Source organism: Panthera onca, chromosome C2 (genome assembly GCF_046562875.1).
Source record: "Panthera onca isolate mPanOnc1 chromosome C2, mPanOnc1 haplotype 2, whole genome shotgun sequence".
NCBI classification, from domain to species: Eukaryota; Metazoa; Chordata; class Mammalia; order Carnivora; family Felidae; genus Panthera; species Panthera onca.
In genome coordinates this window covers 49,908,308-50,052,486 of record NC_138347.1, presented here as the reverse complement: position 1 = coordinate 50,052,486, position 144,179 = coordinate 49,908,308, and the positions used below count along the sequence as shown (strand labels likewise).

The following is a 144,179-nucleotide window of genomic DNA, read 5'->3' as shown; positions in this document are numbered from 1 at the left end:
ATGAATGGATAAAAAAGAGGTGGTTTATATATACAATGAAATACTACTTGGCAATGAGAAAGAATGAAATCTTACCATTTGCAACGATGTGGATGGAACTGGAGGGTATTATGCTAAGTGAAATAAATCAGTCAGAGAAAGACAAATATATGTTTTCACTCATATGTGGAATTTGAGAAACTTAACAGAAGACCATGGGGGAAGGGAAGGGGAAGAGAGAGAGGAAAACCATAAGAGACTCTTATGGAGAACAAACTGAGGGTTGGTGGAGGAGCAGGGGAGACGGGAAAATGGGTGATGGGCATTGAGGGAGGCACTTATTGGGATGAGCACTGGGTGTTGTATGTAAGCGATGAATCATGGGAATCTACTCCCAAAGCCAAGAGCACACTGTATACACTATTTGTTAGTTAACTTAACAATAAATTATATTTAAAAAATAATCAAATAAAATAAAAAATCTAAATCATCAAAAATTTGAAATATTTGGGACCAGTTTAATGAAAGATATTTAAAACCTCTACAATGATAACTTCAAAACATTTCTTAGAGAAAGTAAAGAAGCCCTGAATACGGTAAGAGAAATACGTTCATGAATTGGTCAATATTGTTTGAATGTCCTTTCTCTATAATTGATCTATGGATTCGGCACAATCTCTAATATAGTCTGAACATCCTTTTTTTGCAGACTCTGACAAGTTGCTTCTAAAATTTATAGAGAAGTGTGGAGATCTAGAATAGGCAAAACAATTTTAGATAAGAACAGTGAGACGACTTATTGGATTCCCTTTAAAGCTACAGAAATTAAGACTGTGGAATTAGCATAAAGGTAAGCATATCGATCGATAGAGAGAGGACTAAGTCCCAAAATAGACCTACACATATAAACCGATTGATTTCAACAAAGGTGCCAACCTGATTTAATAAAATTAAGATATTCTTTTTGGGGAAAGGGCATTCATCGTTTTCCAAGCAGCAGCAGCAGCAGCAGCTAGAGATGGCAGGTAGAAAGACCTCTCACGGACCCACGGATTCCGCCTTGTGGACCATTATGACTGCCAAGAAGTCACAGATAATTGGGCAAAGCTCAGCTTAGTTCTGCATTTGCCCAGCTTCCTGTACTTGATTCAATGCACTGAGTCACTCTATCCCTGTGTTTGACTTAAAGTAGCATATTAAGGCTTTTTTCTAACTGACTTGTAGATAATTGGCAGCTACATTGCAGTTATATTTTTTATTTTTATTTTTTATTTTTTTATGTTTTTAATGTTTTATTTATTTTTGACAGAGAGAGAGAGAGAGAGAGCGCAGGAGAAGGACAGAGAGAAGGGGTCACAGAATCCGAAGTAAGCTCCAGGCTCTGAGCTGTCAGCACAGCACCCGACGTGGGGCTCGAACTCACGAACTGCGAGATCAGGACCTGAGCCGGTCAGATACTTAACTGACTGAGCCACCCAGGTGCCCCAACAGTATATATATATATATATATATATATATATATATATATATATACTTAAATACATATGTGGAATGAGCATCATATAAAGAGGAGGCATTTTTAAAAATCATATGGACTTAGGTTTCACTAGTCTGCTTCCTTATTTGATGATAGAACTTCTTGGCAGAAAAAAAAATGTTTCCATTAATTAGATCTAACCTGCTTCAATTATGAATGAAGGACCCTTAACAGAAAATTGATTTTTGTTTTATACAATAAATAAGTACAAATAGAACATATTCTTTTGTAAAATAGATTGTCTCTAATCTAAGTTATTTTTAATTGCAAAGCTCTTTTTGGTGGATTCATTTCTTAGTGAAATTTAGGTTGATTTGAGTAAGAAAAAAAAACTGTATAAATGCCTCATTTGTTCCTGCTCATTTGAATAACGGCCAAAGTAATATTGTCTCAGGGACTTTTTTTTCAAATGTGGCTTATGAAGTGATAAGTTATTGATGTTGATGCTAACATTTCTAGTAATTATTACTACAAAGCTAAATATCACCAAAATTCATTCATTCCCATTTGACACACAGGATGTGCTCAAGGTTCAGAGTCCCTACATCAAACATACATATTCCCTTTATTTCCTGACAAAGTCTATGCAATTTAATTTTTATTGCATCATTTTTTGATAGCCTGTCAATTTTTTTAAATGTCTTTCTTCCCAAAGAACTAAAATACAAAACTAGGACAGAGAAAGAAAAGTCATGTTATCACCGACTGCTTTTTCAGTACAAAGGCTCTTATTGGTGGCAGATGGATTTTTGTTCTGAAGAGCTTCATCTTCCTCTTCTTTCTCCTGCCAACAGAAAATTAAGCATTAGTAATTAAATATTTCAGTCGATTTGGATTGTGAAAAAGATCAATTTGGACTTTGGACCATTTAGCATTTATTGTCCATGAGAGATAAAGGTGGATACTTTAGTCTGAACTATGTTAACTGTCTCAAAGCAATTTCAAGGGATGATTGTAAAATCCTCCAATATAACTCATACCCTTTCAATTAGGCAGGAGTTCCCTCCCTATTTACACAATTTCACCAAATATGTAAGAAAAAGCCTCAGACATTTTCATTTTTATTTCCTACTTTGAGTGATTTAATTTTATAATGGTCAAATTTATTCAATATTTACTGTTCCCATTATTTTACTTTTCCATTATAAACAGAAAAACATGGAGTAGGGAGAAAAAAGGTATAATATAGAGAGAGTCCATTGTATATAAAATAATTTGCATACTGTTGAAATCAATACATCTTTGAATTGTGTCTCCTGGCCTGCTCCAACTTTACCATCATCACATAAAGGGGATGAGTCATCACTGATATAATTATTCAAGCACTAAGAGTGGCAGTAATGACCTTCAGAGAAAAGGACTCAATTCTTGGAGTCCCTGAATTCTTAGTTTCAAAGAAAACAAACATTCATTGGCATATTAATGGGTATATCACACAGTAGTTTTTACTTCTCTATAACTGGATTATACTGGCCATTACTTCAGAAGAATTTCCTAACTAGAGGGAACATATTGCAAGAGCATATCAGTGGGAATCATGCATGTATTTCAGAAGAAAATTCTACCCCAGGGCATGCTTTTTAAAATGACAAACTACCAGAATCTGAAATCCATCCTTTGCCATGATGATAAAAATCACCACACTGAGTGCTAAAGGGTTGTTCTGTACTGTTGAGCCAATCTTTCCAGTTGCCAATCTTTATAAACATCTTCTTCACCCCTCTAATCTGTCCCTGGTTCTGATGGCTAGTAAAACTGGAATTGTATATGGTTTGTGACTGCAGGGGGCTTGCTGAGCATATGAGAAAGCCCTCTCCATCCCTATTCTTCTTTTCCATTTGAGAGAGAGTTCCTTATTACTAGACTGAATATAACATTACCTAATTGTATGTTGCTTATAGTAAAGTGAAGGGTTTTTTTTTTCCCCCAGTATATAATCACCAAAGTAGCTTAATCTGCAACCAATGTAATATGGTGGATGTTGTATCTTTTATAGCACAATTGAATGCTTTGGTAATCCAATGATCTTTATGCATCAAATGTTTTGTAAATAGCACCACCTAGAGACTTAACCAAATGTATCATGTCATGCCAGGAGATGCCTTCAGGGCTGCTAATTGTGCCCAGTATTAGGGTACATTTCTTTTTTTTTTTTTATGTTTTTATTTTTTTTATTTTTATTTTTGAGACAGAGAGAGACAGAGCATGAGCAGGGGAGGGGCAGAGAGAGAGGGAGACACAGAATCTGAAGCAGGCTCCAGGCTCTGAGCTGTCAGCCCAGAGCCTGACATGGGGCTTGAACTCACAGACTGTGAGATCATGACCTGAGCTGAAGTCGGACGCTTAACCGACTGAGCCACCCAGGCGCCCCAAGGGTACATTTCTTAATCGAACCTGTGTTACAATGTGGAGTTGCTCCCCTATGAAGAGGCATCTCCCTTCTTATAGGTTAAGAATGAGAAAGTAGTCTTGCCAGAGCAGGAATACACAATTGCTTTGTACCAAGAGTTAGGATTTGTATGTCAGCTGTTTACAGAAGCTGTCTGAGAAAGCTAGCTATCCAACACCGGGTAACCTCATGGCCACAGGAGGCTGGCAGAGTAAAGAAACCACTTATCCTGTGGGAAGCTGAGTTTAGATGCAACCCCTTCTGCTAGAAGAAGGGAAAGAAGCCCCTGCTGCCCCTGCTGCCTTATAGTCCACATAACCCGCACTGAACCCTTGGAGACTCTTTCCAGATATTTCTACACACTGCACCATACATTCTGTTCAGAGGAATAGTCCTAAACATTGTATCATGTGGTTTTGAAAAAGGTCAGCAAAGCTCAGGTTAGTTTCTTTTCAAGACTTGACTCCAAGAATTACTCATGACCAAGCCTTCAATGATAAAATTACACTCTGGTTACCCCCAAAACAAAGACAGAAAAATCCTGAACTACCAATGTTTTACCATCAAAGTAATACTGACTTACTACATCAGTGGACAGTCATAAAACATGAAGAAAAATCCCTTAAAAGATAGCTTTATCCCCAAAATACATTTAGTGAACTCTATCCCATTATATTCTTTAATAAGGTTGATTACGCTAGAGAAACATGTGCTCAGGTGGTTTTTATTTAGTTGCCCTTTTGATCCAAGGACCAGAATACTGTTAGCAAATCCTTTGCCAGCCCCACAGTTGTGACTTAATCATCTTTTGTGTTATTATGGTCATCTATTTTCTATACTAGTACATGTGTGTCTTTTTATCCATGACAACTTGAGCAAAACAAAGATGAATTATTTTAGATATGCAAGAATTCTAAGTGGGTATATTGCATGCCATTTACTGACACCACACTGGTTGGAAGATTGCTAGTATAAATATTTTTATATTTGTGGACACTCATGAGTCTTATAGGAATCGTGTTTCCTATATGGCTCCAAAGGAAACTTGAGTCCTACAGGTATTTCCTTCTGCACGAAAGTAATCATTCTAGGAAGGGAATAATTACCACTCAGTACATTTTATAAATTTGAAACTGAATTGATAATGTTTCCTAAAATAAAGCATATCGAGCACTTGGGTCAGTCAGTTAAGTGCCCGACTCTTGATTTCAGCTCAGATCAAGGTTTCATGGTTGTAGGAACGATCACTGAGAGCACAGAGCCTGCTTAAGATTCTCTCTCTCCCTCTTTCTCTCTCTCTGCCCCTCCCCTGCTCGTGCTCTCGTGTGCTGTCTCCCTCAATAAATAAAAAATCAAACACTTAAATAAACATAAAATTAAAAAAATAAGGCACATCATGTCATAAAGATGACAAATCACCTCTTTCAAAATGGACATATCTGATTTTGAAGTAGCATTTGCAAGATCTTTGCAATAAGTAAGACTGAAAAAGAGTGCCATCAAATTAGCAGAGTTTATGACTGATAGTCAGCCACATTACAAATTATAAATACATTACAAATGCATACTATGTACTTCTGCTTGAACTGTTCTGCTCCTAAACCAGCGTGCTTCTGTGTCAATATACTGCAGCATGAGGCAGTGCTAAGTTGATGTGACTGTATGGTAATGTTCACAGATTTACTGAGGCATCATATTACTAGAGTGATTAGGTTTGGTATACATAACACCATGGTGTCGGCGATGTTGATGTTGGCTCAGAAGCCATTCAAATTAGCATTGCTCATGGCATTTTTTATATACTAAGATGTTGCTCATAATAGCAATATTGAAGAAAATACTTCTTCTGTAGGTGTCACACAACACCCCCAACTGTCAGGGAAACAGATTAAGCAGTTTAAAGGCAGGGTTGGGAAAACAAAGGATGAAGTATTAGGAATTATGCAATCATTTATAAATGACTGTTCCCAAATTCTTGTGTTTATATCTTTATTGCACTTTTCGGCTGTGTTTACATTATGAAGACATAACTCTCGTGTATGTTGTTGGGTTTTATAGAGGCTTCTTTCAGACATTTACATTAGGAGTTCAGTTTTGAAATAAAAGTCATTCCCAAATTAGGCTGATGCTGTTTATTAAAATGAAATTAATGCCTGTGCCCCCAAATGGCTCTGATGGTAATTAACCAAAATCAAGTACTAGAACATTGCAATTTTTAAAAACCAAACTGATAGTTAATTTTTAAAAGGAGACAATCACCTAGTATGGATCAAATTTTAATGCATTTACTTAGTTTGCCACCATTTCAAGAGCTTCGTCAAACATTTCCCATTTTCCCAGTAAAAGCAGAGCAGTAGCACATTAAAGGATACCTCTTTAGAATGATATTTCTTTGCTGAAACATGTCCTCAGTTGAGATTATTTACATAAGCCCTTCACTTCCAAATGCCCATTGCATTTTATAGTATATTCTACTTTTAGTAATCACAGTGGAAAATAGCATTCTCATTTTTCAACTGAGTAATTGAAAAAAAAAAGGATAAGTTATTTATCTAAGGTCACTCAAATGAGAAAGAGCAGAAATACCTACACAGAATTCATGGCCAAAACACCTGCACTTTCTTGGATTAACTGGATGACTCTGAGTTCTCCTTTTGTTAGCTGTGTCTGAACAAGATCCCACTACTACATAGCATTTAGAGTTTACAGGAAACCTTAACATATATTATCACACATAATACCCACAATCCTGGGATGGCAGGTATTTTCATCCCATTTTTCTCATGAGGAAAATGGAAGTTTAAAAAAGATACGTTGACTTTTCCAAGGTCACATACATAATAATTGGGATAGAAGATCATTTGGATTTTCAAAACCAGCCTTCTTTCCTCTTCACCATCATTCCAGTTGACTTTTCCTGAATCCTTGTAGTCATTGCCAGTGAAAGCATAGTCTATCCTTCAAGATCTGTCTCCGTACCACCTGCTACACAAAGTCCCTAATGCCCCAACATTCCCATAAGGAATGTATGAATATGTTGCAGATAATTTATAATATGTGGTTCATTTCTTTCTCTTGAACAAAGCAGTAAAGGGAAAGGACCACTGAGCCTGCATATAACACTTGTTCAAAGAGCACTGATTGAACAAATGGAGTAACTAATGAGTGGAATCATTAACTAAGGGAAATAATATATATATTTTTAAATGTTCACATAACAACCATCATGGGATAATAGTTGACAGTATGCTTAAAATATTATCTGGCCTCCCCTCCTAGGAAAGGAGTATCTGTGGATCTACCTTAGCCTGAATATAGGAAAAGCCAGGGCTAATGCTCAGAGGTAGCAAAGAGCAATGTGGAAACGTAGTCTCAGGTTGAGACCAATCTAGGTGAGATTTGTCCAGGAAGCTGGAAAGTTCTGAAAATGCAAGTCTATGGGAGCAGCCAGGGGTGAATACTGGATCTTACAAAACTGTACATACTGTAGTCATAACAGAAACTTGTCAAGGGAGGTTTTTTATTGAATCAAGAGATGTTCCTCCTGCTTTAATTTATCCACACAGTGCCTGAGAGCATGTAATACATCTAAATCGCCCTCAGTGTTTTCAAGCTCATGGAGAAGGACAGAAAAGGCATTATTTGCTTGTTACCTTATGGGACTCTAGATCTTTCAAAGGCAGGACTGTGTCTTGATTATCATTACACCACCAGTACAAAACAAAGTGCCTTACACTTAAGGGATACTTAACAACTTTAAAAATAAATAAATAAATAAATAACCAAAAGCCCAGATTACTGTAGAGGGGAAGGGGTCCTCTGTGATTGGCCAGCTTGTTCTCCTCCCAAAACGCTTTGCAGGATGAGATCAACTCGATAACTTTCCCATGGTACAGCATCTGGTCCTAGGTCTTGAAGAAGGTGATGTTTTATTTGTAAGCACACATAGAATGGTCCTCTCTCAGATGCATACTCACATTAACTTAACTCACAAAACTTATAAATAAAACTAGAGTGACCACAGATTTATCTCAGTGTAAAATCTACTTCATTTAATTTCTCAATTCTGACACATTATCTCCCTAAAGACAATATATGAAAAGTCCAATCATAATCCAGTTTCCTAAATGAGAATACAGTTGAAAACTTGAATAATCATATAAAGCCAACATTTTGACAAAAGCAGGGAGAGTCAAATTCATTGACCAGAGATCTTTGTTCACTCATCAAATTATGCTAGCATTTACCCATTTACCTCCCTAATTCTCCATTTTCTTTGTCCTGGAAGCTGATAGTGCTCTCTTTTAATGGATTTATTCATTTAAAAAAATCTGTGTTAATATATACATGTTAATATATGTGTGTTAATATATTCCCTGAGTTACCATCAAGTCTTGCAGGCCTGAGAGCTAGTCTGCCTCTATGGCAGTTTAGTGCATTTCTCAGCTGTGTTGACATTAAAATTTTAATCTTAGAGCAGGGAAGGCAATGAGATTTTTCTCATTTCAAAGTTCCTAGAGCTTAAGAAACACAGCAGATGAATATAAGGGAAGGGAGGAAAAAAATAAGATAAAAACAGAGAGAGAGGCAAACCATAACAGACTTTTAAATACTTAAATACTCTTAAACTGAGGGTTGATGGAGGGGTGTTGGGTGGAAGGATGGGCTAAGTGGGTGATGGGCATTCAGGAGAGCACTTGTTGAGATCAGCAGTGGATGTTATGTGTAAGTGACGAATCACTAGGTTCTACTCTTGAAACCAATACTACACTGTATGTTAACTAACTTGAATTTAAATAAACACATTTTTTAAGTTCTTAGAGGAAGCCCCACTATATCCTGAAGTTCCAACAGAAATTGGATAAAAGAACAATTAACAGCAACAACAAAATTGTTTCCCAGTGGAATTTACTGAGTAGAGAGTTAGACTCTCACAACATCAAGAGAAGCATAATTGCTGTCGAGCCTTACCTAAATCCTTGGTACTCTCCTGGCTTCTCAGATGAAGCCAACTGACTCCACCTATAGTGTAGATCTAGCCCAGGTCTGTGATCAGAGGAAAGGAGATCTAAGTACTTGTCCCACATTCTGGGTTTCTGCAACCCTTGTTGTTCGGCTCTCTCTGAACTCTTGCTAGAGTATGACAACTGGGGATCTCACATTGCCTAGAGAGCACACTCCATCATGTGCTCCAATATTAGATACTCTCTGAGACAAGTGACACAGGCAGCCTGACATGATCCTATAGGGAGGAACCTGGGAGAGTAAATACTATGACCTAGATTTCCTCCCTTCTTCTCTCTACTCTCCCTTTCATTTCCTTCTGTCAGCCTCTTAAAGAGCAAGGTGGAGAAGAATCCAAGGGAATAAGAGACAGCTAAAATAGTAGATAAAAATGCAACCAAGCAGTGGAACTTTAGTCAAGTTCTTTTTCTAACCTTAGTTTCTTATTTTTAGAATGGGAATAATGATAGCTACAGAATTACAATAATACATAAGCCAGGTCATGGAAGAGTTGGTTAGCCAAGAACCTGGTATGTAGTAAGAGCTTTAAATATGCCAGCTATCACTGTCATAGGTGTCATTACTACATTAACCACTACACTAATCTTCTCTTCAGTCTCCATCCACTTTGAACAATCCTGACAGCTAAGCCCCATCTTCCTGAGACTGAGTTCCTGTTCTGAACCGTGGCTTGTATGCAATCACTTCTTACCTAGGATTCAAGCAATCAGTGGCAACTCCTTGCCTTCCCAGCCTTCCAGATTCCCCATAATTGGGGTATACCTGATCATTATCACATCTTGGACTTTTCTGCTAAGAACTGCTTTACTGAATGAACTACCCACTGATGGGTATACTAATATATTGCTGTATATTAGTCTTTTTACCATCAGATTAAGAATAGCAATAGTCCCTAGGTTTGAGACTTTCTAACCCCATGTCTTTATTCTTAACTGGCTACAGCTGGTATCATCATACTCCAAGATATGACAAGGACAAGAGTTTATATTTAAAAGCTTGGTGTTATTTAGAACCATATACATTACTGTAGCATTTAAGAGTGACATTTAGAAAATGAAAGGATGCACCATTAGGAATTATGGGCCTGTATACAAATGAATACAAATGCAAACACAAAATGCTTTGGTCATTCCCTATTTCCTTCCTGAGTCTATGGTTTATGGGTGAAGGCTTCATTGGCCACAGAAACCATTTTGGAAGGATCATTACCAATTGCATAAAAGTTTGACAGTCAAAACATATTAGATGATTGTTGGCCATAACTTACTGAAAATATGAGCATAAGTGGAGCAAAACTGAGACAGGGGATTGTTCTGAGACTTTGAATACCAACAATATATTTGAATCCAGTAATTTACTGTTGCCAACTTAGTATGGCTCTATGAAGCATTTTAAACTCTATTGCTGGCTAGAGTGGTCATTTGATGGGTGAGAGGTTTTTGTTTTATTTTCCAACAGGTTTATATGTTTTTCTTTCCTTGGCAACAAGATTCCACTATTGCTTTTCTACCCTGAAAACCCTGTTCTTCTCTGCCCAGTTTGGGGTGTTAGGAAGTGATACGGAAAATGATTTTATCTTCTCTCTAGGAATGTGCCTCCAGAATGAAGCAGAGGCTTTGGCTTTGTTTTGTCAAGGACCAAGAATCTAATAAAAAGCTGAGCTGCCATAGGGATAAGGAAAGGTGAACCTGAGAGAGTAAGACATCTATCGCTTACATTGGGTACCTGTGAAGTGTCTAAATGAACATAGTTTATACCCCAGGATTTCTCACTTTGATTTAATTTCTTGTTCTCTAAATGTCTGACTTAGTATGACATATTCCCTATGGAAGGCAAAATTACAGGATTGTAATTGGGTGAATACAAATAATGTCATAATAAAAGATAATCAGAAGATATGAAATCCTCACCCAAAGCTTCTGATTCCTGGCCTAGGGCCTTGCATGTATCTTTGTAAAGCTTCAAATGTGGTCTGTGATATAAGCCAGAAACAAAGAATAATTATGCATTCTATTGATGCCATGATTAACAGTAAGATCACATCCTTTGACAAATGACAAATGACATTATAACTTAACGTTTCTTTAGTGTTATAGAAACAACATGAGGAATTAAATGAATTTGAACATTCAAAGCTGGGGGAAAGTAGCTATCTCAGCCATTTGTCAGTAATTCAAATAAATTCTGTGGCCTTTCTTTGGTCTGTTGATTGGGAGTTTTAAGTGATGGAGTAATCACTTGAAACTGGTAGGCTTCTTTTCAGAAGTGCCGCTCACAGTGGTCTGGCTGCAACACAGAATCTAAGGGGAAAATGTTTTCTTAGACCACTGAACCTGTCCTTTATAATGTGATGCAGCACCTAGGAAATAATTAGCTGTGAGATCTTGGACCATTCACTTAGACTTACTCTTCAACTGTAAAATAAGAGGTTTGGTGACGATGATCTTTTATTCCCTTACAGCTATTACCTTAGGGGATTCTAAGGTACTTCTTGACATTCTCTGGAGTGGCAGGACCACCAAATAGGCCCAAGTTCATTCTCAAACTCATGCAAACACAGCTCTAATTTAACAGATGATGTATTTTTGGTGGACAATTTGGGTGGCAATTTCTTTAATACCTAAGTTTCTTCAAGAACTAAAAAAGAGTTCTTCCTAGAAAGTTATATTTATTATCAGTTTGAAATGGAACATAAAAAGAGTATCAAGTATTAATTTTATATACTTTTCCCAAGCCATTTGTTCCTCTTTCTCTCCCCTAGACATTACATTTCTTTCATATCACTTTTCATCAATTTCTTGGAATTGTCTGCTCACAATTCAATGCTCACAAATGAAATGAGTGTCTTCTCCACAATCAAAGATGCTCTATTCCAATGCACATGTCACCATGTTTTGGACAATTTCACCCAACACCTTTGTTATAGTTGAAGAACCCCTACGGCAAAGTCACTCAACCCTACAATGGCTTACACAGCCTATGATGTGTGTCCTAGAGTTAAATATCTATTTATCATAGTTGCTCTGTGTGGGACCATGCTTATCTGTCTCGATTAGATCATTTTCCTGAGAAACTTGAATACAACGTATAGAGAGACTCAGAAGATATAGTAGCACAGAAGAAGAAAGATAGGTTGTAATAGAGAGGAGCCATTAGACAATCTTAACCATGAGTAAAGCAGGAGGTAGGCCTGACCTCAATCAAAAGCAGAAACAGAAGTACAGAAAGAATCACAGAGATAAACTGAGTTGAGGAATAATTCATTACCAGAATTGTTGTTGAACCACTAGAGCAGATAGTATTTTTACTGAGTTCTAGTTCTCCATGAGGCCTGAGTATGTAGCTGTTGAGACTTTGCTCAGTACTTCCTGACTCCTCTGTGTGAATTCTGACCAAAAGGTGCATACCTTTCTGTATGTATAACTTCTCATTGTAACCCGAGTCTAACATAGGTTAGCTTCAATAAAATCAACTTGTTCTATCTGGTCCAAATGGATTGGTTCCTGAATATGCAAAAGCCTATGCCTAGCAAGCATAGACAGAAGGGAGTGACAGTGCACATCAGTCTACATTTGCATTTATAGTAAGGAGTTTTAATAAAAGAATAAGAGGTAAAGGAATCTAAAACTAAAAGCTAAAAGTTTACATAAGTATCCATAAGTTGGATTTATCCCTGATATCCCTATTCATCATTTGCAGAGATGTTCACGATTGAGGTGTAATGAAATTATTTTGTAAATAGAGTTGGGTTAATGTTATTATTGCTTTCATGAATCCCTGGTATCAGCAGTATGGCTTATCATTCTTTACCAGAGAATGTCAAAAGAATTGTATAAATTAGACCACAGAATGCTTACTCTGTCTGCTAGTTGTTGAAGTATTTATCAGAGTGCTAATTAGAGTCCTGTTTATGAGGCTGAAAATGCTCAGGGCGAATTTCTCACATAGTTCCTGTTGGTGGGCATAGTTTCCAGAAAAGCATGGTTACATCTGGTGTGTACCTTGTAGCTCAGCATTGATATTTTATTCATTTTATGGCTAGCAGCAGTTTAGAAGGCAATATCTTTCTGAAACAGTGGATTCAATACAAATAGCAATGTAGCTATGATATGGTTGCTCTGTTCTATGAAGTGGAAAACTTTAAAAGGAAAACCTGTGTGATTTGAATATCCTTGTAAACCGTGTTTAATGCACCTTTAAATGAAAGGAGAGGAGTTGATCACAGAAACAAAAGCACTCAATACATCCCTCACCTTGATCTGATGCAAAGTAAAACCCATGGGATGTCAGGAGAATGAAAAGCATTATTGTAGGGCCATTTCAGGAACCAAGGAGCCCAGAACAACATTTTGACACATGGGAAAAAAGACAATGCTTTCTCCAGTCTGATTTAGTTTGTCAGTCAGGCAATGAGCCAACAACAAACTTATTTGTTTTGCCCAACATAAATGCTAATTTGAGGATGAGTATATTTTCTTTTTAACTTTAGTCTATCTAGTCTTATGTTTAAATCGGTATTCAAAAACAGTCGGGATTAAGATCATTCATTCCTCATAGTGGAAGATGATTAGTTTTCATTGACCATAAGGCTGGGTAATATGCAACTGTAGCTGCTGACCAATTTCATTCATTTATTTAGAAAAATGAACGTCTCTGGCTGGATTTGAAAATCCGTAAAGGGACAATGTTCTTTATCCAGTTAATTACTCCATCAAAGATATGGCAAACTTATAACAGTACCTTGCCCACAGCCATCAATACTGTGGTCCCCAAATAACCCTTCCCATTACATTTACACACAGTTCACAGTAGTGTCCTGTGATTTACATGAAGAATGAAATAAGATTTGAGAAGCCTGAAGTCATCCTTGCAATGTTACCTGATCAATAGATATGGTAAACATTGATAATCTTGCACCTTGGTGGTGGTGAAGGCCAGAAAAGTATTTTCTAACTCTGCCTTTCAATCTTCAACATCTCACCCAGAAAGGCAATTTAGGGCTAAAAGAGAACCATAAAATATTGGGGTAGGGTAGGATGAAGAAAATGAGGAGAATGGCCATTGATAAAATGCCATTTCTTTTCTGTGATGAATTTTCACCTTACTCTGAATACCCAGCTGACCAGGTCAGGTTAATACAAGTTGTCATCAAATGGCAAACAAAACTCAGGGAGTTATAGATGTGCTTTTTGTTGTTGCTATATGACAGTGGGGATTTTTCATAGGTGTTAGCAAAACACTTCAGAACAAAGACTTGGGTCCACAGATGACACTTTTGGTAGTTTCTCCCTCTATCTTTTATCTAGGGCTTTCACCTAACATTTTTATCCTAGTGAATTCTAGCTAAAATAAATATCAAAAGAACTTACAGCATAAGAGTAGTACGTGAAAAAAAGAAGACAACATCTAAGCCAACCTCCATCCCCTCTGAGTTGGGGGATTTGTTTTTAAGCCAGCCACTTCTATTCACTTAGTACAGTTTAGTATTAACAAAGACACCTGTAAATAAAGACTTAATAGCTCTTCTGATTTAGCACCCTCCTTGTGAAGGATGTTCCCCTGAGAATTATAGAATCGGGGGCTGGGGGAATGGTGACGTAGTCCTTAACTTCCAGACTTCTCAGACTGTTGTAAATGGCAAACTAACATAGAAAAAAGGGTGAATATGGATATAGTGTAGAAAATGGAGAGCAGGTAAGGAAGAGAGTGATTCCTACCTGGGAGATCCAAAAAGCTACATAGAAAAAAACAAAATTTTAAGTAGGGGCTTGGAGGATAGAAATTTGAACAGTGGAAAGAGAAATAGACAATTTGGTACAGAGAGAAAACATGTGGAAAAATGTGCAATCAGTATTTACCCAATTAAAGAGTTGACTACTAAAATGAGGCAAAGTTAGAACAAATTTAGAGGAGGGCATCTTTTTGAAGTGCTGAAGAGCACAGTGTTGGTGTGATATGAGGGGAAATATTGGATGATAAACATGTAAAGAGAGACAATGGCCCACTTCAGTAGAGTGTTGTCCATCATTCTGAAAGGCCATGGAAAGTATCTGAGGAGGGAAGTAATGTAAAAAGATATACTTTAGGGGCACCTGGGTGGCTCAGTCGGATGAGTGTCTGACTTCGGCTCGGGTCATGTTCTCACAGTTCCTGAGTTCCAGCCCCACATCGGGCTTGCTGCTGTCAGCGCGGAGCCGGATTCGAATCTTCTGTCCCCCTCTCTCTGCCCCTCCCCCACTTGCGCTGTCTCAAAAATAAACAAACATTAAAAAAAAGATACACTTTATTTTTTTTTAATGTTTATTTATTTTTGAGACAGAGACAGAGCATGAACAGGGGAGGGTCAGAGAAGAGAGGGTGACACAGAATCCGAAGCAGGCTCCAGGCTCTGAGCTGTCAGCACAGCCCAATGCGGGGCTTGAACTCATGAGTTGTGAGATCATGACCTGAGCCGAAGTCGGACACTTAACCGACTGAGCCACCCAGGCGCCCCGATACACTTTAAAAGGTACATCTGGCAGCACACTTAAGAATGGATTGGAACGTGGAGCGGCAAAGATACCATTGAATTAATTACTAAAGTGTTGGTGAATTCCAATAAAATGTTTAATGTAACTAATAATTCTTCAGTGTGTTAGGATGTACAAAGTTCTTTCACAGGAATTTTCTCATTTGAATACAACCTGTTATAAGGTAAAAGGACAGACTGAATATAAAGCACAGATATGAGACACTCTGGAGGCTGAACTGAAGACTCTGACTTGAATGGATGTTGAGAAAACTGGCCTAGGACTTCAGTCTGAGTTGAGAGTCACCCATCATCATCACCATCACCAGCAACAACACGTTGAGGACAAATGAGGTGTTAGGGCCTGTGCTAAAAATTTATACTAGGTGATCTCATTTAGGCTTTACAATAACTATATGTTGCTCACCCTAGATCACAGATGAGAAGACCAAGGCTTAGCAGATATTAAAAAACGTGTCCAAGATCAGACAGCTAGCAAGTGACAAAGCTCACACTTGTCTGAATCTGAAGAGGTCAACTACTTTAGCCTGTAACACCTTCCATTATACTGGTCTGTGTGACAACCATAAAAGCAAACGCTGTTTATATCTGCATGTTTTATGGAAGATATGCAGATCTTATAAAAAATTTAATTTGACCTTTTTTTTAGGCTATTCATTATTTGATCCAAGGATAAATAGTACTTTCCTTTAAAGTATGAGCCAGGAGCCTGTCAGATTTTATTATGATGGCAACAGATCCCATTTAAAGAAACTTGGCAGTCTCTCGCCAAACTAGATTTTGATTAAAATGGTGTACAAATAATGGGAAGCTTTTCTGCCAAGATGCTGTAGCATATAATAGAGTCACCTTTACTCTCAAACGTGGGTCACATCAAAACTCCTTAAGCCTTAAGTGAAGAAAATAATTTTCCTTTACCACCTAGTCACATGTGACAATATTTGCATTGCCAACATCACCATGTGCAGTCACAAAGTCATTTCCAACATGCCTGACTTTCAGCAGTCTCGTATAAACTATTATGGGTTTCTTCTGGATCCTGCCTTAAATCTTTGTGACCAGTGGGACCACTTAGAAGTTACTGCTTCAGTGCACTAAGTGGACCCCTGGTGACATGAAACAATTAATGACTTGTCCAGAAATGCTTGGTTATAGCTTAAATCAAGAATAAGAATGAGGCTTTCTATTGCTTCATCTTCTACAGTGTATTTTTATGTAAGTGTAAATGTGTGCACGTCAGATTGACTATGATTTTTATCTATGCTATGCTTAAAATCACAGGCTGCCTAGTGACGGTTTCTTTTTCTCTATGTACTTTAATTAGTCACTCACATTCTCTACCGAGAGGTTGTATTTGAAAATATCCTAAACAAAGAAAGGCTTAAAGGTGCAGAATCATACTTTTACCAGCATTTAGGTGCTCCAGTTAAAAAGATAAAGCCACTCAGCCACAAAATGTTAAAGAAGTGATGAGCATCTTTTTCCATAAAGTAAATATTATCATGTTTGTCATCTTGTCTTTCCTTTGTATAGGTGTGTCACTTATTTTATTCATAAATTTTTCCTGTAGTAAGAGAGGAAATAAACAAGTCTATGTTAAAACCCTTTCCAGAGAAAGCACTGATGGGGGAAGGGGTAGTCTATTTAAAGTGTATTGTCTCTTTGGTTAAGCAGGAAATGAATTTGCTACAAAGGGTTGGAACCCACTCTGATAGAATTGAAGGTAATTAAAATCTAATGGTAGAATCTAACCATTTAAATTGCAATTTAAATTGGTCAAATAGGATTGAAATCAGAATACTTGACAAGCTTAAAATGGGACTATAAGAGATTCACTGTGTGCATGTGAAATATTTGCTTACTCCAGATTGAAATGAACATTGCATGGATGCAATGAAATAGTTTCTAAATTTATATGACTTTTCATTAGTATAAAAACATGGTTGTGAGGATTTGCATCTTAAAATATATAATGACAAAGAACAACTGGCATAAAATTAAAGGCTTTCAATAACAAACAAAAGATGATTATGTATTTGCTGTTTAAGAGATCTTATCATTTTAGTATGTTTGGTTTATTATATAAAGTCTAAGATGGGAATTTCAAATTATCAAATTACACTTATTTCTGGTTTAACCCAAGGCTACATGGTTAGGCTCAACAGATATTCTCTCCTCAAGTGTGGAAAACTTAAAGTTACAATGCATATGTTTCCACACGTAATTATACTACTTTTGTTAAGATGTTAATATATTGAAGTAGTTTGACCTATGAAGTAGAAGAAATGTGGTTTTTGCATTTCTTATAGGAAATTAATAAAGCATATAACAATAAGGAATCCAATGGAAATTTAGAGACATTATGATTTACCAAAGTGAACATAGGTATCCAAGAGTTTCACTCAATATTTTTTCTAACATATCACTAATTCCTCCCACTTTGCATACAACCTAAAATCCATGGTATAGGTTACTTTTATTACTGACCACAAATGACTTGTAATTCCACCACATTTACATCTGTCAGACTCCATCTTGTTCCAGGTAACCAGGGGAAGGGCTTTCAGGCCTCACTGACCAATAAAATCTAGATCTCTGAACAAGGCTATGAAGTGAAATACGCTGATAGAAGAATAGTTAAAGCACCAACAATAAAAGCGCCTAATTGGAATTGTTTTTGAATTAAGGATTTTGTTGATTGTGACACATTTAGACATACAACCCCCATGTCTATACACACATGCACGCATTTTTAAAAATTTTAGTTTCCTGAGAATTTTGTATCTCAAGGAAATGAGTGTTTCATTCATAGTAGAAGACTTGACCACCATATAACATAACGACATAACCTCAAGGGGAATCATTATCCCAAGAGGGAAAGGGAAACACAAGGAGGAAAAATGTTTCAACAGAAATAAGAAAACCCAGGTCTCACTCCATTAGCTTTATTAAAATTATAGATAAGCAGATGTTCATGAAAGGCTATGTATTTATGTATTTTCCCATAGAAACCATATTGAAATTGAGAGCTGTGTTCTTGACAAGAGATTTGGCATAAAAGTAAGCCTAGCTTAGGCCAACGATGTCATAAAAACAAACATAAAATTCTTCCATATATTTAATAGTAAAATTATGCTCAGAGTCCAATAAAATGAGCATAAATATCCTATACACATCGATTATATAAGAGGGCACTCTATGCTATAAAGTATACATGCTTCCCATAAATAATATTCTGCTATACTATAAATTAAAGCTACTTAAAATTAATATGCTAGCTTTAATAAGGATTAAACATTTAATTAATAATATTTTTTCTTGCCTTCTTAGAAATGTTATATATGAATGGCCTGGGTCTCTGAAACTGCTGCTTAGGGAAGTCTGAAATGACTTTTTCTCTTCGAAAGATTCCCCCTCTTGACCCACAGGATCTAGGCTGTAAGAGATTCTGAGGCTGCTCCGCTGAATACAGCATGAGAGAAGTTAGCTGAGAATAAGCATGAATACAAATCCACATGAACAGGATCCCGGGGGGTTGGCCCGCCATCTAAAATTCAAAATCAAACCTCAGAGGACTTAGACATGATCTCGGCTTGTATAAATTCCAAGGGACAGAAGTGATAGAGGAGAAGACCTGAAAGAAGAATCTTCTAATACTGGGGCTTGGTCAAGGAGCTCAGCAGCTCATGATTCTAGCAGGACGAGACCCAGGCAGCAGTTGATAGGAAGAGAGGCAGAGAAAAGTGCTATGCAGGTTGTCAGAAAAGTACAGAATGAGTCAGAGATTAGAACTGAAGTCCAGTTACAAGAGGTGATAAGTATCAGGAAAGAGTGCAGCCTGATGGGCACACAGATGACTGGAGAATTCCAAGAGATCCAATGGCAATGGGTCTTGCAAGAAGCAAGACAAACTTAAGACCATCACCCAGGATGGAGAAGGGACCCCTATACCATCACATTTCTCTTCCTTGGCCCTAGTCTGGATCTACCATAACCTGCATTTCAGCAGCCTGGAGCAAGCAGAGACCTGCACCTCCCCCAACACACAGGCACCCAAATGTCATTCAATGACCTCTAGCCTGATGCTCATAAATCATGTTTTTGTTTCCAGAGTCTTGGTAGTAGCTAAACATTTTTTCCAAAATATTACCTTGGTAATATACAATATATTTAAAGTAATATCTGTAGCTTTAGTTTAAGCTTTTGAAAAAAGCCAAACCTTGTGAATTTGGTCCTTTTATTTATTTCTTACTTGTTAAATAATTTGCTCTTCTCCCTTGTCTCATTCTAATAAGAGCACTGAGGCTTCCCAAGAAAATACAAATAGGAAGCTGGGGGATATACGCGGAAAGGAGGAACAAAATCTGTACTCCTCTGCCTTGATGCTATGCTATCCAGAGAAGTGTTTATGGTTTGATTATATTTGTATGCATTTGAAAGTTTTCATTTCAATTTTTGGAATCGCATTTATTACTTTATTTGCAACACTTTAACATAAATACAGAGGGAATTATTATTATCCCCATTTTACAGATTAGAAAACTAACTTGGAGAAGCAGTAAGTGGTAAATGCAAATCCACACTTTAAAAACTCAAGGCAGGGATTTATCTGTGCTCAAATCCTTTCACATAGTAGATCCTCAGGAAGATTTACTAAATGAATTCATTAGTAGATGATTTTTTTCCACCAAAGTACTATGTTTTTGGGTGGAAGCAGGATAAGGAAGAAAAGTGAAGACACACAGGGAGGAGTGAGGCTAATGGTAACAACTAACATGAGTTACACGCTTGCTATATGTCAGTCGCTGAATAAGCAACTTAAACTCATGTATTCTTCAGAACTACTTGTGAAGGTAAGTAGAATTATGTTTCACACTGTACACGTGAGGAAACTACAAGGTATGTTTCAGGGAAAAGACTCAAACCCAGGTAGGTTGATTCGCAAGCCAGACTTTTAACCTCCCACCACTATACAGATATAGAAACAAACAAAGAAGTTAGAAGTCATAACAATGGCAAAGAGCAGAAGCAATAGTCAGGAGAAATCAGGCAAGGTGGAAGGTCTAATATCTACTGAGTGCCAGGCCTTTACACAGATTGTCCCCAGTCCTCAAATTAACCCTATTAATTAATTAAAGAATGAGGCCATTAGACTGAGGTGGCTCTATTGCGCTGGAGGCCAAACTGAGAGAACCAAAATCCAACTCGGTAAATGCGTCAAGGTAATGAAATCGAAATGCTGAGGACAACCAATCACAAACAGCCAGCTAGGCTTTAAGCTACAGCCAAGAAATCATTTCCTTTCTTTGCTTCTGCCTTTTCTTTACAGAAGTCTTTCCCCTGGCTCCTGTTGGCAAAATGTTCCAACCACTTCCAGTTTGGTATTGCCCGATTCAAATGACTCAAGCTGAAATAAACTCTTAAAATTTTTAACATGCCTCACTGTATCTTTTAACATCCCCAAAAGTTGATGTGAGTATCTTCTCTTCATAGATAAGGAAGGTGAAGTTCAAAGAAGCCAAATGACTTCCACAAAGTCATGCAGCTAACAAATGATAGACCTATAATTCAAATCAGGTCTGATCCCCAAGCACGTTTTTTTTCTATTACACAATATTGCCAGAGACCAAATTTATACAGTCTAGATAACAGATATTTTCCATGTACAGGAGCAGTCTCTGTCTCTAAGAGATGTGGAACAGACAGCAGAAGAATTCTAGTACTCATATGTCTTTGATCAAAGAACAGTCTTTCTCTAATTGGAAAGTTCATCCCCTATATCTAAGCATATAAATGACTGCCTCCAGAGAATATACAAGGAAGTATGAAAGAGAAAGTACACACCTGTCCAGGTCATCTGAATCAGCCCTGGTGATCAGTAAGTGAAAGTGTAATCAATTATATTTCCAGTTCTAGACACTAAAGTAGCATGACTCCTTTCTATAATATGCACATGATGCCACATATCTATGGTGATCTCTTTTCAGCTCTCTGGAATTGCCTTCAGTCTTATTCTAGAGGTATGGTTCCCAAACTTCAGCATGCAGCAGAATCAACTGGAGAGCTTCCTAAGCAGAAAATATGGGGCTCCACCCCCAGAGTTTCTGCTTGAGTCGGTCTAGATTGGGTCCTGAGAAGCTGCATTTGCAACAAGTTCCCAGGTAAGACTGATGATTCTAGTTGGAGACCATACTTTAAGGACTATTAGTTTCTAATTCATTTATCTTTAATCCAGACCAATGTTGGCCATAACATGACACCAGGAATGAGCAATCTACTTAAAAAGCAAAGGGCTCAATTCCTTGACTCTAAGGACCCCAGGAAGCTTTCAGTACTGATTTGTAGAGCTTCTGCATTTCATACTGAGCTTCACATTTTCCCTGAACACAGAAAGCACATATATAGATGACAATTCAGATCAAAGTTAAAAAAAAATAATGCTTGTACCTTTGCAGCTTATGTATAGGTCCTCAAAACTCTATTTTGTCAGGGTGCCTGGGTGGTTCAGACGGTTTAGCATCCTACTCTTGATCTCAGCTCAGGGTCATGAGTTCAAGCTCCATGCTGGGTGTGAAGCCTACTTAAAAACAAAAACAAAACAAAACAAACAAACAAAACTCTATTTTTTCCTACAAGGTTTAGATTCCTTGGGTTAACCCTGATAATCAATATAATCTGGAAAGTTTCACCTTAACAATATTTTTGGACTTGTTCATTTTTCTGTCAATAATCAAATAGAAATAAGGTTTTGCTCATGTTTTGCAGATGATTTTTTTAATAATTTTCATAGCTTCACTGTGAACATTAGACTTTTATAGTTATCAGAGCTCAGCTAGGGAAAGCTATGACTGTTTCATTTTGACAGTTCCTTTGGAACAATTATTTAATGTGAGTATTATTTAAATGTGAGAGTGGAATGAATATATCCTGGTGTGGTTTTTAAAATTTAGTCTCAACATCTCATCTTCTATCTACATTTAAGATAGCACGTTATTCTTTACTTCTTGCCTTCCATTTAGAGTTAGCAAGGAGTTTAGATATTGGGGGAAGTAATTTAGGCTGAAGAGCAAAAGATACACATTTATGTGCTATCCTTGGCTCTGTTATTCCCTTAATCCCATCTGAAGAAAGAAAAATGTTGATTTTAAGTTGAGGCAAAATATGATATCTTTTGGGGGCGCCTGGGTGGCGCAGTCGGTTAAGCGTCCGACTTCAGCCAGGTCACGATCTCGCGGTCCGTGAGTTCGAGCCCCGCGTCAGGCTCTGGGCTGATGGCTCGGAGCCTGGAGCCTGTTTCCGATTCTGTGTCTCCCTCTCTCTCTGACCCTCCCCCGTTCATGCTCTGTCTCTCTCTGTCCCAAAAGTAAATAAAAAACGTTGAAAAAAAAAAAAATTAAAAAAAAAAAATATGATATCTTTTGAACAGTACAGTTGACAATTTAGGAAAAACCACAGTCTTTAAGGCATTATTTCAAAACCTCTGGATATGTATAAAGTTAGTTTCACTGGGTGCCATTTGAGCAAAGATCCACTGTTGAGAAAAAAATTTAACTTAAAGAGTTAATAAGTTAATGGAGGAAAGCCACTGCAACCTTTTTCCTCAGATCTGTAGGAATTCAGGCTTTATATTTATAATGAACTTCTGTCCACCCATTCTCAGGAATACTTAATAGGCAATGGAAGAAATATGAATTGTCGACAAAGCAATTATCACTGTTCTGAAGGGGAGATGGGGTGAGGTGAAAATGCATAGAGAATAGTTATTTGTTTACTTCGAAATATGGGTAGTGTTCAGCTGAAGGGGGTTATCCTGAGAATTTCTGTATGTTTTTCATATGCTATTTCTCTCAAGAATCGACAGGCAGTGGCGTTATACTCATTCTGGAAATTGCCTCTATGTTCAAATAGCATTCACTACATGCAGCTTTTCTCAGATCTAAAGGGCAAGGGGAAAACAGATTATTTGTAAAATAAAAACATAACACTGGCATGGATATTTTTTTTCCTCAGGGTGAGAGGGAAAACGCCTGGATCTTGTTTTCAAACATTCCAGCCATCAACTCCAGACAGCATGGACAAACATAATTTTCATTGTTGACATAATGAAGATGATGATGCTTTTCAACCATTTCCCAGAGCATAAACTCATTTTCAGTGTGAGCCCGGCTAACCATAACGGATGCTAGTGATGTGGGAAAAACAAATGCACAAATGAAAAACAATGAGTTAGATAGTTCATTCATTGCTGTCAATAGAAGCCAGAGTTCCCCCAAATCTGCTTGATATCTGCCTTTGTATAATCTAAAGTGCATTGCAGACCATTTGCATATTGAGTAAAATGTTAAAATTAACAATTGAATAAAATGTTAGGCATAAGCAAGGCAGTTACATTCTCGCTATCTCTCAGAAAGTTTGGGGCTTTTTTTCTTCATGTGTCTGCTTATTAAATTAGGTACAAAGATTTTTTTTTCAGTAGCTGAAACTAAATAAAGTTGAGAATTGATGCAATTATCTCAATAATATACTCACTTTCCTTAACTTTTAAATTATTAGACAACCAAAATTACTTTTGGTTTAAATGACGTGGATAGTTGCTTTAAAAAAGAAAACATGATAGAGAGTCTCATAAGAAGACTCGTAACAAAACCAATTATTTTTTTCTTACTGGCCTTAGTTAACATTTCTATCAATTTCCTTCCTGTCTTTTTCTGTGTGAGCTCATATTATAGATATGGTCCTGTACGCTGTTTTTGGTTTTGTTTTTTTTTTTCATATTATAGCATTTTCTTATTTGGTAAAGGTTTTTTATAACTAATTTTCAGTGTCTACATATCCTTATATCACAGAAAAGTACCACAATACATCTAAGATTTCTGCATGTGGGATCACTTAACTAACATATAATACTTTTTTTATTAAAAATAACAGTGATAAATATCCCTGTACATAAATCAATGTAGTTAATATTTTAAGACTGTGAGTAAATAATGACATTATTTGAGTAACATAGGTTTAAGTCAGATCCTCTGATAACTCTGGGCACGTGAAGACCCATGATACATTTCCCAGGCACCCTTGCTAGTACTGTGACTATGTGACTGAGTTCTGGCCGGTGGAATAAGAAAGTGTCCTGTGGCAGCTTCCAGGAGACTTCTTTACACTACTGATGCTATATGCCCTTTGCTTCTATTTTTGGCCGTTTCTCCATTTTGGATCATGGGATAAGGGCTACAGTCAAGAATGGTGGAGAGTGAAATGAGAGAAATTCTCATTACGTATCCATTGACAAACTGGAAAAAAGCATTACAGTTTTGATAAATCTTTTGATGAGAGATAGTGAATCACCTTTGTTCTCTATTATTCTATTTTAGTGTGATGGTGATGCCATCTAAAATACTCTATTTTAGAGTGAGGGTGATGCCCCCCCAAAATAACATGATTTATCCCTATAGGATTTAAGGGAGATTCCTGGGTTCTCTTTCTCTCCCGGTGCCCAGAGAGAGCACTCTGCATTATTCTCTGCCATCTCATTCTGGCAACAGCAAAATATATGTTAGCAAAACAATATGTTTTTAAAGAGCAGATCATTTCCAATTGCCAAGTGGTAAATAATTTCTAAAAAGTACTATATTGTATCTCGAGTTATTTTTCATTTTAGTCAATAGTTCACTACTGTAAAAAAAAAAAAAGTTACAAACTACATACAAGAGGAGAAATAGCTTAAGGACCTGTTTAACTTTGAGGCAAAGTTGCATGAAATTGTCAAGCCACAACTCTCCCAGGATCTTCCAGTGTTAGTTGATTAGCCAAACCAGCAGGACTATTCAGTAATGGATTCTGCTTTGGGCAGTGCTAATAGAGCTATACCCCTGACGGAAACTAACCTCAAAATTTGGGCCACATTGACTTTCACTAAACATATAATGATGACGCTTCACTTTTCAACGTAAAAAGGGAAACGGAAAATTGAGGTACTTATGTTGGCAATTTAAATAAAACAGAAAATATCCAGATACTTGAGTAAGGGGAATTGGAGCTTTGAACTATGTAGATAATCTGAGCTCTCAATTTCATTTTTTCAAGAACACAAAGAAAATAAAGTTTCCTGACCAGAGATTTCCAAATCTCATGTCTAGAAGGCCCCAAACCAATTCACTCCCTGCTATCTCAGCAAAAACTGGCATTAACCAAGGCTATTTTTTTTTTGAGTTCTCCTGTGTTAATTCAAATTTGTAGAGACTGATGCTGTTTACCAACAAGCAATCAGGCAAGAGAGTCTCACAAACACAAAAATGTACCATGTTGATCCAGTTTCCACTTCCTCTGAGCCTCTGGAGGAAATGGACCACCATCATGAGAAATGTGGGTAACATCTACCAAACATTCTCCTTTGGTCTCCTATTAGTGACTTCCTTCCCACTAAGAAGGTGCCTCTCCTCCCAGCATCCAGCACTTCCTTTGTTGCATTTGCCCTCAATATCTCTGCTTTGCAGTTTTATGTTCTTCAGGGCTTCTGGCCTATTGTCACTGCTGATGTCGTCACCCACTCTGCACCAGGGCCAGCCCTGCGGGATGTGGTTCCATCAGTGCTTTGATGCCAAGCCTCCTCCTGCCCTGTTTCTCCTGATGTATATTATAATTTGGCATGAGGAGTTCATCACTGCCCACCTACTCGTGGCCCTATCTTTTCTCTGATCCATATTGTTAGCTAATATAAAAGAGGACCTCTCTGCTCATAAGTTTCTACCTCTAGACATTAAGTGTTTCAAAATCATTTCAGTCGTAGATTGCCAAATTGTTGTAACATTTTTGTTTATTCATTCCCTTACTGTTATTAGATTGGTTAGGACTTCTGGTTTTCAGCAGCGTGAGACATACTGATGGTGTGTTTACAAGTTTACCATCTGTGATGTTCATTTTGTGTCAACTTGACTGGGTCACAGGTTGCCAGACATTAGGTCAAACATTATTCTGGGTGTGTCTATGACATGTTTCTGGATGACACTAACGTTTGAATAAATGAGCAAAGCAGACTGCCCTCCCTGATGTGGGTGATTCGCATGTAGTCATTTGAAAGTCTGGCTAGAACAAAAAAGCTGAAAAGACCTCCTGTGACCAGGAGAGGATCCCTTCCAACCTAACTACTTTCAACCTGGGACATTGGTTCATTCCTGGCTTTGGAATTAAACTGAAATAATAGCTCTTCTTGGGTCTTAAGCTTGCTAGCTTTCAGACTGGAAATACACCCTCAGCTCTCCTCATTCTCAAGCCTCTGGACCCAGGCTGGAACTACACCTCCAGCTCCACTGGGCCTTGCTGCCTGCAAATCTTGAGACTTGTCAGCCTCCCGAATTGTGCACACTACTTCCTTAAAATACACCTCTTCATATACAGTACATATAGCCCATTAGTTCCTTTTCTCTGGAAAGCCCTAATACCATAGGTAACCCTGATATTTGTTTTCTTTACTACCCAACTACATTCTTTTCTAAATTACATATTTGGATTGTTTTATATTAAATGTCTCTCACTTGTAAATAATTGATGAACCTCATCTCAAAAGCAATTGATCTGTGATCAGCTTGCTTTTTTCCTTATAAATATGGAATGAAAGCCAATGTGTGCTAGCCTAACAGCCTCCACAGTCATAATAGAAGCCTCTCCACCATGTTATAATTCTCTCCTGCCAAGTTCTCTAGAAATCCCTGAAACTATGCCTCATATATGTTCACAAACAATTGTCCCCCATGGACTTCTCCTGCTCTTTTCTCACTTCTAGAAGTTTACTATCTTATATTTTCCACAGCTGACAATGTCCCTTCATGAACCACCATTTCTGCGATGCTCCCAAAGTTAAGTGCCAGCACTCAAGGCCCCAGAGTAGCACTCACTTCTGTAAGATTAGATTCTGAGTCAGGAAAAGCTCTTTTCAACTCTGTGTCACTTTCCCAAACAAGGGACGACAGCCAGGCCCTGATGGAGCTGTCATGACAGCCTGTGAAACTCTGGGCAGATGAATACTTGTCCTTCCAGTCCTTACTCTCCCCTCAAAGTTTTAAAAATTATAGGCTCAGTTTTAGTCAGTGTTCACATGCAAGGTAAAGAACGCTTTTTTACCGTCAGCTGATCTCTGGGATATGTCTCCTGAGATGGAGACAGAGCCGTAACCAGGGAGCTCAATATGGAGAGAGCAAGCTTCATCTAGCTTCGGAGATCAACGCCCTTCCCTGTTGCGTTAGGTGGCTTAAGTTCAATATTTCTTAATGTTTTTGAAAGCAGGAAGAGAATGTTGAGGGTAGGAAAGAGAAATATCTTTAAAAAAACCAGGTGACTATTTTAAAGATATTCATTTACAATCATTTTATTAAACAATCACCTTTTACATGTCATCAGACCTTACCCCTGAAGTGCAAAAAAACAGTTTGAGGTATTAAAACTGAAGGAACATTTGCACATATTTCGTAAGGTTTTCACACTATAGTAACCAAAATATTCAGTGTAACTAAATACTACACATAACAGCAGGTTGAGAAGAACAAAGCTGTATAAAACAAACCCAGTTCGTCTCATTATAGCTCTGAGCCTCTCATTTATGATGAAAGGATGGCAAAAAAAAGTAATGTGAGATGTAAGTTGCTTGCAAAATGATGTGTCCATTATTCAGTTTTTAAAAGTGGTATATGGAATGTAAAAGGGCAACACCTGAAACAGCAGCCATCCCTAAAGCACAAAAATCAAACTGACAAACTGGTTTCAATGACAGTATTCTATGCACAGGATTTAATACTCAGATTAATAGCAATTCACTTAAAGTATCTGAAATAGATTTACTAGACTATTTTAGCACTATTCATGTACACATACAAGGTCACATAAGTAGCATGCATGGTCCATACATTTTTTTCTGTAGGAGTTTTCCCTTTAAAGTAGAAAATAAACTTTTACACAGATCAAAGTTCAGAATGGTCACTTCAAAGTGATCTTGAAGAAACAAAGGGAAGAGGAGATTGCTTTTTTAAGTGTTAGACTTTTTCATATTGATTAAATTATCTGAAGACTTTCCAGATCCCATTTCACTTTGTGTCTATACCTTGAAAGAGAAAGTTGAGGCAATCTGATAACTAATAATTATAATATAAACACTTCTGGTCTGTTGAGGCAATTGGAGACAAGATGTATTTTGATTTGGTGATTGATTTAATTACTAATTTTAGAGCATAGGTACTTCATTTGAAACAAATTTAAAATTGTATAGTGATTTGCATATAATATAGTAAATTAAGTCGTGAATAATGGGTCACAAATGTGGAACAGAAATTAGTCTCTTTTTTTAAAATTTTTTTTCAACATTTATTTATTTTTGAGACAGAGAGAGACAGAGCATGAATGGGGGAGGGTCAGAGAGAGGGGGACACAGAATCTGAAACAGGCTCCGGGCTCCGAGCTGTCAGCACAGAGCCCCACGCAGGGCTCGAACTCACGGACCGTGAGATCATGACCTGAGCTGAAGTCGGATGCTTAACCGACTGAGCCACCCAGGTGCCCCCAGAAATTAGTCTCTACAGCAGTTGTTATGGTTAACATAGCACTTGTAGTAGCCACACATGCTAGGTTTTTAAATTATTACTTTTTTAAGGTTTATTTATTTTTGAGAGAGAGACAGAACACAAGCGGGGGAGGGGCAGAGAGAGAGGGAGACACAGAATCTGAAGCAGTCCCCAGGCTCTGAGTTGTCAGCACAGAGCCCAACGTGGGGCTCGAACTCACAGACTGCGAGATCATGACCTGAGCCGAAGTTGGACGCTCACCTGACTGAGCCACCCAGGCGCCCCCACACATGCGAGGCTTTGATGCCCGTCACTGAATTGTTCTATTCAGTTGTGTGAATAGACTGAACAAAGAGAAGGATGATTTTTTGGTAAGAACAGAGGCTGCTTAATACGTGGCTTTTAAACATTTTTTTGAAAAACTGACAAAGGATCACAACTTCTTGCAGTTTACTATTACAGGAAAATACTGTTTATTCCATGGCCATCATGACACTTTCAAGAAGACACCTTAAAAAGTAGGGCTCTTCCAGATTATTTGCTTTGCTAGCATCAGAAATTTGTGGGAAAGGGACATTTTTTTCATAGAGACTCAACAATGTTCTGCAAAACACACTTACCCTGTTTACTCTTTGTCATAGGGACAAAAGGAAACTAGGTTGCTAAAAACCCCGTGGGAACATTATGCTTATGTATGAGGACAATGTCCACTCCCACAACTATGGTTTGTTTTCCCATGCAATGGCTCTTGAATGAAGAATCTCTGCAGCTGCCTCACTGCTGGAAGCACAGCTGCAAATGCAGCTGACTTGTTTACCTGGGAGGAAAGTGAACTTGTGCTGACGTTCTCAGTGAACCAGGAGAAAACTGAGCACAGCCACTCCCATGTAAATGAATAATGACCTAGGGTCACTTGGTTTCCCTTAGAGGTTAACAACTATTTTTACATTCTGCTACACAAGTAGGTGCTCCAGGTAAGACACATTTCCTGAGTTTGTTTGTTTGTTTGTTTGTTTTTTAAATGAATGTCATCAGACATGGAAATCGGCCAAAAACTCAGGTCACAGAAAGAGTAATTAAATCTCAGGTGTCCAAATCGACCAGTCTAATTAAAACATATCCCCAAGCTGGAATTATCCGGAATAAAAAAAACAAATAAAAAAGTAACTTTCAATTTAGGACCACATAAACAATCTAAATGCCAGCACACTGGGTATAAATGCTTAGGGGGAAAAATGCAACAAATGTATATTTTTTCTATGCCCACCTTTTATCTCTATAACAACCAATTATCAAAAGAAAATTGAAATAAAATGAAATATGACTGATCCTGTAAGATCTGAGTCCTGAATATGGTTGGCTTGTTGTCATTCTACCCATTGGTGCCATACAAATAGGGCTGACCACATACTTACGCGACGAGAACAATACCACCCAAATTCTTTCACTATCATCATGCTGACGAACTACACTGTGAAATCTATCAAACCTACAAATATAAAATGCTGGCTGGCATTCAATTTGGATGAAAACACTGACTGCAGTAACAGGGTATAGTCAGTGAGTCCTCCTGAGAGAAGGGACCTGTTAAAGTCAGTCAAAGACTGGGTTTCTTATGCCATTCAACACCAAACTGGTGGGTGCCTTCCTGTATAGAAGGGCCAGTGAGCACAGGAGAAGGGAAAAGCTCATCACTCCCAGGATGACCATTCCTGATATCAGTGCACTGGTGATGGCATTCAGCTGGAAGGGAGGTTCCCTTGGAGAACCTGCAAGCACAACACAAACAGTGGGAAGGTCCACTGTCAGATTTACCTCACTTCATCCCAATTTATACCTGCAAAACATCTGTCATTACGATCTTGCAAAGTAACAGCATGACAATGATTCATGCTACAATCTATTTGACTATAATTCAATCCAATAACCAAAGGATTACGTGGGTTAGAAGTCAGGTATCCCCTGAGCAGTCAAAAACAAAATCATGTATAAAATGCTATAAAAATTGATCAACAGGTCACATATGAGTCCAGAAATCCTCAGTGAACTATTATTTAAAATATAAAAACTTGTAAAACCAGAACTCATTATATTTCATCGCTTAGAGTTGTGCAACTGATCATCAAAAAATACTTAAAAATTTTTTAAATCATACTTTTATTTTCAATATATGTTTGTTATCTTACCAAGCTGTGAATTGTTGGTTGGAGTCTCATCTGGAGGAGAAAAGAAAAAGGAAAGCAATATTGTATCTTTAAATATTTACCTAGGTTTATTATAATTATGTGATTACTTTTTACCTACATGTGCCCTTCCCTTCACCCACAAGCCTCATGGGTAAGGCAATAATGAGAATCTTCCGAAACAATTCTGTTTTCACATTTTCTGTTTCACGTGTCCAAGATTTTATTATCTATCCATTCCCCAGGCCCACACCCTGCCACTGCCCCAGGCATACAAGGAGAATCACAAAATATACTGTACTGTATTTTTTCTTGCCAACTTTTGCTTCATCATTATCTCTTTAGTCAGGTTAGTGGGGGCAGTAATTGTTAACAGCTATTACAATTTTTATAGCCCTATAACCTGCCATTTGTTATTCTGTTTTAGAGAAGTATTCATTATTTAGTGCCACTTTATTTTAAGCATTGCCAATTTGCCCATCATAATCTGCAAAAACATCATTTTAAGTTCCAAGAAGATAAATTCACACTTGATAACTAAATGAAAGGAAAACATGACTCCTAAGCTTGAGTTGTAGGACGTTTTTTTGTATCCGTTAAGTAAAAGATCAAAGCTGTTGATTTTTTACTCATCCCTGGCAAACATAATAATGGATGGAATGAATGCATTCACCTGGCTTCCCAACTTGTGTTACCCATTTTGTAATCATATAGCCATTAACCCCTGATCCTGTAGTGGATTTCATTTTTGTCCTTAAACATTTGGGTGCATATGTGTCTGTGAGTGTCCGTTATTTGAACCATAAAATGTGTGCAGTTGCCGGTTTGATTTTGGAGGATAAATATTATTACAATGAACATGTGTGTAATTCCAGAAAGTTTACAAAGTGCTGTTTCATATGTCATCACATTTTGTCCTCATAACAGCCATATGGTTTAGATATTATTGCTGCCCCCATTTTACAGAAGAAGAAACTTCCATCTGTCACAGCCTCTGTGATAAGGTAAGCATATGTTTAAATAAAATTTCAATTTCAGAATCCTTTTCCTAAAATCATATAAACTAGTCAAGTATGGAGAATATTTTTAGTTATAAAGATGAGTAACTCAGGCTATATGAAACTCCAAGATTAGTATTTGAAACAATTGATTGGAAGAACCTGGTGTGATATTTATAAGCTATCTGATGCCATTTCTTTTAAGACATATGAGTCTTGGCATAAATGATGATTCTGCTGTTGAGTCTGAAGTGCAATGCCCTGAATTAATAGAATTCTCATTTATAGCATTCTTTAGAATGGTGCAGTGTACCACTATAGGACAAAAGGGGGGAGGGGGGCAGCATAAATTTTCATAATAGGGACACCCTTAGGAAACCCTAATCTCCAACCCACACTACTTTATAAAGACATTGTTTCTCATGGAAATGGATAAAATGAATGAACTGTGAACAATTCTTCCAAAATATATGCATGCTCCCTTTCCAAGACAAGCTGCCTCACTGAAACATGGAAGAGAATATATAATGATCTAAAATTCCTTTTTCAAAGATATTCATTGTTTATAAATCACATTTACTTGCTTTTAATTTTTTTTAAAGAATAGAGAGCTCCATCCTCCTATGTGTCCCAAGTTAGGCGACCAAGTTAGGTGATCCTAGGACTGGATGCCCCTACTATTTTCTGCATCCTGAAGTTAATAAAAGAAGTCAGGATATCCTCCTTCTCTCCCACATTACCACCAACACTTCCGGAAGAACAATAAATATCCCAGGTGCCACTCGTGAGGACTGGGCTGTGGACAAAATCTTCACCTGAGACAAAATGTCAAATGAGTCCTACCAGCTACAGGTTCCAAGATGCTGAAAAACCAAAAGCATCCTGCCTCTGGCAGATGACTAAAATCAAAGCATGTAATATTTGAATATTATTCGGAATTGTATTCAATAGTGGATAAAGGTATCTGGTTGCTGTTTCCACTATCCATCAATTTCCCATCTACTGAAGTTTGATCTAGCTCCAAAAGGGAGGTAGACATTTTCCAGGAGATTTTTTTCAACACAAACTCTGTTTTTTTTCTCCCACACCCATTTGGTCTTACCATATACATATATGCTAAAAGAAACATCCTGGAATTAAAACAGATTGGAGTACTAAACTTGGTGGACTCTTCAAAAAACATACAGCTGGGGCGCCTGGGTGGCGCAGTCGGTTAAGCGTCCGACTTCAGCCAGGTCACGATCTCGCGGTCCGTGAGTTCGAGCCCCGCGTCGGGCTCTGGACTGATGGCTCGGAGCCTGGAGCCTGTTTCCGATTCTGTGTCTCCCTCTCTCTCTGCCCCTCCCCCGTTCATGCTCTGTCTCTCTCTGTCCCAAAAATAAATAAAAAACGTTGAAAACAAAAACAAAAACAAAAACATACAGCTAGCTGAGGACCCACAGGAAGAAAGTGAGGGCAGCAATACCACAGCTGTTTGAAAGCCAGAAGTGGAAGATAAATTGTTTTTCTCTGCTTTTCTCTCATATAAGTAGTAGAAATAAATGGAAAAAGTAAATATCAGTGTGAGATATATACAGAATAAATATTTTTCCTTTCTTAGCACAAGCAAACTATTTTTTTAATCTTCAACTACCTTTGTGGTAAAATGGACCACATATTTCAAATTTAGAACCTCCAAATTTTGTACCTTCCATTGTGTCATGTTTGTTAATAGTCTATCTCTACCTCTGAATGCTAAGATACCTGAGAGCAAAGACTGTGGCCTGTTCTCTGGGGGTATTCCCAGTTCCTAGCAGAGTGCCTGTCCCATGTGGAGGCTTGAATGAATTATTAACTCCCCATAAAACTCAATGACACAAGTTGAATAGCGTGGCTTGGACTTCCCCATCAGAATTTATGTAATAAAACAATTAGGTACTACTGTGTTCCAGTGCTTGCACTTGTGAATTTCCAGAATTGTTCCCCATGATAAGCATTTCCCTACCGAATAATTTTAGCACATGGGGATGTAAAATAAGGACACTTCAGGAATTTTGAAGATTTTAAACTTTGAAAAGATGTGAATATTTTCCTAAATCAACCAACAAAAGGATTAACAATGTTAAGTAAGTATAAGCAGAATGTCTGATTCATTAAAACAAAAGTATTGTGCTTTAACAACTTATTAAACCTGACATAAGTCAGTTGTCTAGGGGAAAGGAGTGGTTCAATGAGTAAACAAAGCAAAAATCCCCAAGTACCAGAGAGCTTTGAAGAGAGCAAATCAAGCCTGAAATTGGACTTGTCTATATAAAACCCGCCACAGGATCTAGAGAGATAAATTCTAGCTGACCTAAGTTAAAAATGAGGTGAAACGGAGAAAAGAAGGTAGCCCTGGTCATTAAGCTAGACATGAAGTTCACATAGGATTTTCCTGTGGATGAATATGGCTTGATTTCTGAGTTCTGTGTTTATATAGAATTTAAAATAATATTTTTTGCTTGGATACCGTAAGTATCATAATGTGAACACGGTCATATATGGCCCTCTAGACAGTGAGGCCACCATGATTGCCCTCAAATGAGCACCGTCCTACGACCATTTATCAAAATTATAAAAAATAAATCCACAGAGAGTGACAGAGGAATGAAGGGCATCTGGCAGGTTTGAACATGATCCTTTGGGGGCTTTGCCAATGAAGAGACCAGGGTGACTAAGACAAAACTATTCTGTGAGAAAATGAATATTATCCTTAAGGTGGAAATAGGTTGAAATTGGAAGAGAAGAAATCCAGACACGATATCAGAGACATTGTGATCAAGGCATTAACTCTTTGAGGTTTTATCATAGATAGTTTGGGCAACTGAATATGATTTAGGTGAAACCTACCAAACCTGTCTAGCTGTTAGCTATGGTAGAATTAGAAACTTCTACTCGGTAATCTTTACTGGGACTTGGGAGCCTTAGAAACATTCGTCTTTATAAGAACATATCTTACACTAACAAATTATTTAAACTTTGTAATATTTAAATTTGTTTTGGCCCAGGTAAGAAGGAAGCAAGAAGGCTAATAAAGAGGAAAAGCCATTTACTCAACATGGGCATAGAAATGTCGCTTTCAAGATTTTTTTTTCTTCTACAAAACTAACACTAGATATGTTCCATAGAAATAAAAACATTTCTTATTGTGCCTTCCCAAAAGCATTCCTAATTATTGGCAACAAGAGTTGAGTTTCCATGTAGTGTAATTCTATGAACTATTTCTGACAGCTAGATAAGAATTGGGACTTTCATAAACCACAAACCAGTCATTTTCAAACCATTGAAAACACATACCAAACTTCAGGGAGTGCAGACTAAGTTTGAAATTTCATATTTAATAAATTTCTGTATTATTTTAAAAAACCTATTAGCTTGTTTTTAAATAATGCTCTGCACAAACCAGAGGAGTAAATAATTCAAGAAATTGTCTAAACTTTTTAGGTCGAAACCTTATTTTCCTTAATTACCTATTTCACACAAAACTTTCTTTTCACTGTGGAACAGGATGCATGGGAGAAAAAGTAAAAATAATCTAACTGAAATACAGTAATAGTCTTATGGCTTATATAAAATTGAGAAACAATGATTAGAATATAATCCAAACCAGAATTCTGCTTTTTTTAAAGACAAATTTAGAGCTATAGAGTTAGAAATTTAAAGGCAACTTCTTCAAACCCCTCATTTTAAAGATGAAAAAACACTTGCCTCAAGAAATGGCATACAATCCCACATCACATAGCTTGTTTAGACAAAAGCTGGAGCTAGAACCAGTTCTTCTGACTTAAGTTTGTGTTGTTTACACTGCATGTCTGTTTTATCCAATTGATTCCAAATGTCCCTGGGTTCACGCTGACTTAAAGCAGTATTCCTCTGGAGAGTGTGTACACAAATACTTGTATACATGAGAATATATGTGTATAAACAGTTGTGGCTATTAGATTCATCACCATGGCAGAGTGCACTAGAAGGGATATGTAATATTCAGGATCTGGGAAGAAACAAATGGTACTAAAATTGGGCATTTTAAGAAAAGATTAATGGGACTATTTATACAGATGTAGGGAATTCACAAGAGAAAGTCAAGAAGTTCCCTGGCTTATGGGTTAAAGGGAGGGTTTCTAGTTCTGTAGAAAAGTTGGCTGGGAGGAGTTATGTGGACACTTCCATCCGCTGATAGCACTACCTACTGGCCAAGCCCAACCAAAGACCGGATGGCAAAACAGCAGATGAGTGCAATTCACGCAGGCCAGTCTTCAGGGGTAGGGAGAATGAAAAATGTCCAGCATCGTATACTTGTATACTTGTGTGTGTGTGTGTGTGTGTGTGTGTGTGTGTGTGTGTGTGCGCGCGCGCGCACTAACGCGTGCATGCGCATGTGTAAAAAGGCCAATATTGTAAAGCCAATATTGCCCTTTGTGTGAAAGTTGAGTAAACAGGAAACTACTGTGAAATTGAAGTTGCTTAGCAGTTTATCTTATTTCACAGTTAATTAGTGCTGTTTAGAAACCACTCTGAGTTCTCCTTAGAAGCCAAGTAATAAGCCATTTTGGAACAGTCTATTATTATACACAAAAGGAGGAGCGTTCTTACCACTCCGAGTAATGATGGGACCAGCAGAGAGGACTGCATTTCCAGACGTGCTCTGGGGGCTCCAAGTGGTCCTCTTCCCTGCGTCCCTCCTTTCTCTGTGGCCGCAAATCTGAGGTGTTAATGAAAACAAATGAAATTCCACACCGGCACAAAATTGGTTCTTTATGGCCATTTGGAAAGCAGATTCTTTTGGAAGAGATACCACATGTTTAATTTTATTCATTTACTTCTGTGCATTTATTTAATTACTTTGCATATAACTGCTACAGTGTTTCTTTTTCTGGCTTGGGCCACATTTCTTATTTCCTCCCGTTATAATTGTGCTTTGCCTCATTAATTTACATAGCTCAATGGTTCTCCTGAAAAAGAGCTGTGTTTATCAAAGTTTTGTACTTTTATATCTCTCAAGCCTTTAATAAATCTTTCCCTGAATTGTTGGTCAGCACAGAGACAAGATAATGTGGATCCTCCATTTAACCCCATCTGATATTGCTAGTTAGGATGAAAGCAATCAATTGTGAAGAAATGCCTGAATTTGAGCATAAATAAAAACATATTAAAGCTATTTCAAATAAAAAATGTGCTTGCATTTTTTCAGGTTAATATTGATGTGACCTCAGGGGGCCTGCCAGAAATAGATTTTTTTTTATTCACTAGTAAATGGATCTGTATTTTAATGATGACTGTATGCAATTAAGATCCTCACCTTTTAGAACTTCTAACTTGTAATCCAAGGGATTTCTGGCCATCAGGGCCAAATCTACCTTTCCAGTGCTAGCCCTGTGCACTTCCCAGGTTTTCCAATCATCCTCTATTCTGCTCCATGACTTTACTGAAGGCCTGGTAGTTCCATGATTACTCTGTCTTATATGTCTGTGACTTTGGTCAATCTTTGGCATGGAGGGTCTCTCACTCTTGATTTTGCCCCTTTGTGATTCATCCATCTTCAGATCACACTTTGGGTTTTATATCTTCCATCAGACTTCCCAATCTGTCCTGTTCTATCTCTCTCACAAAGGCAAATACTGTCTCCTACTACAACCTATATGTACAATCTGCCTTTGCACCATAACATTTTTGTCTTATTTTCTTCCATTACTGTCTCCTGGTCCTCAAAGATAAGCTAAATGAGTTCAGAAAATCATGCACACATGGCTGTATTCCCAGTATTATGTGTGGCACAAAGTAGGCATTCAATAGATCTTTACTGGATGAATAAATAAATAAATCCTACTTCAAACTGACCCAAAATAGGCATTCAATAGATCTTTACTGGATGAATAAGTAAATAAATCCTACTTCAAACTGTTTGACCCATTGCATATCCACTTTCCATATAGAAATTAGTTCCTAACACTTGATAACCCTTCAGCTTAGATCAATTTGACAATTTAGAATAAAGTTGCTAAAAACATACTGGCATAAGGAAGGGGCAGTCATCAGCTCTGCAGAGCTTGGTAACACAGTGCAGGAAGACGGTGGACATTTTCTGATTCTTGTGTTTCACAAATCGGAACACTTCAAAGGAAAACCGGCCTTGCTGGCTTCTGCCATTTTCGATGACAGTGGTCTGAGGATCTTTGTCGCAGCTATAATTTAGGGAATGTGAAAACAGGATATTACTGGAAATTACCAGCCCGCTGAAAATTATAAATTAATTTCTGCAGTATTAAGAGCCTACAAAATCATGCCATGTAACAGATATTTAATAAGAGCATAAGCTAACTCAACAAATATGCCAAGAGTGACCTAGATCAGAAAATTTAAACAGATCAATTTCTGATTATAATAGTACCATCAAATTTTAGAGGGATTATACTTTCATAAGTTTCAAAAATCCAAACAGAATAAAAGGTATATAGTGAAAAGTCTCCCTCCCATGATTGCCCTTGTCCACACCATTCCACACACATATTCGAATCTGCCAGAGGTGATCTCACTTGTTACTGCATCCTCCCAGGGTATATACATTTAAAGCTAAAGTAATGAATTCTTATTCTTTCCTCCTTCTTAAAAAAAACAGAAGCACACTATCCACATTGTTTTGTACCTTCCCTTTTTAAAAATTTAGCACAGTATTTTAGACATTATGAATGTATAAAATGTAAATGCACATTTATAAATATGAATATTTAGCAAGCTACCTCATTCTTTTTGCACACTGTGTAGTATTCCATCACACACATGTACCAGCATTTATTTAATCAGGTACCTATTTAAGTACCTTTGCATTGTTTTGAATCTTTTGCTTTTTTACAAAGTAATAATGCATAGCCTTATAATACAGTATTTTGTTTTTGTTTTTTGGGTTTTTTTAAATATGAAATTTGTTGTCAAATTGCTTTCCATACAACACCCAGAGCTCATCCCAACATGTGCCCTCCTCAATGCCCATCACCCACCCTCCCCTCCCTCCCACCCCCCATCAACCCTCAGTTTGTTCTCAGTTTTCAAGAGTCTCTTATGGTTTGGCTCCCTCCCTCTCTAACTTATTTTTTTCCCTTCCCTTCCCCCATGGTCTTCTGTTAAGTTTCTCAGGATCCAAATAAGAGTGAAATATAATACAGTATTTTGAACATAAGCAGGTTATCTGTACAATGTATCTATAGGGCCATTTAATAGATGCTGCCACATTGCCCTCTATAAATATTGTTGTATTTTGTACTTCCCAAGTAATATATGAAGAAACTCCTTATTTCCCCAGAACTATATCAACAAAGTATATGTAAAAATTTCTGGATTATTTGCTCTTGGGTAAGAAAAAGACACTATCACCATATAATTTTCATTTGCATTTTTGCCAGTGGAAATGACTATGCGCATCTTTTCATACATATTAGAGCCAACTACATTTCTTTATCTGAAAATTGTTTATGTCCTTTGCCCAAATTTCTATTTTGTTGTTGGTCTCTTCTTCCTGATTCTTCTAAGTTCTTTATGTGTGAGGAAGACTAACTCCCGGCTTGCTATCTAAGTTGCAATTGTTTTACTTTGTTGCTCAGCCCGTGTGTGTGTGTGTGTGTGTGTGTGTGTGTGTGTGTGTGTTCATATACACACAGAAGCTTTGTTTTTATGTTAAATTTTCAATATTTTATTGTATGGCTTTTAGTAAGGCATATCTTACCTTATTGTGCTCACTTTATTGTGCTTGCAGAGACTGTGGTTCTTACGAGTTAAAGGTTGGTGCCAACCCCGTACCAAGCAGGTCTGTCGGTCCATTTTTGCAACAGCATTTGCTCACTTTATGTCTCCATGTCACATTTTGGTAATTCTCACACTATTTCAAACTTTTTCATTGTTATTATATTTGTTATGCTGATCTGTGATGTTACTATTGTAATTGTTTTGGGGCCCCCCCAAACTGTGTCCCTATAAGACAGTGAACTTAACTGGTAAGTGTGTGCTCTGACTGTTCACCCACTGGTTGTTCCCCAACCTCCCCCTCCTCCCTGTCTCTCTCCTTCTCCTCAGGCCTCCATATTCCCTGAGACACAATAATGTTGAAATTAGGCCACTTAATAACCCTACAATGACCTCTAATTATTCAAGTGAAAAGAAGAGTCACACATCTCTCATTTTAAATCAAAAGCCAGAAATGATTTTGCTTAATGAGAAAGTCATGTTGAAAGCCTAGACAGACTGAAAGCTAGGCCTCTGTGACAAACAGCCAAGTTGTGAAAGCAAAGGAAAAGTTCTTGAAGGAAATTAAAAGTGCTAACCCAGTGAACACATGAATAATAGGAAAGTGAAGCAGTCTTATTGCTGATATGAAGAAAGTTTTAGTGGTCTGGAGAGAAGATCTAACCAGCCACAACATTCCTTTAAGCCAAAAGCTAATCCAGAACAAGGCCCCCTCTACAATTCTGTGAAGGCTGAAAGAGGTAAAGAAGATAAAGAAGAAAAGTTTGAAATTCGCGGAGGTTGGTTCATGAGGTTTAAAGAAAGAAGCTGACATAACATAAAAGATAAATCAGCAACTGCTGACACAGAAACTGCAGCAAGTTATCCAGAAGTTAACACAACATCCATGCTGCAGCCCATGAATCAAGGAATAATTTTGACTTTCAAGTTTTATTATTTAAGAAATACATTTTGCAAGGCTAGAGGTGCCATAGATAGTAATTCCTCTGATGGATCTGGTCAAAGTAAATTGAAATCCTGGAAAGGGTTCACCATTCTAGATGCCATTAAGAAGAGGTCAAAATATAAACATGACAGAATTTGGAAGAAATTGATTCCAACCCCCATGGATGACTTTGAGGGGTTCAAGACATCCACAGAGGAAGTGACTACAGATGTTGTGGAAATAGCAAAAGAACTAGAATTAGAAGTGGAGCCTCAAGATGTGACTGAATTGCCGCAAGCTCATGATAAAACCCGAATGGATGGGGAGTTGCTTATTATGGATGAGCAAAGAAAGTGGTTTCTTGAGATGGATACTACTCCTGCTGAAGATGCTGTGAAGATTATTGAAATGACAACAAAGGATTTTCCATAAAGTCAGTTGATAAAACAGCAGCAGGGAATTTCTACTGTGGGTAAAATGCGGACAAAATCAAACAGTATGGCATGCTACAGAGAAATCATTTATGAAAGGAACATTCAATCACCGTGGCAAATTTCATTGTTGTCTTATTTTAAGAAATTGCCGCAGCCATCCCAGCCTTTGGCAACCACCACTCTGGTTAGTCAGCAGACATCAACATCGAGGTAAGACCTCTCACCAGCGAAAAGATTACAACTCACTGAAAGCTCAGATGATGATTGGCCTTTTTTAGCAATAAAGTATATTTTAACTTTACATTGTAAAGTTGTACATTGTTTTTTGGGTATAATGATATTGCATACCTAAAAGACTATAGTATAGTATAAACATAACTTTATATTCACTGGGAAATCAAAAACTTCATTACCAATATTTATTTCACTGGGTGATCTGGAACCAAACCCTCAACATCTCCAAGGTATATCTGTATTTGGGCCACATATAGATTTTCCTTACACCAAAGTTGTTTTGTTTGTTTCTTTGTTTGTTTGTTTAAATTTTAGTTAGTAACATACAGTGCAATATTGGTTTCAGAATTCAGTGATTCATCACTTACATACAACACCCAGTGCTCATCACAAGTGCACTCCTTAATACCCATCACCCATCTAGCCCATCTCCCATCCATCTCCCTCCATCAAAGTTTTAAAAATATTTCTTATGTTAATATGGTTTTTTCTACTTTTAAAACTATATTTTTAACATTCAAATTAATAATCTATTTAAAGTCTTTGTGGTGTATTGAGTGAACTATAGATCCAATGCAATATTTTCTTCATGGTTACCCACTTTCCAGCACTGTTTTTAAAATCTGTCTATCTCACTGATTTGTGATATCACAGTCTATCATATTGTAAACTCCCATATGTTTTGGATCTATTTCTGAACTCAATAAAATATTCTAATTTTTGTGTACGTGACTAATCTTGCATAATATCACATTCCTTTAATAATTTTAGAGCTATTATTAAGTATAATATCTGTTAGGGCTACACCCTTTATTTAGCCATTGGAATATCCTGCCTAATAAAAATTTTGTCTTTTCAAAGTGTTTTATAAGTGGAATCATGCCTTATGTAACCTTTTGTGATTTTTTACTTACTGTAATTATCTAGCGATACACCTATGTTATGTATACCCATAATCCATTCTTTTTCATTTAGAAGTAGCATTTCATGACATTGATGCACCACAGTTAATTATTTACTCATTGAAGAATATTATTTTCTTCCAGTTTTTGGCTAATGAAAGTAAAGCTGCTATTAATATTTGTGCACACATTTTTGTGTGTGTGATCCTCTTACATAAACTTCATTATCACTGAGAAAAATGTCCAGAAATGTAATTGCTAGATTGTAGGGTGGTTGCATATTTAGTTTTCTTGTTGGTGTATTTTTAAGTTCTAAATTTTCCATTTGTCTCTTCCTTATGTCTTCCATTTCTGTTCAGAGACTTCCCATTTCATTGTTATTTTTCCATTTGTTATAAGCAGGTTTGCTATTGTCTGTTAAAACTTTTTATAATGACTGCTTTAGTCTTTTGTAGATAATTCTAAACTCTCCATCACATTTATTTTTGTTCTTTTTCCATTTATTTTGAGGTCTTCCTGATTGTCGCTGTGTCAAGTGATTTTTACTGAATGTTGGGGTTTGGACTATTAGTTATGAGACTCAGGATCTTATATAAACCTTGTATTTTAGCTGACTTCCTTTTCCAACACTTCATCAAGGAAGGAGGGATGCTGTGTCATTACTGCCAGATAGGAGTAGAATTCCAGACTTCCCCTTGGCCTTTCTTGACACCCAAGGAGCAGGGATCCTGTTAATTCTGGATAGAGTGAGAGTTTCTACTCTCCACTGGGCCTCCACTGATATCTCCCTGACTACATAGGGTAGGAGTGGCCTCCACCAACACCACAAAGACTATGGCCTTGTTACTGTGGCATTGTAGTAAATGGCCTGACTTTCCACTAGGATTCCTCTGATGTCAACCCAATAGGGCATGTAAGGGTATCTCATTATTGCCAGGGGAGAGAAGTACAGAAACCCCACTCCACCTTCTCTGAAATCATCCCATATGGGATATTGGGACACCTTGTTACTGACAAGGGTAGAAATTTGGCTTGCCACTCAGTCTTTGCTAGCGTGGGTGGGATGTGGTATTAGACTAGAATAGTACAATTATTGTGTAAAAGCTTTCTGTCTTACTAAGCTACTCCTTTCCTAGTCTTTTGTCTTGAGAGGACAGGCTTTGTCATTCATTCATTCATTCATTCAAATGGGTTTATCACCCATTCATTTATTTATATCTGTAGCCATTGATATATCTGAGTTCCTGACTTCTTCAGCTCTAAGTGTGGGATATAAAAGGCAAAAAGAAAACCATAATTCATTAGGTCTTAGAGTCCCTAGCTGGTCTAACCTCATCTCTATATTTTTTTTATTATTCTTATACTTGTTTTGTATATAATATTCAGAGCTTACACACACACACACACACACACACACACACACACACACACACACACACACTTAGGAGGAATAGGCAAAACTATATCTACTCAATCTTCCCAGGAATTTTTTCAGGACATTTATTTTTATTAAAAAACAAAATGTAAGTTTTTCTTTTTTCTCATTTGTTTACTTCCCTTCTCTTTCCTTCCCTTTTCTTCCATTCCTTTCCTTGCCCTTGTCTCTTCTCTTCACCCTCTACTCTTCTACTCTTTTGTCTTGCCTTGTTCTTTCTCTCCTCTTTTTGTCCTTCTCTATTTTCCCATTTCAGTTATTCTTTTTTTTTTCTAACTTTTGACTTCCTTCACCCATTTCTCCCACCCCCAAGTCCCCACATCTGGCAACCACTAATCTGTTCCCTGTGTCTATGATATCGATGAGGGTTCTTTTCCCATCTGATATCCATTCACAATTTCTTTATCCATTCATCTATCATTGGACACAGGTTTCCATGTTTTGGCTATTGTAAATAATGCTCCAATGAACACGGAGGTGTATAAATCTTTTTGAGTTAGTGTTTTCATTTTCTTGGATACGTACCCAGTGGCAGAATTGCTAGATCAAATGTTGATTTGATTTTTAATTTTTTGAGGAAGCCCCATAGTGTTTTACATAGTGGCAGTACCAATTTACATTCCTACCAACAGTGCACTAATGTTCCCTTTTCTCCACATCCTCACCAACACTTGTTATTTCTTATCTTTTTGATATACCCATTCTAACAGGTATGAGGTGATATCTCTATTATAGTATTGATTTGCATTTCCTTGATGATTGGTGATATTGAAGATATTTTCAGGTACCTGTTGACAATCTCTATGTCTTCTTTGGAAAATACCTATTCATATCTTCTGCCCATTTTTAAATAAGATTGTCTGGTTTTTTTTGCTATTAAGTTATATGAGTTCTTTATATATTTTAGATATTAGCCCCTCATCAGATATATGTTTTGCAAATATTTTCTCCTATTCAGTAGATTGCCTTTTCATTTTGTTGATGATTTTCTTTGCTGTGCAGAAGCTTCTTAGTTTGATGTAATCCCACTTGTTCAATTCTGCTTTTGTTGCTTTATGGTTACTTTTAATTAAAAAAAATAATGTTGCAGTGTTTAATTGCAAATCTTATCTTTTTCATGGCAATGGCTTTCCAGTGAGTTTAATTAATCTTTAAAATTTTTTCTCAGCTATTTTTTACATTTTTCTGGTAGTATACTGGAACACTGTAAGCAGTATCTTCACTTGCTTACCACTCACATTTGAAAGTGTTGGATTTCCCTAGATTTGTCATTTTCCAGGACTCTTTGGGCAATGTGGAATGGTAGTGACCTCTCTCATGGATTTCCTCAACTCAAGGTTCTCCTACTTTTGTTTTACAATGGCCAACAAGTTTCCACTGAATGTGGCATAATTGTGTAGTTGAGTTTTCTCTGCCTTTCTGAACTTAAAGATATTCAAGAATTCTACAATCAGTCCCATGTTCTTCAGGTTCATTCACAAGCCTATTCCAAGACCCTTATCTTCCCAGGTGAATCCTCCACTCTTTAGAAGATGTACTTTTCCTGATACTTTCTGAGATCCGCCACTTCTGAGGTTCTAGTCATTCTCTATCCCTTCATTCTCCATATTCCCCAGGGCTGTTGGCTTGTTGGGCCTCAACCCTGTTCCTAGCAACTCCCATTCCCAGCAGTACCCTCTCCTTCTGTTGCACATTTCTCCTGGCTGTTTCTGAAATCTGCCACTACCAGGACCCCTTAACACTGACTTTTCCTCCCCGCTTTTCCCACCACCTCTCCCCACAGAACTTCCTGCAGGGCTCCCTCTGCACCATTTGCTCTTGATCTTAATTGTTTTTATTATCACTCACACCTATCTGGGGATTTCTCAGTTTTCTTTTCCACCTAGTTTCACTGCAACTGACATCTGAGAGACTCATTTAGTAACTATTTCACTCTCTATAGTTTCTAATAAGAACACTGAAAAGATTTAGCATGAAGCCATAGTCATACTAGAAGTCTGACGATCATATTCCAGATTATCACTATGTGATCATTATAGAAATTTTGGAAAATAAGAAAAACATCAAAACAAAATGACTCACAATCCTCCTATGCATAAATAACCACTGGGAGCCTGTTGATGGATTCCCTTACAGTCTTTTCTATCATATATTATACAAATGAGGTCCATTGTACATAAAACTGTATATGCTGATTATTTCACTTCATATTTCAATTCATGTAAAATTTAAAGAGCCACATTATTTCCAAGCATAAAAATACCATGAAGACAGAAAGGGAGGAGATAGAATAGAACCAATCTTTTTTTTCTGTTTTATAAATAACTTTATATAATTTAATGTCTGTGTGAGTTCCCAAATTACTAGTTCTCCACAATCCACTTAGTCATTTCCTTTCCTCATTGCTGAATAGCCTTCATTGCTCCCGAGTTTTACTATTTTGAATATCACTGATAAACCATAAAATCATAAATATTTTAGAGTATGTTTTCAAACCTGTAGATACAGAATCAAAGAATATAAAATCTTTTAAGGTTTTGATATATACTGACATGTTTTTCCCAAAAATGCTGCCTAAATTAACAGTTCCAGCAATAGGATATAAGAGTATCAGTTTGACCTAGTCTCTGGACATCATCTTAACCTTGATTAGCTGATAAAGCATAATCTTTTGGTTCCCATCATATTACTCCCATAATGTGTTAATAAGCAGCAGTGATCTGAGCCAACTGCATTTTGTTGCATGATTAGAAGCCATTTCTTGACTCTCAAGTCTGTTCTGCTGTCAGATAAAAATGCTGAAAGGAAACTGGGATGATTGAATGCTTTTATGATCAATGTCCCCTTTCCCCAAATGTAGATTACATTCACTCTATCATTGTCTATTGGAGAATGAAGTTGAAGTTATTGGCTCTGTTAAAAAAAAAGGAGTAGTAGGCTATATCATACTTTCATTTAAATACTGATAAATGAAGAAAAGCATATTGGGGTCTAAATTATCTAGACCATTACTTTAATTTTACTCTCTTTTGACATATGATGAGACAGTCTAGCTGTGGGTAAATAGTACCTCCCACTGCCTTTCTCTTATTGCCAATAATATCCTAACCATGCTTTTTCTAAGACAGTGAAATATTCCCACATGTCCTAAACATGAATAAAACATCTTTGATGGACCTAACTTACTTGCAATTCTCATTCAACAATAGCTTTATCAGCATTTTGTGTTGAAAACTCTTCTCAACTTTTATCTTTCCAGCTTTATAAGGACTAAAAGCTCAAAATATAAAACTTTACATTTAAAAGCTATAGAAGTGCCCTACAATTTGTTTATATAACTTGGAGTTTTCATTTCAATTATCTACAATTGGATCTTTGCTCTCAATACAAGACTTACCTAAGGAAGAGATCATATCGAACATCATCATTTGGGTTCCCTGATGGGGTTGTGTAGCAATAATCCATTAAGACATTCCATCTGCAGAAAGAAGTAAGCATAATATAGAGTCAGAATCTCCTTTTGGGTGTTAGTTACTAATCCTAGGGAAGTAAATATTGACAAATGCCTCACCCCCACAAAATAGAACTATGTTTTTGTTAGTTATTTCAGAGGCTTCTTGTTTATTGAAACATTCTCTTAAGCTCAAGATGTTTAAAAATCTGCAGCAAATTGCCATCCTGCATCAAGTGGAGTTAAGGCTAATATCACACACACACACACACACCACACCACACACACACACACCACACCACACACACACACACACACACACACACACACACAAATTGTGTAAAAAACAACTGGTCTAAGTGTGAAGAAGCAAAACCTAAAAGCAAGCTATATAGATACGTCCATGTTCACTGTACACAGCAATATTCTGTTTCTGGAAGTTACTGACTCTAACAAATGACAGAGGATATTATAATATCACATACAGCAAGGAGTTTGGTGCATAAATTATACACTGAAAATTATGCCAGAATCAGTGGGGATGAGAGTAGGAGTCCATGAATGACACTGTGGTAGGTAAAAGAAAACCATGAGGCAAATACATAATCTTCCCCCATATGGCTACACTGTGCCTAGATTTAAACATTACTTCATTCCAACTCTGATGTTATAGAAATTACTAGCCTATGGGAAGTAAATGCCAATAATTTTTTAAATCCTGAATTTGATAAGATGATTTCAGGATGTAAAGATTATATTATATGTGATAATGTTATTATAGGGTAGGATTGAATCTTCAGTGTTTGAATTCCCTTTCAATTTTGATCATTCTGGTTTATCTAAAACTTGGTCACATGAAGCTTGATCGCTTTGGGGTTTTTTACAGAGATGTTTCTGAGGATCATTGTATATAATTCTGGCCCAGATCATAATGGGGAGAGTTCCTCTGTTTTTTAATACATTTTTATTGAATAGTAACATACACACTGAAAAGCGCACAAATCACCAGTGTTCATGTAATGACTACATCTGACTCATCATCTTTCAGATGAAAGAATAGAACATTGTGGTATCCCACAGGTTACCCTATTCCAATAGGTCTGCCTATTCCCTCTTCCAGTAACTCCCCCTCCTTCTTTATGGGAAGACTTGTTATTTTCCAATTAATGACACAAAATAAGTGTCCCTATTCATCTTTGTAATTTGCTATTTCTATTTATTAGCATTCCTAAATGGTGTGACAATGGCAGCATTATTTAAATTAAAAATGAATGAGCTAACTTTATGATTCACAAGGCTCTGTGCAGTCAAAACGTTTTAACCAACAACAACTAAAGAGTTCAAAAATACCTGCCATCCAGATTAGTGGCTTGTACAGCTGCAAACACTTTGGTTTTCAAAGGTAATCCTATACTTGGGATAATTAACTGCTGACTGTAGGTTGAATCCTAATGATGAACAAAATAAGAAATTAATTCATCATTGTCTTCCCAACAACAGCACATTTACCACTTAAAACCATAATACCATATAAAAAAGGGGGCAAATCACCATAAAACTACAGAATTAACCCCAAAAATGATCTAGTTAATCCTCTAGTTTCTTGGCAGAACTGTTCTTAAACCACATCCAAGTAACAAATTCATTTCCATACATAAATCCTTTTGTTTCCATAGCTTATCGTATATGGTGGTTAATGTTCTGTGTATTTAAACCGCATTCAGTGATTAATAGTGTTTAATATTTAATTTGTTTAATAATCAATTGTTAATATTCAGTTTATTTAAATTAATACTTCATTTATTTAAATTAAATTAGTGGCTGTTATGCAGTTTCTCATCTACTTTAAGCCCTTTCCCATTGGGGTTGTAGGTCCTTATGCTCTTGATAATCTCTCATTTGCCCCAAATCACTTATCTGGCAATTGGAAAGTACCAAAATTTAATTGAAAACCAAAAAAGAGACCAATGAGTCCTCCAAGTTGCCAAAATGCATGCCACAATATTTCCTTCATAAATTCCTTGATAGTTACTTATAGAAAGGTGTCTCAGGACTTCACTTCTATCTTTTTCCTCTTAGTGTATAGAAATTCTACAGAGCTTATTTATATCATGCCCCAATTTACAGTATTAAAGCAATAGGTCAGAAACTGAGATGTGACAGCTTTAATTTGATAATACAGAAAAACAGAAAAAAATTGTAAGATGCAAAAAAGAAAACGAAAAGAAAATAATTTCTAAAAATGTAAACTGTAAAATCAATTGGCATGGAAGCAAATTGCTTCTCCCAAATTTAGTAACCTTGAATCTATTTTGCAGCAAAGGAAAAATGTTAATGTTCATTATGAAATTTCAAAGTCATCAAGCAAAGGCAAAATACAGAGCATATTCTGTTTAAGAAGGCTGGGAAGAAAGCAACAGGTTTTGAATTTTTAAAATTACAAATTTTTAAAATTATAGTATGAATGCTTTACTCTTGAAAAGGTTGCACTCATGTGAAACATCTCATTCCCAAATACAGCCAGATAAATGAGGGAATATATGTCGTACTTCTCTCTATCATAAATGATAATAGCTCCTCTAACCATTTCCAATAGATACTTTTATTTATCTTTCCTGTTCTCTTTAAAAACTTCTCCAAGTATTCCACACCTCATTAAATATATAGATCCTTATTTTATTTTTTAAAAGTTTTATTTTTAAGTAATCTCTATACCCATCTTGGGGCTGGAACTCACAACTCCAAGAGCAAGAGTTGTATGCTCTACCGACTGAGTCCGCCAGGGGCCGCCAGAGATTATATACTTGCCTCAGTAGTGTCTTGAAGAATGTTGACTTTGTTAGAATTATTATACTGCTAAGTCATTTGCAAATGAATCAACAAATATTTCCTTCTAAAATTGCTTCTAAAAGGTAATGTTTTTACCTTACTTTTTTTCCTTTATTTTGTATAGTTGTTTTTTTTTTACTCTTATTATACTGTCCCTAAAATCAATTATATTTATTTTAGATTTTTTTCTTCAACTTTGAAAAGACATTCGTATTACTGTAACACTATTTCAGGTTTACTCTTTCTTTATCCTCTCAGAAGACACTAACATTTAGATACAATTCAAATTCACAAAGTCATCTTTGCTTTCCACAGAGAAGAAAACCGATACATTTATATTACACAAAAATAAGGCCACAGTTCAACTTGAAATAATCCACATAGATGGAAACTGAATAGTCAATAAAATTATTTTATAAATTATTAATATAAAAATTATTTTTTATAAATAAAATTTTCCTAAGTACATTTACTGAGTGCCAGAATACATAGATATGAACAATTGCACTGAACTAGATATAAGTTTCCCTTTCCAAATAACTAATCAGAGAATGAGAGTAGTAGGTATTGAATGTAACTTTTCATCATTCAAAAACTGCATGTGAAATAGGAAGACTTGGCCACAAATGCTTGTGTAATGATACGTAATTTGAAACGCTGCAATAAAATTACACTTGGACAGCTAAATGTTAGTGTTTCAAACAAATAATAAATATGATTTTGGATCAATTAGTGAAAGTAAACCAAATTTTTTTTTCTCATGTAAATTACTAGGGCTTTTTTTTTTCTCATGATTACAATATAATTGACTATATTACCTATAATGTATTTTTCATCTTTGTGACTTATTTATAACTGGAAGCATGTATAAATTACTAGTTTGGTAGTGCCCTGTAACATGACAAAATATTATGACCATGTCATGTTAAAAACAAAGTAGTCTTTGGCAGTGAAACTCTTTTATATGTTACAGTAATGATGGGTATAAGTCATCATGAATTTGTCAAAACTCACAAAATACACAGGAAGAGTGAAACTCAATGTAAACGATACATTTCAGTTAATGCATCAATATGGGTTCATCAATTATAACAAATATACCCCCAAATTCAAGGTGTAAATCATAGAGGAAATTGTGTACAGGCACAAGAAGTCTGTGGGGACTCTCTACTTTCAGATAAGTTTTTCTGTAAACCAAAAACTGCTGTAAAAAATGGTCTGTTAATTAAAAAACATAATTTGTGGAGAAATTGTTCAATTTTATTATTTATTTCATTGTCTAGTAAATAACTTTTAAAATTCAATTTAACTTTTTAATTCCACCATTAATGATACCTTTATTGCAAACTGGTTAAAAATGAGATGTGTCTGTTTTGTTTTCTGAAATATTTTTCCACATCCTATTCTCATCAGAGATCTTAAGATGTTAAGTCTTGTCAAATAAAAAGCATAGACATCAAAAAAAATGAGATGTTTTGACACTACCTAGTTCATTTATAGTCTGATATCAAATAATTGGTTGCCTTTTTTACCATAGAATTATAATCTTAAGGTTATCACCAAATTATAGGCTTTTATTTAGCATTAAGATGCTAGCTAGAAAGTTTTGGGGGCACCTGGGTGGCTCAGACAGTTAAGCATCTGACTTCGACTCAGGTCATGATCTCAGGATTTGTGAGTTCGAGCCCCGTGTCAGGCTCTGTGCTGACAGCTCAGAGCCCGGAGCCTGCTTCGGATTCCGTGTCTCCCTCTCTTTCTGCCCCTCCCCCACTCTCAAAAATAAATAAACATTAAAAATTTTTTAAAAAGATGCTAGAAAGTTTTTGAAGGATTATGTCTAGTTAACAATAGAGGAATACTATTTCTAATGATAAAAGAAGGACCTTCACAGCAAAGCTCTCAACAAGTCCAAACTTCTAAAGTTTTATTTTCTGCTTTTCCAGTAAGGGAATAGTTTAATTTTGCACACAAAAAATAATGGTGTCATTAAATACCATTTGGGCATGTTCTTTACTTTTTTAAAATCAGGAATTTTCATCTTTGTTTCACTCAAAAATAACCAATAATATTGAACCCAAACCAGTCACCTCAATTCTACCTCAGGGAGCTTACATGTATAAATCAGCAGATAGGAACTTTCCAATTTAAAAATACTGCTCAAAACAATAATAAATATCTGTTCATATTGGGAATGAATACTGGCACATATTTGCTGAGTATTATAGAACCAAGTAAGTTGGCAGTTTCTCCTTGCAGAGGAAAGTTTAGAAATGACAGAAAGGCTATCTTTATTCCAATACATTTTAATTTGTTGTTTAGAACTCAGTGGTGTCAGACTACAAACTTATAAACATGATTTTTTAAATGCCTTTGGAAAATGTCCTACTACAATATTTATAGCTCATTATATTCAAAGTATAAAGCACTGACTTTTAAATCAGTTGCATGAATTATAACTCAGTGCCATGATGACATGAATAATAATGTAAAAATCAGATTCATAATTTACCAAAATGTTGGTTGATAGATTGAAAAATTGATATTTAAATCAGGCATTTAAAATGTATGAATAAAAATTTTTAATCAACATGAAAATATCATTTGGGGGATTAATGTTAGAGTTATAAATACAAATCCATGTATTTTTTACGTTTTCCTGCCACTGTCGATATTTACATGACAAGAGTTTAGACAATACTATGTAGTCAACCCAAACTATTTCAAATGTGACAGAATTGTCATCAGCCAAAATCCATTTTGAAAATATTAACACATTCATCACCAAGCGTGCCCTCAAGAGAAGTAGCATTTGGACTTTTCCTATCTTATCATCACAAAAATATTACTCCTAACATCTTGACCCTGACTATGGCTAAACACACACACATACACATACACACACATGCGCAAATAAATATATACATATAAATGTAGATAGACACTTGGAATAACTATGTAGAATCACATTTACAAAATAAAATCTAAGTCATTTATCAACTTTCAGAAAGCAATGGAGTTTTTAGTATACCTTTATCACTAGGATATATAAAAATGGTAGTAAAGGTGGATAAATGTTACCAAAGTATAACAGGGTTAATGTGGCCTTTGGTAGATTTTGATATAAAATCCATCCACATAAATGGCTCCTCAGTATGATGAGAGAGAACATAACATCCGTCACCCATCAACTTACATTATAAAGGAGCAGGTTCAAAGTGCTGACAAATGTACCATTGTTCTCTCTCACAGAAATAGCAGCTGAGGACCTAAAACAGATTTAGAAAAAGGAAAGCATTGATAGATTTTAAATTAAAAGTTTCAGTTATACCTTAATATTAGATTTAAGGCACTAAAACTCGTGAGTAAGCTTGACATACTTTTACCTAGGTCTGGAGTAGGCACACGATTTAAATCATTGAACATATCAAAAAGCAAAAGAGACCAAATAAAGACAAACTGTTCTTTATGATCTTTTTATTTATAAAGGCATTATTTCCATTTTGCATTATATATATGAGACTTTAAAGAAAAATGTCATTCCAATATAATTTGAATCTGAAACAAATACATTTTCATCAATCCCATTAGAAGTTTCATAAGATCAAGGATTTTATTTTACTTTGTTCACTGCTGGAACATTGCATGGCACATAGAAGTATAATAATTATTTATTGAATAAATGAATGAATTTCCATATACACCACAACTCAGGAATGTGTCTACTGGGAAAGTAAGGTGGAACAGAGTGAGATTGTGACACCCTCATGGCCCACTTCCCTTTACACCTGTATCCTTTTGACTCAAAGCGTTTCTTTTCTTCTTTTCCAAGTCTTACTTTTCACCAAGATATTTATCATCATTGTGCCATTGAAACCAGCTGTGACTATTTTTTAACCGAAACAGAATGTGGCCTCCACATTCCCTCATGACTAAGATTAAACAATAACTACACCCTTGTGATAACAAACCCTAGAACTGAGAAGAGAAAGTTTTCACTCAATCACCCCACTTTATCAAAAATATTTGACAAATCCAGTGACTCTGTTGTAATGTGGATATAACCCTGTCTTGGAGTATGTTCTCTGGGAAAAATGAATGACTACATGACTATAAACAGTCCATATCTGAAGTTCCTCGGATCTGAGTGAGGCCACCTTTCTTGGGGGACCATCAGCACCGATGCAGCTGACACCTCAGCAAGAGGCACAGAGCCCCCAGATTCTGAGGCAGCAGAGTCCCACAGTGAGAGCATCTGGCAGAGTCCGAAGCCAAGCAGGACCCAACAATGCAGTGACTGTTCTATCCACTGGAAATAGTACACCTTCTGGACTGCATAAGCACTCCAGTGCTTGGGCAATTAGTGTCTTTGGCAATTCTGAAGGGAGTGAGGAGAACCCCCAGGCAGACATTTGACTAGTTGGAGCCAGTTTTAATTTGGGGGAAAATATATACATCTGATCTGTTGATATGGGTCATAACAATGTTAGATAGATAGATAGATAGATAGATAAAGGACTTAATATAGTTTCCATTACCTTGAGTTTGGCTATTCTCAACAAATCCTGCTATCTTGATAAGTCCCTTCAGGAAAAAAAAAAAATGACTCAAATATAAAGACAGAATGTGAGAGTAAGAATAGAACTTGAACTTACGAGGCAAGCTGGGTATTATTAACCAGGTATTCCAATGGATAACTACAACTAAATTTGTAAAGAAGCCCAGGTAGATAGCTGATGATTGTTGGTGGGTCTGGAGTATCAATGTATCCCGAAATATTTCCTATTTGTACTGAAGTTGAATTCCCATAAGCACTGACTCCAGGAATTGTGGATACCTGTTGGAATGGTAGATCAAGTTCAATGATTAAATAGCTACATATAAATCCAGGCATTTCATATGCAAAATAAAACATTAGACTAGATCATTTATTTCTTTAAAAAAAATTAATATTTATTTACTTTTGAGAGAGACAGAGTGTGAGTGGGGGAGGGGCAGAGAGAGAGGGAGACACAGAATTCAAAGCAGGCTCCAGGCTCTGAGCTGTCAGCATAGAGCCCAACACAGGGCTCAAACTCATGAACCATGAGATCATGACCTAAGCTTAAGTAGGAGGCTTAACTGACTAAGCGCCCCTAGACCAGATCTTTTCTAGCATCTGTTTCAACTACAACATGCCATGGCTTTGAGATTATATGCACATAATGCCATTTATAAGTGATCAATATGTCTTTTAACTAAATGAAACTTCATATTCACCAAAGACACTTTATTCATATTTCATAAGTAAGAAAGGAGAGAGAGTACATGTTCAGAGTGCTACAATAAGTCATTTCAAAATGTTCACCAGTAAAGTCCAAATTCTGTGGCATGGCTTAAAATATTCCTGTTAACCTTATCTTGATTCCCACTTTCGCTTCATATCCCTGTAATCACACACTTGGTTAACAATGTCCCAGATGCAGGGGCGCTTGGGTGGCTCAGTCCCTTAAGCATCACACTCTTAATTTTGGCTCAGGTCATGATCTCACTGTGAGTTTGAGTCCTGAATCGGGGTAGCCTGCTTGGGATTCTCTCTCTCCCCCTCTCTCTCTGCCCTTCCCCTGCATATCTCTCTCTCTTTCTCTCTCTCTCTCTCTCTCTCTCTTTCTCTCTCTGTTTCAAAATAAATAAAAACATTTTTAAAAATTTCAAAAAAAAAAAAATAAGGCCCCAGCCAGTCACAAGGATCTCGTTAAGGCTTTGCACATGCTTTCTCTGCCTCCTTTCTCCCCTGCTTCACCATGATGTATCCTACTCTTTCCCTGAGTCTCATCAGCTTCCCTAGGAAACCTCCTGACTGTCCTACCGCAATGCTCATCTCCATCGTAGGAGGAGTCACAGTGCATGAGCGGTCTCTTAAACTGGCAGTCCCCTTCACCATAATCAGAACTCTTTGTGGGTAGGGGATCCCCTTAGCCTTTGCCTTTGCATGGTCAGCAACACACAGTGACACCAGCAGCTTGGGGCCCCTGAGATAAATTTTGAGCAAATGCATTAAGGTCACAATTTTTTTTTCTGATGTGACCATCTGAGGGTCTTCCTTTGTGGTACGTACATGGAGATTCTCATCCCCTCCCAGGGTAACAGTTCATAGACAGGTTTCAAGGGGATGAACTCCCAGACTTTATATTAAAATATTGTCCATATGTGTATTTTCCTGAGACTGGATTATTCAATCCCACTAAGATTTAAGAACCACCATTTTAGGAATAATCAATAATGTTCTTGACTTTCATAATAATGTTCTTGGCCACCATTATATAAATAATAATGTTCTCGACTTTCATAATAACACTCTATACTTTTCATAGAATACAGCTCCTCCCATTACATCAACTACAGTATGATGCTCAATAAATACTTTTAGCAGGTATTATGGAAACCTATAATACTTACTTTTCAACAAGAGAATAAACTTTATGTGTGAACCTGGAGTACATAGGCAAAGCTGAGGCAATTATCTAGCTAATTCATGAACAGGGCCAGAATTACTATAATTGAAACAATTTTTTTATCCTAATCCAGTGACGTAATAGTCTACTTAATTTTTCCCATGTAGTATTGTCCTTGGAGCAAACTCCAAAGCTGGGACGTCTATGAAAAAATGAAAATATATGCAAATCTTCCCCTCCTCTCACATTTGCCTGACTGGCTAGCTAAATATACCAATTCTTTGAAAACAGAATAAAACACACATACACATATGTAGCAACTTTTATACCTAAATCATTCAACTTTTTAAAAAAGTAAACAGCAGGTGTGCACACACACGCACACACATGTGCACACACACCCAGATGCTTTGCCTGGCATTTCTCCTGAATTGTTTTCTTGGTAGCAGGGCAAGACTTAAATCCAGAGAAGAAAGTGCCATGAAGGAAAGACCCCAGGGTACGGTGGGAGGAGGGAAACTCTGTCTCTCCACGTGGGTTCCTCCTTTCACAAGGAAACACAGACATATAATAACCAGCCTGCGTCACACTCCCTCAGGCCCACCTCATAACCTCTCTGTGCACAACTCAGAGAGATGAATAAATGTTTTTAATAAAAAGAGCCAATAATACTCAAGCTGCAGGCTTGAAATGGTCATGGGCACAATATTCTAACTACCCTCTGGGAAAAGATAAAGAAGGAAATCAGAGAAATCTTTTTCCTGTCTCCCATCCCCCATCAAGTCTTAGAAACCCTGTCCTTAGAGAAATTAAGCCTTCCTCTTTAATCCCAAATAATAATTTATGAAGAAGAAAAGCCAGTTTCTCCTTATTCACTGTGCTAAGTGTCACGCTCATTGGATCTCCTTTTTGTCTGTGCTAAGATTTACCAATAAGAATATATTTAAACAAGCAAAATGAAAAATAGTGCTCAATGAATTTCAGTGTAACACCCCTCAAATCACAATATTTATACTTCAATTAATTTTAATTCTTGGGAGAATCAATTCCTTATTCAATTCCTGTGTGTGTGTGTGTGTGTGTGTGTGTGTGTGTGTGTGTTCAATGCAAGCATACATAATGAATCGCAAAGACTAGTGACTCTGTTTGGGGATGGAAATATTTGATTTTCACAATGACTAGAGAGATTTCCTTTTCTGAACAATCTACTGGGATTTCATGAGTAAGACTGAGTATGAAAAACATTTTGAAATTCAAAGGACAGTCCCACACAATGGAGAAAATCACACCGGAAATGCTGACAGCCCTCTTTCACACGACACTGGTGTGGATCATTCCACGGTAAACATGAAACCTAGGAGAGTCTAGGCTTCCCATTCTATATTTCATCTTTTTTTCTGAATGAGGTCACTAAGAGGCAATAGGCCAAGGGACCCATTGTCCAACTCACTGAAGCAAACAATTTCTGCATGATAAGACAGTTCCATAAAAAGCAGGAGAAACATAGCTAATGATAAAGTGTAGAGAAATATTTATCAATGTCACTCATACAAATAATGTTGTTTAGAGTAGTGTAGCTGATCTCGAGCCCCTCTACTGCTCAGCTACAATAAGGGGAACTATCATTGGAAAATAAAATTGTATGTTTAAAGCCTCACACAAGCAACGGAAGTGATTTGTTCAGTTTTATTGGAATTTCTTCCTGAAAGACAGATTGGGCTTCTGATGATTTCATGAAACGGGGAGAGATTTTTGTTGTGACCCCAAACCTAGCACAGGATTTTACACTCATCTTACCACTAAGTTGTTTCCACAGCCCTCCAAGGTGCTGAGATTGATGATGAAAATGACCACCGCGGGAAAGGTGTTGTTATTGATGAACCCCCTGCAGTGGGAATCCCCGTGCCTTCCATTCAGTGCCAGATCTGTTTCAGAATAACCCGAGAAAAGCACTGTGCAAAAATTAATCTTCATTGTAATGGCCTGCACCCCACAATAGACACTGATGTCTCTTTCAGCTGAAATAAAAATATATAGAAAGCAAATATTAGTCACAAAAGCACAGTGCAGGATACAAGAATAACTATAACATCTCCTAATGTAGTTACTCATCCCTCAGCTTGTTTAACTCATTCCTATGTTTGAATACACCATGACCCAATGTGAAGGTTGTTAAGAGAAGTAGCCAGGGAAAATAGTCTTAGATTTAGCTATTTAGGAGTTATAAAACATCTCTGTTTCTTTGTGTTTGATACACAGTAGATTTGCATTAAATGTCAGTTGAGTGTTACAGAATGATTAGAGAACTGAAGGGGCAAAATCAGGTTTGCAGAGAAAATTCAGAACCAGAGTAATTATCTGAATTATTCAGATAACCTGTCTAGAGTAGTGAGACTCACTGCAAGTGGTAAGTTTTCCCAAGTATAAGGAAGAAGCAGTTAAAATCCCTCATAAGCCATATTGCTGAGCATTTTGGTGTTTTGTAAGCCATCTTACCCAGGATGGAGAAACATAAGCCATCCGTCAGAATTCCATTTTATTTTGCCTATATTAAATTACTCTAGAGAGAAAGGAATGAAAACAAATGTGCTGATACTACAAAAAACATGCATAGCCTGCTTTAAGAAAATTTTGCCAGTGACTATGCCAAAATAAAAGGAATGAGCTACGCATGGAAATTTAAAACATCATTTTCCCAGTTTCCATGATTACTCTATGAGTTATCAGGTCTGTACAGGTGAGCATACACACACACACACACACACACACACACACACACACACACACACGTTTTCATACCTCTATGTAGTTATTTTTCTACATGTAATGAAGAAAATATATGCAGCAAATGGAGAGGTTGGCTGCTAGGCAATTCCCCAGAGGCAGAAACTTACTTTGATTGTTTTTGGTATCTGTTACAAGTTGAATCATGTGCCAAAAGATGCAGTGAAGCCCTAAACCCCAGTATCTCAGAATGTGACCTTATTTTGAAACAGGGTCATTGTAGATGTAATTAGTTTAGATAAGGTTACACTGGAATAGGGTGGGTCTGTAATCCAAAATGACTTGTGTCCTTATAAAAGGAATGCCATATGAAAAGACAAAGACGTAGGAAGGATGTCATGTGAAGACACAGAATTGAAGTGATGCATCAGTAGCCAAAGAATGCAAAGATTGCCAGCAAATGACCAGAAGCTAGGAACAGGGAAGGAAGGATTCTACCCAGAGCATCAGAGAGAATATGGCCCTGCTGACAGCTTTATTTTGAACTTCTAGTCTCCAGAACTATGAGGCAATAAGTTTCTGTTTGAAGTCACCCTGTTTGTATCACTTTGTTATGGCAGCCTTAGGACATTAATGCAGTAAGCTTGCCACTTTTTAACACTCCATTTTACCACTTAGATAAAGAATCAAGGGGTGCCTGGATGGCTCAGTTGGTTGAGTGTCCGACTTCAGCTCAGGTCATGATCTTACAGTTCATGGGTTCGAGCCCCACATCGGGCTCTGTGCTGACAGCTTGCTCAGAGCCTGAAGCCTCCTTGAGATTCTGTGTCTCCTTCTCTCTCTGCCCCTCCCCAACTCGTGCACTGTTTCACTCTGTCTCTCAAAAATAAATAAATGTAAAAAAAAATTTTTAAAGAATCAAAAATAAGCATCAGATTTTCTAAATGTGGATACAAACAAAACAAAAACCGACTAAGCTATTTGGAGAAATAAATCTGTTTAAAAAAGAAAACAAGCAAACTAAAAGATAATTTTACTAAATGAGATGATGTTCACCTAAGTAATATGCAAATATCATTCAAGACTTTTTGGCATAGAATTAATTCACTTAAATGCCACAATTCTAATCTAAGGGTAAAAGTGTTCAACAGCATATTTCTTTGGAGTATTCATTCTCCGTGGTGGTTTTTGATGGCTAAGTGAGTCATATTTTGAAAATGTGAATAAGTAAAAATGAAAATTTCTATGTTTATGATTTTAAGCTCATTACAAAAAGAAAGAAAATCTTTTTCATGGTTAAAGGTAGAGAGAAAGATGGAAAATCTTTTTCATGGCCAAAAGATATATATTAGCCTAATTATTATAGAAAACTTCAAGCAATATTCCCTTCATAGGTGAATTCATTATGAAGTACAGTAGAGGAAATAATAAGTACTACTTAAAATTGGGAGAATATGTCTATCGGTTTTCAGCCACATTAGCTGTTTAAATACAATCATAACTTTGAATGATGATCTTTACTAATAGAGTTCATTTTAATAAATGTTTGTGTTTAGAATCTTCAAATTACATAATATATATACACATATATATATACGTACGTATATATATATATATGTACGTATATGTACGTATATATACGTATGTATATATATATATATTATGTAATTTGAAGATTACATATACACGTACGTGTATATATATATATGTGTGTATATATATATACGCATATATATATATATATATATATGTTTATTTATTTATTTTGAGAGAGAGACAGTGTGTGCACACATATGTGAGCTGGGAAGGGGCAGAGAGAGAGAGGGAGAGAGAATCCCAAGCAGGCTCTGTGCTGTCAGCACAAAGCTCAATGTGGGGCTCAGTCTCATGAACCATGACCTGAACCAAAATCAAGAGTTGGACATTTAATCGACTGAGCCACCCAGGCTCCCACATCTTATATCAATTGACTGCTCTCCATCTATATGCTATTCCTTGGCTCATGCCACCATTATCTCTTGGCCTAGAATATTATATTAGCTTCCTAACTGACTCCTTTATTTCTACTCTTAACCCTCTCTAATTAGCATAGCTGTTAATACATGAATCTAATCATGTTGCCTCTCCTCAAGTCTTCAAAGCTATTCATTTCACTCAGACCAAAATTCCAAATCCTGAACCAAGTCCTCAAGACTCTCCATGATCTGCCATCTTCTTATCTCCGCATTCACATCTCTCTCCCTACTAGTCCCTTGCTCCCTATATTTGTTTCACTGAATTTCTTTTTCAGTTTTTTAAATGCATCACAATGAGTGATGAAAGCCAGAGTAGCTGTTACCTCCTGGGGTGGAATTGTCTAGAATAAGAGAAACAAGAAAAATTTGTGGAGTGATAAAAATGTTCTCTATCTTGATCTGGTTAGTAGTTACATAAGTACATTCTATATGTTAAACAACTGCAAGGTGCACCCTTAAAATTGGTGCATCTTATTTTATATAAATTATTCCTCCACAAAATGCTGTGAGCATTTAAAAAAGCCTAGTACAGATTTACACAAGGCCATTAATTCTCTTTTCTCTGCTTAGGATGTCTTCATACCTCCAGTCTTTGTGTAATTAACTCCTATTTATTCTTCATGTCTTGAATTTCATTGTCTTTTCCCCAAAGATTTTCCTGATCCAAAATCTAAATTATGTCACTCCATTATGCTGTCATATAGCCTTAAAATCATGTATGTATTTGTGTACTTGTATATTTATCTTCTCTATACACTGAAAGTCCCAGAAAGAAGGAAGCTATAATATTCATTGATGTGAGTAATGAATTACTTAATCACATGAAATATTGGAACAACAGACTACACTGAGGATTTACAAAGTAGTGGTACTTATTCTCAGATCATAGTCCATAAGAGGAAATAGTCATGACCCAGTTTGACAGAAAGATTGGGCAGAGAACTATGGGGTAGTACAGAAAGTGAACCTCACCTAGACCAGCTGGTTAGGAACAGCCTCTTGGAGAAGATGCCATTGACCTGAGTTTTGAAGTACCAATAGGAGTTAGTGATATAAAGGAGTGGAAATTTTATAACACAGACGGGACAGTGTGAATAATGATACAAGTGCGAAATATGCTGAAGCCTGGTTGAGAGCTGGACAATTATGTTGTCATTAGAATTTAAAATACAAAGGAGGAAATGGTAGAAAATGAGGTCAAGTGGCAAACACAAGGGCAAAACCACAGGAAACCTTTTCATACAAAATGGTCTCTGTAAGATAACAAAATATCTACCTCAATGTCGATCAAATCTTAGCTTCCAGGGAGTTCACTAAGAACTCTCTTGATGTCCAGTAGATAGGGAATTAGTATCACTGCATTACATGTAATATCACAAATGTATTAAAGTGAATATATATCATTAAATACGTTACAAAGGGGAAGTATCATTCCCTGTAATTTAAACCACCTAAAGACTTCAGCTTCTTCACCTTTGAGAGGAATTAACTGATACTTAGAATAGCTTCATAAATGGCAAAGATTACTTTGTCCAGATGTACAGCTCTCTTCAGTTTTCTGTGTTTAACTGAAGGCTTGTAACTCCTGAAATGGAACTGAATTTGCTACAAGCTGATCTCACTAGGAGATATGATAACAAGAGAAACGCTTTTCCCAGTGTAAGAAAAGAGATCTGTTCAAATCCATCCTAACCCAGTTTTCTAAAGACTTTTCACTGTCCCTTCTGAGAAATACATTTTTTTCCTGGTTGTAGACATCCATTCAGCACAACTTTTTCCATTTGTGATGCTTTGAGGAGGAAGAAGAGATACTTTAAGTTGCTGAAGGGCAATTTCTGCAAAAAGAAGACAAATTTTTTCCTCAGAGTTAGTGAATAACAGTTGTTCTCAACAACTAAATTTTTTGGAGCCTTTTTATTGTCCAACCTCTGGACTGAGTTGGTATATCCTTTTGAACAACACTTGAGTATGAAGCAACTCAATGATTACAAGTTAAAAACAAAAATATCAAGAAATAAATACCTTTAGATTTTTGATTTTTAGTGTTTTGTGTTTAAACATACAAAGCATTATTAAAATGGCAGGCCGGCTTAGAGCTTATATGCAGTTATACTGCCAGAATGGCTATTTTTCCCCTGATGGTTTAAACAAGTTAAGCATTTCACAAGACTAAAAAAATGCAGTATTGAGTCGAACTCAGGTAAAAAAAAAAAAAGAAGTGCTCTGCACTTCTCTCACCTATCAATCAGGCAATGAGATTATCTCACATTTTTGAAAATTATGCAAATTTTAAATATCCTGTCGCTGTCAACTATCTCTCACGACATAAAAAAAAGTGTCCAGATTTGGAGTTGAGAGAGCATTGTTACCATATAAATGGGAATAAAGAAAGGATGAATCCAATTATCCATATGAATAAAAATCTCGTTCTACTTCATTCCCAATAAAGTTCCATTCCTAGAAAACCTAACTACACTTTTCCCTTTAGGCACAATCACTGACAATATATTTGTAGCATATAATTCATATACCTAACAAGTATATCTAACTTTGTTCTTTTCCTCAACAGTTCCATACGCAACTAGTTTAATTTCAATGGCATATAGATGAGACTAAAGATCCCCAGCTTTTGATAGACTGAATGATTTTCATCTCATCTCAATACTGTTGAGACCTACATTTCTTTAACTAGCATCAGAATATGTATTTTAACATTTTCTAATTGTTACCTGGAATAATCAGAGCACAGATCAATACAGTTGTTCAAATAATTTGTACACACATATTCTACAATACAAATATGGCAACACCCCCAAAAATTGGGCTGTAGACTGGTACTCAGCCCCACAAAGCAGTGGCTCAAAATGTTCTTTCACCCCTAACCTGAAAATGTAAAAATCTGCATGAAAATCAGCAACTCTGGGGTCAGTGCATAATATTAAAAAAAAAAAAAAAAAGGTGAAGTACACAGGAGTTTAAAACACAAAATAAGTGCCATCAGTTTTATACAAGCTGGAGGCTATTGTTCCTATTTATTTTCAAGACCTAAACTACATGCCAGTTCATGTCAACAAAGTATTTTTAAAAACCATTTATTGTATACATATTACACGTCAGTCTCTGTACTAGACTCTGAAGATAAAGGCATTAGTAACACTCCTTTACTTCAAGATGCTCATGTTTAATTCAAGGAGACAGAAAAACTAGACGATTATAATGCAGCTTACTAAAGATGAGGCTTATATACCATATTATATACAACCATGTGTCTATAAGGGAGGAGTGCTTGGAAGGGATTGTTGAGAAGAAATAAATTCCAATGGTCTAAATTCTATAAGAAAATGATTAGATGATGGCATGAACAGATCTCAAACTGATACTCAGACTTCTAGCTTTAGTGGGTGACTAGATTATTTCCTGAGATAAAGAATGCAGGAAAGAAAAATGAAAATCTCAGTTTTTGAGAGGCTGAGGTATATGTGGGACACTCAACAGAAATGTACAACAGGTAGTCAGAAATAGGAGTCTACTATTTGGAGAATAGAAAAGAGTGAAAAATATAAATTTAAGAATACCAAATACTCAATGTATCACTCATAAACAATAATAATAGATGAAACACCCAATGATAGAATTCAAATAAGAGGAGAAATAAGCTGAAAACAGAAAAATAATATATACATTGTCCATTAATGAGACTTTCCCTCTTTTCCCAATGGAGAGTAATAGTTCTCTGGGGCTCTACCTTGCATCCATTTAACTGTGACTCTACTGTTCTGCTTATCTTATATCTGGGAATGGATATTTGCTTTCCCAGTAGATTATGAACTCATTGAAAGCTCTGGATTTTCCCAGAGTGCCTAACAAATACTCAACAAATGTCTATTAAAATTTGCTTAATTCAATTCCTTCACAAACAGCACACATGGTTTCTAACTTTTAATAAGTTCTAAGATTCACAAATATGTGTGCAATTAATACGATTTCATGTTTACTGTTCATCCAGAACTCATATTTCCTATCTGTACTCTGCCACGTACCTGAGATGATTCCTGTTTTTAGAGTTTTAGACAAGCATCAATATCTTTAATGTCAGGTATTTTCTGACTTCCAATTGAGAAAACTCAACCCATTAAGTATTATGAAATTGATAGATTTTTTTATATTTTGGGGGGTATTTAACCTTTTAAAATAAATTAGTCTTGGTAGCCTACTATCTTGCCTTATTATTAATGATTTTTTAAAATTATTCTCCTTTAACAGTGATAGATTTGCTGATTCCTATTGTCATTAATAGCAAGCAAGGGCATGACAGCCACCTGGGGCTGATATACACAGTGTGGTTATGTAACAACACAAAGCAAGCAAGACATCATGAGTACCGTGCTCTAAGCAGCACTTATTACATTGTGCATATATATCACCAGTGAATTTTATTAAAATGCAGATTCTGATTCAGTAGCTCTGAGATGGGACCTGATTTATGTGTTTCTCACAAGCCCCCAGGTGATGCCAATGCTTCAAGTCTCTTAATCAATTGAACTGCTTAGTCACATCTATATACTTTGGGCAGAAGCTAACCCTTGGGGTGGATGCTATCTGGTGGGATTAAGCACTGCCACCACATACCTATTTGTATGATTTATATGCTGGCAAGAGGGAGGAAGGTCGGTTGAAAAAGGATGAGAGAAAGGGAGAGAGAGGGGAGGAGGAATCATGAAGGAGAAAATTCCTTTCCTTGTGTGAGGAACTTTTTTTGTTAAGTTTGTTTATTTTTAAGAGAGAGTGGGGGAGGGGCAGAGAGAGAGGAGAGAGAGAATCCCATGGCAGCACAGAGCCTGACATGAGGATCAATCTCATGAACAGCAAGATCATGACCTGAGCTGAAATCAAGAGTTGGACACCTAACCGACTGAGCCACCAGGTTTGCCGAACTGGTTTTGAATCTCAGTGAAAAGAGGGTTCGTAAAAAGCTTTGTGAGCCTGAGTCCAAACAAATTTATTTTAGTGCTCAAGTGGCTGTGTGTGAAACAAAGTTGGGAATAGGATCAGTATTCTGCCCCCACTTCTACCCCATTCCGTAAACCATAGCAGTTTAATAACTGGAGGAGCACCTCAAATGTCAACCATGCTGTGGGCACTCGCCAGAACAAATGAAGGACACACGGACTGGGGGTGGGGGTCTGTTGTGAGCAGGTGGAGGCTCTGTGCAGGTCAGACGCAGGTACTCCTGTGACTAGAATTGTATCTCTATTCATGGACTGGTTTGTATGCACTTAAAAGTAGCATTGCATTGAAACTGATAGTATGAACCAAAACCTATTCAATGTAATAGGAGGAGTCTGTTCTGTATACTGAAGAGTACACTGCTTTGTAGTGCCATAGAAAATCTAACCTGCAGTTAGAGTGGGAGAGAGCCAAAGCATAAGAGACTGTTAAAAACTGAGAACAAACTGAGGGTTGATGGGGGGTGGGAGGGAGGGAAGGGTGGGTGATGGGTATTGAGGAGGGCACCTTTTGGGATGAGCACTGGGTGTTGTATGGAAACGAATTTGACAATAAATTTCATATATTAAAATAAATAAATAAATAAATAAATAAATAAATAAATAAATAAATTGGTGCTCTCTTAAAAAAAAAAAAGAAAATCTAACCTGCAAATAATTTACTTCCTGAACTCCAATAGACATTCCAAAACTAATTTATACCATCCTTGCAGATTATAAGAGTAACTTACATATCACTTCCACTTCTATCTCTCTAAAATGGGAGGAGTAATATTTGGCAATATATAAACTTAAAACTGCTCAGAGAACAGATGCTATGTTCATTGTTTTAACTCATTTTTTAAAGATACTTTTACCCTTGACAAGAGTTTATACGATATTGAGGTTTTGGAGCTAAAAGAGCAAGAACTCCTAAAGGGGTATTGATTTTCATCTACACAAAATACCAGCAGCTGATGAAGAATTTAAGGTGGATTAGGAACTCAAGTTTCCTCTCTATACCGAATGGGTTTCTTGCCACCTTGGTTTTTCACATCTGTTTCTCGTTAGCAAATACAAGCTGTCGTGTCTAGTGCCTCAGGAAATTCATACGCAGTTTGAGGCAAATTTTGCAGGCTTATATTTGCACTAGCTCCTCTACATTCTCTGGAACCAGAAGAGATTGGTCATCTTTTTCAGGCAGGAGAAAGCATATGGGTTTTACTTATACAAGCAGAGGAAGCGAAAAACTCATGCAATAAAAAACTTCTTTATTGAAATAAAAAAGGGGATGGACTCTGAATTATTCAGTTACTGGACTTGCTTGCCACTGCATTTTATCATTTAGATTAATCAGGAAGTGATTAGCGGTCCCTGCCTGGATCACTTCTTCTGCCTCATCTGGTCTAGTAATTGCAATCACAGGTGCAAAGCAGAAGGCAGGCATTGTCTGGACAACTTGGAGACCAAAACACTACTACTATGTAGAAAGGCAGGAGAATTCGTCTTTCTTATCATAGAAAAGCCAAAACATGTTCCCTTGAATAATTAGTCCATTATCCACTCTGACTTCATCTTTGGGCACAGAGAAATGCAATGGTTAATTAAGCAAAGCCTAACACAAGAATAGAGAGTTCATTTTGTTTGACCCACCCCTAAATTCTGTGAAATTTGTGATGCTTAATTTTATTTCCTTTGGAACATTGGTGTTTATTGAAATATTAATAGGTATTAGGGAAAAAAGATTTCCTTAGTCAAGTAGGCACTAAAAAGGCTAAACAAATTCTCCTACTATATGATTTTTCAGATTCATTACTGTGGTAATTCCCATTGTGATTCTGTTAAACTTAGTATTCAGAATTCACTTTAAGGCATCATGGTTTGATGGCAAGAGTCTTAGTTTTACATCTCTGTCAATTTCTAGCTTTGCATCATTAAACAAACGCTAATCCTCCATTTCCCCATTGTAAAATGATTTTAAAAGATTTTATAGGTTTATCTAAGGAATACAAGAAAGAATCAGTAATGTGTATATCACTCAATACATTGAACCCATTGGTTTCTTCCTTATTAGTGTTTAAATAGAATATGAATAGTTTAAATAGAATACAAAATGACAAGTTATGTAACACTGACTTATATTCAGTTTCCCATGAGTGGTTAGTTCACCATTCTTATGGTGTCAGGCCACCAAATTTCTGGTGCCACAAACCTAATCTTTCCTTGATGGTCATTAAAGACTTCTTAGAAGCTAAGGCTAACCCTTATATGCTACCATCTTCCAAAAAAAGGAGATAGTTCCAGAAGGTGTGTGTCAGTCATAGAGGCCAAATGCATTTATCCATATATTTAATTTAGGCCAAATAATTCTGTGGTACTCTAAAAGTAAACTGTGGTTTGAATTTTATTCTGGGAAGAGCACTACCATAATGCCAGTGGAGTATAGGTCTGTTCCCTGCTATTGGCTTAGATAGCCAAGAGTTAACTACCTTTAAAATAAAATGGTATCCCTTTAAATTTAAAATGAATTAGACCATGGCAGTTCCCTTGGCCCAAGGATAAATGCCATGGAAATGAAAGAAAATAGTTCTAATGTCATAAAACAGCAAAGGTCAGATAGGGTGAGATGATTACTTTCATCATTATTAGCATTACTTTGCATTTAGATAGCCCCTCTCCTTTGCCAGACTCATTCTCATTCTATCCCATTGCTTAGTATCTGAGCAGCTTGTGGAGCTCCTGATGATATCAAGGGTGATCCTGATGTGGAAGAGAAGCCACAAGTCAAGAGGGGAGTAAGCAATTAACCTTTATGCTTTATTTGCTCATTCTGGTCTTCTTCTGCAAACAACCTGCAAAAGTGGGCTCACTTGAAAATAATATCCATATAAACTTAAAGCCTCTCCTGGGACTTTGGAGTTATCTGGATCTTAGATTTTTTAAATACAGATTTTATATTGCAATAAATAAATTGCACACACGCGTGCACGCGCGCGCGCGCGTGTGTGTGTGTGTATGTGTGTATGCATGCATGTGCGTGTGCATTTGGTAAGTCTGGGTATTTGCTGTCTAAGTGGAACAGTACTAAAAGTGCTAACATGTATAAGGTCATATACAAATTAAAAATAAGAGGTTTAATTCTCCCTGTTTAAAATAAGGGAAGGAACTTCTCCCTCCCTTTTCTTAAACTATTTATATCAGACAACTTATAATTCTAAATACTTTCGCCTTTCCTTGAATCCTAGGAAGACTAGAAAGGCCTCTGTCAGCTTTATGACCTGAGAATCTTTTTCAAGGATCTGGGAACCATCTTTTGAAAATACAAACATCCAGGAAAATAACACTCCTACCTCACAGTTTCTATGGGAGTGCGAGATCCTAAACCAAGAGAAAACATGGCTCAAAATTACAAAAGTACTTCCTTTTGGGAAGATACAAGTTTACTTTTCCTCTAGATAAAGCCAATATGCTAACACAGATGGTCATCCCAATCACCAGGTATATTTAGAATGAACTATACGTGACAAATGGTTCTGTCAAGTCCTCTTATTTGAGGACTAGTTATGGTTTATCTTGAAAATATATGTAATGGGTTGCATCTGCTTGGCTATATAAAAGACCAAGATTTCTCTCTGTGCAATCTCTTGATGGATTGCTTACAATGAGCATCACATTCTGGTTAATGCTTGCTCAATGATAAGTGTTTTCATCTCTACTGCCTTGCAGAGAGCATTTCTGGATTGGGGGAAGATTTTATTTTTAATTTTATTTCCTAACACAGACCTGTGCTTTTAATTAGAAAAATGGACTAAAGAAACTAATAGTATATACTATGTCAGTTGTTTTTAACCATGAATGCATATTAGACTCATCTGCAGGGTTTAAAATACAGATAGATTCCCAGCACCACAATCAGAGATTTGGACACTATATTTGGTGTAAAACAGTGGAGTAAACACTTTGGGGCTAAAACACTTTTAATAACCATCCCAGGTAATTTTGATGCAGGTGGTCAGTGGGCACCACTGTAATTGAATGTTTTAACATCATTTTTAAATGTACTGTGTTTCCCTATGCTGTCCTACTCACTTCTGGATCATTTACATCTTTTGTTTACAAGTATCTAAGTACAACAAGAGCTGGATCCTCTCTGTCTGGAAATCTTTTTACCTTTTGGCCTTCTTTTCATGCATAACAGGGTAAGGCTTGACCACTTTCCCCAGGTCCTGACCTCACTCTCTGGGCCCTCACTCTCCTGAGGGCCTCTGCCTTCCACATCACGATTAGTATTCTTCAACTTCCCTGCCCATGTCTTTTATTTTTCCTTCTCTCCTAAATCCAAGAAACAATTACCAGTTTCCCAATGTCAACTCCTCCACCTGTATCTTTGCTCTTTTCCATATTTTCTTTCCTCATTACATCAATTATTTTCTTATTGGTAATCCTGATCTCTGAATACTTTCCCTTTACTCGTATATACTAAATTGCTTCTAGTCCTCTAATCCCTAAATCCTAAACTGCTGGCTCAGGTCACTCCTCTCTTTCCTTCACCACCAATGTTATCTAAAGAGTAGTCTATTTTCCTACCTTTCAGTTTCCTGTTTCCCTCTCATTACTCACTCACTGCACAGGGACTCAGATACCACACAGTTATCTTTGGGAGCAACCTCTGTCTTCAGACCCAGGTCCATATTTTCTACTATTGGATAGAAGCTGTCATTATAAATTCTAGAAGCTCCTCAAACTCATTATTTCCCAGACTAAACTTCCTTTCTAAAACATGCAAATGCCCTAAACTTTTGGTGTCAGCAGTATCAACATGCAGTTATCCAAGTTCATAACATCATCTAAGACATCATCATCATCTTCTCTTTCACCTCCCCAATTGAACCAGTTCTCAAACTCTGTTGAGTCCAACACAAAAATGTCTCTTAAGAGCTGTCTCCTGCTGCTGTTCCCACTGACACAGCCTTCGTGACATTTCTCTCTGCCTCTAGTTTCTTCCAACTTGATCCTATCTTTTGCTTCTCCCAAGGTTGGGTTTCTAAAACAAAACATGACCATGTAAGATCCTTAAAAAAATGTGTTTAAAAGGACTTAATGTGTCTTCATTACCAAGAAAATAAAGACAAAATACTGTCCACAAATAACGCACAAAGTCTTCTTGTCCAAACAACTGAACCTGAATTTACTCATCTCTAGCTGTAATTAGTTTATAGGCTATACGGAAAAAGGGGAGAATGTTAAATAACAAACACATTGAAGCTGCATCAACCAGATCCAAAGTCAGAATTCCACATTACTTGAAGAGATAAGCAGCATTTTAGAAAAGCAAGTGACAGAGAGGAACTGTTATCAATTAAAATAGACTAAAGACACATGTCAACAAATACACTGTGTGGATGTTTTAAAGGCAACTTAGCTGAGTATTAGATGATATGTTAAGGGATTATCGTTAAGTTTATTAGACATATACAAAAGGGTGAAGATTTTGTTTGAGTTCCTTTCCATCACATATACATTCTGAAACATGAATAATGAATTCACTTTAAAATATTCCAGGGATGGGAATGGTAAGAAGGAGAGAGAGATGAAGCAAAATTTATGTGTTGATAATTGATGAAATTGGATGGTCAGTACAATTACTTGTTTTACTAATCTTGACTTTTGTATATGTTTGAATTTTCCATTACAAAAAAACATTTTTTAAAAAACCCTCCTGCATGGTACTCAAAATCACTAACAACCCTGCCTTAGAATACCTTGCTAGACTTACCTTCAGATATTCCCCACCCTGAACTCCAGGTCGTTCTTAACCTGCCAAGCACTTGCATACTAAGTCTGGGCTCCTGAAGACATTCCTGCACACTCTGGCTCTTGTTCGAGAGCAATCCAGATTACCTCTCTTCATAAAAATTAGAAATCCCATGTCAACTAGATAACTACCTACTGATTGCTATATCCAAGTATGCTGTTGCTCAGGCATGCTCTGAACACAGGAGTACTGGCAGGTTTGAGAAATATAAAACATGACAGAAAGCATTTCAATTTGCATGGCAAACTTGGAAAAGTGATTTCAGACTCTCTGGTCTTTATTTTGTAAGTGTTTAACTGTGATTCTCTAACTTTAGCTGATATAAAAATGATGAATACTTAAATGAAACACTGATAATTCAGTAATTAATCTTCTCACTGAGTGTAGATTTTAGAAACCTGTGGGACATGTCCATCAATATAGTCAAAAATCTCATATCTGTCACAATATTGATGGTTGCTGTGTTATGCATACTGAAGTTGGCCTGCGTATTTTGGTAATGACCGTCATTGCACTGAAATAATATTTTTGAGTAATGTACTATATTTCACATTTTCTTAAGTATTATTCCTAAGTAAATCTATTAGCATATAAGGGCAGTTTTGAAAGTCTGAATTAACTTACAAGGAAGAAAAAGGCATCAATTAGGCAAAGTTTGATGAAATTAGCCTCTCCCAATTCTATCACCCAATAACCAATATTTTTCACATTTGTGAGCAGCCATTATAATAATATTAACTATGATGAACACTTTGTATGTTAATGTGGATATAAATTACAACTCCAGAAAAATGTCTTTTGTCATTTGCCATTTGTTAATATCCACTTAATGTAGATGGATATCCACCCCCCTCCATTTTCCATATGTATTTAAGGGCCTTACTATTCAAATATAATCACTCTTTCAAGATATAATTAGAGAAAAGATTAGGTTCAGACTTACCAGGAAATCTACTGTGGAGGTTGGCGTCACAGTTGTAGCCATTAAACTGAGCAGACCCCAGAAGCACTCTACTTGTTAGAAGCGACAGCAACCATATTCGTTCCATTGCAAAACCTGGAAAAGAGTTATTTATCATGTGGACACCACCAGCCTTCACTCTTACTTACTGAAAAGATTGAGGCTGATATGAGCTCACTGTTGGATAGGCTGGCAGTCTATATACGTACAGGCAAAGCTCATTTAGGGACTAAGGATTCCGAGAAATAGTTATCAGCAACAATGCAGAAATTTTGGTTATAATATTTGAAAATTATTTCTACTCTTTGGCGTCAGTTTGCTAAGGGTGACAAATCCAGGCTTTTGTAGTGAAAGAACGAAGATATATAATAGTCATAAAGTTTGAAAAAGAAAATGTATTATAAATAGGAAGAAGTCAAACCAAATATTTCACAGATTAGAACAATGTACTTAGACAACTAATCAATGTAGAGACAACTCTATACTTTAAAACACCAATATTCATGAAGTAAAAGGGATTCAACACTCAGTACTTGATTCTCAGAGGATTCTCAATATTCTTAATGACTAAATAATGTCAGGAAAAATTTCCCCTCAACAAAGGAATTCCAGACTATTGCTACTTCTCAAAATCAGTGGTTTGTGTATCATTTTTTTTTTTCAGGAAACACAGGACTAAAGCAAAAGGAAGAACAGAAAAATACTATGTGTAGACTGACATCATGAATCCAATGACTCTTCATTGGTGAATAAATAGGACTAATACATATAAATGAACACCTTGAATTCCTAGGAGAAAGTAATGGAAAGTGATTTTTTAAGTTGTCATTGTGTGTTGAACAAATAAATATAAATTGACTTTGAAAATTAAATACCAGTCAGTCTGGTGTTTAATATTTTATCCCCTGGATACCCTTTTTTGGCCAGATAGAGTGAAACCATCTTCCAGAAGCACCCAACTTATTCTCAGAGCATAGTTTGTGCACTGAAAAAAAAATCTTTTGGGTTGGTGGTTTTGGTCTGTGTGTGAAAAGCAAAAAGAAAATAAAATTGTAAATGGTTTACTCAAATAATTTAGTGCATTTTAAAAGCTTGGGGTTTGGGGAAGGGGTTATGGTATTTTAGCTGCCCTTAAAGATCTTTCCTTACATGATTAATCAAGTGTTTAGCAAAAGGAAGGAAATACATCTTGCTTTTGAGCCATCATTTTAGTATAACAAGTTTATGGTGAACAAAGTCACTTTGGTAAGGATGTGGGAAAGGAAGGCATGAGTTTACTCTTAAAAATAGACTGAAAAATATTAATTTAACAGGAACTTCCTTCCTTCAGCATTATAACATGCTACTCTGGCACGAACCTCATGACTTTTGGGAGAACAGCCACATGTCTAGTTGTTTCTGATTCTCTAGGACATTCAGTAAACAAAAAGTTCACACAAATATCTGATCCAGGCTCTCTTGGCCACATTTGCACCGTGTCATCATCTAGCTCCTCAAGACACCTCAAATAAACAAGCCTTGATCTCTTGGAGATTTTGGAATACTGGTAGGAAAGAGAGCAGCTTGTTTCTGAGCAGTACATCCCACCACACACACACGTAGTAGATGCTCTGCCATACCCTTCTCATGCTGGGTCCCGTTGATTCCCATGAGGCATTGGAGACTCTAGACTCACATCATTGTCTTCCAAGCTAGAAATACCTTCCATGCATAGTGATTCACAGAGTGGGGAATTTTCACTGATGAGTTATTTTTATTCTGAAATGCTGTCTAGCTTTTATATTCTTCCACGGGAGAAAAAAAAAAACACTTAGTGAGAGGACACTATGCACAAAGAAGGCACTGTGTGCCAGGTCACTTGCCTATTGTCCCCCATTCATATTGGATGAGATTGGAATTATTACTCCATGTACAGAGAAAGATGAATAAGTCTCAGGGAGGTTAAGTGCCATGGAAAACAATTGGGGAACCCAGAATTCAACGGGTATTTCTGCTAACATTTGCTATACACACTACCTAAATATCATCTGTTATTTAAAAAAAAAAAAAAGTGTTATTTTGGCTGATATTTATCATCAGTTTCTTTTCTTTAAATTTATGAAGTGATAGATCTTTAATAGATATTTTCATCTGAAAATGGATAAGCAAATTCTTATGTAGTGAATGCAACCTGCTTAAAAGATGTATTTTATAGTGTGGGCATTAAGAGGGAGAAAATCACTTCTTTTCAAAAAACGGAGAAAAGGCCTTGATTGTGAAAACTGTGAGAATTATCATTATACTAAACTGGACACATCTAGGTTTACCAAAAATGGATGAGAAACTCGTGCTATTTGAAGCAACCTACTAACAGTGGTGGCAAAGTCTTAGCTTTATAAAGTTAGATCAGATTTGAGGCTGTTCAAAAGTGGCATGCTTCCCTCCCTTACACTTTGAACAGGACTCACAGAACTGTCGTGAAGATTAAAACCCTTGATAAATACTTTTTGATGAAAAGAAGACAGAGGTAGACAGCATCTTATTTCAACAAAATATACACTGATTTTGATATCAGCAGATATGGATTCAATCCTCCCCCAGTCATTCTCTAGATTTTTCATTTGAAAATCAAGATGATGATCACAAGACTATAAACTGTAAGTGCATAAAAAACATAGCACAGTCTGGACATACAGAAGACACTGAAATATCAGCTTCAGGGTCACCATGTATTGATGTGCAAGTTGTCCCCTGCACAAGTACACCCAATAAGAGGGATAGTGACAGGGCTTGTGCTCCCTTGGCTAAGACACATGCTCTGGAACTAGATGGCTCAACACAAAGGTGTCCCATGGGCTAGTAACAGCTCTGATTAGTTGAATCACATTATAATATCATTTGTACTGATCAGTGTGTCAACATTAAGGTACATTAAGCAGGAGATTTTTAAAGGACACCCACATCTCTTGTGTAGGCAGTATCCATATTTTGATCCCTGTAACAGTGGCAGAGATTATGGCATTTTCAAGACTGCATTTATATTCCACCTGCAAGTTAAAACAAAATGATGAACTATGAACTTGTACACTTCCCACCTTCAAACCTATCTCATCATTTTCCCTGCACACAGAAACCCTAAACATCAATGCACAGAGGCAAGCTTGAAAATGCTATCTTGCTGTAGCTCCTAAAGTTCTTTTCTGAAATGGGATTGCCTGGGATTTGGACTATTTTGAGACTCTTTACATTCATTAAAGCATAAGGTCCTGTTTGCTCAGTCTCCCTAGCTCCTAGGCGAGTATAATTCTAGACATGTGTATCCAGTCCTGGTCTGGCTAAAAAAGTTCAGTTGAGTTTCATGTCACAAGGTAGAACCTAATTTCTATCGTCCACTCTTGTGTGACGTGCAGTGGCTGCTGTCCCATTGTGGCTCCAGCAAACTGGAGCTTGAGCAAAGGCATTTCCCATCTTTTCCATCATAACTAGGTGCAGCAACCAACACCCCAGTGACTGGTGCTAACTGTGGTGTGAAAGACTGCCTAACACAGCCAATATTACAAAACATTAATAGCAACTTCATAGATAATAAAAACCTTGATGATTAGTGAGCACAAGCTTCATGCACGTGCTTCTTAGCTTTGTATCTTTATGAATTTAAATTGATGGGGATAGAGGAGAGAGAGGACAACCATATGCACAACATTGAATTTTAAGGAATTCAGATGTATTAATTTTAAAAAGAGACAGTTGCATCTCTTAAATTAGTATAACAGGCTCTGTATTTCATACTTAGCAATACAAAGGAAATCATGGGCTAAGTGATTTTCTGTTAAATATGTCAATATTTCTCATGTTAAATTTTCTTTTTAAAATGACCACTTCTAAAATACAAATTCTGATTTATTTGCATAAGATTGAGCATGAGTCAGAAAAATGTAGTTTCATTGTCAATTTTCACTCAATTTTGTATAAATTGATATAGTTCTGTCATAAACACTGTTCTCTAATTTTATACACCTGATTCTTTTTTTTTTACCTTCCTTTTATTGAGATCTGTTACATCCCAGGCACTGTTTTTTGCTTAATATTCAACTATTAACATAGATTTATTTTTTACCCATGTTACAAATGTGGGAACTAAAGCCTAAAGTTTTTTATTAACTTGCTCAGGGTCACAGATCTAGTAAATGACAGAGTAGAATTCAAAACAAACTTGACCTTTGGAATTATTACACTATTCTGTTTGCCTTAATTGGAGTTTGTCAAATAAATACAACTAATATCCTGATAATTTTCAGAAAGTAAATTACATTAATAATGTATGCTTAACATATGCTTCAAACTGAATCTTATGATTGAGGCAAAATATTTTTAACATCTACATAATTGTCGTGACTATTTCACATAGGCAATGAGTGCATAAAGAATATTCTTTTCACAAATTGTCTTAATGATAGTACTAGTGAGTTTTAAGGATATACAGTGTTCCAGATTGGGTTTTTTAAAGTACTTTATACAATTATCTAACTATGAGATAGGTGATTTATTCATCTTATTATGGGGATGAGAAATGTGAAGTAATTTGCCCAAGGTTAAACAGATAACCAGTGTTAAAATCAAGATTCAATGCGCAATAACTCCAGAAACCACCCTCAACTATCACGTGGCATTTCCTTCTAGAAAGTAATCCTACACTACCCAAATGCGAAAATGGCAATTACTTACTAAATGTGATCAGAATAGATTTATTCCTACATTCATGTATTAAACATTATTGAATGCTTACACATACCTGGTACTATCCAGGGGAAAGAGGAAGGGCTGAAAATTTTTGTCTGCCTAGAACTTACATTCTAGTAAGGGAAATCAGAAGAAAACAAAATCTATAGGTAAAATACAGAGTATATTTGTGATAAGCACTTTGGAGAAAAATAAAGCAAAAAGAATGATAGGAAGTTCTGGGGTGGCAGGATGGGAGTATTGAAATTTTAAATGGGGTGGTCAGGGATATATAATCAACACATATAAATTTTTTTAAAAAACTACTTTAGTTATGAACTGCGAGATCTACTTGTTTTTAATTTGTACTTCACTTTTTTTTTACACTATTTAGGCATTTCCCAAATAAAACAGACTTTCAGTGCATAAATTATTCTCTGGGAAAAACTTGGACATTTTGAACAGCTGCATTAACCTTTTCAAATGAATAAAGGTGGCCCTTAGTGCCTGAGAAAAGTAATTTATTAAATAGCACCCCTGTGACCTGAGAAAAAGTGAACATGTTCAAAGTGCTTTTATCTACTCTCAAGAAGTAACTTTTGCAGAAACAAATGGGTTCAATGATTTATCAGTTTCATACTTCCTTAATTTTACTGCCTTCATATAGACCATCTGTAAGATACTGTTCTAGTTGGTAAGAAAAATAAAAAATTCAAACCAAACATCTCTTCAAATGTTTAATCATCATGCTAAGATTTATGCATTTTTTTCACTAAACTAAAGCTGATCATTTTATCAAACAGATTTACAAAAATATAAAATGGGCCTTTGGCATCAATGATTTCCCTAATTCTCTTGTTGTCACCCCTCCTCCAAATTTATTGGCCACCGACTCTGCAGAGGCTTGCTGACTTCTACTGGGGGCATAACCTCATTCCTGGTGCTTCTGTGTCACACCCGCCAAGCCTGCCCCTCAGAAAAGATCAGAAAGTGTTCATTATACTTTAAATAACTGGAAATAGCTTAGAGTTCCCAGGAAAGGGAAGGAAAAGAAATATGTGTATTTTAACAGAGATCAAAGTTTAAGTTAAAGGAATAAAGTCCTTCCAAGAAACCCACAAGACCCAGGTGAGAGATGGGGCAATAAGGCACTGAATTTTTACAGGTAGGCAACTGTCCTGCTGAGTGAAGTCTCAAAGTGTTACACAGTCTTGCTTCTAGAAAAAGGACATATTGGTCCACTCTCCACAATCATCAGTTTTATTATTTTTTAAGTTTATTTATTTGTTTTGAAAGACAGAGAGCATGTGCACGAGTGGGGAGGGGCAGAGAGAGAATCCCAAGCAGGCTCTGTCCTGTCAGTGCAGACCCTGACCTGGGGCTCAAACCCATGAACCATGAGATCATGACCTGAGCAAAACTCAAGAGCTGATGCTTAACCAACTGAGCTACCCATGTGTCCCCACAATCCTCAGTTTTAAAGTGCTGGAAGCCATGACTATTTAATGAAGAAACGTGTTTTCTGTTGGGGTGTCTTGACTGAAACTTGGTACTCTTTATTTCCATGTTCCACTTGGACATTAAAGGCAACATATGTATTAAAAGGAAAATTAAAATATAAAACTTTCATCAGAAATATCCATTATCATCCACATACACATTCTTTAACATAGAGTGTCCTTGTCTTGCTAAACAAAGAATACAACTCACTTGTACTTTCAGAATAATTCCTCAAACAAAGACGGAAACATGTTTAGCCATCAAGAAGACACTCAGAAATTTTATGACTAAAGATGCTGATGTATACCATGAGAAAATATAAATGCTAAAGGCTGTTCCTAAAAGAAAAACCAGCTCTGATTTTCTCTGACACAAAGTGAATGTTCATTTATTTCCCTTTGCCTGCCTTTCTCATCTGTCTTCCTGTGGAGGGTTTTCTTGAGTAATCTATAGAATTTAAATGACCTACAATGTCTAGCTTAAACATTTATTCTAACACCTTAGTTTTGGGGGTACTAGCAGATTGAACTAAGTCATTCTAAAAGCCTTTTTTAAATAATTCACCAGTTTAATTTTCAAGATGTGTGTACATTTTATACTCCTGAGGCAGCTTTGAAGATATGTTAGTATATCAACTTCCACTCACGTTTCATGAAGTATGATAACAAATTAATAACAAAATGATTATTTATTTTAAATGCTCATTTCCCTGTAATTAAATAATTGACAATTATTGTGATTATTTCCAAATGTTTCTTTCTTAATAGAGATAATATACAAAATATTGATGAAAAGGCATGACACAAGAATCAGCCAATCAGAAGAGACACCATGCTGACATATTCTGGCTGAATATCAACACATTTTCCAAAAAATCAAAAGTATTTGCATGGGTACCAATAATGACAGTGGAAAGGTAACTTGCTTCCATTCACTTTTATTCTTGAGCATTCTTGGTGCTCAAGAATAAAAGGGCACCTTTATTAGTACCCCACTATTTGAAACTGCTCCATTAATTAATTCATTTATTTTTTTTTATTCATTTGACAAATTTTTATTGAGCAGTTTCTAAGTTTCAGACTCAGGGCCTTTGGGATCCAGTGGTGAGCAAAACAAACATGGTCCTTACTCTCACAGAGTTTATGGACTAGAGAGGGAGATAGTCATTAAAGTAATAATTGCAAACATAAAAATATACTTACAAAATATATTTCATAAGTATTATGAAAGAAAAGGAAAGGGTGCCTGCTAGAACCTAAGTGAGATGGGAGGTGCCAAGACTTCCTGCAATGTGCCACAGTTGATAAGAATTGAAAGACTGAGGGGTGCCTGGGTGGCTCAGTCAGTTGGGTGTCTGACTTCAGTTCAAGTCATGATCTCACGGTTCGTGGGTTTGAGCCCCATGTCAGGCTCTGTGCTGACAGTTTGGAGCCTGGAGCCTGCCTCGGATTCTTTGTCTCCCTCTCTCTCTGCCCCTCCCCTGCTCTTTCTCTTTCTCTCTCTCCCTCAAAAATAAATAAACATAAATAAAAAAGAGTTGAAGGATTGATTTGACTTAGGCAGATGAAGTCTGAAAAGAGCTCCTCACAGAGCTCATTGCACAACCACAAGTCTCAAAATGTAAAAACAGTTAACATTTGTGAAATTTGAAGGAAAGTCCATGGTACCAAGCAAGGAGGAAAGGGCCAGGAAGTAAGTCTGAAGGTAAGCCAAGGAGACCATGCTACATGATTTTTCCTCAATGGAATGGAAAGCCATTGAAGGCCTTTGAGTTGAGGGCAAGGATTATAATACCTGGAGTAAAGTAAACAAACTTAAAATATTATTTTGAACAGGAAGTAATAGGACTTGATGTTAAATGCTAGGTGCAGAATAAGTGAGAGAAATAGGGATGACTCTCAAGTGTGTGTGTTGGTCAATCAGGTAAATGGTAGCTCCATATATTGAGATGAAAACAATTTGGAAGAGGTACTTATTGGCATGAGAGCAGGATGGAGAAGGAACAAAGATATCAGCGGATTAGGCCAGATTCATTGCAACCAAATCTTAGATGTCATGAGAGATGAAACACATAGCAGTATGTGCAGTATAGCAATCTTGTTTTAAGTTGCAAGAGCAAACCTCTGTTGGTTATCACAGAGGGTCTTATATAAACATAATATATACCGACAGGAAAACGTTGTTAACACATTCAGAGGACAGCATCTTATTCAGCAGTTGGGAACCACGGCCACCTCATATAGTCAAAAATATCCCTGAAATTCCTTAAACTGCCCATCTTTATGTGGGATTCATGAATAATAGAATATTTTCCGTGAGTTTCCTTCTGATCATTTCTGTTGTCCTACCCTTTGAGGAAGATGAAAATAGAATCTCTGTGAAAAGGAAAATATTGCCCAATTCTGACTGACAAATGCCCTATTTTAAACTCAGAAGAGATTTTGACTCTCCAACATCTGGGCTTTGACTTTAAGAGCCAGGCATGGAGAACTGAACAGAGTTTGTACTACATACTGAGAAGATGTGAGATAAGATATGTCATCAATGAAATGTTCTTCCCCACATGAAGGAGAGGAGTGGGGAAAGCAAAAGAGTATTTAGAGTCTCATGTGGGGTTTTCTTTCTGCTCCCCTCTTTAGATAAAGATACCCAGGCAGATTCATGGGATCCAGAAGAAAAAGGGAGGCATGTCTGGCTTTTCATCTAAAACCTGGTGTGAAATGTCTGTCAGAGTGCCCATGACAGCATGAGGAAGTCAGAACTGAGTGGCAATGGTGATGGGACAGATCTAGACAAAGGAAGGCTCAAGATAGCTTCCCATACAGTCTTCTCACCAGTGTGAAGATATCTTTAAAAAAACTTCTATAACCTCTGACGAGAGACAGATAAGAAAATTGAAAACTGAGATGTGTTATATCTTGCTGGGAAGCCAGTAGGTGGTGGATAGCAACAAGATGGATGACCTAAAGCCAGGAGACACCTGGGGAATGTGCTAGAAGCTCTGAATTCCAGTAGACTGAGTAAGAGATTATGTGTGTAAGGGAAGGGATCCAAGTCCCTGGTAAGAGAGAAGATAAACCACTGTGCTTTCACCATTTTGAGAAAAAGAGATCATAAGTTATAGTGGATACAGGAAGAGCACTGGTGATACCTAAAAATGAAACAGATGAGAATTCTCCATGGACTTAACAGTTAGGACCACAAAATGTACTAAATAGCTTCACCATTGTGAGAACGTTAAGAATTTTTTTAAGTAGTTAACGCATATAATAAGTACTACTATTTATTTTATTTGCACAAATTATTATTATTTATATAGTTATTATTGAAAGTAATTAGTAGTTTTAAATTTAATAGTTATTAAATATTATTTATCAATATTACCTTTTAGTTTTCCCTGCAACCCTATGAGATTGTGCCTTTTTTAAAGATGAGGACATTGAAACACATAGAGGTTAAGTTAAGTAGCTTGATTTTGGTCCCTCACGTAGGAAGTGATAGAGATAACATCTGAACCCAGGTAATCTAGCTGTAGAGGCCATACTCTTAAACCTGAACTACACTGTCTCTAGAGCCCCCTTTCCACACATGAAACATGAGGAGGTCAGAAGTGGATAAGGAGAATTTTGACTATGACTAGTTAACCCCAAAGTAACTAAATTTTAAACAAGCAGTGACTAAATTTTAAACCAGAGTTGTCTTGACATGGCAAGATTTGATGTTTCCTGCCATTGGTAATAGTGGTCTCCTATGTGATTTAAGTTTACTTAGAGAGAAATAACAAAAAATTCACTTCAATGTACCTAAGATACAAACTAATTGTATGTACAAAACCTTGTACAGAGATACACATTATCCATAAGCTCTTCATGGCTAGTTTTTCTTTTCACAATTGAATAGATTACTATCCTTCAGGATGATATGTGTGTAGTCAGGGCTACAATCTCAGAAGCCAACGACACCACAGAATCTAACACAGCCTTGAGATTCCAATCAAATCTTGATTCCAATCACATATTATTTTCCTCATATGTTTGGTTTATTTTATCTATCCATCCATCTACTGTTGTGGTGATTGTGATTTTTATAACATTTGGTATTAAGTTTTAGACATTTTGGCTCTTAATATTACAACACACATTTCATAAGGATAAAAAGGACTTTTTCCACATAACCACAACACCATTACTAAATAATACAATTATAATTAATTATAATAGCATTTAATATCAATTCCATATTCAGATTTTCCCAATTCACTGAAAATGTATTTTATACCTGTTTTTCCCCCAATGCAGGATCAAAAAAAGAAAAGAAAAGAAAAGAAAAGAAAAGAAAAAAAGAAAAGAAAAGAAAAGAAACAGATAATATAACTAAATGCAAAAGTTTATGCATTGTATTTGGGTTGTTACATCCTTTTAGACTCTTGTAATACAGAAATCCCACTGCTTTGACATCATTTTATATTCAGAAGAATTCTATGGTCCTACTAGACCAAAATAATGACAGAAAATGCAAGATTCTGTAAAAATCAGAAATATTTAAAGCTGAATAAATCATTCAAATATTTTACGAAGGAAGGAAAACAAAATTTAATCTAAAATTAAAACTGTATGGTAGAGGTTGCAGAGACAAAAATTGGGTAATGGGTAACATGAATATAAAGAATACTAGAAATGTGAGATATGGGCTGGATGAGTTATGTGGCTTATAACAACAATAAGACCAATCTCTAATTTATCAATTCCTTGTATAGGCAATAAATAAGGCTATGGTGTATGATGGTTACAAATAAGAATCTATCCATTGTCCAAGTGAAAACTTGTGATGTGACCAATAAGAAATTGATGTTAGCTCAAAAGATAATTGCTTTCAAAGCAGATTAGTATGTCTTAAATCCAGGGATACTTAGGCATAGAAGTATTTAAAATAATCAAAAATTAGAGAACTATTTCTTGTGTTAAAAGAACTGATATACATTGGTATTCTTTGTCATTAATGTGTTAGAGAATTTGACCTATTTAATTAACTAAGGTTAGTCCTTTTATTCTGATTTAAGATATGTAACTGAGTAAATTCAGACTTTTTATGTAAAACTGACATGCTACCAAGATTATACATATTATTGAGATATTTAAGAAAATATAAATTTGAGCACATGTTAAAATCTATTTTTTATATTTGAGCATTAGTTGAATACTTAAGATTTTTTTAAAAAGGAGATAATTTAACTCCTACAAACATACTAAACTTCCTCTGATCAAAATTTAATATATTTTATTTCCTTTTCAAAATGTCAATTAACTACTTTGTCATACACAATCAAATATTCCTCAAAGACTTGTTAAAAATGATAAAGTCTACTAGAGTTTACTGATAAAAAGTCAGAATTTGAACTTAAAATCTTCAAGAAAAGCTAGGTTTGGTCATTTGTAATTCTAATTGAATGTTAATCTTTAAACAGTTCAGAATATATTTTTCAATTATTCAACACAGGAAAAAAAAACAGCCTCACACTAAACACAGAATAAGTAGTTGTTTTGCTTCAGAAGCCATGTTAGACATAGAATTCACATCTTTAAACAGTATATTCATATACCACATATTGTAATGCTCACCCTCAGACAATTACAGGGGAACTAAGATTGACTGAAAGATATCACTTTCATGTAGTCTATCTCATAGTTACACAGTAATCAATCAATTCATTGATTGGAATAATAGGAAGACTGAAACTACTATTTAAATTAATTGCATTTCTCTCTCCTTTTTTCCCCCAAGATTATATAGTGGAATTTGTTGACGATAAATTCCAGTTTGATGTGATGCCACTAAATGCACAGAATATATACCTCTGAATATATGTTTCTGCCCTCAAAAAGTTTTTAGTCAATGGGGAAACACTTAAGCTTCACAATAATGACATCAACAACATTAAAACTTCTAGAAGTTAATTTAGAAGAATATCTTTATGGCCTTGGGATAATGAAAGATCTCTTAAGAAAAGAAAATTGTTTTACTATCATAAATTATAGGCTGTGCCTACCCACAACTTCCTTCTAAAGGCTCACTGAGATATTTTTGTTACCATGTTGCCTATTAATTCATATAAGGCAACACTTATGTAGCATACACTAGCATACTTCTGATTAAATATAACCATAGTCTGGGCTCTGGTTCTCATTCCATTACTAACTGTCTGTGGTCGTGGGGAAGTCACATCATGTGTCTTACTCTCAGTTACTTCATGTGGGCAATGAAATGTTTGACTAGAAGGTGACTAAGATGACTTCCCGCTATCAAGAGCCAATGAAATCATGATGCTTTAAAAACTGGAGGAGAAAATTGTGATAAATTCCTCAAGACCTTCTTTCTAAAATCTCCTCCCTTATCATAATTTAGGCTTTACAATTATCAGAAGGTTTTAGAGACCTACTGCCTTCTTGCTCTCTCCACAACAATTGATGAGGGGCCAAACACTGCATCTAGAACATCCTCATATCTACCTCTTGTTGTTTTTTAAGAAATAAAAATCAGCAAGGGGCCTCATAGATTAATCTCAATGGTATAAAGGGAAAGCATTAACCCTTCCACTTTTGGGCATGTCTGTCCTACAAACAAATGGTAAAATTAAAATGACACTTAAAAATAAATAAGTTGCTATTGGTTTTATACTTTTATTTATTTCTCATTGCATCTACATTTTTGTTTGTTTCTCAAAGGTCCCAAAGGCCTTCAGGAAGCAATAATCACAGAATAAACTAGGCTGCTGAGAATTTATACTAGCACTTTGTTCTGCCTCAAATACATATTCAACCCTGTTCTCACTAACGTTCATGATATTTTTTTTATTATTTGTTGAGCTGTTTGGGGGAATGTAATATTAACCTTCATGACATCACTCTGAGGAGTACCTTGAAGGAAAGAGCTGCCTTTGTTTTAGACGTGGGAACTGGTGCCAAGTGACCAAATGGTTTTCCTAGGTAATGCATGCTTGTTATAGATAATACACAAGAAGATAACTAGAAGAAGCTCTTGAAATAATAAATTCTAATATCTCTAAGTTAGATGTTTGATAACAACAAAATTATATACACAAAACATGATACCTTTGGCCATGATAAAATCAGATCCACAAAAGTTTTAGCCAGTCAGATCAAGTAGTATGTATATACAAAAGCTTTACTTAAATATCAGTATTGAAATCAGGAAGAACATAAAGTTTAAATCCTCCTATGTCAACATTTCAGTTAGCTCCATGTTAATTAATTGTTTCTACATCACAAATTAGAAAGACCATTCATAGATCCCTGGAGGTGATCATTACATCAAATCCTTACTCTGAAAATCAGTAATTAAAAGGAAAGAATTAAACATTAATCCTGATGTTCAAGTATCAGCAGTATTTCTGTTTTAAAATGACTTATCAAAGAGGCACGTGGGTGGCTCAGTCGGTTAAGCATCCGACTTTGGCTTAGGTCACGACCTCATGGTTTGTAAGTTTGAGCCCTGCATCAGGCCCCATGCTGACAGCTCATAGGCCAGAGCCTTTTTCGGATTCTGTCTCCCTTTCTCTCTGACCCTCCCCTGCTCACACACACTCTCTCTCTCTCTCTTTCAAAAATAAATAAACTTTTAAAAAAATTTAATGACATCAAGAAAAAGGGTGTGTGTGTGTGTATGTGGAAACTACGGCAAAACATTTGTTTATGCTATTATTTTGATCTCTTGTATATTTGAAATTTATAATAAAAACAAAATCAAGAGAGCTACAGCTCACTTATTCTAACTGTGGTACCTTAGGTAACCCACTTTACCTCTCTTGGACTTTCTTGTTATCTATAAAATAAGGACAATCTAAGTGACTAAATAATTATACCTAGGTTACAGAACCTTTGAAAAAATATTTTATCCTTTTTCTAGTAGCATTACAGGAAAGAAGCAGAAATAAGCCTAATTTATTTATAGAATCAAAGTCAGTGATGTCAAGACATTGAAGAATGAAAGTTCTGAAAGGGAGGATAGTTATCACTTCTAAGAAGTGAACTTATGAGCTTTTGTATCTTCAATGAGATGAAAATAATTCAAACAAAATCATAGCCCTTGCAATAGCCAGTGCTAGGAATGTAAGCTATAACTCTAGTTACAACATTTCAGCTTCTGTCTCATAAACCAAAATTTGTGTCTGGGATCTGAAGCCCCAAGAGAGCTGTAGAGATAGCTGCAGGCCACAGTAGGTAAGGCCCTTACAGTGGATCTTCATCAGTAAGTGAGAGGGAAGCAGGTGAACAGAAAGAAGGAGGTAAGCAGTTGGATATATTATGGTGGATAAGATTATGGATAATGTTGTATCATAACTGTAAATCAGGGCCTTTGGAAAATTTAACCCAAATCCTTCAGACATGGAGATCCCACTTCTTTAGGAGAGTTTATTTTGTACTATTGTGGTAAATATTCCAACAAGAACAGTTTGAAAACTGAGGCTCATCATGACAAAAATGTCTCTGACCCAAAGATTTACACAAAAGATGTCACCCAGCAATACATAATTAATTGCCAAATGAATGGCAATAAGTATTTAGTTATTCTTGGATGACCCACAAAAAAGATAAACTATAAATGAGAAGAATAGAAATGACGTCTTTGAAACAATCTCATTATCTCCTACATGTGATATTTGAAAATCTAAATAAGATAATCCTCTTCACTAAACACAAGTCTTCATTGAACAACAAAAACAGCTTTGTTTTCAAACTACCTGTACACCTCGTGAAAGGTTTCAAACTATCTCTACACTTCTCAGGCCTTGTTGAAAATCATGGGTTTAGATGAGAAGAATCTTTTTAAATAATTATTGTACTAGGATATTAGTTTAGTGGGTCAAGAACAACATTTCTCATGAAATAGAATAGTTTGGGATAGTATAGGATGGAAGATAATGGAATAGAGTCAAATAGAATATTTTTTATAAAATTTGTATGTACAAACTATGTATGTATGTATGTTTGGATGAGTGTATACTAGATTACAATGTAAATATCTGACTGTGAGTTATATTGGAAAGTTTGAAACTCACTGGTTTAGAACAAGGTAGCAACATGGTCCCCATGGGCTGAATGTCCCTACCTACAAACATTGATTGGCTTCACAGAAGCAAGCTAAGGTAAAATGTCATTCCCAGACTGAGGTCCCCACAAAAGGATGTTGAGAAAAAATGTATTTCCCATGCTCTGAGTAAGGACTTGAAGTAGGATTGTAGAGTGGGATTGATTATTTATTTGTTTATGTCTTAGGAGGATGTTTGTTATAAATACATATTAAGGAAGTAGAGGCAATAGATACTTGGTTAAGAAAGTTTGTGAATTGAAGGAGAAAATTAGGAAGGAAACTAGAAGACAATGAGTATATAGAAGAAATTTTTCCACAGAGGGAATGCTTTGATGCAAAGAAGAGAAATGCAAAAAAAAAAAAATATTCCAGAAGCTGTAGAGAAGACAACTCATAAACGACAGTGTTTTCTCCTTTGCCCATTGGCACAATGTTATAAATAATCCATAGGGAATGAGAACTGAACCTTCTTTTCCTTTCTGTTTCCTGATGGATGAAAAAAAAATGTCATCTCCTTGCACAGATCAGGGAATTAGTAGCTTTCATTGAGTTAATGAAGGATTAGGACTGGCATTTTTAGTTACTTTTTTGCAGGGATGAATTCTGTTGGTACAATCACAGGAACACAGTACAATCTCCTGTAGCATTTTAGCAATAAAACCCCACATTTTTAAGGCAGCTGTCTAGGATGAGAGGTCTGATCTATAGCTAGGAAAATCAAACTCTTAGCCTTTCTTTCACCGCACCATGCTTATTAGTCACCTTGATCAAGCAATCAGAGAGCTAGGCAGTACAAAATAAGACCACTAGAAAGCATAAATATCACTGTTCAAAATTCCATGTTCAAATCTCTAGTTCTCTCTAGTTAACTAGCTACCTGAGTGAGACTCATCCAACCTGTGAATTTCATGTAAGAAATCATACACTAGTTTCCTCTTGTTCTGTATCACTGTCCGAAAGCCACTTTTTAAAAGCTGTTGTATGCCCAAAACAATTAAAATTCATTTTAATCTTTAATAGAAATAAGAAGATACACTTATTGGAGAAAATTTAAAGAGAAATTAAAAACCCAAATAAAAATGTAAAGTTAATATTTCCTAGTTAACCTGAGGAGTTTTAAGAAATACAGATACCCAAATCTCTCCCCCCACTTATTCTACAGGGCATCCAGAGTTGAGAACCACTGAGATAAAAGAACAAGGTTTTGCTATAGTTGAGATTTCATTTATAGTTGTCTTTTTTTTTTTTTAGTAGTAAGCAGATTCTTTTTTTTTTTTTTTTTTGTAATTCATCACAGCTCCATAACAGAAATCTGAAAACAGAACCTCTAAGAAAGGACAATGCTACCTAATACCACAACATGGTGGCTTAGGCCTGTGGAACTCAGCCAGTCAGCAACAGAATACATTTACAAAACTACATAAATTAAAGTAGGTTGAGTTTTTATTGCTTTCATGTGGTTCTGACCAATAAAGTGAAAAGTATACAATCAGAAGCAAAACATTTATAGGAAAAAAAGTAGGGATCCTTTTTTCCCACTGGGAGACATTTTCTTCGTATGGCTCTTCTCTGATCAAATGATGTAGTATTATGTGTTTCCTTAAATAATCATGACACTTGACACCACGGCTGATAAAACCTACAAATAGACTGCCTGACCATGTGATGTCCTTTCTTGAAACCCTTCATCATCTTCAACACCCTTCAGGGGAAAACCCAACTCTATGATGTAGCAAAACAAAAGAAAGAAAAAACTTCTGAGATAAGACTGCTACTTACCTGCCCAACCTCAGATCTCTCTTCTCCAGTACCCATTCTACCCACTCTACACTTATCATTCCCAAAGATGAGAAGTTATTTCACACACACATTCATTCTTTTGCTCATTTTGCTGTCTCAGTCTGCAAAGCTCTTCTTCCCAACTCCACCCTCTCTTATCAGGAACATCTCTCCAATCAACTTTTTGAGTTTGTTCACATATAGCTCTTCTTTCAGATATTCCTCTAACAAGACAACACTTTCTGCTTGTAGCCTTGACCATTTCCTATTCAGTTTCTGCCAGAGTCTCTGTGCCATTGTATAACAGCAGATCTAAAAATGTACTACGTTGAAGTCAAGGCTTATCAGCGTCAACACTGTTGACATTTTAGACTAGATCATTGTTTTTTATAGGATGTTTTAACAACATTGTACAATGTGTAACAGTATCCCCGGCTTCTTCTCACTCCATGCCAGGAGTACTCCCACTCAAGTCATGACACCCAAAAATATCTCCAGATACTGCCAAATGTCTCTGTGGGAGAGGAGGTTCAAACTTACCCCAGATGACTTAGATGTACATCTTTGTTTTCCCCTAGTAAACCTGTCAGCTTCATAAAAGCAGAGTATTATGGGGTGCCTCGGTGGCTCAGTCGGTTAAGTAGCCGACTTCGGCTCAGATCATGATCTCGCGGTCTGTGAGTTCGAGCCCCGCGTGAGGCTCTGCGCTGACAGTTCAGAGCCTGGAGCCTGTTTCAGATTCTGTGTCTCCCTCTCTCTGACCCTCCCCCGTTCATGCTCTGTCTCTCTCTGTCTCAAAAAATAAATAAACGTTAAAAAAAAAATAAAAAAAAAGCAAGAGTATTATGCTCACCTTTGTACTTAGGATCTAACAAAGTGCCATGTCCACTGTAGATTCTCAAGAAATGTTGGTTAAATAAATTACTATCATATTTGTGATATAAAAGAGACAACACCATACTGCCAAAATGTAGAAAATCAAGTATACCAACATCTAGTCCTGATCAGGATAATGCTTTAATTTTTAAAGATTATATCACTAATGAAAATTTTCAATTTCAACTAACATTAATTAAATTAAAATCTTTAAACCCACCCGCTACTAGAGGTAATTTATATTTATTTTTATATGATTTTAAAACAAAAGAAAATGAGATTGAGGTCTAAGAATATATCTACATATATAAAACTCTTGGATTAAAAATTACTTGAATTAGTTAATCGATTCAGTTTTTTAAAAAATATTCATACTTTTAGTGTTTTCTAAATAGCTTTAAGTAATTGTTTCACTTTTTAAAAAAAAAAAAATGTTCAGCTAGCACTTTTTAATGCCCTGTAAATATTTTTTTCAGCTTTTATAAACTAAAAAGCATCAAACTTAATACAATCCCTTGCTAAGTCTCCTTTTCATTCCATTAACATTGATGGCACACATTCCTATGATAGAATTGACAAAGCAAGGAATTTTTAGAAACCAGAAATATATTACTTTAATTTCAAATACTTATTCAAAATAAGTTTCTAAATAGAATTGCTGTGCCAGAATTCGCATGTATGAGCACAAAAGTGCATTATACACAAATACACATAAGTTTTTAAGACGTATATATCCTATGGTAATGATTTTAAGTCTCTAAAAGATTAGTAGTTTTTTATTATTCAATTATTTTAACTTCTTATATCCAAATTATGACAAATTACATTTGAAATAGAAAGTTATCCATAGTTCTTTCTAATTCCAAATTATAAGTTATCTAAAAAATGGTTTAATTTGAAAGCACTATTCATGTAATTTACAGGTTTATATTCAGTGGGTTAATGATGGTATGTTCAACTGAGAGACAGTGTAGTTATATGAGCTCTGAATACTTATTAGTTAAGCATTTTTGAGCAAATATACTTTAAATTCTAACATATGATACTAAGCAGTCTTCATTTGTTCTTACTCTTTCTAGTGATGCAGTTTCATATTAAATGACTATAGTCTTAGTGAAAATTTGAAATTAACATCATTTTACAGACAATCTGAACTTTATAAACAAATAAAGCTATTAATGTTTTCATTTAACTTCCACCACCTTTTAACAAGCTAAAAAAATACCTTTTGTCTTTAGCATTTGGAACTTTCACATACATAGCAATAGAAATAACAAAATTGCCATATTAATATAACTTAATTTTGCTGTTCTTAAGGCTTAGCAGCTTTTTATTTTTCTTCAAGATTTGGCACTATAATAGTTTCTAAACGTTCTTGTTTATTTTTAAAAATCCGTAAAAATCCAGGCATGTAATTTTGTTTTTTTAGATTTCTTAGTGTACTATTATACCTTATTGTGAGTTCTAGAAAATTAACACTTTAAGCAAGGGGTCAGTGACCTATGGCCTGCAGGCTTAATTCTACCCAACACCTACTTTTGTATGGACCATGAACAAAGGCAGTTTTCACATATTTTAATGCTTGAAAAAGAGTAAAAAACATAATATTTCATGAAAAGGGAACATGATGTGACATTCTTATTTCAGTGTCTACTAATGAAATGTTATTGGAACATAGCTACACTCATTTGTATACATATTTTCTGGGGCTGCTTTTGAGCTACAATGGCAGCTTTAAGTGGTCCTGACAAAGACCCACAAAGACTAAACATATTTACTTTGTGGGCCTTGCCAACCCTGCTCTAAACATTACTGTATGACTCTACATAACACAATACATATGTCTGGGGGACAAGACACAATACATTTCTCAGGAGATTCCTTTCAACCAATATCATTTTATTATTTTTTTCATTAATACATTTTTCTGTAAGCCCTGGTAAAAACCACTGGTCATTATTAATAAAACACTTCCCATGACATTCATTCCATATTCGGCAAAGTATTATCAAACTGGTCAAGTCAATCATTTACTTTTTTGAGGTGTACCTTTCTTTCCCACATCACTGAAGCCTTGAGAGTTTGGAATTCCTGTAATTCCCCACTCAAAATCAACTTAGATACTTTAACAATCAGCCATGACTCTGAATCTATAAAGGTCAGTCTAACGTTTACTTTATCATGTCTTGATAAAGCTGTTACGCCTGGTTTTTAGTTACAACATTTTGTAATGGAAGCAAAACACGGCAAACCAGATCAAGCTTAATTTATAGTCTTGACCCAGTTTAAATTCCAGCTTAAATACAGAAGAAAAAAAGAGCACAGATTTGGTAAATTAACCAAAAAATTGAATTCCTTGCAAGCAAACATTGCTAATAGGTGTTTAAATGATACAAAAGATTATCATCCTCTACTAATGATCTTAATGCTATCCAAGCTATTGAAAAAGCTACAAAAACATAATCTTCAGTAATTCACTGTTTGATGCCATAACTAAATAGATTACAGTCTGAGCATCTGTTCGTGGTTCAAAAGTTACCTTTGAAATAAGATTTCCTAGCAGAAAATTCTGATTTTTTAATATCCTCTGGATCATTTTCATAGGCTTTCTTAAAAGCGGGGGAGGGGGAGCTTTAAATGTCTTGAAAGGAATGTAGAATTTGTTACGATATCTAGCATGATCTGGCTATTGCATTATGTGGCTATTAACAATAACCATTACTATATTTTATTTTGAGGACATTGCTGAAAATGCCTAAAATGAAAGTACATACAGCATATTTATAGATTTTTATATTTAGCCAAGTATTATAATACTCTGTAAAGAAAAACTTAAAAAAATCACTGAGGAACATTAAAAAATGTATAACTAGGAACAGTGTTCAAATAATAGCTCTGATATGTGTCTCATAAGATAAAGCTACTGACTGAAAAATGAAATAAAGAAATATTCTATTATGTATTAAAGAAATATTAAACTTTTAACTAAATTCAACCTCTTTGCTGTTGCTACCAAAGTTATTTAAACTGACAGTTTAGATTGTTTTTCTTTGGCCCGTAAAATGAATTGTAAGAAGCCAATTCACAGTAGCAAAACAAATAATGTCATACTCCTGAGAACCAAAAAGATTATTATCTCAAATACATGAACCTAAGAAGTAAGGTCTTCTCTCTAACATCAAAAACAACTGGTTTTACCAAAGGCAATCTTAGAATGGAAGGAGACTTAGAGGTCACCCAAGAAATGGGAATCGCCATGATAGCTCCCAGGTTACATGAGATCCCATGTCAATTCTAATAATACTAGGCTCATTATTAAAATTATTCTTATTTAAAAGAAAATCAAACTATAATTATTTTCAATAATATCGTCTTCATAATTAGAGATGATGCCACCCATATTCAACCAGATTTTCTGGTAGGATGGGATCCTGATATCTCATTAATGGAACATCTGTGGACTGTGGCCGACTGGCAGGGGACAACGGATGGAATTGCAGCCTGATATACAATGGTGTAGCAAATCATGTACAACTTTTGACCTCAGGCTCTAACTTCAAAATTGAATAAGCTGCCAAAAGATTAAGTCCTTTCTCCAAATCCAACCCAAATGTTCGGGATGACACTGCAGTTCACAACATAAAATTTTCTTTATAGCTTTCTGCCCTCAAATATGGGAAGATGTTTTTCGTTTCCTTTTGAGATATTTAAGATACTCCCCAGCCCAACCCCTACCCATCAATGGAACCACACTACCAGAAGAGTTTTACCAGAGATGGCCTTATATCATAAAAGATTATTAAATTAAAATGAATTTCCTGTGCTTACAAAAAACACAGCATTTGCAGTCACTTTAGGTGGCTTCAGCACCGGGCACTTACCCAAGCCCTTGGTTTTGTGGAATCAGCTGTTCTCCATGTGCCTGGTTCTGCTGCATGTGACTGAGTGTTCAAATGCCTGGTGTTACCAAACTCTTTCAAAAAAGATTCAACCCTTCAAATGAGAAAAGAGTTGCTCATTATGAAAAGCCTTTAAAAAGAGAGAGAGAGAGAGAAAACCTGGATTTTTGACAAGCAAATGCTTCCATGGTCTCAGAAGGTTTTGCAAGACTAATCATCACCAACATGAAACTTGAGCTCATCTTTTATAAACCTTTGTTTCCTTCCAACTACATCCCTTTCAATTTTCAATTCATTCCTTTATTCCTCTTCTCCTACCTGCTTTTGATCTTCTATTTTATGCTGCACAGAAGTCTTGAGTGGTTATGTGTGAAGTGAGCCATCGTCAGCCTGATGAGGGAAAGCCTGCTGGTCCAGAAAAAAAAAAAAAAAAAAAAAAAAAAGATCATAAAGTAAGAAACAAGGCCCGAGATTGCATTGGGAGTCAATCTGCACAGTTATCAATGTTCTGTTATGCTCTGTGAAAGATGCCCGGCCCTTTCAATACTACATTTCATGTAGCGATGAAAATGGGATATGGAATATCATCGTGAAAACTGGTTTGATTGGGATAATAATGACTAAGAGGCTGTCAATGCAAAAAACCCAACAGGACCCAATTGTAAAGGAGTTAGACACTGAACCCGCTTCATAATCCTTGCTTTTGTTTAGGGGCCTCCAAACAACACAGCCCACCAGCCTTTGGAGCCTTTGGACCCAGTTGGACGTCATCTAAGCCTTCCACCCCAGTAACTATTCTGACTTCTCATTGGAAAGGAAAGTGGGAAGCTGGGATTCCGGCACCATGGAAAGCTTTTCAAGATATTCTGACCAAAGCAAAGCTTTACTTTATGTACTACTGTGCTTAGGGATGACCATGTGGCAGATTGAAGCCCATTGTGTGGATTTATATTACTCCGCCAGCTGTTTAATAATAATGGCTATCCTGAAAAAGCACATTGCTTTATCAGTAATACCCTGGCATATATCTTTATAAAATTTTATCTTATTCAATTGGCTCAAGATACTTTAACAACATTTATGTTCTCAATTGCTTCTGTGACAGAGGCTAGTTGCCTATGGCTACTGTGAACTGAGATTAAAATCTAAGAGTTCAGCCTTTCAAGATTTCTAGTCCATTCCCTGAACCAAGTTCTTTCCCTAAATGGTAAGTGAACTTAAAGCTAACATAACTACTAAAAAATAATAGCTGGAGGCTATCCACATCGCCTTCTATGTCCTGTTTTGTGTTGAGAGAGAGTTGGTGCTTTTTATACCAAACAAATCAGGTTCATGTTTTTCAGAGAAGTGTCAGCTCCATAAACTTATAATTCTATTCTACTCATGAGTAAATATGAGATACATGAATCAACCAATTTTTTGAATACCATTAATATAAATTTCCCTATATATTCTTTTGGTTAAGAACTCTTATTAAAAACATAAAAATGATCCTAAGAAATCTCTTTCAGGGCTTCCTAATTATGCTGACAGGAACTGAAGCTTTTCTTCGCTGTGTAGAGGGTGTTTTCCTCTATAATGAAGTTTTTGACCTAGATGTTTTCAAGCGATGTTTCAGGTTTTGCTTTGAATATGTGTCTCCTATGTTCTTTACCTTCTTGAAAGTTAAAGTGAACATGCAACAGGCTCAAGCATCAATTAATAAATTCTGCCATTTACAGAAAAAAATCAGTAGCCTCCACCCTATGAGAAAATGAGCATTTCATAAATATTGAAACCACTACCCACATTCTCTATAAGTTGGTTAGCTAAAAAGACAGTAATTCCATTAGAGGCTTTCAGCAAGGAAAAGATAAAACAGTTGAGATAAAGTAACTGACATTATTTGTTATTATTTTGCCATTAAAATGTAGTGAACAGTAATGTCACACGTTCCACTAGCTTCTAAGAGAGAATTTTACCAGTTTGCTGAAAACTCTGAGCCCTTTATTAGGGGATTTCTTGTCGTACAAGCTATGTGACTTGGCTGAATATTTGATTAGTTGTACATACAGCATATGCTTGTATCAGGGAATAATTTTAGCTATATAAAATATTCATCAGTATTTGATAGCACCAGAAGTAGAAATCTGAGCAGTTATCCTGTCCAAAAAAAGGATTTACTTAATGTTTCATAATCAGAGGAAAGGCAACCAATGAATGCCCTTTAGTTCCTAGAGAAGGTTGAATTCAGACTGCAAAGGCACCCTGACCAGTAACCAACTATTCCCTCAAACTACATGGCTCACTCCCAACTTCCTTTAAAAGTCTTTTAACTAAACCCTCAATGACTAAACAGCTCAGGCTAGAAAATGAAAGTAAAAAGGCCTCCCTGTCTCATGGAGCTATAATAAAACATAGTTAATTAGTCAGTATGCAAGGATTTGCTTACAGGAGAGTTCCGGCCTTTCTATCATTCAGTATAAGTATCTTCTCACTATATAATGGTGAGATTTTGGTTTTTTGTTACTAGAGTCAAACCTGGAATGATGAAGTTGACACTGACCATAAGTTTGTGTCACGGGCAAGGGATAAAGGTGGATTTCCACTGTCTCTCACAAAGTTATCTCTCCGTGATGGAATTTCTCCCCGGGTTCAGTCTTTGCCCTCTTCACCTCGATATGCACACTTGCTTCCCAGATGATTGCATCTCATCCAGCTGTAAAGCACTTATCCTTTTCGAGCATACTACATAATTAACTTACTTACAGGTCTTCTCCCTCCTGATGTATACCTGAATGTAATCCCTGTTGTGGATTCTCTTTGTTCCCTAATGTTTGCCTCATACCCAGGAGAATGAACGCCTAGTATACCAGTGGTACTCAATAATATATTTTGAATAAATGAATGAGCAAAGAAGGTGAAGGATTACAGAAAATGTCTGTAACTCTTTCTTATAACTTATAAGTGGGGAAATATGCTTCTTTCAAAGTAACAGGAAAAGGTAAAGAAGACCCAGTTATATCATAGTATTCTATTAAAGCAAAGTTCTAGCTTCACACTAAAGAATTGTATTATAAAATAAATATAAGAACTTTATACCTCTATGCTTGAAGAAATTTTTACCATCCGAATGTTTAGCCTCAGATTTTTTTTTTTCAGGATTCCTTTTTGTTTCAAAATGGACCCAAACTCTGGGGCGCCTGGGTGGCTCAGTCGGTTAAGCGTCTGACTTTGGCTCAGGTCACGATCTCACAGTTCGTGAGTTCAAACCCCGTGTCGGGCTCTGTGCTGACAGCTCAGAGCCTGGAGCCTGCTTCACATTCTGTGTCTCCCTCTCTCTCTGCCCCTTCCCTGCTTATGCTATGTCTCTCTCTGTCTCAAAAATAAATAACCATTAAAAAAATAGGTTCTCAGTAAGGATTTCTTGAAAGAAAGCTAAGAAAGTCAAAATTAAAAGCTAATAAAAAATTTGTTTAAAAAAATAATAAAAAAATAATAAAATGGACCCAAACTCAATGATATAAAGGAATTCATAAATGTATATATGTTAAGTTTTTACTTTGATTGATATAATCAATTAATGCAGCAGCCAGAAAGTAGTTTTTGGTATCGTAGATTCTCCAACCAATTTACTGTTCATTTTTCTACTGTCAGGTGGGCATCTTGTAGCTCTACCTCCATGGGCTTCTCACTGCAGAGCTGAGTTGTAGGAGCCAAAGGTTTTTCAGGTACTTATAAAATGAGTTGTAAACCATGTACTCTTATACACAAATAAACTGGCCCTATGTCCTAGTGGGATTTCAGTCCACACTGAATGTGGACAAATTATAAAAGCAGATTTAGCCGCACTTGGAAGAGGGTCCACACAAGCTTTATACATAAGTGCAATTGATTTCCCAGTTCAACAAATAATTTTACCAAATATTTCTAATCTCAAGAGTCTCAAACCTGAATAAATTAGCCTTACCTCTTGATCAGCATAAACTGTTAGTTGTTAAGTTAGCAAGTGGCAATAAGGTTTATATGTTATTGTATGGTAGGCATTGTTGCACCACAAAAGGGGAAAATGTTATTAAAGGAATTTGAACATATCACTTTAAGACCATCAGTGGAAATACCGATAGATTGTTGCTCTTATAACACATGATACTTAAAACCTCTGTTTTTTCAGGTATTTCTAGAAATTCCCCTATATGAAAGATTTACTGATATATTCTAGATGCTTTCAATGAAGAATTCATGGTGATTACAGTATTTATAGTACTACAATTTCTTGCTAGTTATTTATTTACAGATGATCAATTCCAGGAACTAGCTTTACTAGGTATCTGATATTGAATACTTTCAAGAAAGCTTTTAAATCATCCCTACATTTATAAGGCATTTCCTTCTTTCTTGGATTACTTAAGCACTCTCATTTCTGGAAATACCTAATCAAAAGCATTAAATTTAAAATAATTATAAATTGGAGTACTGAGGTCTACAGAAGTGCAATTACTGTATCAGTTCACCAGTATGGCCCTATTTGCCAATAAAAGCACTGAAATTGTGGTTCATATTTCCAGCAAATCTTTGTTGAAAGCCACAAACTGGATAATGGTAGGAAAAATTATTCTAATCATATCTCTATTGTCATAATAAGGCAGGCCCATTCCTTTTAAAACCAAAAAAAAAAAAAAAAAAAAAAATCTAAGAACTTTCTAAGCTAGAAACCTAGGATTCCACAGTAGTCTCAATACACATTCCAGAATGGTGGGAGTTTGTCATGAACTCTTTGGTTAAATTGGCCATCATCTCTTTTAAAGAACAGGAAACAAAACTTCAAGGACTACAAAGACTGGAAGATAATTTAAGTTAAGTGATGTGAGCCCCCTGGTGAATGGGCATAGGACACATAGTGGCAGGAAGGAATCAATTGGAGAGCACAAAGCTTGCCTAAAGGCAAAAATGGTTACACATTTTCAGGAGATTGTTGCCAACCAGGAATACATTATACAACATTGTGAGAAATTCAAGTTTTTCAAGAAAAGAGCAGATCAAGGATTTTATTTGCAACCACCTGACTTTTACATGCTGCCTCATGTTTCTAAATCATTTTCACATATTTGGACTGGATTACACTTTGGAGCTACCAGTTTGCCACTTTGTCTAGAAGTCTGAAACATCAGTGGTATTTTCTTATTAGAAAAAAAATGAGATAGTTTCCTGCTAAGATTTTGTTTAATATGTATTTATTCTTTGTGAGTTTTTGTTGTTGTTGTTGCCGTTGTTGTTGTTGTTTGGTTGGTTGGGGTTTTTTTTGGTTTTTTTTTTTTGTGTTTTTGTTTTTGTTTTTGAGAGAGAGAGAGGTAGGGGGAGAGACAAAGGGGGAGGGAGAAAGAGAATCTTAAGTGGGTTCCAAGTCCAGCATGGAGACCAGCACAGAGCCCAACGCCAGGCTTGATCTCACAACCATGAGATCATGACCTGAGCTGAAATCAAGAGTAGGACACTTAACTGACTGTACCCAGGCACTCTGATCTTGTTCTTTTTAGATAGTACTGCCCAATTAGCTGGTAGTCACATTTGTCTGAGTCACAGAGTGAATTTTGTGCACCCGTTTATACATTCATTATACTAAATAACCATGAGAAACAACATCATGGTTTAATTTATATATTTTTATCATATAATAAAGTACATCTTGAAGGGGGAATATACTAAGTTCAGATGTACCATCTCGATATTAGTTTTACTATAATCACATCAAAGTGGATAGGTCATAACATCACCACTACTTTTTGACACATTCAGGAAGGTATTCAGTAGCATTATTCTAACAAAACTGAGAATAGAGACAAAGAACAAAATATTATTTAGTTTTTCAAACCTGTGGCTTTGACCTATAGAAACATATGCTATGGTGGTGCATGGGTGGCTCAGTCAGATGAGCGTCTGTCTCTTGATTTCAGCTCAGGTCATGATCCCAGGGTCTTGGGATCAAGCCCTACATCAGGCTCTGTGTTGAGCATGGAGCCTGCTTAAGATTTTCTCTCTCACTCTGCCCCTCTATTACTTGTGTGTGAGCTCTCTCTCTCTCAATAAAATAAAATAAAATAAAATAAAATAAAATAAAATAAAATTTAAATTAAAAAAAGAAACATGTTATGGATGAAAATGCAATGTCTATGGAAAATTATTCACTCTCTGAATTTCTTCCTGAATGGCACAATATTAATCAATTTTTCTTCATCATCATCATCATTTTTAAAAAATGCATCTAACTCCTCTCCATGTAACCAACATTAAATATAGTCATAAGAGTATGTAGAGAGAAGATGACGGAGAGAAATGAGGTGATAGATGACAGAGATAGAGGGAGAGGGAGGGGCAGAGGGAGAGAGTTGTATGCTATTGGTTCTGTTTCTTTGCAGAACTCTGACTAATACAGCAAGCTGCTGTTTCTGCTAAATTCCATATGCCCTACTTAACAACTTTACAGATTTTTTTTTCTTTTCAGTTTTTATTTGTCTGTGCCCAAAATGATGAAATTTATATTTATTCACAATAAGCCTTATCTTCTTAGAGTCAATTCATTATTCCTGGCTGAATGATTCTTTTGAAGGCCTGATTCTGGTATCCCATGTATTCACTGTCTGCCTATCTTTGCCTCAAATACAGAAGATAGAATCATATTTCCTTCATCAAGGTTAGTTTTTGAAGTCAGAACAATGTAAAAGTTAGTTGATTTTCTAAGGAAATGGTCTACACCAACCATAGTCAACATGCATGTTGGAGCGTTGTTACTGGTTGGTTTTTTTTTTCCCCCAAGCATAAAAGCTACCTTACTAACTCTCTGAATCATACTAGACAAATTACAATGCTCAAATTGAATGACATGGTTTATTCTTACCTACCTTAGTAAAGTTCCAGAAGACCAAGGACTTTGAATGAATAATCCCAAATCAGTGTTGAACTGAGCCCATGTACTCCAAGGGGATTTAGACCATCTGCTAATTCTGCTGGGCAAAGGCTTTCTTTTACATATGCTCAGGTTTGGAGAAGCAGAATCCAGATTGCTTCCAGCTCCTATCTTTTCATCCTACAGTTAAATATTTTGTTTATGTAAAATAAACTTTTGCAACCATTTTGTATTATTTGAAAGCCACTTTATTGCTTCCCCACAACAAACATAGATGGGTATATTAAGAAAACTAAAAAAGTATTTTGCAAACAGACAATTATTTCTTACTATCTGGTGTCCTTTACAAATTATTTCCTAAAGCATTTGTTAACTTTTATATAAACAGTTAGTAGGTCAAACAATTTTCCATTTTGCCCAATAAATATTTTGGATGGTGACTGTTATTACATTTTAAAATATGACAGAAATATATTGGTATTCTCATCTGACCACCCTTCCCATCCCCCCTACCCTTTTTCTGAACACAGGCATGTGTAGTAAGCCTTTCACAAACAAGGAATCCATTCAGGACTTAGGTACTTGGGCCATTTTCCACTCAACAGGTTTCCTATGCACTTGTAGGTGCCAAACAGCAACTCCTGTGTTCCTCCAAAAGAATTCTTAACAGAGAGGGGATTAAACTCTAAGTGGCTTCCTGATTTCACCATTTCTGCAGTCCAGTGTTAAGTTGCTGAAAGATTACTTCATTTGTACCGTCAGGAGCCTAACAGGCTTTAGAAACTAGGTGAGTGATGTAATGATTGTGTGTGTGTGTGTGTGTGTGTGTGTGTGTGTGTGTGTGTGTGTATGAAATATTGGAGTAGTTAGCAATCTGTTACATTAAAAGCATATAAACATTTTTGAGCATCTCTTCATTTTTTGAAAACAACTTTTCTGTGATGTTCTAAATTTCAAATTAAAATGCAAAATGTGAGATAAAAATTACTGTAATGGCAATAATAGTCTGTAGAGTAAAAGAGAAAGAAAATTAGATGAATGCATGTATTTGCCCAATACTAATACTCAACTCCACTAGAAGCAAATATTTACTCATTATCTGAATATAAAAAGTACAATGTTCTTAGGGTGGTAATGTACCTATAAATGTCCAATCTATAAATGCCAAAAGCCATATTGCAACAATGGCTCCACATACTCATATCCAATCAGATCAATATATAATCAAGAAGAAAAAGGAAACAGAACTCACATTGAATGGAAGACTCTCCAAGTTATCAAACTTGAAATTATCAAACAGGAGCAAAATCATTAAAACTATTGCTTTTACAAACATAATTAGTCATCTGGAAAATGACTTTTATACAGATATAATAATTTCCTAAGAATAAATTGTGCAAAGTCCAATCAATGCTTTCAGGTTTGTGTAAACCATGCCTAGGGCCATCTTGGTAGAGATTTCTGGTCCTAACTATCATCCAGCATATTCTGTGCTCTCAGAAGCAGGGGCTGCTGAATAACCACATTTGAACCACATGATCATGCATGGTTATTTGTGAAAAATGTATTTGACTTGGACCCACAGTTGAGTTCTCACCTTAAAATCAAGAAGGTGCATTCTTGGAATAAACAACTTCAAAAGAGTCCAGTTTTAATTGCTACTTCAGTTAGACATCAAAATCCCATAGGAAAGAGTTGTTTTACTGATATTTATGCTTAGAAATTTTCCTTCTTTTCAAAGCTTGTATGCCTTCCCCAAGTTTTCAGAAATGCAGGCTAGAGAGATTAAGAAGGATCAGGAAGCAAATACTCCATGTAATCTGAAATTAAGGAATAAAATTAATATCTTTGATAGTTTAAGCCTATTTTTTAATTAATTTTATAGTGTGTAACTCCTTTATTAAAAGGGTAATATTCTGGCCAGGGATACATGTGGGTCTGTTTTTATCAACAGCCATGTAATTTGTTTAATGAGGACTGACCACAAGGTCTATTGTACTAGATACTTAGTTTAGAAAATCTTCTAAAGATCACATTTTTTTCCTGAAGCTTGCTATATTATTACATCTGTTTATTTTCAGTCAGGCTACAATAGGTGGTTTCCAACTACTTCTAAACTGACTTAAGGGATATTATAAGTAAGAGGAATAGATATAACAAAGCTATTATGAAAATTTCAAAGGATAAGAGTCAAACAGTCAAAGATGAATGTAGTTTAAGCCTCTATAAAGGAGCACTGAGTAAAATACGAATAGTATCTTCAACAGCAACTTTGTAGAAAATGAAGAACACGTTCTTTTTTTATACTGTTTCTTTTTTTTTTTTTTTTTTTAATTTTTTTTTTTTCAACATTTTTTTATTTATTTTTGGGACAGAGAGAGACAGAGCATGAACGGGGGAGGGGCAGAGAGAGAGGGAGACACACAGAATCGGAAACAGGCTCCAGGCTCCGAGCCATCAGCCCAGAGCCTGACGCGGGGCTCGAACTCACGGACCGTGAGATCGTGACCTGGCTGAAGTCGGACGCTCAACCGACTGCGCCACCCAGGCGCCCCTGTACTGTTTCTTATCACTGCTTCTAAGAAACATTTGAGAAGAAAAAGTGATAGGAATTTTTTTCTTTCCTGTAAATCTCTCAATGGCCTTCTGAGAATTTTCCTTTCTCGCAAATCTTAGCTCTCACTTTCTACAGAAGTCATCCCTGTGCCAGTTGTTTTTAATTGCCTTCCTAATATCTATTCACTCCATCTCCCCTTCTAATAGAATGCAAATTAATTTTGTGGGTAATGTTTTGGCTTAAAAATACTTAGCTTTCCACAGTCCCACAAATCAGAGAGGGGCTTGAGATGCGGTTCTGGGCAAAGAATATATTGTATAAATGGCAGTTAAGTATTGGGCTTTTCAGAGTGTTACTGTCTTCATGAAAAAAAAATGGGCAAACCCATTCAACATATCTTTTGCTCTTTGCCTTTTCCCTTTCTTCCTTCCTAGGATTGAAAAGTGATGTCTAGAAAGACAATCTCTTTGTTGTAAATATGAGAACAGCCTTGCATTAAGGATGACAATGCTGAAAGCCAGGGGGAGTCTGGACCTCAGTACCCTCATGTTACCATAACAGTCCTGGGATAAGATAAGATAAGATAAGATAAGATAAGATGAGATAAGATTTTAACTGCCTTCTGTGACACAGTTGAATACAGCCTTCAGTCTCAGACTTCCTTTATGTATGTACTTCAGCCCCATCTGGTTTAGCTGCTCCTCCTTGTTTCCATGGCATCCCCTACAATCCCAAACACAATCTTCTCTCCTTCACTGCATCATAAATTTCAGGAAGAGAGAGATCATTTCAAACTTTCAAGCACATGTCCCCAGAAACTTGCTCATGTCTATATAGCATGTAGTAGGCACCCGATACATTTGTTAAACGGGAGAATAATAAATTATCAAATAAGTATAATACCTACTTCTCTCTACATCTACTTCTAACTATCACATCTATACAACTAGGGTTTTTTTAAACCTAGACTATTGCAGTAGCTTCCTCCTCACTTAAAAACCCTTCCATAGCTTCCCATTACCCTTAGAATAAAACACAAATAACTTCCACATTCTGGGAAACCTGGAACTGCTCTGACTGCATGTCCTCTCACCTTCCTCATGACATTTTATCCACACTGGCTTTCCATTGGTTAATGAAACATTCCAAGCTCATTCTTACCTTAAGATCTCTATGCCAGATGTTACTGTTTCACAGATTTCCACACACTGACTCCTTCTTGCCTTTCAGATTGCAGCTTAGATCACCTCCTCAGAGAGGTCACAGCTGACAGCTCAATCTAGAGGAACTCATCAGGCACTCCATCCCATAACCCTCTTGTGCAGCTGTGAAGAAAATTCTTTTATTGCTGCAAACTTATGGTCTTCTGAGAACATTTTACTGGAATTTGGCAGCTAGGTTAAACACTATCTTTACAAGGTAATTTAGGACTGAAAAAATAACAAGAACTCCAGAGAGCTTTATGTCTCCAGAGGTAATGTGTTTACATTTCAAGGGGAGATGAGACCAGGACCGTGGACATGTTCCAAAAGGAGGACCCAGGATCCTTCCCATTACTTTTCCAAGGAAACTCTCTCAAAAGGGGAGGAAATACAGCTGCCTCTCCCTCATGTATAAATGTCCAGGTTCATTTTGGGGGAGGGGGGAGGGGGGTACTCACCTACAATACAGACACCTTATGTGTTGAGTGACAACTGGCTCTCACTGCATTGTCCCAGAAGGAAGACACTGCAACACAAGGGAACAAGGATATTATTATTTGCTGTAAATAAATAATGGTAAATCTGTCTGCTCCAGAAACCTCATGTTGGCATTCAAGAGAATATTAATAAATATATCATTATAAGTCAAACATCTACTATCTATGGTGGTCCACAAGTCTTTGCTATGTTTATAACTAGTGCCTAAAAGATCTCCTAGTATGGGATCAATAAACACCAGTTGGGTAAATAAATGAATCAATCACTAAAATGAGCATTATTTTAAGAACTAGATTGTGTAGCTTTCTAGTGAAAAACAGAAGGGAGATTAAAAATTGTAGAAAAATGGATGTTCATTTCAGGTGACCTCTTAGAGAATAGCATATGTAATATATATTTGAAATCTAAGGTTTTTATAAATGCTTGTAATGAACACATTTTGTTTTTTTAGTGGGCTGATTTCTTTATATTAGCTACTCCCTGTGTAGTTGACAAGGTTTTTATTTTTATGTAAACACTGAATAATTTATCTGTATCCCTGCCCAGCTGCAGAGCAATTGAATCGGGCAAGACCAAGACTTCTCTCAAAAAAGCAGTTTCGGTTCTTCCCAGAGGTCTGAACAAGAACACAATTAAATCCTCAGAGTTCTGCACATACATTAACAGGAAAACTTCACAGCGTACTTCAGTAATTCTCCATCTCTGTCATACGAATACCGATGATAATTTGAGGAGGATTATACCTTAATGGCATTTCAGGATGAGTTCCTGTCAAAACACACTCTACAGAGCCTGCAGATTAGACCTGTGAAGCATCATGTCTACTCAGATATTGAAACACATCTTCAAAAAATAATCATGTTCATTTTGATAGAGTTGATATTGAACTTTTACTTCTGGTAATATTTGTAGTATTTGCTCACACTAATCATCTCATTGTAGAAATAAAACAAATATACTGACATCATAAATATTGGGTAAATGGGGTGCCTGGGTGGCTCAGTTGGTTAAGCATCCAGCTTCTGCTGGGGTCATGACCTCATGGTTCGTGAGTTAAAGCCCTCTGTTGGGCTCTGTGCTGACAGATGGGAGTCTGGAGCCTGCTTCGGATTCTGTGTCTCCTCTCTCTGCCTCTCTCCCACTCATTCTCTGTTCTGTTCTCTCTCTCAAAAATAAGTAAACATTTAAAAAAATTAAAAATAAATAAATATTGGGTAAATATAATTATTAAAGCTCCTCCAAATGGGATTGGACGTTGTAACACCCAATGCCTTTTGAAGGGTAACATTTGGGTAAGCAAGAATTAAGAATTTAATATTGTGTAGTTGTGTCCCTAGAATAATCCATAGAACAGAGTACCCTGATTGACAGTACGAACCTCAAGTCTTTTCAGCACATGTATTCCTACAGTAAAGAAGGGTACATAACAATCTATTAACATTATTTCTAAATATATCTAAATACCTTTTCTCTGGGTTTTCTTAAAATCATCTGATTTCCCAAATAGCATTTCACCTGAGAAGAGGATGGGTTGATACCCCAGTATCAGTATTTCCAACCATTTATCAATTCAAAATAAATTAATTCATGAGGCTCTTATAGTTTGGTAGACATGAACTAGCCCTCCAGAGGCTAATACTTAGAGAGAAATAAAAAATCAAATTCTTAAATGTACAAAAACGAGAAATAAGATTTGGAGCAATGATGACACTAAAAATATCACTATATTATACATTATATACTTTTGCTATTATGCTGTATACAAAATAATATTGAAAGGGTGATGCTCTTGCTAATTCCTAATCCTTGCAAAGAATATGTTTATGAAGGACTGAGGTGAAGGCCAGACAATTTGCAGGGCTCAGTGCAAAATGAAAACATTGACCCCTTGTTCAAAAGCAGGAGAAAAGCTTTTTCTGTTCTTCTATAGTCTCTCAAACTATCCTGGTAATTTTTATTTGCATTGAAGGTACTGCTTCCTTGGGAATGAGGATACCTGCAGGGCAAGTGCAGACCTTCACAAGTGTCCTGTCCACACCCATTCCTAAGCCCATGCTGTGAACAAAAGGCAGCAGAAGTCACTGGGTGGAGGCTAGGAAGTGGCCGGACATGCAATCAGAGGAAATAAGGTGACAGGAGGCAGAACCCTATGTGAGTAGAAGATCCAACACGTCAGTGAATACCTCCATCATCCCATCAGGATGAGTTTTGACTACAGAAAACAAATTTAAAGATAAAACTATTAAGAATTTCAAGATGACCACATTGTATCAAACCTTAAGCATGGGACCCTTTATGAATGCCCTGTTCACACGCCCAGGAACCTGGCCCTTCCTAAAGCAGTAAACAGTCTCCTATTCTCCTATTCTGGTCCTGGCTCTGGCTTAATTTGCCTCAACTGTTTCTTTTTTTTTTTTTCTTTTTTCTTTTCTTTCTTTTTCTTTTTGTTTTTATTTAACATAAAGTGTAATATTAGTTTCAGATGTATACAATTTAGTGATTCAACACTTCCATACAGAACCTAGTGCTCATCACAACAAGTGCATTCCTTAATCTCCATCACCTATGTAACCTCCTCCCCCCACTCCCCTCTGTAAACATCAGCTTGTTCTTTATAGTGAAGACAAAGACTTACATTTCTTGGACTCAGTTCTAGTATTTTCAAGGTGAGAGTACAATAGATCATCATTAGTAGGTATTATATAATCAGTGAAGATTAAAATGTTTTTAAATATGTAGAGAAAGAATTTTAAAGATGGAAAGAATCTTAAATTATGTAGCCCAACCCTTTCATCTGACACAGAGAAAACCAAGGCCCCAAGGGGCTAAATACTCAATGTCACCACCAGCTGGTTAGCACCAGGGCAAGGAATAGAGCCCACCCCTTCTCCTCTCCTGACCTGTACCTCCTTTAGAAAAGTGGAACAAGACAAAGAAAGAGAAATTTCATTTCACCAATAGTTTATACTTTTAAGGAATATATCCCAAAAGGGGTCTACTGGAAGCTGACTTGATGGGACACATCAGTAAAAGTTTAAAACATTATTTAGCACCACAAAGCCATATAGGGTGGATCATATTACTTGTCCTCCAATGAATAAGGAGGTGACACACTGATGAAAATTTCTTCAGGCTTTATTTGACATATTTTGCCTTTATTGATTTTACTCCATAAACCCCTGAAAGATGTGTGCTTGTTCCTCCAAAATTTCAGGTTCCTGCTCCTTTCACCACATGACCCTTGGTCTTCTGTTAGCTATCTTTCCGTGCTTCCTGCTACTCATGGTCAACATGGCTATCTGATTTAATTTAACTTTTAAGTAATTAAAATTTCTGCTTCCATGAGGCAGGAATTTGGAACAATGAAAATTGAGAAACCATCTTTCTCCTTAGACAAGTATGAATAAAACAAGGTAAGCCAAAAAGGAACCTCAGATAGCCGGATAAAAGAAAGGGAGATACTCCATCCTCTCCCTGAAACTCAGAGAATGAGAATGGTGAATAAGTCTCAATAAGTTATTTTTTTTAGAGAAATGTACAAATTATATAATGCACTCAGTATGTTCCTTAGTCTGGGATCAACATAAAGCCAAATTCTTTTATTATGAGTCCACTCAAACTTACAGTGTTTATAACACAGTAATAATCTCTACTAATAAATAGTAATCTATAATCATTATCACCGTCAGGTAAAGAAATGCTATAGCAAGTGTTACAAGTTTGAAAGACACTGATGTCTTCCTAAAAATATTTCCTTACTTCAGGACTAGAAAAAGCATACACTACTAAGCTAAGTGGCCTTGGAAGGAGGGCCCTGAGGATATTGTAGCTTTGATATGATGTTTTGTGTTATATAAAATGTGACCTCATGTCACTGAAGAACTTGGCTGACAGCGTTCTTCCCACTGGCATCCTATACTGGATACTATCTCTTAGGCAGAAAAGAAGTAGACAGCAGCAACTTTCTTCTATCAAAAAGCACTTAGAGTTGAACTAGAAATACAGACCATATATAGGAGATAGCTGAAGGGTCAGTATATCCTGTTCTGCTTGGCTCTGGTCTCTACTTAGAGCTGTGTCACTGCTTAGATCTAGATCAATTGAGTTTTGTTTATACTGGCAGGGAAAAATTCTCCATCATATGTTTTATCGAATCCTAACAGAAACACCTGGAGCACAAAAGCAAAAGCAGATTTACTACTAATTCACACTGACCTGAAACACTGTTATCAATTCTAACTTCAGTTAACACATAGTCCCTGGTGTTGTTCTCTGGGACAGTTCCCACGCCCTCTAGAATTTAGTATTTTTTACATGAATGCCTATATGAGGGCAGAGTACTCAGGCAGCCTGCGCTTCGAAAGGCTCAAAATGAAAAAGGCACAGTAAAATAAATCAGTTGGACTACTTAGTGGTAAATGCCTCATTTTCTTGTTGTGTTTACCCTTCTGACCCAACAGAACAGTAATGTATATTCTCTCCCTGCATTCTTAATAAGGTTATTTACACTGCATATCCAATGAGTTTGTGCCCTGTGCAATAAATTCTCAGTTCTGAAATGTGTGTAAGAGTGTAGACATCATTATTGGAAGAATTAACCTTGTAAATGAGGAGCACCCTTATTGAAGCTCTGAATTTTGATTATTCAAGAGTGACACCGGAATACAGGCAGTTTTCTGCAGAATTATGATCAGCCTTGCAAATAGCCACTGACTGTGAATAAGCAACAATATCTTGGCAAGAAGTGAAAAAATCTGACTTCATTTAAAAAATATCTCCGTGTTGGTTTGTGACTTTCAATGCCAACAGGGGAAAGAAATATTATGAGTATCTTTGAGCCATAGAATTAAAGGCTTATTTATCAGTAGTGATCTGTATGTCGAACTGGTTGGACTGAGCAAAGCTAGAAAGAGGAAATGTAGGCAAAATAGAACTTTTTAAAGCCACACTGCCTGTGGCTCAAAGCCCCCAGAACACCCCAGATATTCTACTATGTCTCAGCCTCCACTCAACCATACTGTGCAACTTCAACAGCCATAGCTAAGACATACCTGGATACACTAACATTTTATCAACATCCTGGAGGCTATAGGAATCTAAGGGTATGATGAAGCTACTAAGTTATAATTCAAAAACAAGTAATTACAGATCAAGAAAAAACAAATATTGTCTCATTTCCATAAAAACCTAAGATAGATCATTTGACTTCAATTCATTCCAGTTTTCTAACCAAGGAAAGATGTTGAGGATTAACATGAGATTTGGAGATTCTTCTTCCTTCTCTCTCCTCTAATTCATGATAGCTGTCTCTTCTTCCTTAAACCTTGAAGAGGCATGAGGGGAGGATATTTCAGAGTCTATAATTGAAAAGAATGTTCAAGAGTTATTAGCTTGAAAGCAAAAGCTTATCCATTTAATGTCATTCCAGCACATGTATAAGACCCAACTACAGGCCTGAGCGTCAGGTTGTAGATAGAGGGAGAATTTCCCTCTCTTCCATGTGAATACTTACAAACTTTATAGCATCCGTGATAATAACTATTAAATCCACTGCCAATTGTGATATAGGTGGAGTAACATGGGAGTACTTACTTGTGAAAATTGTACAGCTAAGATCTGTGCATTTCAATATGTTTAACTTCTCTCTCTCTCTCTCTCTCTCTCTCTCTCTCTCTCTCTCTCATACACACACACACACACACACACACACACACCTGTAAATAACAATAATGATCAAGTAAGTTTGGGGAGTGGGTGAAAGTAAAAAATAAATAAGAAAGGCTGAATACTGATGACTTTTTAAGCTGGGAGATGGGTTCATAGGAGTTCATTACACTATTCTATTTTATTTGTGTATGTTTTGAAGCATCTCATAATAAAACCTTTAAAAATGCTAATTGTTTCAGGTTTCTCACCAACCCACAACCACCTTTATCACTATGTGGATCATGATCAAAATCCACTCACATGTTTGACATTTAACAATGCAGGTGGAAGATATCATATCATTGAAGGAAATAGCTTGATATTTTTTAATTTCTGGATCTTTGCTTAAGTAAAGATAAGAATTTAAAGAAGCTTGTTAATAGTCATTAAATATTATTATATTGCCTCAGCAAGTCAGGGATACTAAATGAACAACTCTACATAGTTAGGGCTTTAGCGGTCTGCAGGTTGTATGTATTTCCTTACACTAACTTCAATGGACTGAGTAAAATTTAGATTTATCAAAGTCCCCTCACCACTGACTTAGTCTTTATTTACTCTACTATTTCCAACATTCTCAGATTTAAAATACTGGTATATATTTGTAGCATCGCACAGCGTCTCATTTAAAGTACCAAAACATAGATATTGAAGTCTTTCTAAAAATGTTTACTTGATGGTCACACATTGGTATCATTGCAAGCAAAAATAAAACTGCTTTAATGCAGGCATGTTTTCATATTATACAAGAAAGGATAAGTGTTCAATAAATGTCTATTGAATGAATGAATGATAGAAGAGAGATGCTTAAATTAGTAAAAGAATTTTATAATGTGCTTCAAGCACATAAATAAAGAAAAACACTAAATACTTAAACAACAAAAAAAAAGAACATTTGTAAAGATTTTAAAAATTAAGGTCACTAGAAAGCATTTTTGGAGTTATTGTGGGCCAAGTAATGCCACAATATATTGAGGCTTTAAAAAATTATATATACTACTTTCTACATTTAAAAGGACAATTGGTTTAAGAGCTGCTAAGAGAAGCAATCAAATCTCTAGAGAAAAAATTGGCTTTGTCTATAACACATTTATTACAGGGATAACTTTAGTTTGTTAAGTTTGGTTAAAATTGTTTTCAAAAGCTCTAAACTTCAAAACCTAAAATGAGACAAAAAGGTTTATGGAGCCTAAATTACCCAAATAATTACTTCTTATTATTTTTACCTTCACTTTTTGTCACCCCTTTACTACAGCTTGTGTGTCAAATTTTGAATAGCAACAATGTGAGAACTCAAATAATCCCAACTGCTCTTTTTTTTTTAATCTTTATTTATTTTTGAGAGACAGAGACAGAGACAGAGTGCAAGTGGGGGAAGAACAGAAAGAAGGAGACACAGAATCCAAAGCAGGCTTCAGGCTCCAAGCTGTCAGCATAGAGCCCAATGTGGGGCTCGAACTCACAAACTGTGAGATCATGACCTGAGCTGAAGTTGGCTGCTTAACTGACTGAGCCACCCAGGTGCCCCCCAACTGCTCTTAAACAAGGGACTACGTCAAATCTGTACTAACCATGTACACAACAGTTTTCCTTTCATAACAAAGAGTAGCAGGTCACTAGATGTCGGCATCAAAGGACAAACTTAATAGGTAAAAATTTAGGCAAAAACACCCGGCTCTGGTTCTCTCATGACTCATGGCACCTAGATCCCCAGTACCTCATTTAAAGAGCAATAGACATAGTTAATGCGTCAAAGCTCTCTTCCTAGGAACAAGACAAAAGAAGTGCCTACAGCCTTTTTAATTTATTATGTGAAGATAACCTGTCAATCAAATGGAACGAGTGCCCATAATATGCAAAACATTCAGAAAAAAATCAGGACATAAGCTTCCTCATGTCACAGAGACACTTAGCTTTGCCCCAGCAAAATCGCAAAATTGTGCAGGCCTGTCAAATGTTACTATGCGGGGACATAAAAACATCAATAATAACTGCATCTAGAAATTTGATTTCAGCAGTCTTTTGAGATCTATATATATAGATCATATATATATATATATATATATATATGGATCACTGCATAGCTCATTACAGAGGAAGTGTAGCATAGCTGACAAGGCATGCAGACTGACCATATAACCCCAATTTTCTCTCACTAGCAACTTTTTGATGCTTTTTTCCTCCAGGGCTATAGTTTGTTTTCTTCTTAGAGTCAGCTTAACAATGAAATGTAATGGAAATTTTGCCCTAAAAAATGTTTAGTCATGGGTTCGGTTGGTTAGAAAACAGCTAATGATGTCAAGGTCACAGGCTCTTCCTGGTATGAGATCCATGAAGGAAGAAAAGTATCCCACACCTGAGATTAGCTCCTGCTTGGGATCAGTAATCTGCTGGACTATCATAGGCAAAAGGGGGACTGGTTCAAAGAGTGGGGAGGGTACACATCCTACCAGCAGAGAGGACAACCAGTCTCATCATTCTTACTTTTTTTTTTATGTTTATTTATTTTGTGAGAGAGAGATAATGCACACGAGCTGGGGAGGAGCAGAGAGAGGGAGAGAGAATCCCATGCAGGCTCCATGCTGTCAGCACAGAGCCCAACATGCGGCTCGATCTCAAGAAATGTGAGATCATGACCTGAGCCGAAATCCAGCATTACACCCTTAACCACCTGAACAGCATAGGCACCCCTTATGTTTATATTCGTAGGTATGAGCTGCTAAATTAGGTTGAGAGATACGAACAGGGGTGTTGCAACATGTCTGCCCTTGAGCTCCACACACCCCAAGAAAGACATATAAAAAAGATAAATAATAAATGATAGAGTACAGCATTATTAGGACCAAGTGAATAGTGTGGCCCGTTAAGTGTGGACAGAGAGAAGTAATGGAAAGATTGCATTCTGTCATATAGTCAGGGGAAACTTCTGGAGGAGGTGACCTTGGTGCTAGCTTTTCAGAACATGGAGAAATAGCAGATGGGTTTTCAGTATCAGGGGGCCCCCTGATTCATCCTCATAGCGAAGCTAGGTCTGGGGAAAAAAAGAACAACACATCTCAGGCTTTTCAGTGTGCATAGCAGGAAGTCAACTCCTGTTTTTATTCCAGTATTATAAGCCTGTGGCTCATCCCCTGGTTAGCAATAGGGAATGCAGGAGGCTGTGTTCAGGAAAAAAAAAATTCATATCTAAAAACCTGCTGAGAAAAGTGCACATCAAGGAAAACCATTTAAGACATCCACTCCTGAAGGCTTTTTAAGCTCTATCCTTGGATCAAGTTAGAGCTTTATAAAGCTACATGTCATGACTACCTTCACTGAGTTATGCTTTAATATTAAACTCTCTGAGTAGAACAGTGACTACCAAGGGGCTGAAGGGTGAAAAAACTGGGGAGTTGTTGGTCAAAGGGTACAGACCTTAAGTTATAAGATGAATAAGTTTTGGAGATCTAATGTACATCATGGTGACTGTAGTTAATAATACTGTATTATATACTTGAAATGTGCTATAAGAGTAGATTTTAACTGTTTTTAACACACTAAAAAAAAAAGGTAACTATGTGAGGTGATGGATGTGTTAATTAACTTGACTGAGGTGATTATTTCATAATATATGTGTGTGTGTATATGTGTATATATATGTATATATGTATATGTATATATGTATATGTATACATGTATACATGTATATATGTATATGTATACATGTATACATACATGTATACATGTATGTATGCATATATATACATATATATGTATACATATGTATATATGTATATATATTTATATATGTGTATATATATGTATACATATATATACATACATATATATATCGAACCATCACATCATACACCTTTGTGTATACAATTTTTATCTGTCAATTTTACCTCAATAAAGCTGAAAGAATAAATAAAATTAAACTCTGGCTTGGCAAAAATATACCAAAAAAAAAAAAATCCCATATCCTTTGATAAAGTAATTCCAATTCAGGCAATTATTTGTATAAATAATCTTTTTTCAGTGTGTTGATATGTATATGTAATCATTCATATTGCAGGTTTTGTTTCTTTTTTGTAATTGTGAAAGACTGGGAAGGGACATGATGCATATTGGCAGGGAAAGTTTAGCTAAATTAAAGTGCTTCCACATGATAAATACTATGCATCCCTTAAAAAACACCACACACACACACAGTATGGGGCTCCTGGATGGCTCAGTCAGTTAAGCAGCTGATTCTTGATTTCCGCTCAGGTCATAATCTCAAGATCGTCAGTTCAAGCTCCGTATCAGACTTCACACTCCGCACAGAGCCTGCTTCGGATCCTCTGTCTCCCTCTTTCTGCGCATACCCTGCTCACACTCTACTTCTCTCTCTCTCTCTCTCTCTCTCAAAAATAAATAAACATTAAGTCTTAAAGAAAAAAAAAGGCACAGTATGAGTATGCCTACATACACTGACCTGGAACTAGCAAACCAAAACCTGATACCCAAATGAAGAGAGGCTGGCTACTCACACAAAGATCTAGCATTAAAATGTGCCAGGTTTGGGTGACAACTAAAGCAAAACACCTCAGGCCAGATGTACTGTTCTAAGAAGGCTACCAATGACTGAAGTGAGATGGATGAGGAAGGGGAGAAGATAAGGATTGAGATCTGAGCGTGAAGTAGATCACGTACAGCCTGAAGGTCATGGTAGAGAGTGACATTGTGCCTTGAATCTAACGGGAAGCAGTAGAATATTTTAAGCAAACGCCCAGGTTAGTATTTTAAACATTTTTATTTTTATTTTATGTATTTCTTTTTTTTTTAGGAACAGAGAGACAGTGCAAGCAGGGGAGAGGGGCAAAGGGACAGAGAGAGAATCTTAAGGAGAATCTTAAGCAGTCTCCATGTCTGCTTCAACACAGGGTTTGATCCCATGACCCTGGGATTGTGACCAGAGCTGAATTCAGGAGTCAGCTGCTCAACTCACTGAGCCAACCAACCAGGCAACCCTAGGTTTGTATTTTAAAATGGTCACTCTACCCTCAGTATGGAAGATGAATTGTGTTGGGGTAACAGCAGAGTGGAGTACAGGATAGGTGGCCATTGCAATAGACCGTGCAAGAGATTTTGAGTGGTAGCAGTGCAAATGCAGTAAGTGGTTTTGGGAAACATTCCAGAGATAAGATGCCCGTTTCTTCTTCCTTGTCCTAGCTCTTATTTTTCTTTATTTTTAATGTAGTGGTATTGTTGTAAACTTCAAACTTATTGTTCCACCTTGCATCTTTTTGGAAAGCAGGTGGGGCATAGATACAAAGTTCTAAATAAAAGAGTGTGTGTGTGTGTGTGTGTGTGTGTGTGTGTGTGTGTGTGCGTGTGCACACCCACATGTGAAGGTATGAGCTAAGCAGCAACCACTTGAATATGCATGTGGAAGGAGCAAAAACCAAGAATCCAACAGACCTGCTTTCATACTTGTACTTTTAAAGATACTATTTTCTTTATATTTAAGAGCATATGAACATAAATAGCTATGCTCTGATGGTATGAAGATGAAAAGTTAATATTAAAAGTACACAGGACAATGTATAGCACATTGGAGATAGGAAGCAATTGCTTGGGATTAAAATGGGGAAGACCTTGGATATCACAGTATGGGGAAGACATAAGGAATTTTGAACACGGGGCTGGGATGCAAAGCAGTGCTTTAGGAAGGTAGCATCCAGTTAGTTTTAGGAGGTAGTCTATAAAGGGGAAAGGCCAGGTAGGAGATTATTGCATTCTTCACAACATCTACTTTAGAAAAGGAAAGAAGAGATCTCATTATCACCATTGACAGACAAAGAAGAGAATGACTCACCTCAGGTCAAACAACAAATCAGGGGCAGAAATGAGACTGGGCTAGAATATCAGGCTTTCTAGTCTGAGGACACTAATTCTCTAGACCCCTGCTGCCTACATTATTCAAATACAGCACATGAATCTGGCTATTCCTGTGACCTTTTCTAAATATTAAAGCTCACTGAAACCCACTAAATAAATAATATGCCAAAGGTCAGAGAATAGAGAAAATAAGGGTTTCTCCCAAGTTCTAAAATTTTTCCCTTCTTTGAGCTTTTCTCTAATTTCCAATTTTCTTCTAAAATTAAAGCTTTTATTTAAATGGCATTAAACTTTTCCTCTCTCTGCTCCTGCTGAATCTATATGTATATGTATCTATGGAGTTTGTGTGTGTGCATTCACACACACATTCATCTCAAGGGTGAAAGTAATCTGTCACCATTAACTGTGCAGAAAAATGCTTCTAAAGAGAAATTATCATTTAGTTTACTATATCTTTAGAACAAGTAAAGGTTTTTACAATTACCTCAGAGGAAGTATTGTACTCAGTAAATGTGAGAATTTAAAAGCCATGGTGATTAATGAAGGGAACAGCCTACCCTATGAAAATAAAGCACCACGTCACTTAAGATTCTTTAGTAAGAAATTGCTAAAAATTTCATTGAGATACAGTGCATATTCAGATCAGGGAAATGTGAGGGAGATTGTATTCAGAACAGGTAATGGATAATGTCATCCTCCAGAGTCACTCAACTAGAAGGAGTAGTAACTCACATGAGCACACTGTATTTGTGCCTCTCCAGACTTAGAGATGTACCAGTTGGGACAGGATAAAAGGGACCTACATAGCAATGACCAAATATCCATGTTTTAAAAGATTGGAGACTTTGGGGCGCCTGGGTGGCTTAGTCAATTAAGCGTCCGACTTCAGCTCAGGTCATGACCTTGTGGTCCATGAGTTTGAGCCCCATGTCGTGCTCTGTGCTGACAGCTTGGCGGAACCTGGAACTTGCTTCAGATTCTCTGTGTATCTCTCTCTTTGCCCCATCCCTCTCTCAAAAATAAATACACATTTAAAAAAGATATTTAAAAAATTAGAGACTTTAATCCTTCAAATACCTCATCAGAGTTCTCCCACTCACTGGCAAAAATACCTAGACTATTTTTGAGTATCACGGTAAGACTAACTGACACATTAATTGGAGAGTCTCTCTCCTGTCAACCTTCCTTCTCCAAGCAACACTCACTTGCAAAAACAGAGCCTGTATAAGTCTACCCAATGAAGGTCTGCCATTAAATATTACAGTATCTAAAGCAGTGAAAGAAAAGAGATGATGAACAGGTCAAGAGGTCTTTCCCTCACAATTTGCCATTGATTCCCACTGACAAAAACTCTCTCCTCGACCATACTGTAAATTGGCCCTTCTGAACCTTCTTCTCGCCAAGGCCTTGACCCTGACCTTCCATGTCAATCCTTGCCAAACCCATTTTTAGCAAGAATTCTGCTAAGTCATCCCCATACCCTATCTGATCACACTTGATACCTAACCAAGTTCTTCATCCTCTAATTTGATGTCTGATCATGTTGCCTTCAGCGAGAATCTTAAGTTGGTTTAGCAAGAATCCATCTACCATAATGTTTCGTCTTAGAAATTCTCCATCTATCAATCCCCTCGCTCTGCTCCTTGGCTATAAAATCCTCACTTGTCCTTGTTATATTAGAAGTTGAATGCAGTTCCATACTGAAGCCTCTTTTCCCTATTTTGATAATACTGAATAAACTCTATTTTTACCACATTTACCTGGTGTCTAACTCTGTTTCTCTTTGACACCACGTAGGAGCTGTCTACATTACACAGCATCCTTACACTTCTTGCAACACCATTAATTCTTTTGATGATGATAAAACTAGGACTGGGCATGCAAAGAGTTGATAGTCAAAAATTGTTTTCTATTAATTGAATTGAATGGTATGAAAAATACACTGTGAGAAGTAGTAGAAGTTGTTGGAAATAAAGTAATATATGTATCATTCCTATTTTCTTCCTCTTCTCCTTTTCTCATTAAGTATAATTCCTTTTTTTTAATTTTTTAATGTTTATTCATTTTTGAGAGAGAGCATGAGCTGGGGAGAGGCAGAAAGAAAGGGAGACACAGGATCCAAAGTAGGCTCCAAGCTCTGAGCTGTCAGCACAGAGCCCAACACGGGGCTCAAACCCACAAACTGCAAGATCATGACCTGAGCTGAGTCAGATGTTTAACCAACTGAGCCACCCGGCCGCCCACATTAAGTATAATTTCTTATGTGGCGGTTACTGTTGCTAAACTCTTACCTGTATTATTTTACTTAATCCTTACTGCAAATCTATGGGATATGAACGAAGTAATCTGCATTTTAGAAATGAGGCCACAAAGGGTCAACTTGTAGGTAGGGGAGGCAGGACTGTAGTCACTTGAGTCTAGAGCATTTTCCTTTACCATTCTGTTTAGAGAGGTTGCCAGATGGAGGACTGATGAGCATATGCCCAACCACTCAAATCCTGGAATGAGAACAGCATGTGCATGGATCACCAAGAAGTTCAATGGTTGTGGAAACAAGATATGGGATAACAGGGTGCAGTGGTTCAATGCCCAGGCTTTAGAGAAGTAACCAGCACTACTGCATCTGAATGCTACTTTTGTTCAACTAGTGATCTTGGGGAGATTATTTCTCATCCCCAGCCTCAGTTTCCTCATCTGGACAGTGTTGTATTAGCTACTATTCATATTATTATCTTATTTCCTGGATCCCAAAAGGTCAAGTTTTTCTAGTTTGATGTCTCTAAAAATCAAGATGTGTCATATAGTCAATATGAAATAATCTTTTCATCTAAAAGGCAGAGGAGTAAGATGCAACCCAGTTGTTTTATTTCCTGAATAGAAGAAACTATGCACCTAAAAGATGTTTGTTCATGGACTTGTTTGAGTTCTTTGCATTGGTAGCATCACATGCAATTTAATTTTCACTAAAATATGGATCTCTAATTGTCACTTAAGTGTCGTCAAAAAAGGGCTATAAGGCAGCTTGAATATGCAGAAGACTGTCGCATCCAGGTAATGCAATTAGAGACAGAAGACATTGCCAGTGTTTCAGAATAAATCATAAGACTTTTAAAGGTAGCGAAGCATAGCAGGCTGATTCATACATCGTGAAGGACTATCACTGGAGCGCCAACATCTGCCTGACAAATGCTTCTACTAGGTTTTTAAGAGAAGCTATTAAACTTCCAACAACATGTAATTCAATTAAGAAAAAAAAATGGAACCATGAATTAACAAGAAGCAAATGCAAACAAAACACCTTGAAACGGCAATGTCTATCTCTAAAGAAACTGAACATGAGTTATGAAAAGCGACATGCCAAGATGAAACTACACAACTTCCAATAGCCTAAAGAAAATCAGAAGAATCATTTGATTCTGACTGTAAGGAAAACTTGAGCTCCAAGTTCACTTGTCATATTAAAAAAGATAAAAATATATAATTGCGTTGAGATAATCTACTGTTAACTGATAAAACAAATGGTTATATTTTGTACCCACCTCCAAGTTTCACGAAATTAGTTTTATGTCTTATAGTAGATAGCATCTTTGAGACACAGTAATGTAATGAATGTTATCATTATGAGTGTGTAGAGGTATATTAGTTTCCTTATGGCTATTGTAACAAATTACCATAAAATGAGTGGTTTAAAACAACACAAATATATTATCTTGCAGTCTAGAGACCAGATGTCCAAAATGGGTCTTACGGGGCTAAAAATCAAGGTGCTGGTAGGTCTGCCTTCCTTCACGGAGCCTCTGAAGAGAATCCATTCCTTTCTCTCCTGGCCCCTAGAGGTCGCTGTCATTCCTTGGCCTATGACAACTTGCCATCTTCAAAGACAATAATCACAAAACTCAGATCTCTGCCTCCACTGTTTGTCTTCTCCTTGGACTGTCCTGCCTCCCTCTGTCCCTTGTAAGGACCCACTAGGATATTACGGGATAATCTCTCCATCTCAAGATCTTTAACAATCACACTACAAAATACTTTTTTGCTATATGAAGCAAAATAGTCACAGGCTCTGAGGATAGGCCATGAGTGTGTTTCAGGATTCATGATTTTGCCCATCGCAAGAGGTAAACTAGAAGTAAATTGCGGAGGATTTTGTTTACATGTCAGGCATTTGGACTTTTGGCCATAAGCGGTAGAGTGTCAATAAAAGTTGTCATCTTCTTCCTGAATCCATCCTTTCTCTACCCTATTGATGTCTCTACTATCATCAATTCTCTGTTATCGTCATTTTAAATTCATATTCAGTGTTTAATTTCACGACCCGGGGATTTTTCCTGCTGCTGTGCTCTGTGTCTGTAAGTCTTTACCTCTCCTCTCCCTTTTAATTATTCTTATTGAGAGTAGTATTTTGAAAGGGAGACTCTATACTCGTAAAAAGCCTTCCTAAAATCAAAATTTATTAGATGTAGATATATCACTACCCCCTATTCCCTTTCAAATTGTTCTTCATAAAATTTAGAAATCTAAATATGTGGCACAGAGTCGATTTGTTTAGAGAAGGCAGCTCCATGTTTAAAATGAAAGGGTGAAACCACAATACTGGGTCTAGGCCTGGAGACACGGATGGCCACATCCTGAGGACTGAGGGCATCATTCTGGTTAAGTCCAATTTTAAAATCGCTTTAGAAAGCTCTATGGAGACTGAGGCTAACTCTTAACACCATCAACACCATCAGTAATCAATGAACATTTTTTTTCATTTTCTTCAAAAATAAGAAGTAAATGAAAGGAAATGAAAAACAAAAATTTATGTCAATGAAACTTTTAAAGTTTCCAATTTAAACATTAAAGCCAGGAAATGCAAGTTAAGTATCTCAAGGGAACATTAGCTTGTTCATATTTCATGTGCTTCATTTTAAGGTATAACACTTAACAGTATAATTAGCAATCAAAAATATTTTATCTGTTCACTGTGGGTGTTTGATGTTATTATGAGATCCTTGTTTTTTGCATTTCCTGACTCCTGTGTTTAAATGAATAACCTTAATGTTGCATTATTGTCGTGTCTTGCATTAGTTATTGATGGCTTGTAAATGAAATAGATGCCCTGGCAGGTCTTTCTCCCTCCAACTTCCGTAGATAATTTCTGCAGACACACATTTTATGAACCAATATTACAGAAGCTCTATAAAAACCATAATGGAAAACAACACAATTCTTGCTGAAATGTATGGGGGTTCTAAAAGGTTTTTTACTTTGTAACAATTATGTTGAATCTCTTTGAAAGGTTGTTACTTGTTTTGCTTCTTTATGCCATCACATCAATTTTACCTTGTGCTGAAAACATATTTCAAAAATTAAAGCTCCACAGCAATTTCCAACCTATCGAGGGCTTAAATGCAGCCTTGTAAGAGCTGCGTTATGCTCTTTTCTCTAAAATCACCAAAACCCCTGGTAAAGGACAGTGAGTTAGTACTTAACGATGTGCTAATTATGAAAATGATTTCTTTGATATTCATGATTTTTCATTGAAACATTTCATTTGCAAACAGCAAAGTGATAGCAGTTAAAATGCCAAAGATATTTCTAATTAAAAATTTTACCAATTCAAGACTCTAGATTTCAAACATGAGTCAGTTTATCAAATGTAAAAAAAAAAAAATCCCACAAAACAGATGCAATGTGTATGAATCCATCTCCTCACAAGTCAGCTAAGAAAGATTTATGCCACATCTACTTGTCCTCAGGCAGCTCCTCACCTTCCAGCCCCAATGGAGAAGAGTATGCAAGGTTCAAAATTCCACCTGCCATCATTTTCCTGTCTAAATCCAAACACTGTTATACTAAAATACTCTTATTCCTCATAGTGCACTGATAAAAATTTGGACATTAGTGGTTGTTGAATCCAAAATTATAAAAATGATGAAAATATCTGTTCAATGTAAGAGCGACTACGAGAAAATGACTTTTTGGCCAGATCCTGTGATTTTACTGGCACAATGAGCCCATGGAAGAGCACAGCTGCTTAATACAGTTCTGGGCTGGCAGTTGACTTTGACAATGTCTCTTAATCTATCAATTCAGGAATCTAAGAAAGAAATGCTAACTTTTTCATCTTAAGTGTTTACATTTCTTAGTTCAATTTTGATCTTAGAAACCTTTAGTTATGACATATAATTATGATACATAATACAAATGTATACAAATATACTTCCACTAAAATTCCTATTATTTCAGCCTCTGATAAGAAATTATAGATATACTAACTATATGTGTTTAAAGGGAGAGGAAAAGGGGTAGTATGCCTAGTTCCAGATCTCAAGCAAATGCTTGCAAATATTTTCCTAAAATCATTGCTCAATAATTTATTATTTTGATGTATATAACACCCCAAATATATTTTCTTGCTCTATGGTCTACTGTATCTTAATGGAGAAATCAACAGGTTTGCATGAGGGTACTCATTAAAATGTACAACTGCTTTTGAAGTGTAAGTTAGTTGTGGGAAGACAGGGGAGAGTCTTTCAAGAAAGATTTCCGAGATTTCCTCTTTTTGCCCAATTTTTCTCCCAGCACAAAACCAGTAGCCCTAATTAACATGAAGCACCTGAGAGAAGATGGGTTATCCTAGAGCAGAGAACAGCAAAATTTTTCTATAAAAGCTCAGATATAAATATTTCAGTCTTTGCAGGCCACTTATAGTCTCTGTCACATATTCTTTGTATTTTTGTTTGTGGTTTTTCTTTCCAAGAACACTTTTTTTAAGTTTATTTATTTTGAGAGAGAGAGAGAGAGCATGTAAAAGTATGCATGCCTGAGTGGGGGCAGAGCAGAGAGAGAAGGAGAGAGAGAATCCCAAGCAGGCTTTGTGCTGTCAGTGCAGAGTCTGACATACCTCAATCTCTCATGAACCATGACATCATGACGTGACGTGAAACCACGAGTCTGATCCTTAACCAACTGAGCCACCCAGGCATCCCTCAATAACACTTTAAAATGTAGAAACCTGGGCTCTGTGCTCTGCTCAGCGCTGAGCCTGCTTGGGATTCCCTCTTCCTCTCTCTCTGCCCCTCCTCCACTCATTCACATGTGCTGTCTCTCTCTCTCTCTAAGTAAGTAAACATATAAATACATACATACATACATACATACATACAGTATGAACCATTCTTAGTTATGGGACATAATTTAGCCAGGAAACTAGAGTTTGCCATCTCCTATTACACAGGAAAGGAAAACCCTACAAAATTTACATCCCCACAAGATTAGGTATGGTTGCCTAATACTGTAACTGGGTCACAACAGCACCAGGGTTCCAGAGATCTCAAACAGACCAGGGTGGGGAACTTGATGCTAGTAAATCCAGAGGCAGAGAGATGAGTCACAGTGAAACAAGAAAGGAATTTATTTTAGTTAGGCCAGCACTGGGAAGACAGTGGGCTAGTGTCCCAAAAACTGTCTCCAAAGTGCTAAAAATACTAGGTTTGTGTAAGTAAAGTGTGACAAAGGTAGGCAGGTCCATGCAACTGGGCAGTAAAGGTCAGGTTGATCACTGTCATGGGGTAAGTCACATGGGGTCTTGCTGATAATGGGTCAGTCATTACTGCTGGGGGGCGGTGATTAGTCTCAGTCCCCATCATGGGATGCTTTGCCCACTGGGTCTTTTGCCTGAGTTAAGAGATAAGATGGAAGGAAAGACGAACTCAACAGTTAGAAAGTAGAGTGAGGTCACGATGGAGGCAATTAAGGTGTCAACCGGGTCCTCTTGCAAGACAGCGATCCTTTACTGCCTAACAAAGCACTCCAAAATTCAAAAGCACAATGGCAATTATTTATTTTGTTCACACATCTGCAGTGTGTACTGGGCTCTGTGGGGATGGCCACCACTGCACCACATGGCTGCAGGGCTCAGCTGATACTGGAGTAGCAGCTTCCACAATGACCCACTCAGTCCTAGTCAGAGGTTCAGGCTACCAGTTCCTTTCCAGTGGGTTCCTCCATGGAGTTGCTTAGGTTTCCTCTAGAATGATGACTGCGCTCTAAGAGGGTATGTTCCAAAAGACAACTAAGCAGAAGCTGTATCATTTCTTTCAACTAGCTTCACTACATCTTCTCTGTTGTAGTCACAAGTCCACCCAGTCAAGGGAGCAAACACACACACCCACCTCTTGATAGGAGGAGCATCAAAGAAAGGAATGCTAGATGGGAGAAACTGTTGTGGCTATTTGGGAAATATGCAATCACACGGTATCCAAGCAGATTTTAAAAGGATTTTAAAAGCAGATTAGTTTTCCTCTCCTTGGTTCTGGTGTAGGGAAATTTGGGGCAGAGTTAAGTTAATACAATATGCCTTTATGGTATAGTCTTAGAGAAGCCTTTGAAGTACTCCACAAAATTTTCTACACGTCTAATATGTTCAGTTGCAGGACGTACATTTGGATACTAGACTCCATAACTTTCTTTCACCAAAAAAAAAAATGGCAGAAGTCAGCTCTTCCACTTGTGTAAAATGAGGTAAGGAGGTCAAGATATATCAGCAAAACAAAAGAGAAGCATATGTTAGGTGGATACTTTCCCCTTCTGGATAGTTTCTAGAGGAGGCTAAAAATTTACTTAGTCTGTAACTTAAAAAGGACATGGGATCTCTTTAGGACATTTTACTTGGGAGTCTAAGATATTAGTAGGCTTTTTTATTTGAGGTGTTTTTCACTTTCAGTAGCTTAAACTTACCTGTAAATTGCTTCACTTTGCAACATTCCAATATTTCCTTATATGTTGGGATATTGATCTGGGCACATGGCTATGAGTGACCAGTTAAGCAGTGTGCGGCAAGGAAAAGACAGGTTGTGGTATGCACCACCACCCATCTCAACAATCAATTTAGAACACTACAACTTTATCAATTGTTTAGAGGTCTATATCTATTGAGCAGCAAACCATGCACTTCATGTTTGTTGAGCTTTGATTTGATTTTCTCCTTTTCAAGGGGGAAGCTGATAGGCTTAATGGACACATCTGTGTCATACTGAATTGTTAGGGTAATGCAAACAGCTTAAAAACATGTTTGCTCTAAATATCTGAACAAGCCAGTCTTAACTGAATTAAAAATTTTAATTTTTTTATTGAAGTATAATATACAATGTTATATTAGTTTCAAGTGTATAATATAGTGATTCAATATTTCCATACGTTACTCAGTGCTCATCACAGTAAGTGTCCATTCATCTATTGATGAACAATTTAGGTTGCTTCCATATTTTGGCTATTGTAAATAATGCTGCAATAAACATAGGGTGCATGTATCTTTCTGAATTAATGTTTTTGTATTCTTTGTGGATAGCCAGAAGTAGGATCACTGGATCATATGGTATTTATATTTTTTCTTTTTTAAAGTAACTCCATTCTGTTTTCCACAGTGGTTGCATCATCTGCACTCCCACCAACAGTGCACAAGAGTTCTTTTTTCTCCACATCCACACTAACACTTGTTATTTCTTCTCTTTTTGATTCTATCCTGACAGGTGTAAGGTGATATTGATCGTGGTTTTGATTTGCATTTCCTTGATGATTAATGATGTTGAGCACTGTTTCATGTGTCTCTTGGCCATCTGTATGTATCCTTTGGAAAAATGTTGATTCAAGTCCTCTGCCAATTGTTGATTGGATTGTTCGTGCGTGTGTATTGAGCTGTATTTCTTCTTTATATATTTTGGAGATTAATCCCTTGTTGGATATATCATTTGCAAATACATTCTTCTATTCTGTAGGTTGTGTTTTTGTTTTGTTGATGGTTTCCTTTGCTGTGCAAACGTTTTTGTTTTGTTTTTGTTTTTGTTTTGGTGTAGTGCCAATAGCTTATTCTTGTTTTTGTTTCCCTTGCCTGAGGAGTAATATCTAAAAGAATGTTTCTACAATGGATGTCAAATAAATTACTGCCTGTGTCTTCTTCCAGTAATTTTATGGTTACATGTCTCACATTTAGGTCTTTAATCCATTTTGAGCTTAAGTTTGTGTGTGGTTATAAGAAAGTGGTCTGGGTTCATTCTTTTTCATATGGGTATCCAGTCTTCCCAGCACCATTTTTTGAAAGGACTGTCTTTTCCTCATTGTATATTCTTGCTTCCTTTCAAATTAAAACTTTTAAGATGACTTTATAGATTTTAAAACACATATTCCCTGTAGCTCAGACGATTGAAAATGTGATACTATTAACAAATTTTCTAAATAGGAGAGACTCAAGAGTAGAAATCAGATTGGGAACAGAAGCTGGGAACTTGCTTTGAAGCTACTTAGAAAAGAAATCAGACGCATTTTATATTGTGTGTTTATTGCTAAATCTTAAAATTATCTTTTTGAGAAAGGCACATGGTTTTAAAACAGATTGTATGTTTATTTGGGAGGCATGGGGAAGTCTTTGGAGAGTATTGGGACCTAAGTGCCCCTACCACCAAGTCATGCTTTGGCATTTTAGGGAGAAAAAATAATTTTCCTACTACCCTCCTAAATTTTCACTGGGTCCCTTATAACAAAAGACAGATTAACAAGAGAGAAACAAACAGAAGTTTATTATCATGTATACCTTATGTAAACATAGGAGATCTCCAGGGGAAAAAATGAGTAACTCTTTGATGTGGCTTAGAATTCAGGCTTAAACACCATCTTAATAGGGAAAGTGGAGGGGGAATGTAGGCCTCTGAGGGAATAGTAAATGATTTTTAGGAAAGATAAATGAGCCCCTAGAAGAATAGGTGTGGTCGTCTGTGACCAAGTTTGTCTGGGTGTGATGTCACTTCTATTCTCCTGTCCTGTGATGAGTCAATCCTCCCTGAATGATATAACTCCCTGGGAGGGATTCATGACAATTCAGTTCCCATGAAAAGATCTGTCTTTGGACAGATAAGTGGAGCTCAGGGGCAGCCTCTCCCTGCATGTGCTGCTTTTCAAGAGCCTGCAGCTAAAAACAGTCAATATACCAAAGAGTATTTGGAGGTGGTGTGTCCTGAACTTCTAGAACCATATTTTGGGTAGGCATATTCTGCCATTTTTCATCATTAACTCTGAAAATTGATAAATTTGCCAATATAACAAGAAGGGTGTGACAAATTAAATAACACTTTGGCCTTTTACAAACATCCCTTTAGAGGCCTTCTTGAAGTCTAAAATACATTTACATTTTTTCAATATCCAATATGTTGTCAACCCTACCATCATCACATAATGGAAATAATTCTCAATAATTCTTCTTTCGATCAGCATCGGAAAATCAAGACACTCAAGATCTCATCCAAGAATACGGTCATTAACTTTTTGTTGCATTATCTAAAGGCCTGGCAAGAGAAATGATATTAAAAGTGACCATCTGAGAATATGTAGTCCATCTAATTCACAGGTCATATATTAAACTCAATCCTATCTTTGGATCAAGATATAGAGCCAGAAAGCTATATAAATGAACCACATTACCCTACACCCATGCAGAATCATTTTCTCTGAGTTATGCCTCAATATTCAGCCCTAAAATTATATATAGGGTCCAAATGAGAGAAAAACATATTGCATGCTACCATCGTAATATAAAACCAAGGTAAAATTATTGCCTTTTAGATTACTCAGGCCCTCTCACATTGAAATTTTTAGAATAGGAAATACAATATTTCCTTTTCAATATGACTTAAGGTTGCCTGCGAATGGCAAGGACATGGTTTAACCTAGAACTATGTTCATTTAAGGTAGCATGGAGAAGTCTGAAGGAAGGTAAAAGGACCTAACACCACCACCCCCCCCCCCGAATCAAAAATAATGTTTCTTTTAGCATTTAGTACCTGGGAGGACCTCTGAGTCAAGATGACAAGCCAACCATATGTGTTGATTATTTTTGTCTCTGAAAAATTTACTAAATTAATTATAAGGGAATAAAACATAATAACTAAAACTGAGTAGTGGCAATCCCAGGGCATACCAGATCCATTGTTATTTCTTAGGGACCATTCTTCATTTACTTAATTACCTTCTTGAGCCATATGGGCATTTGACTGTATAGACTGTCCACAACAAAAAAAGGAATCACAAAGGGAAGGTAGTACAACAAAATGATGGTGCAGGGAAAAGAAGCAACTGCTCAGAAAAGTAAGGTTGGAAAAAGATACGGCTGAAGTGGAGGTTGGAATTTCTAAACACCAAGACAAAGATAAGACATGGGGGTTAAAAAAAATGAGTGTTAATTAAAAGGCAGGATCCCACCTCTTTCTATCATCATCTGGCACCAAAATATCTATTCCTTGGACCAAAAAATTAAAAGTCTCTTCTCTAAAGGATTTCCCAAGACCAGAAGATAATATCTCAAATTCTGACATTTTTTTACAGTTGTAACAGTCACATACCTGCCCAGCTGCACTAAAGTAAACTTATCAAAAGCCCCATGGGGCACCTTGGTGGCTCAGTCAGTTAAGAGTCCAACCTCAACTCAGGTCATGATCTCACAGTTGGTGAGTTTGAGCCCCCCTCCCCCCACCCACCCACCTCCCACCGTCAGGTTCCCATGGATTCTGTGTCTCCCTCTCTCTCTGCCCTTCCCCCGCTTGCGCTGTATCCCTTTCTGTCTCTCAAAAAATAAATAAATGTCAAGAAAAAGAAAAAAAATTTAAAGCCTCAACTGAAATTTATATTGTTTTATTTTTAAATATGAATTGGCAGCAAAGTATGAAATTTTGATACCAGCTGCAACATGAAACTAATGTTAGAGAAATGTTATTCTAGAGGAATAGGGCATAATTTAAGGAGTAGAAGAGAGCATTAAAATAATGGAAATAATGTCCTCAGAAATAAATTAGTGTATATAAAAATAAAGATGATAGATGATAGATACTGTGGCAGGAGGAGAGGGCAATCCAATGTCTCCTGAAATTAAAAACAGATAGCATCTTTTTAAAAGTTAATAAAAATCATTGAGAGATAAAAATATTAAAATATTACCCCCAAAATAAAAAACAAATACAGAAAATGAAAGAAGATATAAAAGATATAAAGAGTGCATCAGTATAACATCCAAGAGGTCCAATATCTAACCAACTAGAGTTCAGATGATAAGACCAGATTAGACAAAGATATGAAAATCATCAAAGGAAAAATGCATGAGAATTTCTCAGAATTGAAGGACATGATCTCAGGATTGAAATAGTAGACTGAGGGCTCAACATGATAAATGGAAAAATACCTGTATCTGGACACTTTGTTGTGAAATTTTGGAGTGCCAAAGATAGAAAATTCAAAAAGCTTCTGGGGGGATTAAAATTTACCCATAAATGAAGGAAAATGAGAAACAGAAGACTTATCATCAATACTAGATGCTAGAAAGTGGTACAGCAGTGCTTTCAAAATATGAGAGAAAATGACTCTTAACCTAGAGGGAAGTCCCAAATTATAAGTTTGAGTCAAGAGCCAGTCTAGATTGTTAGAGCAGGAAAACCAGCTAGTGGTTAAGGATAGTGGCCTCACAGAAAGGGGGTCAAGAAAGAATATGTAATATAAACAATATTTTTTTAATGGTGTTAGGATACAAGAGGAAAATAGTGAAGAGATTGGAACAGGGAATTTCAATGTACAAAAGCCTGATTGACTTTTCAATTTACTATTCTCATATAGTCAGAATAATGTGAAAATGTATATTAGCTATCAAAATTTAAAACTAATCTACAGGCCAAATTCAGAAAATATGTATTTTATATAATGGAATACATTTTCATCAACCTTGATTTTGTAAAAATAAAAATGACAGAAGTTGGAAGAGGAGGGAGAGTGGATGAGAAGGGCACAGGTACTAATACCCTCGTCTTACAAAACATGGAGTCAAGAGATACAGTTTACAGTTAATGTAGAAAAAAATGATGCAAATATATAAATTAAGATTAGAAAGGTAGCCACTAAAGGATTGAAAAATAATAACATAATTTAATGAAAGCATGGAGGCACTGATGGGGCACACTGGATAGCTAAATCCTTGCTATCATGGCAGAAAATAAATAGAAGCTGTCAAAAAGTAATTCATCAAGAAATAATAGTGTAATCATATTATTTAGAAATGTTAAGATGACAACTCAGACTAAGAGCTGAAAAAATTAAAAATGGATACTTGTGGAGAGGAAGACTGTAGTAGGTAAGCTTTGTTTTCATCATAAATAGTTCTACATAACTTTTTATTTTATTTTTTAAAAGTTTGTTTATTTTTGACAGAGGCAGCACGAGTTGGGGAGGGGCAGAGAGAGAGGAGAAGAGAGAAAATCCCAAGCAGGCTCCAAGCTGTCAGCGCAGAGCCTTACATGAGGCTCAAATTCACAAAACTGTGAGATCATGACCTGAGCAGAAACCAAGAGTTGTATGCTTAACCAACTAAGCCCCCTTGGCATTCCTACATAACTTTATTTTTAAATAGTTGTGTGTATTTCTTTGACAATTAAACAATATAAGATTAATTCAATACCTGTAACTGTCAAAATGTACTAATAAAGGTACTAACATTTAATATATTAATCTCTTAAATTCTATGGCTTCAATTTATCTCTCTTGTACCCATTTACTTCTGAAGGTTAGCTAGGGGGTTTGAGACCTACACACTATTTTTTAGACGTAATTTTATCTAATACATTTCTAAAATATCTAAGACAGAACCTCTGAGGTTCTAAAATTGCTGATCAAAAATAATTTTCAAACCGTAAATGTATCTTCCCTCAAGAATTTCACAAACAAAAGTAAATTCGCCTAATGAAATAATGAGAAATACTTATAAGTGTATGCATAGAATTATGGAATGAGGATTAACCCACTTGGTAGTTCCTGAGAGATAAGTTCTCAAACTTGGCTATACAACAGAATTGCCTGCATTTGAAAAAATATACCCTATTAAATTAATTCTCTGGGGCCCCATGTGCAGGGTTTTAAAAATAGCATCCAAGTAAAATGCCACCAAGACTAAGAGCCACTGTCCTAAAAAGGGGGGCTATTTTTTTAGTGTTTCCATAAGGAATTGCTTCTCAACATTTCTGGGGTAATTTATATGTTTCTTTGGAATCAGGAGAAAAATCAGTTGAGAAATGGAGAAAACAGGAAAAAGTATAATTCTCTTGTAAGAACCAAAATGTAACAATCAACATAGAAACACACTGGTTCAAAAGAATCTAGGGGCGCCTGGGTGGCGCAGTCGGTTAAGCGTCCGACTTCAGCCAGGTCACGATCTCGCGGTCCGTGAGTTCGAGCCCCGCGCGTCAGGCTCTGGGCTGATGGCTCAGAGCCTGGAGCCTGTTTCCGATTCTGTGTCTCCCTCTCTCTCTGCCCCTCCCCCATTCATGCTCTGTCTCTCTCTGTCCCAAAAATAAATTAAAAAAATAAATTAAAAAAAAAAAAAACGTTGAAAAAAAAAAAGAAAAAAAAAAAAAAGAATCTACTAGTCAAGTGGAAAGCAGGAGCAGGAAACAGTGACAGGAGACTCAAAAGTTGAGGTTGACACTTCTGAGAACCAAACAGGAGCAGGAAGAGAGAATTTCCTTATCTACTCCAGCAGTATTGTTCATGGCTATGGTCATGTTGTAAGTGTGTGTTCATAGCCCTGTTAGCTACTAACAGTGAGCCATGCTTGAAGATAAAGTAAATATTAATCAATTTGTGTGCATAGTACATTTTAAACAAATCCTATATGAGTTATCTCCTAAGAAATAACAAGTTTAAGAAGCAAAATAAACGCTTACGTTGGCAATTTTGGCACATAATGCTACAGTGAGTGATGTTCATTTTACTCGGATTCAGAATGTTACCTTATTTGAATATAACCCAGTATTCTTCACTGGTGTTTATCTGTGTTTGAATATGTACTATAGGCTAAAGTGCTTTATAAATGCTACTAAATTTAAATTTACTTCATTTGTATTTGCAATGATTTGTTTATATATCCATAAAGACTATGTACAATGTTGGAAATATTTTAAGGATCATTTACGATTTGTAGAATTCCCAAGAATTCCAATTTGTCATTGGCAAACCCCAAAGATTAATATCTGTTAGGAATTTAGAAACGTCACACATTTCCTTTATGCTAAAAGTCATTGTAGTAGTGATTGTGGGTGTTTTAAAAAACCAAGTCTTTACATTTCTTTCAAGTGAGAACTTGTTGACTAATGAGGGCAATGGGCTTTGGGAAGAAGTATGTGTGTATGCTGTGGGGGTGAGTGTTGTATTGATGGAGCTATGGCCTTGGACCAAGGAGGAAACAGCTGCACAACTCAGGAAAAGGTCTACGTGGGTGCAGTCTCTAATGAAGAAACTAAGGCAACAAAATACCAGTCGTCCTCCTGAATTCACAGATCTGAAAAAAACATATGTAGCAGCCATTATCTCCTGGTGCTTCACTTAGTCAGCTTTTCCACCATTTCTACAACAAAATAATCGAGTTCAGACCTCACAAGTATGTTCTAACAAGAGTCCCTTTACCTGTTAAGAGGTGGCCATACCTGTAGCAGAGAAATATCCATCCATTTTTGATGATGTGCTCCCTCTTCTCCATTGAGTTTGTAATTCTTTTAATTAAAATTTTAATGAAATCTGAGATACAGAATAAGAGTAGAGGTAATTAATATTTAATATTAAAAATGTTAGTGCAGAAAAAAGTTGGTGAGTCTTATTTTCTTTTCTCAAAAATTGGCAATCATATACGCTACTGTGTTTATCTTGTCACCTTATCCATCAAAGAATCTGAAAGGTAAGTACTACAATTAGTCACAATAAATGACGTAAGACATTTGTTTAGCGTAATTGATTTACCTTCCTTTTTATTATTCATATTTTGATAGTTCTGCTTCAAGTGTTTATCATGGTTCTGAGCTTTGCTAACCTACCTCAGTGGAGTACTAAGGAGTAGAAGAGAACACACATTTTTTGAAAACGTAATATTCCATATAGTTTCCATACTTTACTTAATACAATAATGCTATGAGGTTTATATTATTATTCCCATTTTATGGATGAGAAAACAGATTCAGGTGATTTTAATGAATTTGAAAAGCAAATAAAAGCTAATTTTCTGTAAATCCAGAGCTGGATTTAAACCATAGATGTTTCTTACTGCAAAGCCCATATTCTTTCCATGGTGCCACAACACCATTTCCCTGCAGTTACTCTCAGAGAATTGATGAAGGATATTTTATCTGTTTGTGATTATGCTATTAGTAAAGTAGGTAAATTCTCTCTCCCTCCCTCCCTCCCTCCCTCCTTCTCCCCCTCTCCCTCTCCCTCTCTCTCTCCCTCTGTCTCCCTCTCTCTCTCTCCCTCTCCCTCTCTCTCCCTCTCTCCATCTCTCTCCCTCACTACCCTCCCGCTCTGTCATATGCACACACTAAACAATACTGAGCAAAAAGATTCAAGATACAAGAAAAACAGAACATTCACACAATTGGTTCTGAGCCCCTGCCTGACACCTGCTACAATGACATTTTTGTTCACTCTCAAATCAACCTAGGAAAGCTGCGTAAATGGACATTAGGTCCAGAGGACCATGCAAAGCAAAAGAGAGGGCAAGAGCCCCCTATTTATGCCCTCTGAAATCAGAGGTGGAGGACCATGGTGTGTGGTAATGTCAGAGGTTTCTCCACAACTGTGACATATGAGAAGACTGAAATCATTCTCATTTTCTCTGCGATGCTGTGGATCTATCCGAAAAGAACAAAAATTGAACAATTTACCTTTCTGTTGCTATCCTGCCCAAACAGAATGTGATTATTAAACTTTGTGAGAAGGCAATCAGAATGAGTGAATGTGAAAATGAAACCGTTAACAAATAAGCCTGAAATGTAAGTTGGTAAGGGACTTTGAAATATAAGTTGGCTACAAATGAAACTTCTCCAGATTCTGATTATTATGGCCTCTTTCTAGGGACAGAAGAGGAAAACACATTCACACAGCTTCAATTATCCTTCACATTACTGGAAAGATACTGTAAGGTGGATGGTAGAGCAACGTGCTATGATAATGATACAATCAAAGCAAATGCTATTAAACAAAATGAAACGTTATAAACCATTGCAATTAGAGAAGCACAATTTAAATAATCCATAAAAGTTCTTAAATGATAAAAACTATTCTTATAGGACTTAGAGCTCCATTTGTTCCTTTCCCTCCCTAGCTGGTAAATTCATCTAGCTACTTATTTATTTATTAAAGTCAAGGGAGCTGCTCCATTGTCACATTTCATTAAAGGTGGTCTTGAGCCGAGCACAACAGAAAGCCATGATTGTGCTGCAGAGCTCCCCTACAATTAGACACTCACTGAAATGAAATGACTCTGTCGCCGATTAAGTAGATTTTTATAATTAAATAGACTTTACTTAAACTAGTAAAGCTGATGGGCAAAAATATGTTTTTCTGCCTTATACAGAATTAGTAATTCCTGTATGCATTCCAGATTTTTCATCTAGCTGTTTTTAAACATTTTAAAAAATTTGTGATTACTTTTTTCCATATACAGAGCAATTATATATTTAAAATACTCTATAAGGCAGGCTCAATCATTTTTTATTGGCTCCTCTGAAAAGTGGGTCAAGACTGTCCTTGCACTTGTAAATGGAGAAAAGGGCACACACTAAGTTTTAGTGAATTGATCAAGGTCCAATCATAAGAATGATTTATGAATGATGTTTTTAAATTCCTGGATGCTATCAAAGCGTTTAAAGGAAAACAAAGTGTGAAATGAAGCTATTTGATTACTCCTTTAATGAATATGGTTAGCCATGATGTCTCAGATCCAGGAAGCTGAAGAGGGTCAAATATATGAAAATGTGAAGAATTATAGGATTAGTCATCAGATCAACTTTCAACAACTACAAACACCAAAACTAAAATACAGTCCTACCACATAGCCATGGTTTGATTGAGAAGCCTCATACTCATAAGTCTTCCATGTATGTGTTTACTCAAGTCGGCTTCTAAAACATGTTACACGTAACAGTTTTGTCAGCTTTGGCCCATAGAACCAGGGATTATTTTTTGAAATTATTTTTATTGCCAGGAATAATTAATGAAATGGTATACAGTAAAGGTCCTCACAGAAGCAGTGGCTCACCCATGTAAACATGGACTCTGTATTTAAGTATGGTCATTATCACACACCTCAGAGACGTCTTGTTGATGATATCCTGCAAGCTAAACACTCTCTTAAACCAAACCCAGTCCCAGTTCTTCTGCTAACAATTAAAGGCAACAGAAAACTGCAAATTACTGATTAGGAGTTTTGAATTACTCTAATCCAGACACTTCAGTAATTCTTTAGTGCAAGTAAAAGCAAGCATAAAAACCGGAAAGAGCAGATTTTAAAAAAATGAAGGTCACATAAGAAAAACCAATTACAAGTTTTTTAGATCCTTTCATTCTTCTGTCTATTTTGCAGTAGTCACAGACTAGGTGCCAGAGACACCATGGAGAAGGAAAAAAGGTTGGTCTTGCCTTGGTGGGGCTTACTTTTGAATGTCAGAGAAAGATTCTTTAATTCCGTTGAATTGTTTTTGAAATTAGGAATAGAGAACAATATATAACAAAGGCAAAATTTCACTCTACTTCCTTTCCCCTTCTTGTGAGTCATCAGATGCTGAGGCTCTGAATTCAGTTGGTGTGGCCTCTGGCAAATTACTTAACTTCTATGTGCCCAAGGTCCTCACAGGAAAATGGGAGAAATACTTAACACCTATCTTGTTTTGTTTTGTTTTTTTCGAAGAGAGAGAGCAAGTAGGGGGTGGGGCAGAGAGAGAGGGAGACGGAGGATCTGAAGCAGGCTTTGCACTAACAGCAACAAGTCCCATGTGGGGCTTGAACTCACGAACCCATGAGATCAAGCCCAAGCTGAAGTGGGACACTCAACTGACTAAGCCACCCAGGCACACCTAACTGCACCTATCTTAAAGGGTTATTGTGAGATTAAATGTGTTAACCAATGTAAAATACTATATGGAACAATGTGTGGCATACAGTAGAACTTAATAAATGTTAGCATTTCCCATGGTGAGAGTTATTATGATTTTCATTACAATCTTCTGATTTGTATTCTTAAGTGGTTAGAGCAAAAGTCGTAAGAGACAGCAACCACCTCAATGTTACAAAGCCCTGGTAACTGAAGAGCTAGCTCACAGAAACTCTGAATCAGGAGTGTCACCACATACAGGGTGAGTTTTACCCACTATGCAATTGGGCAAATCTGCTATGAATAACTAGGGGCACTTAAAAGTCAACAGTTACTTGCCTACAGGACTCAGAAGCGCTTTTGGGGGCAAAAAGGACCTGATCATTGGAAAAGAGAGAGCTGAGCCCACAAATTTGGTATGAGGCTATTGGGCCAGGAAGAGAACAGTGAGGTGATGCTGCGCACTGCAAATATCTTCTCAAATTGCTCTTCAGTCCAGTGCTCAGGTTCTTACTCCAGTATTTCTTTGGGGGAAGTAAAAGGTAAATCTTCCTCCAAGTTGCATCTCCTTGAGAAAGTTCAAGGTGCCAGCACCGTCAGCATCAGCAAATCCCTCTAAGACACGCTGGGCACCATGGACAGTGAACGAGTCTGGATGCTGCTTTTGGCTTGAGAGCCCACAGGAGCTCCTCCATGACAAGCCAGAGCTGAACAGGAAACCCAGAGCAAGTACCGCAGTGTGACCAAGAGTGCTGGGACCAGAGGTCATGTGAAACATTCTCCTTAAAAAACCCAATACATCTAAGTGAAGAATCTGAACATTTCTAGACTTTCTGCAAAGCAGGCATTAGTTTGTCTACAAATACTGACTTGTATATGTTATTTGATGCTGTTGTTACCCCTCAATTTGTGTGCTTTAAGGTATTCTAACTCCCTTGCTCTTTGGAAAGCACTCTAGAATTTTTTAGCGGATAAACATTTTTAAAAGTATTATTAAAGTGTTTCAAATTCTACCTATAGTTTGGAAATAGCAATATTTTTCTCGCTTACTTTCAATAAAGAATAAACCTTACATCGTTTCCTGGGAAGCAAAAAGTATTTTGTGTCATTTGTAAAGAAGATAAGGTTGACTGTCATGTAGCAATTCTCCATCCTGCATCATTTTTGGCACACAGATAATACTACTTTTAATTTGGGTTGTGGTTTAGCAACTATAAGAACAAAAGATATTGCTTTCTAATACTTGTCTCCAGGGTAATATAAACTAATCCAGGAGATAGACTCCATCCTTGTGCAAAAGATGGCTAATTCTAGGCTAGGGAAGTTTGAAAGTTAAAATTAGATACTCTCAGCTCAGTGCATAGCTTTTGGTTTCTTGCTAAACTGAATGATTTTTAAGTAAGTGAATTTTTAACAAACATGCTGAACTATGGTTCCCAGTGAGAAATGTCCTTCACAAAAGTTCATGTATTTAAGAACTAAATACTTATTCCAATGAAGATTATTACTTAAAACTTGATTAGAATTAATTTTGGAAAATTTTTCCAGAGGTATTCTACAAACTATACAAAATACCAGACTCATCAAGATAAATTATATGGCTCCATTCTGATCCTCAATATAATAATCATGTTTAGTCCAGAATCACTTTTGACCTTTTCAGGAGCACAGAACCAATCTAAATAAGAATATGCTTCACTGAAGTTTTTAGGAGGAAATTCCCTCAAAGGACATGCCTAATGAGAGTTGCAACAACGTATTGAAAAGTAATAAAATAGTTACAAATGCTTATAATCTCCTGATAAATTTTAAGAGGCCAGATTCTCATTTGCCCAACCTTAAAAATATGCATTACGGAATATATATAATTTACAACTTTCTATCAGAAACATGAATTTCAGCAAGGCTGAAGGCTGAAACAAGAAATTGTATTTTGGAGTTGGGTCATTTTGAAAATTATGACCAAATAATTCTAAAAATGGGCAATTACCTTATATCAGCCCTTTGTAAAATCTTTTTTCCTGTGGTTAGGTTTTGTGGCTGGGTATTTTCTGGTAAAAGAAAAAGTCAAACCAGTGACATTCCACTAACTCTACCCTCCTCTCCACAGCCCTTCTTGATTTCAGGTTTGGTATGTTGGGTTTTGCTGGTGGGTTCTCTACATATGGTGGTTTTTGTATAGGTAAAACTGTTATCTCCTGGGTAGCTTGAGTTAAGTTTTAAGTTTTCTTTTATTTCTAAAAATCTTCATACAGATAGACTCAAGTAGACTAAAAATCAAGCTAATTATGAAACTTATGTTTTATCAATATATTATATGAATTTCTCAATCTGTTTTAATGTGAAAGTAATTTCCTCAACTGGGAAACAATGTTTATACTGATCTATGTCAGTCAGTAAATTCAGAAAGTCATAGTTCTGATGAAAGCAACATTTTCTAGAAAGGGGTCCATTCACAAAGGACTTGAACAGACATTATTCGAAAAAAGATATACAAATGTCCAAAGGTACATGAAAAAAAATGCTCAACATCACTAATCACCAGGGAAAGAAATACAAAACAAAACCACAATGAGATATCACATCACATCTGTTGGAATGACTATTACCAGGAAGACAAGAGATAACAAGGGCTGTCAAGGATGTGAAGAAAAGAGAACCTTTGTGCTCTCTTGGTGGGAATGTAAATTGGTGTAGCCACTATGGAAAAGAGTATGGAGGTTCCTCAAAAAAATAAAAATAGAATTACCATATGATCCAGCAATCCCACTTCTAGGTTATCCAAGGGAAATGAAATTACTATCTCAAAAAGATATCTGTGTTCATTGCAGCAGTATTCATAATAGCCAAGACATGAAAACAATCTAGGTGTACATCCATCACTGGGTGAATTATATACATATATATATTATATATAATATTTATAATGTATAATATATAATCAACAATAAAAGAAAAGAAAATTCTGCCATTTGCAACAGTGTGGGTGAACTTAGAGGGCATTATGCAAAGTAAGATAAAGACAATTACTGCAGAATCTCACTTGTGTGTAGAACCTTAAAAAATCACACACACACACACACACACACACACACACAGATATAAAATCAAATTCACAGAAACAAAATTTAGATTTGGTGGTTGCCAGGGGCAGGGGTGTGAGGGTGGGGAAATGGGTGAAGGTGGTCAAAGGGTACAAACTCGGAGTTATAAAATGAATTCTGGGGATATAATGCACAGCATGGTGACTATAGTTAACACTATACTGTACTACAGTACACTATACTGTACTACATACTTGAAAGCTGCTTAGAGAATAGATCTTAAAAGTTCTCACCAAGCAAACAAAAACAAAAAAAAATGACAACTATGCTGAGTGATGGATATGTTAACTAACCTTACTGTGGTAAACATCCATAATATGTATGTATAGCAGATCACCATGTTGCACACCTTAAACTTATGTAATATTATATATCAATTATACCTCAATAAAGCTGTAGGGGGAAAGTAAATGAGAAAGGGGAACATTCATACACAAAAGGGGAGAAATAATAACTTGGGCATCTGGCGTAGTCCTAGCATCACACTGTTTGTGATAAAGTTTTAGCACAAATACCAAACTCACCACCATCTGCCCATGAACGTCAGTGGATTCTGGCTGCACACACAAAAGCAGAGGATGGCCACATCAGAGCTAATCTACTATTGACATATGGAAGATGTATGAATGCAGCCCCCTGATGATCAAGAAGGAAGCAGGAGCTGGAAGACTACCAAAAGCAAACAGCTTTCCTTCTCTCTGCAGGCATATATGCAAAATAAATCACTCCTGAGATGGTGATTAATGTTTTATATTTGTCTACTTCTCCTTCCAATAAAATTAAATTAACGTACATCTAGTTACTTATGAGACTGAGTTCTTACTGCCTTCTCCAAGGCTAGTTTACTATTTATGAATGTGGTTAGTTGTTGTGCTTTTTACATCTCTTTAATGGTCTTGATAATGGTGAAGACATTAGAAGTTACTGTGTTTCCTCCATTTACTGGTCTTTGTCTTAGACTCCCCTGGGGTGAGGTGTGTAGTGATCTGACAAACAGACCCATTCCTGTGCTTCCAAATCTGTTCTCTTCCAATGGCTTGTGTGTCCCTACTGCTTCTAACACAGCAGCTCCCTGTGAACTGAGGTATTCTCAGCTAACATGTTGATCTGGAGTTAAACTTGTATGAAATTCACTGTAGAGTGTCATTGGCTATTCTGCCTCATATCTTTATGTAGCTTCAAACTCTCATTTCCCCTACTTGATATTGGCATTGAATTATAAATCACTTCCATTGAATACTTAATCAAGATTAGATTTTGTTTGCATATTTCCATACTGAAATGGTGATGTGCAGATGTCCTCAATGTCAGTAAGTTTTCATGAGCCTTATTCCTTGGTTCTCTGACTGGAGTGTTTGCGTAATGATGTAAATAATGTAAAAAAATGATGTAAAAATATGAGAGCCAGGCAAAGACCCATGTCCTCTCCTCATTATCTGAGTAATCTGGTCATGGTCTTTAATCTCTCTAAATCTTAGGTTCTTCATCTGAAAAATAATTTTCTGCCTCAGAGTGTGGTTGTGGGATGAATCAAATTCACACAGATAAAATACCTCACACATGGTAAACACTTGACAAATGGTACCTGACATTAAATATTTTTAATTTCACAACTCCTGATAAGTCAATACATTGACAAATTCTATATAATTATTTTTAAAACTACTAATATATTGATAAATTATGTATATGATATATGAATTCATTACATTTCCTCAACAGTCACCTAATTTAGACAAAAAATAATTAAGATTGCATTTTCTTTGATGTGTTTTTAGAAGATAACTAATAGTAGGTTAATGGAGGAGAGAATAGAAATAGTTCATAAGAGAATATAATTAACAGATATGTCTATGTGTTATCAACACATGAATCTCATAAATTCTCAGTTTTGTAAAATCCAACCATAACTCAGAACCCATTAATGGTGGCAATACATGCATAGCCATTGTAAACAGAGGATCAAGCTTCTAATTCCAAATTAATTCTAATATGAGTTTGCTTCTGTATCATCTTAAGACATATTTTTATATTTTCAGGTACCAGATTTCAATAATACCAAGTTTTACAAATTTTCTTATTTTTATCTTTCTGTAATATTGAGATTTGCATATGATATTACAAATAATGTTAATAAATATGATTGTCATATACATATATATAACATATGTATAATAATTTGAGCTAATTGAAACGTATTGCTGACTTTGTCAATCTAAAACATGTACCGTAGGTAATTTCCATGAGTGCATTTTTCAAAATTGTGAAAAATAATATTCTTTGTACAATGTGAAGCAGTCAATATATTAATATTCCAGTCCCTGTTTCCAGCATATTCTCAGGGCTTCTTGAACAGGAGAGTGCTATATTCTTCCAGAAAGCTTTCTTTTGGGGGGATATCTTTTCTCCAATTATGTAGCAACTTAGCTAAAAATGTAAGACTATGGATTTGAATTTAAAGAATGACAGCTTAGTAACAAGATAGTCTGAGATGATGCTCAAGAAGATGGACAATTCTATTTTGTTTATTTGTTTTGTTTTGTTTGTTTTTATTTGAGTATAGTTGACACAATGTTACATCAGTTTCAGGTATACAGCATAGTGATTTGGCAAGTCTCCATGTTATGCTATGTTCACAAGTGTAGGTATCTTCTGTCACCATACAATGTTATTACAGTGCTATTGACTATATTCTGTATGTTGTACCTTTCATTCTCATGACTTATTTATCCTACAACTGGAAATTTGTATCTCTCATTCTCCTTCACTTATTTTGCCCATCTCTCACCTCCCTCCCCTTCGACAACCATCAGTTTGTTCTCTGTATTTACAGATCTGATTATGTTTTTTTGTTTATTTATTCATTTGTTTTGTTTGTTTGTTTTACATTTCACATAGAAGTGAAATCATATGGTATTTATCTTTTCTGTCTGATTTACTTCATTTTGTATAATACCCTCCAGGTCCGTCCATATTGTCACAAATGTCAAGATCTTATCTTTTTTAGAGGGATCCTGGGAAGATGGCGGAGTAGGAGGATGCTGGGCTCACTGAGTATCCTTCTGATCTCTTAGATTCCACCTACAACTGCCTAAATAACCCAGAAAACCACCAGAACACTAGCAGAACGGAGTCTCCGGAGCCAAGTGCAGACAAGAGGCCCACGGAAGAGGGTAGGAAGGGCGGCGAGGCGGTGTGCGCTACACAGACTGGCGGGAGAAGGTCAGGGCTGAGGGGAGGCCCGCCAGCCAAGCAGAGCCCCCAAGTCTGGCTGGCAAAAGCAGAGGGGCCGGAGGGAGTGTGTTCCGATATCAAGCGGGACTTGACATCTGGAAGGTTATAAGCTAACAGCTCTGCTCAGAGAGCGGGAGGGCTGGAGGAAAACGGAGGGAGAGTTGTTGAGCCCCTGATGACAGAGCACAGTTTGGCGGGGAACAAAGGCACTCACCAGCGCCATCTCCCTCACCCATCCCCCAGCCAAAATCCCAAAGGGAACCAGTTCC

At 36.4% G+C, this 144,179-nt stretch overlaps 1 protein-coding gene and 2 long non-coding RNA genes across 4 annotated transcripts in view; all 3 read right to left on the bottom strand.

Annotated features, from left to right (window-relative positions):
• Nucleotides 1-27,875: 27,875 nt before the first annotated feature.
• On the bottom strand, nucleotides 27,876-101,995 carry ZPLD1 (zona pellucida like domain containing 1). 2 transcript variants are annotated; one of them, XM_060640132.3, is made up of 13 exons: nucleotides 101,819-101,995; nucleotides 95,259-95,345; nucleotides 94,923-95,034; nucleotides 73,063-73,176; nucleotides 58,378-58,598; nucleotides 54,802-54,983; nucleotides 53,343-53,415; nucleotides 48,671-48,768; nucleotides 47,267-47,347; nucleotides 38,216-38,387; nucleotides 36,799-36,907; nucleotides 31,193-31,222; nucleotides 27,876-30,775 (listed from the first exon to the last, which is right to left on the bottom strand). In XM_060640132.3, the coding sequence occupies exons 4-13, from the start codon at nucleotides 73,166-73,168 to the stop codon at nucleotides 30,600-30,602; spliced, it is 1,248 nt and encodes a 415-aa protein (XP_060496115.3). In that variant the 5' UTR covers nucleotides 73,169-73,176; nucleotides 94,923-95,034; nucleotides 95,259-95,345; nucleotides 101,819-101,995; the 3' UTR covers nucleotides 27,876-30,599. The 2 variants fall into 2 exon arrangements, with proteins under 2 accessions (XP_060496115.3, XP_060496116.3); XM_060640133.3 differs by lacking the exons at nucleotides 73,063-73,176; nucleotides 94,923-95,034; nucleotides 95,259-95,345; nucleotides 101,819-101,995 and adding an exon at nucleotides 62,292-62,364.
• A 1,431-nt stretch (nucleotides 101,996-103,426) lies between these two features.
• LOC144617361 (uncharacterized) lies at nucleotides 103,427-106,114 on the bottom strand. The gene is made up of 3 exons (XR_013557762.1): nucleotides 106,041-106,114; nucleotides 105,542-105,705; nucleotides 103,427-103,643 (listed from the first exon to the last, which is right to left on the bottom strand). It is a non-coding gene; the product is annotated as an uncharacterized LOC144617361 (long non-coding RNA).
• A 28,030-nt stretch (nucleotides 106,115-134,144) lies between these two features.
• The window catches only part of LOC144617410 (uncharacterized), a 440,770-nt gene continuing 430,735 nt past the window's right edge, over nucleotides 134,145-144,179 (bottom strand). Inside the window, exon 5 of the long non-coding RNA XR_013557894.2 lies at nucleotides 134,145-134,229. This is a non-coding gene — a long non-coding RNA (uncharacterized LOC144617410). The remainder of the gene's footprint in view (nucleotides 134,230-144,179) is intronic.

Bases quoted from the DNA above. Each gene is read 5' to 3' on its own strand.
- ZPLD1 (XM_060640132.3), bottom strand. From the start codon at position 73,168: ATGGAACGAATATGGTTGCTGTCGCTTCTAACAAGTAGAGTGCTTCTG. The intron at 48,769-53,342 runs GTAAGTTGATGG...GTTCATCATTAG, and splicing joins TGAACCTGCTCCTTTATAAT to GATTCAACCTACAGTCAGCA. The intron at 38,388-47,266 runs GTAAGTCTTGTA...CCTAAATTATAG, and splicing joins CGATATGATCTCTTCCTTAG to CTGCGACAAAGATCCTCAGA.